We start from the raw sequence: 121,896 nt of genomic DNA on the forward strand, positions 1-121,896 counted from the left end.
CTTGGCAAAACTCCAGCTGTGAAGCCTGTCAATAACAATTTGCTTATCACCAGTTCTTTAAAGGAAGCTTGATCACAACAGTAAACTCCCGGATCATAGGTGGGCCTATGTGAAAAACATCTAATTGCATTCAGGTAAGTATTTAATTTCCAGTTTTATTTCTCTACCTACTTCACAGTCATGTTGCTGTACCTTGTGCCATTTTGCCCCAGGGTGGTGTGGGAAGTTCTAAGTCTTAACATGGGGAAGTGCTTGGGACTGCATCCTTCTCCAAAAGTGCCTTGTCTTCATTGCCAACTTGCCATGACCTGCCCAAGACAGGAATTCAGCATGTGAAGAGTCTTGAGGGAGAGCTCCAGATTCAATTAGTGTTTACACACATTTCTAATTTTAATGAAACAGCACAATAATCAGAAAAACGATTATGCTTTGTACATACCTGCTATTTAAAGTCAATATTTTGTCAGTCCTATGTCTAAATCAGCTATTAGACACTTAGTAAATTTTCTCTTACCTCCAGCTGTAACAGCTGCAACAGACTATTATTTTTATTCTGCTTCAGCGATTATGAATTTCCCTGAGCATTAATAGCCCTTGTAAAGAACTTACTTCAGTAGTTGTTTGCAAAGAGGTTGAACAGATATTGAAAATCAAGGAAGGAATTCAGTACATTCCAGGGCAGGGGTATAATCTAATTCATCAAAAAGAGATCAGAATGGTTACTGCAATTGTGAAATGGTTTAAAGCAACTGTTTATTCAGCTTTGATCACATCAGCATCCTCATGCAACGGTTTCACTGCCTGAACTGCTCGGATGGAGGAGTCCTTGTGGAGATAAAGTCCCGCCTTCGCACTGAGGACACCCTCCATCGTGTTGTGTGGCACTACCACTGTGCTCAATGGCATAGATTCAGAATACATCTAGCAGCTCAAAGCTGGGCATCCCTGAGGCACTGTGGGCCATCTGCAGCAGCAGAATTGAAATTCAACCACAAAGTAACCTCATGGCCTGGCATTATTTTTTATTCATTCATGGGATGTGGGTGTTGCTGGCTAGGCCAGCATTTATTGCCCATCCCTAATTGCCCTTGTTAAGAGTCAACCACATTGGTGTCGGGCGGGAGTCACATGCAGGCTAGACCAGCAGATTTCCTTCCCTAAAGGACATTAGTGAACCAGATGGGTTTTTACAACAATCGGCAATGGTTTCATGGTCATCATCAGACTTTTAATTCCAGATTTTTTATTGAACTCAAATGTCACCATCTGACATGCTGGGGTTTGAACACAGGTCCCCAGAGCATTACTACTATGCCACCACCTCCCATGCATTTACCCCAACTCTACCACTACCATTAAGCCGGTGGATCAACCCTGCTTCAATGAAGGGTGCAAGAGAGAATGCCAGGAGCAGCACCAGGCTGCTAAAATGAGATGAAGCTACAACACAGGACTCCTTGCATGCCAAACTGTGGAAGCAACAAGCGATAGACAGAGCTAACCGATCCCATAACCAACAGATCAAATCTGCAGTGCTGTCACATCCAGTTGTGAATAGCGGGTAATTAAACAGCTAACTGGAAGAGGAGGCTTCACCAGTATCCCCATCCTCAGTATAGTATAAGGGTCTGGCACATATATGGGTTATGTGGGACTGAGTACCCACAGTGATGCAAGAATGCTCATGACCCGCACCCAGGGTCAGTCTAGTGTTGGACAAAGCCGGGTGTACCAGCAAGCAGGGAGACAACTCCTAGTTTGTACCCTTCACTGTAAATTTGTAAATACAGCAAAGTGTCAAAAAAGATTTATTGTTAACATACTAACATACAAACAAATGAATTAGGAGCAGGAGTAGGCCACTCGGCCCCTTAAGCTTGCAGCACCATTCAATAAGATCATGGCTGGTCTGATTGTAACCTCAGATCTACATTTCCACCTATCTCCATTAGTTTTCACTCCCACCCCCCCCACCCAAACCAATACCAAGCTACACACCATCCTGACTTGGGAATATATCGTCGTTCCTTCACTGTCACTACGTCAAAATCCTGGAACTTCATCCCTAACAGGAATGTAGGTGTACCTACACCACATGGACTGCAGCAAAAACAGAAAATGCTGGAAAAACTCAGCAGGTCTAGCAGCATCTGTGGAGAGAGAAACAGAGTTTACATTTTGGGTCTGTATGACACTTCTTCAGGTCATACAGACTCGAAACATTAACTCTGTTTCTCTCTCCACAGATGCTGCTAGACCTGCTGAGATTTTCCAGATTGTTTCAGATTTCCAGCATCCACAGTATTTTGCTTTTATCTTATGGACTGCAGCAGTTCAAGAAGGCAACTCACTCCTTTCTTCTCAAGGGCAATTAAGGATGGGCAATAAATGCTGGCCTAGCCAGCGACGCCCACATCCCATGAATGCATTTTTTAAAAAGTGAATCTAATGGAACCTTTCCGAATTTAGGGAATTTGGAAAATTAAAACCAACGCATCAGCTATTTCATTAGTCACTTCTTTTAAGGCCCTAGGATGAAGTCCATCAGGACTCGGGGACTTGTCAGCCCACAGCTCCAACATTTTGCTCTGTACCACTTCTCCGGTGATTGTAGTTTTCTTGAGTTCCTCACTCCCTTTCATTTCTCGACTTACAGCTTTTTCTGGTATGTTACTTGTATCCTCTATGGTGAAGACCGATGAAAAATACCTGTTCAATTCATCTGCCATCTTCATATTTTCCATTATTAATTCCCCTGATTCACTTTCTATAGGACCAACACTCACTTTGTTAACTCTTTTCTTTTTTAAATTTCTATAGAAACTCATTTATACTAAGTTTCTCTTTTATCCTCTAATTTTTCCCACCTTATTAATCTTATAGTCATTCTTTGCTGTTTTTTATATTCTGTCCAATCTCCTGACCTGCCACCCATATTTGCGCAATTATATACTTTTTCTCTAAGTTTGATATTATCATTAACTTTTTTAGCTAACCACAGATGGTGGGCCCTCCCTTGGGATTTTTCTTGCTTATTGGAATGTATATATCTCGTGTATTCTGAAATATGCCTTTAAATGTTTGCCACTGCACCCTCTATTGACCTACTCTGTAACCTCATTTGCCAGTTCACTCTGCTTTCATGCCCTCATAATTGCCCTTATTTAAGCTTAAAATATGAGTCATGGACCCGCTGTTCTCTCTCTCAACCTGAATGTAAAATTCAATAATATTATGATCGCTGTTACCTAGGGGCACCTTCACTATGAGGTCATTACTGAATTCTATCTCATTGCACAATACCAGGTCTAGTATAGCCTGCTCTCTGGTTGGTTCCAGAATGTGCTGTTCTAAGAAATTATCCTTAAAATGTTCTATGAAGTCTTCATCTAGGTTGCTTTGCCGATCTGATTTTTTCAGTTTGTAGGTAGATTAAAATCCCCATGATTATACAAACAAGGAGTAGGCCATTTAGGTCCTCGAGCCTGCTCCACCATTTAATAAGATCATGGCTGACCTGATAGTAACCTGAAACTTTACCAAGAATCTATCTAACTCTGCCTTAAAAATATACAAACGGCAGAATATTTCGCTCAGCAGGCAGGCATGCACCTGACCTGAACGAACATAAAATGATGTGAGATGACATTGGACGAGTGTTTCAATGTCACCATGCACTCGCGTGATATTTCGGTGCCCACTGACAATTAAGCGGCCTATTAAGGCCATTAAAGTCATAATTAAAATAAATTTTTTGGTCAAGCAGCCTTTGCATTTTTGGCAAAACCTCACCCACGGGTGGTATGAGGTTTCGACCAGTGATTTAAAAAAAAACCTTTTAACGCTCATATTTAACATGTCCCTGCTCATGTGACAGAGTCACATGAGGGGGCATCTTTTTAACATTTAACATTTTTAAATTCTTTATTTTTTACTTTAAAAATCTTCAGCTCCCTGAGACAGCTCTGTGCCCTCCCCCCCCTCACCCTGGTAGCGCTGCAGAGCGCAATTCACGCTGGCTAATTGGCCAGCCAGCGTGAAATCGCAGTCGGCTTTCCGACTGCTCCTGGGCCTGCCCGCCGAACCCACCTGATGACCGGAAAATCCTGGCCAAAGACTCTGCTACCACTGCCTTTTCAGGAAGAGAGTTCAAAGAATCATGATCCTCTGAGTGAAAAAATTTCATCTCATCTCTGTCTTAATTGGGCGCCCCCTATTTTTAAACAGTGACCCCTAGTTCTAGATTCTCCCACAACAGGAAATATCTTCTTCACATCCACCCTGTCAAGTTCCCTCAGGATCTTAAATGTTTCAATCAAGTTGCCTCTTACTCTTCTAAACTCCAGCGGATACAAGCCTAGTCTGTCCAACCTTTCCTCATAAAACAACCACCCATTCCTGGTATTAGTCTGGCAAACTTTCTCTGAACTGTTTCCAATGCATTTAGACCCTTCCTTAAATAAAGTGACTAATACTGTACACAGTACTCCAAATGTGGTCTCACCAATGCTCTGCATAACTGAAGTATAGCCTCCCTAATTTTGTATTTAATTCCCCTCGCAATAAATGATCACATTCTATTAGCTTTCCTAATTCCTTGCTGTAATTGCATACTAGCTTTTTGTAACTCATGCATTAGGACACGAAGATCCCTCTGGACCTCAGAGCTCTGCAATCTTTCACCATTTAGATAATATGCTTCTCTTTTATTCTTCCTGCCAAAATGGACAAATTATCGCTGTACCTTTCTGACAAGCTCCCATTATTTCTTCCTTTATACTCTGTCCTACCACGTGGGTACTATTAGGAGGACTGTACAGCCCTTCCACAAGTGACTCCTTGCCTTTATTATTTACCATCTCTACCCAAACCGCTTCTACATCCTGGTTTCCTGAACTTAGGTCATCCCCCTCTATTGTGCTAATAACAACATTAATTAACAGAGCCATCCTTCCACGTTTTTCTAGCTTCCTGTGTTCCTAAATATCATATACCCTTCAACATTCAGGTCCCAATCAATGTTATCCCACAGCCACGTCTGTAATAGCTATCAGAACATACTTATTTATTTCTACTTAAGCTATCAGTTCATCTGTTTTGTTTCCAATGCTACGTGCATTCAGATATAAAATCTTAGTTTTGTCCTTTCATGATTTTTGCAACCTCTAGACTAAACTGCTGATTTACTAGTAGATTTATGCTTTCTATTCCTCCCTGTCATAGTCTATCTATCGTTTCCCATATTAGTACCTTTCCCTCTTGCCTCCACTCTATAATTCATCCCATGTTCCCAAATTTGATCCCTTGACCCCACTATTTAGTTTAAAATCCTCTCTACTTCCCTAGTTATGTGGCTCACTAAAACACTGGTCCAAGCGCAGTTCAGGACCAGGACTTTCGGGTGGTCAGGTGGGCTTGGGGGGCGGGCCCGGGAGTGGTCGGGAAGCTGCCCGCAATTGGGCTCCAACCCGCGATTTCGCACTGGCTGGCAAATTAACAGCGCTGTCAGGGTGAAGTGTGCACTGCAGCACTCAGCACTGCCAGGGTGGGAGCGGGAGGAGCGCAAGCGCTGAAGTTCACGCATGCGTGGGGGTGTGCACAGTAAAAGTTCCCTGAGGCACAGAGCTGCCTCAGGGAACTGAAAGTTTATAAAATTAAAAATTAAAAACTTAAGCAATATTAAAAACATGTCCCCTCATGTTCACTAATGCCCTTTAGGGAAGGAAATCTGCTGTTCTTACTTAGCCTGGCCTGCATGTGACACCAGATCCATGACTCTTAAATGCCCTCTGACAAGGGCAATTAGAGATGGGCAGCTGGCCAGTGATGCTCACATCCCATGAAAAAAATGAAGGTCTTTAAAATGTCACATGAGCAGGGCCATGTTATTAATGAAATGCTAACATTTTTATTTAATTTTTAATAACTGTTGGAAACGACATTTAGCCCTAAAAAATGCAAAGGCCACTTGGCCTTTTCGCCTGCCCGTAAGGTTGGACGGGCAGAGAAAAATTTATTTCATTTATAATTTTAAGGACCTTAATAGGCCTTTTAAATGTCGGCAGGCACACTGCTGACGCCCACGTGCGCCCACCGACCGAAATATCGCGCAAGTGTGCGACGGCATTGGGTCGCTCGCCCGACGGCATCGTGTATCTTATTATGCTCAGTCAGGTCGGGCGCTTGCCCGCCCAACAAGTGCTTTATTCTAGCCATAAAGTAAAGCACAAAGCAGGATTGGTCTCAGTTTTATTGGTATTCTTCAAATTGGCCAGTTGATGTCACTCTTGTCAAGGAGCTGGCATTCAAATTCTCACTATTTTAATTAAGGAAAATGTTGTTGTAATTGGTATTGTCGGTGGACGTTGGAGTAAAGAAGCTATGTGGGTGTATATCCTTCACTACATCAATTGCATGTTATGCCTGATCAGAGGCTGCTTGATGGTACCTCCTGGTTTAAAATGTTAAAATTCATATTTTGATTTTACATCAATGAAAACATATGCAAAAAGCAAAACTAACCAACAATAACTTATCTATCATTTTACTTATTAATGAAGTCTGTTTACTAAATTGCATTCAGTTTATAAATATTAACTGCTTTCCAGTTTCTATTTGTTTCCATTTGATGATTTGATAAGAACACTCCACAGTTCAGACACAGAGTATTACTTGTTCCAAGGACAAATAAACCATGGAGCTGAATACATAAAAGTAAACATAAATGTTTATTCAACTTGACTTAGCTTTGAGTAGTGGTTTGAGGAGTGGATTTATCAGTTGTTCTATTCGTCTGTTGCTGTGAGATCCACTTACAGGGCAGAATTTTGCCGTCAGTGAGCAGGGAGTGAGGCGTAAAATGACGCGGGATGATGTCGGGCGGAACCCCCAACGTCACCGTGCCCCATTTAAATTTTCAGGAAGGCGGGGGAACAGCGAAATCAGCTGTGCGCCCAATTGAGGCCATTGACAGGATCAATTATACAATTAAAGGACCTGCCCATCTAACCTTAAGGTTGGCGGGCAGGCCAGGAGCCCCAGCGGCAACTAGAAAAAACATGAAACCTCATCCACCGGCGGGATGAGGTTTCATGCAGGGTTTTAAAAATTGTAATAAAGTTGTTATGGAAATTATTAACATGTCCCAACTCATGTGACATTGTCACATGAGGGGACATGTAAGGGATTTTTCTTTTCTCTATTTTTAATAGTTTTAAAAGTTGAGGCGATCTTCCTGAGACTGCACTTAGCCTCAGGGAGATGAGTGCGCTCTTTCATGTGCACGTGCAAAAGAGCGCACTCTCGATTTTAGGGATCCCTCCACCCGCACAGGGACTCATAGTGCTTCCCGACGGACGTCACGCTGGGCGGGCCTTAATTGGCACATAAAATGGCGGTGTGGCCCTGATCGCTGGCGGCAATCGGCTCTGTGCCTGCCCGCGATTGGGTCAGGCCCGCCCGCCTGACGCACGGAAAATTCAGCCCATGGAATTAAATGGTCTGTTCCCTTCCGTCTTGTGGTAAGATGTTTAGTGTGTCCACATGCCTCATCTGAAAGTGCAGCTGACAGCAGGATCTCATTGTGGGGCTAACTTTACACAAGGTTCATGCTGACATTGTTCAAGTATGTTAAAGTGTGTTAATTTTGTGTGATAGCTTGAACGGAACAATTGTGAATTGTTTCCTCTCCAAAAATTGTTTAACACAAAATAATGCCTGGATCCAGCAACTTTTTGTGTTGTTAGGCAGAAATTAATTAGAATTTTCTCAAATCACTGACTTGACTTCAGCTACACGTAGTGTTAAAAATGTCCTTAATGTGTGGAAGTTCACTGGACCAGTATAGATGTAGGAGACCATTTGGTTGAATTAATTTATCCTGTTAAAACAACCTTACATTTCCCTATTGCAACATCTGGTTGCTACCCTAACTGGCCACCAGTGCACCGTGACCTCTCCTGAAGTAACTAGATTTGTTGTCCTTCCCTCCTGTCAATCAACCACCGTGTGACATGGCTGCAGAGGCTTCGATCAATAAGCTTCTTGCTCGGGCTATGCTTTGCGGCGGGGCTTTTTTCTGACAGTGAGATGGCGGCAAGCATGTGAGTATCTACATGTGTCCTGAACAAAAGTTAAGCCTTTTTGCACCAAACCTGTTCCTCCCTTCAAGTTGTTACATCTGGCGACGGGGATAAATCTGACTTCTTTTGCATACTTCGTCCTGGTTGCTCGGCTCACGATTGTGGGGATCCCAGAAAGTGCAGGAAACTAATAGCGCAGAGAGCTGACAGCGGCTGACAGCTCCGAAGATTAAAATAGAGAGGCCCAGCAGAATTCAAAAGAAGAAGAAGAAGAGTTCCTGCAGCGTTTTCTTTAAAAGAGGGCCCCGTTTGCCAGTGAACTCACCAAGGTCCCGAAAAGCGCAGGAAGATTGCAGAGCCAGAACTGACAAGCTGCTGACAGCCTGAGGTTTGAGAAAACGGCCACTCTTAAAGTGGTAACCGCATTTAAAGCGGTAAACGCAAGAGAAAGGAAAACAGTCTGCACCTGCATAGGCAAAAAGAAAAAGACTTACCAATCATGCAGTTGTTCGGGAGGGTTGATCCGTACGATGCAGGCGCAGAGGATTGGAGTCAGTATGTCGAGAGACTCGGTTTCTCTTTCGTTGCGAATGAAATCACTGATGAAGATAAATGTAAAGCTATCCTGCTGAGTCTGTGTATAACCTTATCAGGAACTTCACTGCCCTGGATGCGCCCAGTACTAAGTCGCACAATGAGTTGCTAATGGAGCTTGTGAAGTCGCATTTTCAGCTAAAACTGTCTGTAATTAGGCAGCGCTTCAAGTCCAACAGGAGAGTTCACACTCCTGGGGAATCTATTGCTACCTTTGTGGAGAACCTGAAACAGCTGTCTGAGTACTGACCGAGTTTGGGGATGCCTTGAATGATATGCCGCGGGACAGGCTTGTATGCGGGGTGAATGATAACGCCATACAATGCCATTTGCTCACTGAATCGGATATTGATTTCAAATGCGCCCTGGAACTTTCTCTTGCTATGGAGAGTGCCGCAAAAGATTCTCAGGATTTGCAGCACATGAATAATGGAGCAGTGCACAATGTTAGGCAGAAGCCTGCTGCTGAGCATAGTGCAAAAAGTGGCACAGCAGATTTTCAGTGCGATTCCCTGTCTACGAACAATGAGTCAGGAAGACAAATTACAATGCGTCAGCTGACAAGGTTCGCATTTTCTATAGATGTGGCGGGAATCATGGAGCAGACGTATGCAGATTTAGAGAGGCAGAGGGCAACTATTGCCACAAGAAATGACACCTGACTAGGCAGTACAGAACAAAAAATAAACAATCAGCAAAGCAGAGAATGAAAACAAAAACAGAAACAGAAATACCTGGAAAAACTCAGCAGGTCTGGCAGCATCGGCGGTGAAGAGCACAGTTGACGTTTTGAGTCCTCATTACTCTTCAACAGAACTAAGTAAAAATAGGAAAGAGGTGAAATATAAGCTGGTTTAAAGGGGGCGGGGGTGGGGTGGTGTTGTTAGGACAAGCAGACAGTAATAGGTGGAGATAACCAAAAGATGTCACAGACAAAAGGACAAAGAGGTGTTGAAGGTGGTGATATTATCTAAAGGAATGTACTAATTAAGAGCAGAAAGCAGGACAGACAAGGTACAGATAGCTCTAGTGGGGGTGGGGTGAAATAATACTAAGAGGCATAAAAGGTAGAGATAAACAATGGGTGGAAATACATTTATAAATAATGGAAATAGGTGGGAAAAGAAAAATCTATATAAATTTTTGGAAAAAACAAAAAGGAGGGGGAAGAAATGGAAAGGGGGTGGGGATGGAGGAGGGAGTTCAAGATCTAAAATTGTTGAACTCAATATTCAGTCCGGAAGGCTGTAAAGTGCCTGGTCGGAGGATGAGGTGCTGTTCCTCCAGTTTGCGCTGAGCTTCACTGGAACAATGACCAAGCCAAGGACGGACATGTGGGCATGAGAGCAGGGTGGAGTGTTAAAATGGCAAGCGACAGGGAGGTCTGGGTAAAGCTTGTGGACAGACCGAAGGTGTTCTGCAAAGCGGTCACCCAGTCTGCGTTTGGTCTCTCCAATGTAGATGAAACCGCATTGGGAGCAACAAATGCAGTAGACTAAACTGAGGGAAGTGCAAGTGGAATGGTGCTTCACTTGAAAGGAGTGTTTAGGCCCTTGGACGGTGAGGAGAGAGGAATTGAAGGGGCAGATGTTGCATCTACTGCGTTTGCATGGGAAGGTGCCATGGGAGGGGGTTGAGAAGTAGGAGGTGATGGAGGACTGGACCAGGGTGTCGCAGAGGGAACAATCCCTACAGAATGCCACCAAGGGTGGGTGAAGGGAAGATGTGTTTGGTGGTGGCATCATGCTGGAATTGACGGAAATGGCGGAGAATGATCCTTTGCATGCGAAGGCTGGTGGGGTGATAAGTGATGTCAAGAGGGACCCTATCATGTTTCTGGGAGAGAGGAGAAGGCGTGAGGGCGGATGTGTGGGAGATGGGCCGGACACGGTTGAGGGCCCTGTCAACTACCATGGGTGGAAAACCTCGGTTAAGGAAGAAGGAGGACGTATCAGAGGAACAGTGTTTGAAAGTGGCATCATCAGAACAGATGCAATGGGGGCGAAGGAACTGAGAGAATGGGATAGAGTCCTTACAGGAAGCGGGGTGTGAGGAGCTATAGTCGAGGTAGCTGTGGGAGTCGATAGGCTTGTAATGGATATTGGTGGACAGTCTATCACCAGAAATTGCGACAGAGAGGTCAAGGAAGGGAAGGGAAGTATCAGAGATGGACCATGTGAAAATGATGGAGGAATGGAGATTGGAAGCAAAACTAATAAATTTTTCCAGGTCCCGACGAGAGCATGAAGCAGCTCCGAAGTAATCATCGATGTACCGGAGAAAGAGTTGTGGGAGGAGGCCGGAGTAGGACTGGAACAAGGGGAATGTTCCACATACCCCATAAAGAGACAGGCATAGAGGGGGCCCTGCCTGTCTCTTTACAGGGTATGTGGAACATTCCTTGTTCCCGTCCTACTCCGGCCTCCTCCCACAACTCTTTCTCTGGTACATCGATGATTACTTCAGTGTTGCTTCATGCTCTAGTCGGGACTTAGAAAAATTTATAATTTTGCTTCCAATCTCCACCCCTCCATCATTTTCATATGGTCCATCTCTGACATTTCCCTTCCCTTCCTTGACCTCTCTGTCTCAATTTTTGAAGATAGACTGTCCACCAATATCCATTACAAACCTACCGACTCCCACAGCTACCTCGACTACAGCTCCTCACACCCCGCTTCCTGTAAGGACTCCATCCCATTTTCTCAGTTCCTTTGCCTCCGTTGCATCTGTTCTGATGATGCCACTTTCAAAAACAGTTCCTCTGACATGTCCTCATTCTTCCTTAATCAAGGTTTTCCACCCACGGTAGTTGACAGGGCCCTCAACCGTGTCTGGTCCATCTCCTGCGCATCCGCCCTCACGCCTTCTCCTCCCTCCCAGAAACATGATAGGGTCCCTCTTGTCCTCACTTATCACCCCACCAGCCTCCGCATTCAAAGGATCATTCTCTGCCATTTCCGCCAACTCCAGCATGATGCCACCACCAAACACATCTTCCCTTCAACCCCCCTGGCGGCATTCCGTAGGGATCATTCCCTCTGTGACACCCTGGTCCACTCCTCCATCACCTCCTACTCCTCAACCTCCTCCCACGGCACCTTCCCATGCAAACGCAGAAGATGAAACTCCTGCCCCTTCACTTCCTCTCTCCTCACCGTCCAAGGGCCCAAACATTCCTTTCAAGTGAAGCTGCATTTCACTTGCACTTCCCTCAATTTAGTCTACTGCATTCGTTGCTCCCAATGCGGTTTCGTCTACATTGGAGAGACCAAACGCAGACTGGGTGATCGCTTTGCAGAACACCTTCGGTCTGTCCGCAAGCATGACCCAGACCTCCCTGTCGCTTGCCATTTCAACACACCATTCTGCTCTCATGCTACATGTCTGTCCTTGGCCTGCTGCATTGTTCCAGTGAAGCTCAACCCAAACTGGAGGAACAGCACCTCATCCTCCGACTAGGCACTTTACAGCCTTCCGGACTGAATATTGAGTTCAACAATTTTAGATCTTGATCTCTCCCCTCCATCCCCACCCCCTTTCCATTTTTTCCCCCTCCCTTTTGTTTTTTCCAATAATTTATATAGATTTTTCTTTTCTTACCTATTTCCATTATTTTTAAATGTATTTCCACCCATTGTTTATCTCTACCTTTTATGCACTTTTAGTATTATTTCACCCCACCCCCACTAGAGCTATCTGTACCTTGTCTGTCCTGCTTTCTGCTCTTATTAGTACATTCCTTTAGATAATATCACCACCTTCAACACCTCTTTGTCCTTTTGTCTGTGAATCTTTTGGTTATCTCCACCTATTACTGTCTGCTTGTCCTAACAACCACACCCCCACCCCCCTTAAACCAGCTTATATTTCACCCCTTTCCTATTTTTACTTAGTTCTGTTGAAGGGTCATGAGGACTCGAAACGTCAACTGTGCTCTTCTCCAGCGTTGCTGCCAGACCTGGTGAGTTTTTCCAGGTATTTCTGTTTCTGTTCTTGTTTTGGATTTCTAGCATCTGCAGTTTTTTTGCTTTTAAAGCAGAGAACGAATCTGATTGAGTCAAATGACACTGCAGAAGCTGATGCTGCTAATATATACTCACTGTATTGTGTGACTACCATCAAATCTGAGCCCATTGCAGTGACAGTGCAGGTGAATGGCAAACACCTGCAGATAGGGCTGGGCACCAGTGCTTCAACTACTGATGTTGGGGAGCACATGTTCAAGTTCCTCAGTAAAGTGAGTCAACCATTGACACTGGAGCGCACATCCGCCAAACTGAGAACTTACACTGGGGAGCCCATTCATGTCAGAGGCATTGCTACTGTTCCAGTCCATTACAAACAGCAGACAGCCCAGCTTCCTGTGATAGTCATCGAGGGGGCGGGGCCCAGACTTCTGGGTCGAGATTGGGCTGCAGAAAATAAAACTAGACTGGTCAGAATTATTCCATTTGATGTCCGATGGAATTCCAGAGGTCTTGAAGAAATGTGATATTGTTTTTCAAGATGAATTGGGAGAACTGAAGGGCATGCAAGCTAAAGTACCCATCGATCCCCGGGCAACACCACGTTTCTTCAAGGCCAGGCCCCTGTCTTACTCACTAACAGAAAAAGTGGAAGCACAGTTGTGTAGGTTGGAAAACCTGGGAATAATTCAGCCTGTACGGTTTTCTGAGCGGGCTGCAGCCATCGTCCCAGTTGTCAAGCGAGACCAGACCATACATCTATGTAATGACTACAAGCTGACAGTCAACAGAGCAGCAAAGTTAGCCCATTCCCAAAATTGATTACTTGTATGCCAAGTTAGCAGGAGGCAAATCATTTACAAAGCTGGGCATGAGTCATGCTGATCAGTTGGAACTGGACAGCACATGAAGGGAATATATGACAATCAATACTCTCAGAGGCCATTACCAGTATGCCCGGTTGCCTTTTGGAGTTTCCTCCGTTTATACCATTTTTCATCAAACCGTGGAGAGTCTCTTGCGGGGACTTCCCTGTGTGGTCGTGTATTTAGATGATGTCCTTGTCACTGGGCTGACTGAAGCTGAATATTTAGCCAACCTTGAGGAAGTGCTGAAAAGATTCCTGGAAGCAGGTGTGCGCTTGAAGCGAGAAAGATGCACATTCCTGGCATCTAAGGTAACCTGCCTGGGCCACAGTGTGGACGTTATGGGGTTGCTTCCTGTTAAAGACAAGGTCCAAGTCATTTAAGATGCACCATCACCCTCTAATGTGACAGAGCTTAAATCATTCCTGGGGATGATAAATTATTTCAGCTATCTCTTACCTAATCTGTCCATTGTGCTTGCACCACTCTATCTGTTGCTGAGGAAGAGCCACTGCTGGTCGTGGGGTTTATAGCAAGAAAAAGCCTTTGGAGCAGCAAAGAAACTGCATCGGTCTTTATGCTTGTTAGTACATTATGACCCAGCTAAAGAGCTAGTGCTGACGTATGATGCTTCTCTCTATGGCCGAGGAGCTGTATTGTCACATAAAATGGAGGATGAGTCAGAAAGGCCCATCAGCTATGTTTCAAGAACACGCTCCAAACCTGAAAAGGGCTACTCCCAGCTGGAGAAGGAAGGGCTGTCAGTCGTGTTTGGTGTCAAGAAGTTTCACCAATGCCTGCATAGGTGGCATTTCACAATTGTGTCTGACCATAAGCCGCTGGCAGGTTTGTTCAGCGAAGACAAAGCTACCCCACCTATCCCACCAGCGAGAATCCAGCATTGGGCCCTAACGCTATCAGCTTATGGGCAGAATTTTACACCTCAGGCGCACCCAGCCCGATCGGGTGTAAAATAGCGCGAGAGGACATCAGGCGAGCGTCTTGTCGTCATCCCGCACGCGCGCAATCTTCAGATCGACAGGGCGCACGGGTATCGAAGCCGCACACGCCATCAATTAACAGGCCGGTTAAGGCCATTAAAAAGGCAGTTGATCCTGATTTTACGTTGCCCGTGTGCTAACACGCTCATCGCATGGGCAAAATGGGAAGGCGGGCAGCCCACATTTTGCAAAGCCTCATATCCAAGGGTGGGATAAGAAGGGTCAGCAGCATTGCCAGTGTGAGTAATGAGGAGTTTAAGAGATAGTTTGCTGCTGCTTGCTTATTTGAACTTGACAGCTTCATCTCTGTTCTGCGCTTCATTCTTAACATTTCCAGGCTTCATTTCAGGACTCATTGGTGTCTCCAAGGCCCCCTGAGGATTCAGACCGAGTGGACCTTTCCAGGTATCAGACAGCCTTCCGTTACCCTGGTAATGGGGATTGTGGTCTCCGCTGGAGGCACCTCCTCTGAGGAGGAAGAGAGGAGCAGAAGGGAGAGGAGGCCAGGTGTCCCTATGCAGCTTCCAAAAGAGCAGCCTGTGGGAGGAGAGGCATAGTCACAAGAGGAGCAGGTAGTCCAAGGCAGAAGGGGCTGCATAAGATGCCGCTATGCTGCAGTCACCAGTTTTCAAGGGCGCCTCAGCATGGAGGCACATGAACTGGTGGTCCTTTGAGTGAGCTGGCAGCTCTTCAGGGTGGGCTACCATCCTCCACTGGACAGCAACTCCAGCAGTGGGCGGCCTGTTAATTGGCTGCCACTTGAAAAATGCTGCCTCAGGGTCAGTTGCTGCTTTCAGCCACAGCAGGGGGACTGCTGCCTCTGCCAAAAAAATTGGCCACTTGTCAACAGTGCTCCCAATGCTTAGACCTGGGGCACCCCACACACTATCTCCTCCTCCCGACCTACACTCCGACATTACCCTTCTAACCATTGTTGTTTTTCACCATCAATCCACTTTTACATCCCCACAAGATTGAATTTCTTTGAGAACCTTTTATGTGGAATTTTATCAAATTTTGGGACCCTGAGTACTGAGCGTTGTAAGGTTGCAACAGCCAATTTGGATTGTCACTTCCTCAAATAAATCAAGGAGCTTGTTCTGCTGGGTATTAGGGCGTTGTCATTTAAGAAACAGCTACGTTGTGTAATGTAATGGAAGGTGGAAGGATTGGTAATCTGGAAGGATGAGGTTAAAATGGAACAAAGAACCTTATTTAACTGAAACTATTGTGATTAAAACCAATGGTGGAAGCCAGTGATCTAGGATGAACATTGAGACACTGAAAGCATCAGGGGTGTGGAGGAGCCATGGGAGGTATGGGAAGGGTGGGGGACTATGAGGGAGCATGGGGGGTGTGGGTGAGGGTGAGGGCTGGGGCGCATGCACGAAACTGGACTGATGTTGCGGTGAATGGAGGCAGGACTTCCAATCTGCCCACCTTGGCATCCAGCTGTCACCATTTCCACATGGGCCTGCACCAGAGGTGGCAGCCCTGGCTGTAGCCCAACCCCACCATCCTGCAATGAATATAGTGTGGGTGGGCATTGCCGGGCTGGAGACAGGGTTGTGATGTCAGGGGATGGCCCAACATGAGATTCCTGCCTTGAGGATGAAGATCCTGGGCCCTGATGTCTACATAGTACCATTAACAACCCTTTGGACGCGAGAGAAACCTACCACTTGCTAACACTGTACGTATGTCCTGTCAAGCTGATGTCCCCTTTCCATCCAGAAAGCGATGGAAGGGAAACATTTCCACAGGGTTTTCCTAACCTTTGACCAAGGTTACGGTGGGAGATAGGGTGGGAAATATCAAGCAATACAACTTGCACTTACTCGATATGTGTAAGGGCACTGCACACTGACAGATGTCCTCTGGAGTCTATTTCGTTCAATAGCCTGAGTTGTCATTTCTATAGAATCAGGGAATCAGAACTTCAAGTTTTCAAAGTTTTCTCTGTCACACATGTCCAGGACTGCCATGAATTCACACTGTAGATCACCAACAGTACATGTGAACAATCCTGAACCAACATTTACCATTATTTCAACAGGAGGAGCCAATCCATCCAGATGTTGTCTGCAGATCACTCTGCCCCAAATGTACCACCATATAACAGCCTGTTTCACAAAGTAAGTCAGCAACATCAGGTTGACTTCCATGTGTCCAGGAATGTTTGAACAGGTCTCTAAATATAGGCCCTAGGAGAAGTGACTGATGTGAACAAAATACCTCAGGTATATGTTGGCATCGAAATCATGTAGCTCGGGAATCCATGACCACTTTGTGTGGTGCAATTTTAGTGCCAGCAGCAAGCAAGAATAATGAGGGGAAGTATTGATGGGAAAATTAAACGAAAAATGGTGTTGGACAACCTTGAAATAGAACCAACTGCTACCTGAACCAGAGTGTATCAGATGTAATTGATTTTACAAAGGGATGAATTTTTCAGCATGAATAGGGCAGTAGGCAGACTGCTTCAGAATGTTCAATGGACTCAAATCCAGGATGAGAGGCTTATCTTAGGAAGAAAGGTTGAACAGGTTGGGCTTGTACCCATTGGAGTTTAGAAGAATAAGAGATGATCTTATTAAAACATATCAGATCCTGAGGGGGTTTGATAGGGTAGATACCAGGAGGATGTTTCCACTTGTGCAAGAGATCAGAACTATGGGACAAAGTTTAAGAATAAGAGGTCTCCCTTTTAAGACGGAGATAAGGAGAATTTCTTTTTTCTCAGAGGGTCGTTAGTCTGTAGAATTCTCTAGCCAAGAGAGCAGTGCAGGCTGGGTCATTGAATTTATTCAAGGCATAGCTAGACAGATTTTTGATAGACAACAGAGTCAAGGGTTATGGGGACCAGACAGGAAAGTGAAGTTGAGACCACAAATAGATCAGCCATGACCTTACTGAAAGGCAGACCAGGCTCAAAGGGCTGAATGGCCTACTCCTGCTCCTAAGTCCTATGTTCCTATGCTTTCAAGAAAAAAGCTACTACTCAGTTACCACCAGAATCAAGCCTAGTTTGTTTTTCGAGCAGGTCTAGAAATGGGCTGCCTGTGATCTAGTCCAAAACAAGGTGAAACTGTATGCAGCCTATTTGTGTAGTGTTGTAGCTTTTTCAGATGATTGTTCACCTCAGGACACTCAGATGAGTATTGTTGTCTGTAGCAAACCAGAGAATTTAAGTTACTTTTCTTGGAGTAGATTAAGGAAAGATATGGGGCAGAATTTTCTACCTGTCGGTGGTGGTGGAGGGGGTGCGGGGGGGGTGGGTTGTTGGGTTGGGGGGGTGGGGTGTGGTTGGGGGGGGGGTGGTGGTGGTGGTGGTGGTGTTTTGTGGACACATTTGCAGGCAGGCGGGTACCCAGTCAGCGCCCCGATTTTACGTTGGTGGGCCAATTAAGTCCCGCCCAATTAAGTGTGCCTTGAAGCGCTGAGCGCTCCCTGTACAGGCGGGGAGAGGGATTCCCTAAGCAGGTCTGTGCACTCATTTGCGCGCGCGCACGAAAGAGCCCACAGATCTCCCTGAGGCAAAGTGCTGCCTCAGGGAGATCGCTTCAACTTTAAAAACTGTGCTGAAAGTAGAGAAAAAAAAAATTATTGACATGGCCCCTCGTGTGACACTGTCCCATGAGCTGGGACATGTCAATTACTTGAATGTTAAAACTTAATAAATATTTTTAAAACCCTCATGAAACCTCATCCCGCCCGTGGATGAGGTTTCATGATTTTTCGGAAGCCCGCCTGGGTTCCCGGCCTGCCCACCCACCGTAAGGTTGGATGGACAGCCCTGACAATGACCTCAATTAGGTAATTAACGGGCCTTAATAGGCCTTTGACTGTTCGGTGGTTGCTGCGCGCCAGCCGAACTGAAAATCTAAATGACGTGGGGTGGCATTGGGATGCGTCACTTTAAACGTCGGCGTGCAGGTCCCGCCCCCGCATGCCAACCGGGAAACTCTGCCCATAGTAGTATGCAAAAGTGTATACAATGTGACAATGTGGTCTTGGTTAAAAGTGCCTTTAATGTCTGTACTCACTTGTAAAAATGCGGTTAAATTTGGAAAATTCTGGGAATGTCTATGGGCCCTGACAACATCCCAGCTGTACTGCTGAAGGCTTGTGCCCCAGAGCTGGCTGTGGCTCTAGCCAAGCTGTTCCAGTACTGTTTCAACTCTTGCGTCTACCCCACAAAGTAGAAAATTGCCCATATAATATAGTAATGTAAAATAAAAACAGAAAATGCTGCAAATATTAAGCAAGTCAGGCTGGATCCATGGGGAGTGAAACAGCGTTAGTATTTCAGCAGGGTTCTGATGAAATGGCACCAACTTGAAAAATGGGGCCAGATTTTAACTCCCAGTCCTATGTACCTGCCTTGTGAAAAAGTGCCCCGAATAGCACAGTTTTCACTCGGGGTTCAGAGGTGCGGGGGTGCGGGCAGTGCAGGATGGAGTTGGGCCCACCATCCCTGAATGTAGATTGGAGGGGGCCACAGGGCCAGCGAAGTACTGAGGGGAGGGGGGGGTGGTGGTTCTGGGTCAGGGAGGTGGCGGGGGTCTGTCTAAAAGGCTCACCTCAGTTCTCTAGGACTTTGCCTGAGTTGTTTGGTTAAATACTGGGCCCTCTAGCCCTCACCCCTCACATCCCATCATCCCCCTCCATCCATTCCCCATGCCCCATCCGGGCCAACTCATTCCCATACCCATCCCAATGGCCCTTTATGGTCTGCTTGCCAACTTAATGACAACCCATGTCCCCCACCCACCATCCTTTGCTCTTACACCATCCATGCCAACTCATCCAGTATCCTCCATGGGCTGACATCAGGAACCATGTTGAAAGGAAACAAAATAAAGGTATAAATATCTATTATAGCCTTCACTATAGTAAAAAGAACCCTCCCATTTATGAAAGCCCATTCAAAACTTTAAAGGTTGCTCACATATGTAATCCCTTATCAAAACAAACAGACTTGTATTCATAACCCCACATTAAAGACAGCTAATTATTTAATACCATCTTTGAGCTGTCAATAAAACTGTGAACTTTCAATGTCCCCTGCTGGGGTAATTGTAGGTTGTGGAAATCAGCTAAGCATTAATAATGATAGTCTTTGAGCTAATGTAAACAAACAACTATTGTAACTGCTAGAACAGATTTTTTTCAACTCTCACTGACACAGGCAGGCTAGTTTTTTTTTATTCTAAAAGGTTAGGGGTTGAAATAACTTGACACTTGACAGTTCTGAATATCTTGTCCACACTCTACAAGCATTTATGTCTCCTCCATAAATTCTTAAATCCCACACTGCGGATAAAGCCCTTGCTGCAGCAAAAATGGGGTCTGGTTGAATTCAGCACTGAGTTCAAATGGCCCTGCAGAGTATGGGTTTTCCTCATGTATAAGTCATGCTCTGCCCCCTTTTCACTACCAGCGAGAATGGAATCTGTTAGAAATTGGGGCAAAACTTCTGGATTGGAGTACTGTTCACCATTTTTAAAGGCCACGGCATCTCCACAACACTGCACACATCTGGCCCGTTAACTCTCTATGGGTGCTGTCAGATCTGCTGAGTATTTCCAGCAATTTATATTTTTATTGCAAACTTCCAGCATCTGCATTTTTTTGTTTATTTTTTCACGGGATGTGGGCATCACTGGCAAGGCCAACATTTGTTGCCCATCACTAATTGTCATTGAACTGAATGGCTTGCTAAGGAATTTCAGAGGGCATTTAAGAGTCAACCACATCTCTGTGGGTCTGGGTCACATGTCAGCCAAACCAGGTAAGGATGATAGATTTCCTTCCCTAAAGAACACCTGTGAACCAGATGGGTTTTTACAACAATCGAGGATAGTTTCCCGGTCACTAGCTTTTCAATATCTTTTGCTTTTACATTAATAGAAAATTACCCAGCTGTGTCCTGCCCACCAAAAGAAGGACAAATCTAATCTGGCCAATTAGACAGTTATCGCCCCATATTCTACTCTCATTCATCAACAAAGTGATGGAATGTATCATCTACAGTGCTATCCAGCTACAATTACTCAGCAAAAGCCTGATTGTTGATACTCAGTTTGGGTTCCATCAGGAATATTCAGCTCCAGACCTCAATTCGGCTTTGATTCAAACATGGACAAGAGGCCCGAATTCCAAGAGAGGGAAGAGAGCAACTGCACCTGACACCATGGCAGCATTTGGCCAAGCGTGGCAGCAAGAAGCCCTAGCAAAATTAAGTCAATGGGAATCAGGAGGAACACTCTTCATTAGTTAGAGCCATATCTAGGACAAAGAAAGATGGTTGTGGTTGTTGGAGGGCAATCATCTCAGCCCCAGAATATCACTGTAAGAGTTCATCAGCCCTAACCATCTTCAGCTGCTTCAACAATGATTTTTCGATCAACATGAGGTCAGAAATCGGGATGTTTGCTGATGATTGGACAGTGTTCAGCAGCATTTGCAATTCCTCAGATACTGAAGCAGTCCATGCCTGTGTGCATTACGATCTGGACAACATTTAGGCTTGGGCTGATACGTGGCAAGAAATATTCATGACACGCAAATACCGGACAAAGACCATCTGCAAAATCTAACCATCTCGCATTAACATTGAATGGAATTACCACTGCTAAATTCTGCACCACCAATATTCTGGGGGACACCAATGCCTGGAAACTGAACTGGATCAGCCATATAAATACTGTGACGATAGAGCAGGTAAGAGGCTGGGAATTCTGTGGTGAGTAACTCATCTCCTGACTTTCCAAAGCCTGCCCATCATCTACAAGGAATGAATCAGGAGAGTGATGGAATATTCTCCACTTGCCTGGATGTGTGCAGCTCCAAAAACCCTCAAGATGCTTGACACCATCCAGGACAAAGCAGCCTGCTTAATTGGCACCTCCTTCACCACTTGCACACTACATCTGCAGTGTATACCACGTACAAGATGCAGTGCAGCAACTCCCCAAGGTTTCTTCGACAGCAGCATCCAAACTTTTACCACTGAGAGGAACAAGTGCAGCAGGTTCCCCTTCAAATCACACAGCTTCCTGATTTGAAACCATATCGTCGTTCCATCATTATCGCAGGTACAAAAGCCTGGATCTTGGTCCCTTACAACATGGTGGGTGCACCTACATCACATGGACTGCAACAGTTCAGGAAGATGGCTCACTACCACCTTCTCAAAGGCAATTAGGAAAGAGCAATAATGGCTGGGCTTGCCAGCTATGCCCACATCCCATGAACGAATAAATAAAAACATACAAACCAGTTCTATCAGCATCCGAATAGATGAAAATTAAGGGAACGTTTCAGGTTCTGATTATTTCTCAAGCATTTCTAATAAAGGATCTAAGCTGAATTTTGTTCTTTTGAGTGCTGATGTACTTGCACGATTCCTCTTTTTATTTCAGATTTTCAAAATTCTCAGCATTTTGTTTTTTGTCATGCTCGTAGTGCCCCCCTTTGACTATTGCTTGCCATTTAAAATCCAGCAACATAACAATTATAGGCTTTCACATTAATCAGCTGTTAATTATTTCTTGATATGTCACTAAATTAATCATCTTGTGTAATAGCACCACACCACAAAACAATGCTCACTGAACAGAGACAGTAGGCGTCAGCCCTGACGGCCACAGATGATGCAAAAACAGGAAATATAGTAAAATAAAAGCAAAAAAACTGCGGATGCTGTAAATCCAAAACAAAAACAAAAATTCCTGGAAAAACTCAGCAGGTCTGGCAGCATCTGCAGAGAGGAGCACAGTTAACGTTTCGAGTCCGAATAACTCTTCAACAGAACTAAGTAAAAATAGAAGAGAGGTGAAATATAAGCTGGTTTAAGGAGGGAGGGGTGGGACAAGTAGAGCTGGATAGAGGGCCAGTTATAGGTGGAGATAGACAAAAGATGTCACACACAAAAGGACAAAGAGGTGTTGAAGGTGGTGATATTATCTAAGGAATGTACTAATTAAGGGTAGAAAGCAGGACAAGCAAGGTACAGATAGCCCTTGTGGGGATGGGGTGGGGTGAAGGAATCAAAAAAGGCTAAAAGGTAGAGATAAAACAATGGATGGAAATACATTTAAAAATAATGGAAGTAGGTAGGAAAAGAAAAATCCAAATTATTGGAAAAAATAAAAAGGGGGAATCAGAAAGGGGGTGGGGATGGAGGAGAGAGTTCATGATCTAAAACTATTGAACTCAATATTCAGTCCGGAAGGCTGTAAATTACCTAGTCGGAAGATGAGGTGCTGTTCCTCCAGTTTGCGTTGAACTTCACTGGAACAATGCAGCAAGCCAAGGAAGGACATGTGGGCATGAGAACAGGGTGGAGTGTTGAAATGGCAATTGACAGGGAGGTCTGGGTAATGCTTGTGGAGAGACCGAAGGTGTTCTGCAAAGCGGTCACCCAGTCTGCGTTTGGTCTCTCCAATGTAGAGGAACCGGAATTGGGAGCAACGAATGCAGTAGACTAAATTGCGGGAAGTGCAAGTGAAATGCTGCTTCACTTGAAAGGAGTGTTTGGGCCCTTGGATGGTGAGGAGAGGGGAAGTAAAGGGGCAGATGTTGCACCTTCTGCGGTTGCATAGGAAGGTGCCATGGGAGGAGGTTGAGGTATAGGGTGTGATGGAGGAGTGGACCAGGGTGATCCAGAGGGAATGATCCCTGCGAAATACCGCCAGGGGAGGGGGGGGTGGTGGTGAAGGGAAGATGTGTTGGTGGTGGCATCATGCTGGAGTTGGCGGAAATGACGGAGGATGATCCTTTGAATGCGAAGGCTGTCGGGGTGATAAGTGAGGACAAGGGGGACACTATCATGTTTCTGGGAAGGAGAAGAAGGTGTGAGGGCAGATGCGCGGGAGATGGGCCGAACACGGTTGAGGGCCCTGTCAACCACTGTGGGTGGAAAACCTCGGTTAAGGAAGAAGGAGGACATGTCAGAGGAACTGTTTTTGAAAGTGGCATCACCAGAACAGATGTGACGGAGGCGATGGAACTGAGAAAATGGGATGGAGTCCTTACAGGAAGCGGGGTGTGAGGAGCTGTAGTCAAGGTAGCTGTGGGAGTCGGTAGGCTTGTAATGGATATTGGTGAACAGTCTATCACCAGAAATTGAGACAGAGAGGTCAAGGAACGGAAGGGCTGTGTCAGAGATGGACCATGTGAAAATGATGGAGGGGTGGAAATTGGAAGCAAAATTAATAAATTTTTCCAGGTCCGGGCGAGAGCATGAAGCAGCACCGAAGTAATCATCGATGTACCAGAGAAAGAGTTGTGGGAGAGAGCTGGAGTAGGACTGGAACAAGGAATGTTCCACATATCCCATAAAGAGACAGGCATAGCTGGCGCCCATGCGGGTACCCATAGCCACACCTTTTATTTGGACGAAGTGAGAGGAGTTTAAGGAGAAATTGTTCAGTGTGAGAACAAGTTCAGCCAGATGGAGGAGAGTAGTGGTGGATGGGGATTGTTTGGGCCTCTTTTCGAGGAAGAAGTGGAGAGCCATCAGACCATCCTGGTGGGGGATGGAGGTGTAGAGGGATTGGACGTCCATGGTGAAGAGGAGGCGGTTGAGGCCAGGGAACTGGAAATTGTTGATATGATGTAGGGTGTCAGAGGAATCACAGATGTAGGTGGGAAGGAACTGGACAAGAGGAGAGAGAATGAAGTCATGATAGCAAGAGATGAATTCCGTGGGGCAGGAACAGGCTGACACGATTTTTCTGCCGGGACAGTCCTGTTTGTGGATTTTGGGTAGGAGGTAGAAGCCATCCGAGGTTGGGAGACTATCAAATTGGAAGCTGTGGGAGGAAGATCTCCAGAGGAGATGAGGTCAGTAACAATCCTGGAAACAATGGCTTGATGTTCAGTGGTGGGGTCCTGTTCCAGGGGGAGGTAGGAGGAAGTGTCTGCGAGTTGACGCTCAGCCTCTGCGAGGTAGAGGTCAGTGCGCCAGACAACAGCAGCACCCTTGTCAGCGGGTTTGATGTCAATGTCAGGGTTCGACCTGAGAGAATGGAGTGCAGCAAGTTCAGAGAGAGACAGGTTAGAGTGGATGAGAGGAGCAGAGAAATTGTGACAACTAATGTCGCTCCAACAGTTCTCAATGAAAAGATCAAGAGAAAGAAAGAATCCAGAGGGAGGTGTCCAGGTGGAGGGAGAATATTGGAGGCGGGTAAAAGGATCCGTTGAACAGGGAGAGGAATCCTGCCCAAAGAAGTGAGCACGGAGGCGAAGGCAGAGGAAGAAGAGTTCAGCATTGTGCCGAGCCCGAAATGCATTGAGATGAGGGCGTAAGGGTATGAAACTAAATCCTTTGCTGAGCACTGAACATTCAGCGTTGGAGAGGGGAATGTCAGAGGGTATGGTGAATACATGGCTGGGGCTGGGATTGGAAGACTGGATGGGAGCAGAGGGACAGGCAGGGGTGGAGGGTCCTGGATGGGTGTTGGTGTCGATGAGTTGTTGGAGCTTGTGTTCCTTTGCACCTTAAAGAAAGAGACAAAGTTTCTTGTTGAGGCGTCGGTTGAGACGAAGAATAAGATGAAACTGGGGGCACGTGCAGCTTTGAAAAAGGGTACGGCGATGCTGCTGGAGGGAGAGGTCGAGCGTGTTCATATGGCAGCGCATGGCACCTAGTGTGGATCTCAGAATGCAACAAGAACAGCAGTCCAAGGAGCATTGTATGTCCTGGAAATACCTATAATCCTGGGTGGGTTCGAAACATGAGGGATGGAACTTCAGTTGAAATCCAAGTGGGGTAAGTTGGAGACAGAGACAGTCACTGAGGAAGGAGATATGGCTGTGAAAGTGGGTTTTAGTAAACACCTTGTCAAACACCAGGAGGGAAATGGAAAGCAATGAAGATGAACAAGGCAAAAGAGAGATTCGAAAATCCTGATGGAGAGAAGAGAAATACTTCTTCAAGATAGGCATTCCTTGAAGAGAAGTGGCAGTGAATTAAACACTAAGATAAAAGCAAAAAACTGCGGATGCTGGAAATCCAAAACAAAAACAAAAATACCTGGATAAACTCAGCAGTATATAGTAATTTTATGAAAGTTTTCATTTAATAAATAAGGAGAAATTGTTTCTTTTGGCAGGAGGGTCGGTGACCAGAGGACACTCATTTAAAGTGAAGTCAAAAGAAGAAGGCGGGTGAAGAGAATTTTTTTTAACTGTCAGTTGCAATGATCTGGAATACACAGGCTGAAAGAATATTGGAAGCAGATTCAATATTAGCTTTCAAAAGAGAATTGGATAAATAATTCATAATAGACTAAGACCTCACACTGCATATTTTTATAAAATATATATAGAAATCCTCATGGCTATTTCTAAAATTTAAAAAACTGAACAAGCATCCTTAAAATGGCTGAATCCACGTCTGTGATCCCCGAACTAAAAGAGCTGCCTGGCAGTATTGGGGAAACTCACACATCATTATTTCTGGGGAGCCATTATCCATCCCTTGTGGGTTGCAGAAGCCAGATTCAGAGAGAGCTATACAAAGGCAATCTGCATTTCATAACTCAAGCTGGCCAACAGGAGTCTGCTGAGATAAAGATTCCTGCAACCTTCCTTTCAATTTTTAATGGTTGAGTCATTTAACAATCTCAGAGATCCAGACAAAGGATACACATCCTTTGTCAAAGACAGTGTGGACAGGTGGGAGTCATGTGACATAGGCCTCTGGCTTGTGTAACCAGTAGTATTGCTCTGTTGAACTGCAAAGCTCAGTCTGCTGTTTACCATCGAACTGGAAGCCTCACAGTTGAACACTGCCCAGGTTGAACACCTGGCCCCACATACACTGCTTCTGCTGGAAATTCTGTACCATTGCCTACATGACTGATTCATCTCTGCATGCCTATCTCATCGTGTGAAGTCAACACCACCGGTAAAGTAAATTATGTAGCATTAGTTTTGAGCTCGCTGACCTCTGTGAAGGAATACCTCATTGGGCTTTGATTATGCACTCTGAAACCCTCATGAAAAAATATTTGCTTCCTCTGCGGTCTCTGTACTGTAAATCTTTCTTTTTTCTGCCCTCTCTGTACTATCTGAAATTGAGGGGGATGTTGCAAATCTTCTTTTTGTGTTTTGAATGTGTGCGAGTAAACTATCCCTTTGAGTTCATCCTATCTCAAGTTTGCTGTGCAGTTATGAATAGAAAATTGAATCACACCAAAACCGAAGCCACCAAAACCAAAACCACCAGTTATAAAAAGAGAAACAAATCAAAACACCTTTCTATTTATGGACGGGCGGTGAGAGGAGAAATTAGTACTGTTAAAGTAACCGCCCTCCTACCTGTGCAATTATAGAGAAAAAATTACTAATTTGCCAGCTGTACCAAAGAGACGACATGGGCATGATGGGCTGAATGGACTCCTTCTATGATGTATCTTTCTATGATGGTCGTCTAGTCGCTATGTTTTTTGACTTGTGCACCACATAAATGTCCTTCCCATTATTTACAACACAATTTAAATCCCATTAATAAGATTGCTACCTTGTAATCATTTCCATTTATTAATACTTTCTATAAGTAATTTCAGTAAGACTAGCATCATGATTTATTATGTGTTTTCCATTCAACCACCATAGAGCAGTCTATTTCCTTAACAAATGGGGACATTTGAAGAAATTACTTCTTGTATTTTATTGACCAATTTTCATTCACTGCATTTAAGTGATAAATTAATGCAGGTCTGTGTTGTCACACATTACATGGAAAGACTTTCAGCAAGTAAGAATTCCCAGGTGGACTTGCTGCATATTTTATGACCCACATTTTGTGCAAAAACAATCTTAAAGTCAGTCACCATCTCCAGCACTGAGTTTTCATATTCTTTCAGGTTTGAGAGTCAAGCACTGTCATAGAACTAACGACCTGCAAGTAAGTTAGACCAGCTTGTTCAACAGGGAGCTGCCTGGTAGTGGCAGTTAATTGTCAATCAACAGAAAGCAGTTTGTTCAACTGGCATTAATTACTGTAGCTGGAAGCTAAACGAGCTACTGACTCATCAGAAGGTCTATAAAAGAAACAGGCTTTTCAAACTGCACAATCGCTAAGGGGTGCATGAGGTGACGGGCGATGATGCAATGGAGACTGAGTGAGTGGCGAATTAGGTTCACGTGGGAATTTGGTGCATGGGGGAAGGAAATGTGGTATACATAAGCATTAGTCTAAGTTAATTAAGAAAGTAATTAAATTAAGCTAATTAATCAACATAAGAGAGCACATAAAGCAACAAGAGTTCGGAAAGGGAGAGAGAACCCATAAAACAGGGCGAGAGAGCCAGGAATTTACAAATAAAATCTATAAGTGACAGCACAGGTGCCCTGTAAGTTGATTGGTTAGTAAGTATAGGCCTTTCCAGACTCAGCACAGAGGAGACAATTGATGAGTGACAGGTGAGTCATTATATTATACCATTCTGTATATACAAAATACACTCAATGTCTACAACTGCAATAAGTATCACCAGCTGCAGAAACTTGAGCTCCAAGTGGTGGCTGGAGTGACTGTGGTGCATCCGCAAGGCTGAGGATTACATGGATAGCACATTTAGAGGGATGGTCACTGCACAGCTAAAAAATACACAAGCACAGAGGGAAAGGGTTGCCACCAAGGTATTTAAGAGAATCGGGCAGGTAGTGCAGGAACCCCCTGAGACTATCTCACTTTCTAACCGCTTTTCCATTTTGGATACTGGTTAGCGAGATGGTTCCTCAGAGGACTGTAGCAAGACCTGGCACCACAGGTGGCTCAGCAGCACAGGAGGGGAGGAAGAAGAGTGGAAGTGCTACAGTGATAGGGGATTCCATAGTTAGGGGAGCAGACAGGCATTTCTGTGGCTGTAGATGTGACTCCAGGATGGTAAGTTGCCTCCTTGGTGCCAGGGTCAAGGATGTCACAGAGCGGCTACAGGACATTCTTTTGAGGCGGGATGAACAGCCAGAGCTCGTGGTCCACATTGGGACCAATGACATAGGTAGCACAAGGGATGAGGTCCTGAAAGCAGATTTTAGGGAGTTAGAAAGGGAATTAAAAAGCAGGACCTCAACAGCAGTAATCTCAGGATTACTCCCAGTGCCACGTGCTAGTGAGCATAAGAATAAGAAGATTGAGCTGTTCAACACGTGGCTGGAGAAATGGAGTCGGAAGGAGGGCTTTAGATTTCTGAGGCATTGGGACCAATTCTGGGGCAGGCGGGACCCGTACAAGAAGGACAGGTTACACCTTATCAGGACTGAGACTACTGTCCTCACGGGGAGGTTTGCTAGTGTTGTTGGGGAAGGTTTAAACTAGATCGGCAGGGGGACGGGGACCTGAGGAGTGCAGAGGAGAAAAACTGGAGAGTTTGATAGAATTAGTGTAGGCAATAGTAAGTCATTAGATGGGTTCAGAGTAAGGAGGAAAGTAAAAAAATCTAAATCAGGGCTAATGTGCATGTATATGAATGCACGGTGTGGTTAATAAGGTTGGTGAACTACAGGTACAGGTTGACAAATGGGATTAGGATATTATTGCTATAACAGAGACCTGGCTCAAAGAAGAACAGGACTGGGTGTTAAATATTCCTGGGTAATAGGTGTTTAGGAGAGATAGAAAGAAAGAAAAGTGGGGGCTGGGGGGTTGGGGGTTGGGGGGGAGAGGTGGGGGGGAGGGAGGGGTTTGTGGGGGCAAGAGGAATGGCAATATTGATTAAAGTTGGCATTACAGTACTGGAAAGAGAGGATGTTCCAGAGGGGTCAATCTCTCTGCCTAGAGGTAAGGAACTAAAAAGGTGCAAAAGCATTAATTGGTGTATTATATAGACAATCAACTAGTGGAAGGGAGATAGAGAAGCAAATCTGCAAAGAAATTACAGAGAGGTACAAGAATTATAGTGTAATTATAATGGGGGACTTCAATTATCCAAACCTTAGACTGGGATAGGAATAGCGCAAAGGGACAAGAGGGGTGAGTTCCCGGAATGTGTTCAAGAGAATTTTCTGCAGCAGTATGTTTCCGGTCCAGTAAGAGGGAAGGCACTGTTGGACCTGGTTCTGTGGAATGAGTTGGCCCAAGTAGATCAAATATCAGTGAAAGAGCCACTAGGGGACAGTGATCATTGTATCATAAGGTTTAGGTTGGTCATGGAAAAGGGCAGAGAACAATCCAGAGCAGGGATCATTAATTGAGGGAAAGCCAACTTCAATGGGATGAGAAGGTACCTGAGTCAAGTGAGTTGGAATCAAATGTTGGTTTAAAAAAAACAGTGGCTGAACAATGGGACACCTTCAAAGAAAATATATTGCAGGCAATGTCAAGGTATATTCCCCTGAAGGGGAAAGGTAGGACAAATAAATTTAGAGTACCCTGGATGATCAGAGAGATAGAGCTGAAGATGAAAAGGAAGAAGTGTGTATGCGACAGACGTCAAGTAGAAAATAAAATGGAGGATCAAGCTGCATATAGACGGACCAGAGGGGAAGTGAAAAAACTAATAAGAAAAGCAAGGAGAGAGCATGAGAATAGGCTTGCAGCTAGCGTAGAAAGGAATCCCGAAGTCTTCTAAAAGCATATAAATAATAAAAGGGTGGCAAAAGAAGGAGTAGGGCCACTTAAAGATAAAAAAGGGGACTTTCATGTGGAGGCATGAGAAATAGCAGAAGTATTAAATGAGTACTTTGCATCTGTGTTTACAAAAGAAGATGCTACCTAGGCCAAGGTGAGAGAGGAGGTAACTAGCACACAAGAAGAATTGACAATTGAGAAGGAGGGGGTGTTAGAAAGACTATCCTTGTTTAAAATAGATAAGGTACCAGAACTGGATGAGATGCATCCAAAGGTACTGACAGAAGGGAGAGTAGAAATTGCAGAGGCACTAGTGATAATCTTCCAGTCTTCCTTGGACACAGGGTGGTGCCAGAGGACTGGAGGATTGTGAATGTTATACACTTGTTCAAAAAGGGGTGCAGGGATAAAGCAGGCAACTACAGGCTATTCAGTATGACTTCAGTGGTAGCAAAACTTCTGGGAACTATTGTCAATGGTCACTTAGACAGGCGCAGGATAATTAAGGAAAGCCAGCATGGATTCATTAAGAGAAAATCATGTTTAACTAACTTGCTGGAGTTTTTTGAGGGCGGGGTAACAGAGAAGGTTGATAAGGGCAACGCTGTTGATATGGTGTACGTGGATTTTCAAAAGACATTTGATACAGTGCCATACAACAGACTGGTGAGCAAAATTCTAACTCATGGAATAACAGGGAAAGTGGGCGCTTGGATAAGAAATTGGCTGAGTGACAGGAAACAAAGAGTAGTGGTTAATGGATGTTTACCAGATTGGAGGAAGGTTTGTAGTGGAGTTCTCCAGGGGTCAGTGTTGGGAGCATTGCTCTTCCTGATATATATTAATGACCTAGACTTGTGTTCAGGGCATGATTTCAAAATTTTCAGATGATACGAAGATTGGAAGTGTTATCAACTGTGATGAGGATAGTCTTGAACTTCAAAAGGACATAGACAAGTTGGTGGATTGGGCAGACAAGTGAGAGATAAAGTTCATTGCAGAGAAGTGTGAGGTGATTCATTTTGGCAGGAAGAATATGGTGAGACAGTGTAAAATAAATGGAGAGCCTCTAAAGGAGGTGTAGGAACAGAGGGACCTCTGTGTATATGTTTATAAGTCGCTGAAGATGGCAGGGCATGTTGAGAGAGCAGTTAATAAGGCATATGGTATCTTAGGCTTTATTAGTAGGGACATTGAGCATAAGAGTAAGGAGGTCATGTTGAACTTGTGTAAGACATTAGTTAGGCCTCATCTGGAGTATTGCGTCCAGTTCTGGGCACCATATTTGAGGAAAGATGTGAAGGCATTGCAGAGAGTGCCGAGGAGATTCACAAGAATGATTCCAGGGATGAAGAACTGTAGCTATGAGGATAGATTGGAGAGGTTGGGACTGTTTTCCTTGAGAAAAGAAGTCTGAGAGGAGGTATTCAAGATTTGAGAGGTATGGATAGGGTAAATAGTGAGAAACTCCACTTAAGGGAGCATCAAGAACTAAAGGGCATAGATTCAAAATAATTGGCAAAAGGAGTAAGTGATGTGAGGAAAAATTTTGTCACCCAGAGGCTGGTTGGAGTCTGGAACAATATTCCTGAGACAGTGATAGAGGGAGGTTCGATCGATGTATTCAAAAAGGAATTGGATGACTACCTGAAAAGAGAGAATGTACAAGGTTACGGGGATAAGACAGGGAAGTGGGGCTAGGTAGAATGCTCTTTCAGAGAGCCAGTGCAGACTCGATGGGCCGAATGGACTGCTGCACTGTAAAGATTCTGTGATTCTTTCAAATTGTGACACTGCTGCTGCCAAAACAAGATACCATGAAATGGTAACACATAAGCTTGTTTTTTGGCTGTTATTGGAACTAGTTTTATAGAAGGAGAAAGTACATTCATTATATTTTGTTACTTTTATCTTAATAGTTGCATGATTCATTGGCTGTAATTAGGACAAGTGACTTACAGAGCATGAATTTATTCAGCATCGCTTCCAGGACATTTTTACAGATAAATGCTGTAATTTGGTAGCAAGTTGTGTGACACATGGTAAACGTAGAATGGTAAGGGATTCATTACAGGGTATTGTCTCATACCAGAACACTTACCCCATCACTATTTGCAAAAAAACAATCTAAATCACCATCACACAAAATCAAATAAGAACAAAACTATTATGATTAATATTAACATCCCTTGGTTTTGCCTGCTTTCATTCATTTGTGTCCTCAAATATTTTTAGTTGAAACATTCAATGCAAGTAGTATCCTAAAGGATGCTACTAGAAAGGAGGTACTGAGTGTGACTGCAAGACTCTTGAAGTATCACTATTGGAGATATATCATGCATGCTTATTCTTTCTTAATTAATTCACAGGATGTGGGCATCACTGGCAAGGCCCAGCATTTATCGTAAATCCTTAATTGCCCTCAAGAATGTGGTGATGAGATGCCTTCTTAACAACTGAGTAGTTTGCTAGGCCATTTCAAAGAGCAGTTAATAATCAATCACATTGCTGACCATCTGAAGTCAAACGTCGACCAGAGCAGGTAAGGACAGCAGATTTTCTTCCCTAAAAGACATTAGTGAACCAAATGGGTTTTCACGACAACCCGATAGATGGTCACCATTACTAATCCTAGCTTTTAATTCCAGATTTATTTATTTAACGTATTTAAATTCCCCAGCTGCCATGGTGGGATTTTAGATCGAGGGCAGAATCTTGATCTCGGCTGCTGGCCGGAGAGCCGGTGAGACTCTCTGTCGCCGCTTCTCGGGAAGGCCCATTGCATCTTGTATCTGTCAGGCAGTTAGGTCTGTGGTGGGCCTTTCCCTGGGCTCAAGGACTCCAGGGGTGGGTGTCCCGCCTGCAGGGAGCTGCCACCTAATCAGAGGTTAGCAGCTCGAGGGAGGTGGCGGCTGCTGTCAGTACTTCGCCCACCTGAAGCCTCAGATCCAGAAGGGACACAAGTACAGGTGAGTGATGGCAGGAAGGGGATCATAAGGCAGGGGTCATTAGTTTGGCAGCAAGGTCAGGGTTGTGGTTTCAAGGGCCCCCACTTCACAGTGCCACGTTCCTCGATCGGATATTGAGTGCCTTTGAACAAGGGGCTCCCCCATCCGCCAGGGTTTGCTTGTCATGCCCCCCAACTCAGTGAGATCCCTCCCTGCCACTGGGTTAATACTAACAGCAGCAGGATGAGGCCCGTAAGTGAGCATTTAAGGGCCTCAACTTGCAGCAGGGTGGGAAGGCCTTGACTTTCCAGGGCTGTCATGTCGGTGGGGAATAAACCTAAGTAATCATGTGAATGAGGCAGGAAAGTCATTCCTAGCCCTGTGTCCTCAATTCCCTCTGGCTTGGTCATGTGCACCCACTTGCAGCTGTTCCCCAAAAGGCTGGCATTGGATGTTCACCAGGAATCGCCCATCACCTTAGACACTGAGGGAACCCAACAACAAGGTGAAGAGAAACCACTAGCTAAGTACAAAGATGTTGGTACTTAACCAGCAGATCTACAGGCTATGGACAGCAGTAGCCAGAACGCTGTGAGGTCTGAAGTCAGGAATTTGCAGGCCTGCAGGTACACTCCCTTTAGCTGTCCAGTTTCCATGTGCTGGGCCCAGCCATGGCACTGAACTGTATTGGCAGCTTCTCCAGCCCATGGCCATGCTAATTTCCTGGGACAAGATCTTGTATTGCACCTGAGACTGAATAGATGCAGCACACTTCAGGTGCACTGCACCTGTCTAGTACCAGGCCAGGTAGGTCAGGAACCTTGAGCCCCAATGTAAACAAAGGATGTTATAGTTAATTGTAGGTGTTTGTACTGGTTTGACATTGAAGGGGTTTCCTGGTGGCAAGACTCATTTCTGTAATGATCTTTTATAAGACAGTTTATTACCATAAAGTAAATATGCTGAGTATCAGTGTGCTCCTTGTGCAACTGATTATATAGTGAGTGGCCGTTGCATTCCATTATCGTCACATGTCAGGGCTGCTGTGTGGCTTATGTTATGTGATCCATTAAATATACAGAGTTTGAATTAACATCATATGAGAGCCCCACTTTACAGAACCTCTTCCTTTAATGATCAGCTACAACAAGTAGTTATTGTACAAAGCTCATAGATTTTAAACTGACAAGAAAATCAGGCCTGGACCAATGTGTTCTCTCACCCCATGTGCATAATAATTATTCCTATGTTCCCATTGTTTCTATTCTCTTTCTCTTCTCCTTATCTTTCCCCTTCCCTCCTTCTTTCTCTTCCTCGTCTCGCCCATTGTCTTCCATCAACCTCCATATCTCCACCCTCTTTGCCACATCATGTCCCCAGCTCTCCAACTCCTTCCCTCACCCACTCCCCTGCTCTTTTTTCCCTTTCTTCTGAGTCCTCTTTCATTCTCTCCATTTCTTCACTCTCTTCTCTCCCATCTGTCCAGCTGGTTGCCTCCTTATACCTGTCTCTATAACTCAGTTGTGCATGAACTCCCCTTGCCCTGAATTCTACACTTGCACCAGGATTTTCTTTACCCGCCAGCATTGGACATGTTTGGAGGCATGAGCGGACAATATGGTGTGAACGGTTTCACAATGACGTGAAACCAGTTCGCAATCGTCCACTCAACCCACCGATGATGGGCTGCCTTCCCTGCCCTCAGACTTCGGAAACCTCATTGTAATACATCAGCATATCTTTATTAGGCCTACCCACCAGAATCATCCCCGCCGCTGGATCATCTGCCCATGTCGACGGGAAAATACGCCGATGCGTATCACAGCAGCACATAAGCGACATGCATAAGACATAAGACATAGGAGCAGAAATTAGGCCATTCGGCCCATCGAGTTTGCTCCGCTATTCAATCATGGCTGATAAGTTTCTCAACCCCATTCTCCTGCCTTCTCCCCGTAACCTTTCATCTGGTGGGCTGCACTTTGCTCAGGACTTCCAGGTTTGTTTGCCTACCCTGCTCCGGTCAGCACCCATAGTCATCAACGCCAGGCTTCACAGACAGCACCACATCACTTTTAGGGGGCTTTACCTAACAGATCAGCCATATGTGGGTGGCTTTTCAATGGTTGCAGAACTAGGGCTTGCTTGGTGAAGGGGGAGAAGTGTCCTCAGGCAAGGGAAGAGGCTGCAGGATGAGAGCTGTGCTGGGGAAGGAGGGAAACCCAGGGTGTGTGTGGGGGCACATGTTGATCTGTGCAAGTGGCCTCAAGATGGTGAGGGCTGAGGAGGCAGTCTCCAGAGGAGGTGAGGCCAGATGGACATGTGAGGGTATGTGCATGAGAATGGGTGGTGATGTCCCTTGAGCTGGCAGTGAGTGAGATGCTAATGAATGTGTGATGGGCCTGATTGTGTCAGTTCAGAGCGATGAGATGGTTGCCATACCCTGGCTGCACAGATGAGATCATTCATCCTCTAAATGCATTGGATGGCCAACCTCTTCTGTGCAGCATTGGCATGATCAGCACTGCCACCGCCTCCAAGCCTGGTTGGTCATACCGTGCCCATCCTGCAACATCAGGGTGGGCCTCCACAGTGTCCAAAAGGCATTCCAGTGACGCGTCTCTAAACCTGGGGGCTGCATTCTTTTTGCCTTTCATGGACATCTTCCCCGCAGTAGTCGTGGGCTGGAAGCACTGAGATGTGCGCACGCAGCTGGACTTTAAATATGGCGCCCGGTGTGATGAAGCGGCAAGGGGATGACATGGTGGGTGAATGAGAATCCACCTGCCGTGGAATGGCCTGTTTCCTGGGAATGCATAACTAATGTGGCAGGTTTGGGACGATATGGCGTGAAAACCCGCCATTGCGTTTGGCGGGTAAAATGTTGTTTTGCCTGCCCGCTACCGCACTTAGTGCAAATCTGGGACAATTCTGCCCTTGATCTTGTTTTCTCATGCACGATACCAGGGAGATCAATTAGTAATAATGGTTTATGAAGTAAAAAAAAATGCAGAGAAATTGGCTTAAATGGCTGAATCAGTCAGTTCCCCCGTTCCTATGTATTTTTGGAACATTAGCTGTATTTTCCCTGTGGTTATGACAGGGTAGGTACTGAAGTCCCATGTACTTTTGCATTTTGTGGATCCAAATTTCCAGTTGGTGTCAGGCGCAAAGAATGGTTAAAATGCCCTTCAGGGCTGGATTTGGGGAGGGTACCTGGTCCCTCCATTTTTCCTTAAGGCTGCCATTTTTCATTGGCGGCCAGGGAGTGAGGTTCTTCCCCCAACATCAAGAACTTCAGTTGTGTAGATTGACTGGATAAGTTGGGGCTGTTTTCTTTGGAGAAGAAAATGTTGAGAGGAGATTTAATAGAGGTATTCAGAATTATGCCGGGTCTGGACAGAGTAGATAGGGAGAAACTGACCTCATTGATGGAAGGATCACAAAGCAGAGGGCACTGATTTAAGGTGTTGGCAAAAGAAGCACTGGTGACATGAGGAAAAACATTTTCATGCAGCGTGTGGATAGGATCTGGAATGCACTGCCTGGGTGTGTGGTGGAGACAAGGCCATTTGTGGCTTTCAAAAGAGTATTGGCTCTTTATCTGAAGAGGAAGAATGTGCAGGGCTATGGGGAAAAGGCTGGGGAGTGGCAGTCGGTGAATTGCTCCTTCAGAGGGCCAGCACATACATGACGGGCTGAACTGCCTCCTTCTGTGCTGTAACCCTTCTCTGATTCTTGGATTAGCAGCTTTGCTTATACATTAATGATGTCGTTAGTAAAGAGTGACACATGATTTGAAAAATATATCCCATTAAAGTGTTGGTTGCTTCTTTGTGATTCTGAGCAATTCTACTTTTTTTTCTATGGAAACATCACAAATGAAACTTGCTCACATTTTTCACATGTACATCATTGTTATTTGTTGATGCAGATACCCTTTTTATTTTGAGTGTCTTTTTAGAATTGTATGTTTGTTAACTGCTAAAACCGTGCTTGCATGCCTTTTTCCTCTAGCTACTGTTCCCAGGGATGGTAGTTTTACAGACACTGAGCCTTTAATTGAATGTAGAAAGCAATAGGTTGTCTGTTTATTTGTGTCGAGATTCACATAAGTCTTAACAATGTGCAATTTGTTCCAAACTGGCAACACCCACCGCCTAGAAGCACAAGGTCAGCAGACACATGGGAATGATGCCACCTACAAATTCTCCTCCAAGTCACTCATCATCCTGACTTGGAAATATATTGCCGTTTCTTCATTGTCACTGGGTCGAAATCCTGGAACTCCCTCCCTAACAGCACTGTGGGTGTACCTACACCACGTGGACTGCAGATGGTGGCTCATTACCACATTCTCAAGGAAAATTAAGGAAGAGGCAATAAATGCTGGCCTTGCCATCAATGTCCGCATCCTATGAATGAATAAATTAAACTCTAAAAGGAGAATAGAAATAGAGATTTATCTGACAAGCATCAACTTTGACGATTCATAAACTATAGTTGTTCATAAACTATAAATGGTCACTAAGAAACCATCATTTCATTGCCATATTTGTTTCATGACACTTTACACCCGGTTGGAAAAACACAGTTATCTGTGGAAATCAATGCCTTCTCCCAGTTTTGTGCCAAATGTGAGCACAAAGATAAATTTGTTCCCACATGATATGCATTCCTTCTGCTGTACATGAATGGATTAACTGAAGTGATATTGAGACTGTTCACTCACTTCAATGTAATTTAAATTGTCAGCCCTAAAACAAGATTGGATGGGCTTGGTCAAAATCAATAGATTGAATACTGTCGAGCAATGCAGGTTAATCTTTGACCTGTACAATTCTCAAGCCTACGCTCATGCTGATATCAGGTGCACTGCTAAAGGAATGCTTTTCTGGGCAATATCCAAAAAAGTCTCAGGAAACCAACATTACAGCAAAGGATAAGACCTCTGTATGAGAATGAAATTTACAAGATCAGATGAAGGAAGAAAAGTGCGCAGTTGATTAAACTAACTAAACAGCATTAAAAATCATGTGTGTGTTCATCGCTTGCACAAAACACCAGGTGTCAGCACATAGCATCAGAGTACAGAGATGCAGCATTTTAACTTAAACTGCTAAGGTCCCAATCTGTGCTCTGCTGCGCTGCACAATATTGTGTGGGATTCAAAATGAAAAGCCATTCGTATTCATGTCCTGGGAGGAATGGCTGAAAAGCTGTACTGGCGTGGGGCTGGTTGACCTAGAGGTATGTGGCTTAATGAAATAGCTTTGGCTCAACAGATGTAGAAATCTGAGGATCTCAGGAATGGTAAATTCTGCGAAGATAAGTCGCAGGTTTTGTCAGATGCTAACTATATTGTACTGCTTCATAATTCTCTCTCAGAATGTCCTGCATTTTGAGATAACCATTGCAATTTTCTGCCCTAGCTTTGCTGTGGTGGAGAAAAAGTTATACTGAAGCATGCTGGAAGAATTAATGTTCACTGAAAATCTTTAGCCTCCTACCATGACATGGCACATCAGGTCTACCCACTATGTTATTTTTTTGTCACCTCAATCCTCAATTTTCACTGAGATTGCGAGTCACTTCACCATTGGCTTGGGTAATTATTAAATCTGTTTTCCCTTTTCAAAATAAAATGTTAATGAAATAAAGATAATTAGCACACCCATTACTCTTGGGCAGGATTTTCTCCCTGTTGTGGGGGGGGATGTTGAAGGGTGGGCATGCACAGGCACGCTTCCAATCGGCGCCCCCAATCGGGGGCATGGCGCCATTTTACGTGGGTGGGCAAATTGAGGCCCGCCAAGTGTGATGCCCGCACAGAAGCGCTGTGCGCTCCCTGTGCAGGTGGGGTGGATCCCAAAATCGAGATTGAGCTCTTTTGCAGCCTCATGGAGATCAGCTCTAAATGTAAAAAAGCTAAAAATAGAAAACACTGTCACATGTGTTGGGACATGTCCATAATTTTTACAAAAACTTTATTAAAATGTTTTAAAATCGACATGAAACCTCATCCCGCCCATTCATGCTTTCTCTAATTCCCGCCGGGGCTCCTGGCCTTAAGGTTTGACGGGCAGGACCTTTAATTACTTAATTGACTCTGTCGATGGCCTCAATTGGCCATTGACAGGTTGGCAGGCGTGCAGCTGATTTTGCCTCCACTTTCCTGAAAATTTAAATGGGGTGCGGTGACGATGGGATTTCCACCCGACGTCACCACGCGTCATTTTATGTGTCAGCAAGCAGGCTCCGTCCCTGCTCGCCAACGCATAAAATCCTGCCCCTGATGTCAAAATATCATCACTTCTGTGTTATACTCTTTGTTCTTTTTTTATTTATCCAGTCATGGGATGTGGGCTTTGCTGGCTAGGCCAGCATTCATTGCTCATCCTTAATTGCCCTTGAGAAGGTGGTGGTGAGCTGCCTTCTTGAACAGCTGCAGTTTATATGGTGTAGGTACACCCACAGTGCTGTTAAGGAGGAAGTTCCAGGATTTTGACCCAGCAACAGTGAAGGAACGACGATATATTTCCAAGTCAGGATGGTGATTGGTTTGCAGGGGAACTTGAAGGTGGTGGTGATCCCATCTATCTGCTGTACGTTCTTGTCCTTCTAGGTGTTGAGGTTGCGAGTTTGCAAGCTGGTGTGAAGGAACTTGGGTGAGCTGCTGCAATGCATTTTGTAGATGGTACACACTGCTGCCACAGTGGAGTATTGGTGGAGGGTGTGAAGGTTTAAGGTGGCGAATGGGGGGCCAATCAAGCAGGCTGCTTTGTCCTGAATAGTGGTGAGCTTCTTGAGTATTGTTGGAGCTGAAGAGTATTCCATCACATCTGACTTGTGCCTTGTAGATGGTGGACATGCTTTAGAGCGGCTGGAGGTGAGTTACTCACTGCAGGAGTCTTAGCCTCTGGCTAGGTCTTGTAGCCACAATAATCGCACATGTTATCCAGGTCTTGCTGCATATGGACATGGACTGCTTCAATATCTGAGGAGTCGTTGGTGCTGAGCATTGTGCAATCATCAGTTAAACCCCCACGTCTGATCTCATGATGGAGGGAAGGTCATTGATAAAGCAACTGAAGATGGTTGGGCCTAGGACATTACCCTGAGGAATTCCTGCAGTGGTGTCCTGAGACTTAGATTATTGGCCTCCGGAAACTGCAATCAACTTCCTTTGTAGTAGGTATGAGTCCAACCAGCGGAGAGTTTACCCCCTGATTCCCATTGATTTCAATTTTGCTCGGGCTCCTCGTTGCTAGTCACTCTCACCTTACCTCTTGTGTTCAGCACTTTTGTCCATGTTTAGACCAGAAGTTAAGTGGCCCTGGCAAAACCCAAACTGAGCTTCAGTGAGCAGGTTCTTGCTATGTAGGTGCAGCTTGATAGCACTGTCAATGACCCTAGCCCATCACTTTGCTGATGCTCAAGAGTGGACTGGTGAGCCAGTAATTGGTCAGGTTAGATTTGTCTTGCTTTTTATGAGTGGGACATACCAGGGAAATTTCCAGATTGTCGGGTAGATGCCTGTGTTGTAGCTGTTCTGGAACAGCTTGGGTGCGGCTAGTCCTGGAGCACATGTCTTCAGTACGATTGCTGGAATGTTGTCAGGGCCCATAGCCTTTGCAGTATCCAGCGTCTTTAGATATTTATTAATAGCACATAGAGTGAATCAAATTGTCTGAAGACTGGCATCTGTGACATTGAGGACCTCAGGAGGAGGCCGAGATGGATCATCCACCCGGCACTTCTGGCTGAAGATTGTAGTCGGTGCTTCAGCCTCGCCTTTTGCCCTGGTGTTCTGGACTCACCCATCAACGAAGATGGGATACTTGTGAAGCCTCCTAGCCTCCTCATCCAGTCAGTTGTTTAATTGTCCACCACCATTCATGACTGGTGAGTTTGGGGCGGTGGAATTTAATCAGATGGGAGGGTTGCAAGTGGGGACCCCCGTTACCTTTGCCACCGCTGCTCTGATCATGTACGTTGCAAAAAGGCCAGTGGACGGCTTTCTCCCCCCTCCCCCCACCACCAACTGAGGCCCTTAAGTAGCCAATTAATGCTGCTGCCGTTGGTATTCACCCAACGGGTGGACGGGGGCTCACCACATGTGAAGCCCAAGAAGCAAAGCCTGTTGGGATTGCTTGCAGGCGCCCGTGGAGGTCCCTCATTCAAAGGCACCTAGTGCCTGATCAAGGAATGTGACGTCAGGATGAGGGCCACTCCTCTGCCTTTGCTGCCAATCCCCGTTCCCACCTCTCCCCTGCAGCCCCCACCCTGCAACCGTGTTCCCACCATCACTCACCTGTGCCTGGATCCATCGGTGATCATAGGCCTTGGGTGAGTGTAGTACCAGCAGCAGCCATCGTATTCTCGGTGGCATTGCCAATCAATGAAGAACTGGCAGACTCTGATTGGCTGGCAGCTCTTAATGGGTAGGACCTCTGCCCCGGGGTCCTTGATCCTGGAGAAGCCCGCCACTGCCCAGTTAATTGCTTGATTTGCACTTTATTCAGCAGGCCTTCTGAAAAAAAAGTGATGTGAGGCTCTCGCCGGCTCTCTGGTTGGCAGGCAAAACTCCTGTCGCCTGCATTAATTACTGCCTGTAGTGTGGCACAGAAAGCACTTATAGGTCATTAATAAATCAGTCGGCTGTTTTTGACAACAATCCAACAGCCCTGATGGCCTTTTTTCCCTCTAGTGCTAGCTCACAAACAATAAGATTCATTTGATTTAATTTCACATTTAATTGCCATGGCAGGGTTTGAACATGCAATCTTTGGCTTACTAGCCCAGTGTCATAAGCATGTGACTGCTAAACCTGTTATTACAGAGTTAAAGTCTATTGGTGAGCAATTGTCATTTTATTTAATAATAATAATAGGATCCAAAGGCATTAATAAAAAAAATGTGATGTCCAGTTTGTTTTACACATGGAGTTTGTACCAAATTATTGTTGCTAAAAAGCCTCTTTCTTTCCTCCACAATACACAAGCTTTCTAATTCAGTAATGCTTAAATCTAACAATTAACTATAGAAAGCTTCCATTTACCAGTGAGAAGGGTAAAAGATTAGCATCACCTGCGAGCACTCATATTTGCTTATTGCTACCACTAAAAACCAACTTGAGGGAAACATTCATGACATGAATTACATTTATCACGTTTCAGTACTAGTGATAGATTATTCTATGAAGAAGTTAACTATACAGAATTTATCATAAATGGTGCACAGCCAACTGCCATAAAAGATGAAGAACCCCATTATACAACTTAACCTTGATAAACACAACTGAGCTAACGTTTAATACTTTACTTGAACAGAAATGCTTCCAGGCAGCTTATAACAAAGAGACTGGGCTAGTAAGTTTGTAATTTATAAGAACATTAGAAAAAAGAAAAAACCATTACACCCAATCATTATTGATAGATCAACACTATGTGGCCACTTCAGTACCACATCATTGATTTATTTTCTCTCTGGGAAAGCACCCAATTGTCTCTTGATCACATCTGTACTGCCAATTCAATGCCTTCTCTAGGTAATCTATTCCACAACTCCTATTAAACTTTTAATGAAACATTTCACCAGATTTCCCTCCTTACTCATCACCTCTTTATTTTAAACCTGTATCCTGTCTCATTTAATTATTCATACTGCAATTGAGAATAGGTTCAAATGCTGTTAGCTTTATTGCAACATGTGAAATATTAGTACGTCACGACAAATTAACAATATCTAGATCGCTGAGCAACAAAGATTTGAATAATTGAGGAAGAATACTTTTGCTTGGATCAACCTTATAAATTTTTAATATTATCGAATACTGGAAGTGAGCTTTTACAAGTTTAGTTTTTAATAGTTTCATGATATCATTTAGAGGGGCCAGGACCAAAATCTTCTTCATTTACAGTATGGGTTGGAGGGGGAATAGATTGTGTTTATCAAACCTTATTTCTGCTACTGCTATTGTGGTGTGAATTAATTGGTTAGCAAGTGGACTCTGATTGGGAGAGGTGTTGCCATGGAGAATGCACCAGGGACAGTTATCTGCCAAACTTTTGTTTAAATTCAATTCCTCTTGGTTCTTTCCTCATGACAATGCCTTAAAAAATCAGTCAACCTGCCTGATTTGAACTAAAATGAAAACATCGTAGTTAATTGTTCCCTGTTGCATTCTCCATGACATTTCTTCTACCAATAAGGGTTCACTTGCCAACCAATTAGTGCTCTCTTCTTGTGCAGTATAAATTGTTGTTCCCTTTAAAATTGGTATTCTTGTGAACCTGTCCTGATGCATGCAAGATGAAAAGCTTTGACAGCATATCTCTTTTTTTCAGCAATACTCTTATGAAATTATGGCCCAAAGCTGTTTATAATACCTTAATTCAATTTTGGTGTTCTATTGGGGAATCACTGCTGGTTGCTCGTGGAATGCTGAAGAAAAAATTGTGGCATTGATTTTGTGGGGCCAGGAGCAGTAATAATACCTTCACATTCTTAAGTAACATTTCCAACTTGGCTTAATGGAGGAGACGTCAAATTTTCTATTTGGCGCTGGCAGCTGGATCATTCTATTTTAGTGAGGCACAACCTTGAAAACAATGCTATTGCATGTGCAACATAATTGGTATGCCCAGTGCCCACCTGATATGCATCTCTCTGGAAAATCAACCCACTGTGTCATGTGTCGTACGCACCAGTAGTGTGAGATTCAAAGGAAATCAGAGTATATATTGTGCACTGTAAGGGTGACTTGGCCACGGAAACAGTAAATCTAGTTTTCCAGTCTTAGTCAGACCATTCCAGAACATGTAATGTATGTTTACTTCAAATGACCATTGTTGAATGCCATCAGATTTTCAGGCTGTCACTGCACATGCTCATTGTGAGTACCACTGATGTAAGCATGCGCTTGTTCCTTATGAGGTGAAGGCTGACCTTTTGAACAAGTCTCCATGCATTCATTTGCCTTGGACAATGGGGGAATGACCTGTCAGAGCATTCCGCTAGCAAACCCAGTTTACTAAAGTAGCAATAAATTAAAGCACAAAAATTTAACTTGATTGCAAAATATGTAACTTCCGTGGTTACAAAAATAATACAAAATGTAGCACTTTTGCTAATTCTTTTGATCCTGGGCCAGCACCAATATCACAAAACTTAGATGTGCAGTCTAGTCCAGCTTATGGAACTGTCACTGCAAACTGGGACAAAAGCATCAACAAAAGTATAGCCACATGAGGGATTTAGAAATTGAGTTTGAGGAAGGAGAACTGAGTGAATCATAGAGCATGAGTGAGAAGGAGCTTATATTGACAATCGAGCAAGAACTTTTGGCCAGAAGGCCAGCTCCCCAATTTCCTCAGCTGTAGAATCCAGGCATCCTGCTAGAAATGACTGCACAGTGTGTGACCAACATGGGCATCTGGCAAAATTGAGCCCTGTTTAATTTCCCAGAATTCACACATGCACATGCAGTATGCTAGTGGGGCCTATCCTGCCAGTCGGTAAATCCACCCTGTGAAATCTCCTCCACCACTTTTAAAATCCTTTCCCCAATTCCCTCTAATTCCTGCATCATTTACTGACCTCTCTCTGTATCTCAGCCCATTTTGTGGCTTCTCTTCTCATTAGTCCTTTTTTGGGGGCCTTATTCTGTGCATTTTGCACTTGACTTTGCCTTTTTTTTTTGTCCTTCACTGGCTTTTCATTTTCTTCCCCACTGCTTCTTAACGCCCTTCCACATGTGCATCTCCCGGCTTATCACTCCCTTACAAAGGCAGATATTAGAGGTTGGCCAGTGCCTCAATTTTAACGGAGGGTCAAAGGCGGGACGCATGCACTCTGAAGAAGGCAGGACGCACCTGAAAAAAATTCAGGTGTCAGAGCCCCGTGCATTTTAACAACTGGGCCGCATTTCCAAAAATTTCCTCAAATGCCCTGCCAAACCTAATCAAGTCCAGTAATTGGCTGGCAAGTGTGCGCGGGAATTTGGGCACTAAAATGCCACCACCAGACACTTGCACTAATGTTCGCCAGGAGGAAAGTAAGCAATGAGGTCAATTGTGATCAGGCTGTGTTTTATTGTTTTTTTATTCATAGAGTTCAAAACTAGTTGTTGTGTGAATATATATCCTGGGGTGCCACATTCACTGTCACATTGCAGTCATGTGCTAAGTAACAAGGTATCCAGAATTTTGAGTCTAAAAGTATGCTACTTCAAACTCTGGAAAAGAAAAGACATAACATGGTGGCAGCAGGGTGTCTGTGTGTCAAAATCCTAACATGTTAAATGAATTTAATGCTGAATTAGATTGTAAAATCAACCTGGATTAGTGCCAGAGAGAGAGAGAAACTGTTTGAATTGTGCAAGAACTAAATTGGCCACCATGACTTCAATGAATGCACAGCTCCAGCCTATGATGAATTGGGAGGGTGATGATATTGTATTTGAAAAGTTTAAACAGAAGCACAGTATGACATTCAGTAGCTTTCTATAAGGCACCAGTGAAGTGGAAAGGGTCATCTGCAGCCTTTTGTGGGTAGGAGGCATAGGGTTGAACTTTTTTTTAATAGCTGGGACCTGAGTGAGGATGACAACAAAAGCCCAGAATTTTTGTAAAATTCTCACATCTCCAGCCAAAATCAAAACTACCAATATGAATTCCAAGGCTTGAGGCAGGATTTTTTATATATATTCATTCATACAATATGGGTGTTGCTGGCTAAGCCAGCATTTATTGACCATCCATAATTGCCCTTGACAAGGTGGTGGTGAGCTGCTTTCTTGAACTGCCGCAGTCCATGTGGTGTAGGTACACCCACAGTGCTGTTAGGGAGGGAGTTCCAGGATATTGACCCAGCAACAGTGAAGGAACAGCCATATATTTCCAAGTCAGAATGGTGAGTGGCTTGTATGGGAATTTCCAGCTGGTGGTGTTCCCAGCTGTCTGCTGCCCTTGTCCTTCTACATTGTTGTGGCCGTGTGTTTGGAAGGTGCTGTCGAAGGAATTGTAAAAGTGTTCCTGCAGTTCATCTTGTAGATGCTGCACACTGCTGCTACTGTGCGTCGGTGGTGGAAGGAGTGAATGTTTGTGGATGAGGTGCCAGTCAAGTGGGTTGCTTTGTCCTGGATGGTGTCAAGCTTCTTGAGTATTGTTGGAGCTGCACTCATCCAGGCAAATGGAGAGTATTCCATCATATTCCTGACTTGTGCCTTGTAGATGGTGAACAGGCTTTGGGGAGTGAGGAGGTGAGTTACCTGCTGCAGGATTCCTAGCCTCTGATCTGCTCTTGTAGCCATGGTATTTATATGGCTAGTCTAGTTCAGTTTCTGGTCAATGGTAACCCCCAGGATGTTGATTGTGGGGGATTCAGCAATGGTAATGCCATTGAATGTCATGGGGCGATGGTTAGATTCTCTCTTGTTGATGATGAACCTGTTGACAATTTCATATCAAATTTGAAAAATGTAGCCATAAAATGTAAATTGAAGGATACAGATGATTGATCTAGGACTGAGATGAGGAAAATTTCTTCACTCAGACAGCTGTGAATCTTTAGAATTCTCTACCACAGAGGGTTGTGGATGCTCCATCGTTCAATATATTTAATGCTGAGATAGACAGAATTTTGGTGTGTCAGAGAATCAGGGAGTTGGTGGGAAAATGGAGGAACAGGCTCGATGGGCTGTATGGTCTCTTCCTGCTCCTCTTTCTTATGTTCTTATTAGCATTTTGCCAACTACTCAGACCAAAGCTTATCATTATCTTTGAATTCACTGAAGGTCAATTGCTTTGATCTTATATACGCTTCAGAACAATATCCACTAAGTTAAAGCGCTGTGAACTCTGTCAGGTTCTCTTTGCGAGTTATATTTCAAATGACTGGAACCAGGCTATGACTGATTATTTGATCAGCCCCAACAATATAAGGAAAGGATGGAAAATGACAAAATGTAAGTTGAACATTGAATTACTGCTGTGTGCGACTGAGACGGCAGCCAAGTTAAAGAACAATGGCTTCCAATACAGCTCAAAACGTTTCATCAGATAATGGAGCAGTTAGTGACTAATGAAAACAATTTTAAAATAATACTGACAATTTATTACACACACATAAACAAAAAATGCTGGAAAAACTCAGCAGGTCTGACAGCATCTGTGGAGAGAAAGACCGAGTTAACGTTTCGAGTCCGTATGACACTTCTTCAGAGCGCTCTTCAATAGGATGCGTAAAATGACGCGCGGTGAAGTCGGGCTGGTGTCCCAACATCGACATCATCGCACGTCATTCAAGTATTCAGTTTGGCAGGCAGGCAGCTGACTCAGCTGCACATCCGCCGAACTGTCAAAGGTCTACTAAGGTCTGTTAAAAAGTAATTAAAGTAATTAACTGAGCTGCCTGTCCAACCTTAAGGTTGGCGGGCAGGTGAAGAGCCCAGGCGGCCTTCACATTTTTCATGAAACCTCATCCACGGGCGGGATGAGCTTTCATGAAGGGTTTATTATTTAAATAAAATTTTTTGAAATAAATAATGGACATATCCCAGCTCATGTGACAGTTTCACATGAGGGATATGCCCTTAAGTTATTTTCCCACCTTTATTCAAATTTCCATTGCTTGAACAAATCTCCCCGAGGCACCTCCTTGCCTCAGGGAGATCTCTGCGTGAAAGAGCGCAGGAAATGACTCAGGGAACCCCCTACCCCCACCCTGCCAGCACAGGGAGTGCTCAGTGCTTCTGGGTGCGTGTCACGATGGGCGAGCCTTAATTGGCCCGCCCACGTAAAATGGCGGCATGGACCCGATCGGGGGTGCCAATCGGGTTCACGCCCGCCTGCCCCCGCACAACCTCTCCAGACAAGGGGAAATTTTTGGCCTATGTCTAAAATACTTCAACCTCTTCGTTATTTTGCTGGTGCTCTTTTATTTACACTTTCTGGTTATTGATTCATTAACTATTAGAAATCATTTTTCCAGCTTATTTTATCGAGAAACCTCATAACTTTATGAATCACAAATAATATTCCAGTAATGTCACTGATTAATCAAATGTCGCTGAATTCCTTTTGCTCACATGGAAAGCAGCACGGCTGCAGTTAAGATTTCTTGCGTTAAAATCTGTCTGTTCCATCAGGTACTTTAACCTTGTTTGAGGTATGGAGAAAGCTTTCAATAATGTTACAACAGTTAACTACACACCAAAAAAAACGACTTTGTTGGCCATAAAGCTCTTCCTATCAGTGTGAAGCAGAATTCACCAAGCGTTGGATTGTTCACCCACTACTAGGGAACGTGAGCTGGGTTTAGACTGTTGTGAGACAGGTTAGTTTTACCCTACTGATGATTGTGTTGTTGCAATAGGGTAATCCTGCTCAGTACGAGAGGAACCGTAGGTTCAGACAATTGGTGTATGTGCTTGGCTGAGGAGCCAATAGTGCAAAGCTATCATCTGTGGGATCATGACTGAATGCCTCCAAGTCAGAATCCTGGGTAAAAGTATAAGTGCAAGTCTTTTCCTTTTAATGTTCTTATACATTCTCACTACACAGTGATAGTAGGAAAAACTACTTATAATATAATAGGGCCAGAATTTTCCAGCCTTATTGGCGTTGAGCGTAATGGCGGGTGGGGGCGGTGCGAGACAATATGGCAGGAAGGCCAAAAATCAGTTTCACACCAGCGTGAAAGCACAGCAGGATCATCCAATGGTGTCCACCATGGCAGAACGCTAATCCTGCTGGAGGCCAGCATGAACCCACTTTGCATTTGTGATGTGGAGAAGTCAGGTCTTATTGTTAGGGCCTTGCTCAGATCATGGACATCTGAACAGTGTCAGGAAGATATATTGTTATTGGAAATTATTTTAAAATAGAGTTTAGTGATGTCTGTGACTATGCATGTACGTGTGTCTTAATTGGATTAAAGCCAGCTGGTCTAGAGGCCTTGATGTATAGGAGAGAGGAAGGTTTGAATTGGGTAAGCATAGTGAATTTACAAGGTGAAGTGAAAAGGGGCAATTTGCATTTTTAAATAAACCTTTCAAAAGAATGGGTGAAATATTACACCTAGCCAAAAGCTAAACAATGGGTTAAATTTTTCCTAAAGCTTACTAATAAAATTGATGCTTTGAGAAGGGTTTTATTATTAGAAGAGGTAAAAAAAACCTGGTGATACAATGAGAATTTGCCTTCAAAGAGGAAAATATGTATAAAGGAAGAAAAGGTGGTTGGTAAAGGAGAAGGGATTCTAAGATCTAAAGCCTCCAGCCTGTAAGCCTTAAGCTGCTGTCTGCAAGGACCCAGAGCTGAAAAAAACTCATTTTGAATTTGACTGTCCAGAGTGTGCCTTGCCAGGGGTCTGTTTAAATCTATGGGGAGAATTTTCTCTGTCGGATAAGCCGTTTGGGAGCAGGCACGGAGCCGATCACCGCCCACGACCGGCTCCATGCCACCATTTTACGTGGGCGGGCCAATTAAGGCCCTCCTAGTTTGAAATGCGGCTCCCGACGACAGCGAGAGTGGGTGGATTCGGCGGCGGGACTGCAATGGCTGCCAGGTCTAATGGCAACCCGAGGGCCTGTTTGAATAGCGCACAGCCAGCCTTGCAAAGGCTGTTCGTCTGGGCCAGCAGAAGAGATCCCCAGAGCGCAGCTGGTGAGCAGGCCAGGCAGGAGGGTAGGGCAGTGGCACACTGTGCCCCTTGCTTTTATAATGATTGCCTTGCTACCCTCCTGGAGGAGGTGGCAGCATGGTGGGAAGTCCTCATTTCGAGGGAAGGGAGGAGGAGGACCCCCCGCCTGACCAAATGTGCCTGGGAGGAGGTGACATAGTCGGCTCCCATGACGTGGTGCGATGCACGTGGGTCCAGTGCCGCGTTTTAACGACCTCTTGCACTTGGGAAGGGTGAGTGCCATGTTGGCAGAGGTCCAACCCGAAGTGCAGTTACAGCATTGATTCATTCACGACACGTGTCCCTTGCTGAGTGGGCTAGCAGATATTGCCTATGCCTAGGTCACTCTGAGAGGGTAGTGCTGAGATGGGTTCTGCATCCGCAGGATGTGATAGACTGACATCCATAGTACTGTTTTGGAGGCTACCTCAAAGATCTGCACCTAGGCACAGTACTGGAACTGCAAAACATTTCAGAGTCAGGGTGCTGACTGACTGGGAACTTCCAGGTGGCAAAAATGCAGCTAACAAAGAGCAAATATATGGAATATAATGCTTTTTTTTTTACATAATGCTTTATGTCCTATTTTGCATTAATTCCATATTTTTGTTCAGCTGTAACGCCTTAATCTTCCTAAGAGCATATTTTGCCATTTTGAGTATAGATGCAAAACCCTGCATGCTGCATCATTACTAACAGTATTATTTAATAAAATAAAGATGAAATACATTTTTTAATTGTTCTATTGTCTTGGAAATATAATTTCTAACTTCAGCTATTGGTATATATCTGATGTCCCACAATATACCCATGAAATGTTTCTGGATTGGGGTGAAGAAATGCTTTGCATTTGACATCTTCTGTGGCAAGTCCTGCCTGAAACATATCCTGTGTTTGGCAAGAGTTTTTTCTGTCATCTCAAATAACAAGTAGGTGTTTTGCACCTGGAATGAATTATGTAGAAGCCAAACACAAATAATGGTATTCTATTTTATTTCCACGGCAATTGCAGCAAAGTGTTTATGTACAGAAGTACAGAAAGATGATGTATATTATTACATAAACTTTCCAGTTCTTGGCTTTAGCCTTTATAATACTGCACACTTTCAAGTTTACACATTTATGTGAACTTATTCATTTATAACAGTGAAATTACTCAACTGATGTATATTGAGACAGTACAACACAACAGAACCAAGTCAATACACACCAAGTCAAACTTAAATCTTCATGAAACTCCATACGTCATTTCAGGATTCTCTCCAAATTCTTTATGAAGTGGGTACTATGCACTTAAAAGTGCATGTTGTCCACATCATTATAAAATTTCAATCCAAATGGAGAAAAAAATATTGAGGTGGTAGAGCACCCACTTTTCATAGATGAGGCAACTCCATACCTTATCTCTGAATATGGTAAGTCAACATAAATTGAGTTACCTATATTTGATCCTTGGGTAACTAGCAGAAAAGTCAGTCATGCACAAATTGCTACACATCAATGGCTTAATTATACTGACATTTAATCAGTTTATTTATAACACATGCGTGATATATTGAAACATTAAGTTCCATGAAGTAATAATACTCCATAAGTAACAAGACTTCCCAAGTTGCAAATTTAGAACAGTACCATAAAAAATGTAAATTAGAAATAAACACAAATAAATAATGTAAACTAACAATAAACATAAAACTACCAGCAATTTCATTTCTATATTATTAAAAACAGCCATCATGCAGCTAATATCTATTCAATATGTCCGCTCTTAGATTTTGTTTTAACTTAATTCAGATTTCTTTGTTAAAGTTATGCAGATTATTTTTTGCAAGTCAACTAATGAACTGGATACAATAAACATATGTAAAACATTGGTGTAAAAATATTAGAAACATTTAGCCATCTCTAAATGCATGTTTTATCTAATAAATAAAATATTTAAAGGTGCTGTATTACCACAGGCATTTCTGTTTCATAACAGTGGATAAGTGACAGTATAACTCTGGATACAAAAGCAAGATACTGTGGATGCTGGAAATCTGAAATAGAAACACAAACTGCTGGAAATACTCAGCAGGTCAGGCAGCTGTGGAAAGAGAAATAGAGATAATGTTTCAGGTCCATGACTTTTCCAGTTTCTCTCCCGATCTGCTGAATATTTCCAGCATTTTCTATTGCTATGTTTGAATACCTCTGGACTTGCGTTCTACTCAACATCTAGAGTTAAGTCGTAAGAAACCCTGTGGAAAACCCATTTCACACTGCTTAAACTTGACAACATATGGGGCACAACTATAATGCAGTGCCAATTCATTTTACATTCAATAATCCAATGGAGCTCCTGGGCACTTTAAACACTTAAGTCATTTTCAAATAAAAATGTTTCCCGTACTCTCAAAACATTCAAAAGTTACTGCAGGGAAGCCATAATAGATACAAGATTATGATTAAAAATAACAGGTGATACCATATCTAGCAAGTTGATCTTATTAACTGGTATCATTTCCTTGAATACACATCATCTTGGCTATGTATTCATCCGAATATATATTCATCCGAATATATAAAAATGTAACATTGCAACATAATATTAGAGCACAATAGGCATGTACTCCATCAGATAGCATGCAGGCCAGAAGATAGCTCAGTGGTTGCTTTCAGTGCTGTTCAATGATTATATAGTACTGGGTGCAGTCAATACAGGTTGAGGGATTTTGGATTTCACCCTTAATTTTGCTGCTCACCCAACAGAGGCAAAGTTAACCCAGTGACTTCCAAGTTGGGAACTAAGCAGTCAACCACTTGTACTGGGTAATATATGCAACAAGTTTTCTATATTCTGGTTATTCATTTCAGTTATTTCAGAGAGAACACTGCCTGCTGAACAATGGTTACAGGTTGATCTAAATGAGGAAGCCCTGCAGCTCATTTGATTTCATCCTTTCACCTTGTCTCCACCGTTATTCTTGATAACCTATTCTGGTTGTTGGTCATCTTCTGTGTAAGGAAATAGTTCTTGACATTTGCCCTGTATGTGCCCTTCAGTGACTTCAGGGAACAGTATCAAATTCAGCAGCCAAACTCATGCTTGGTTTATAACTGTCATCTGAATCTCAACAATACAATCCAGAAAATACTCCAGTGTATTTAAAAAAAACTGCAGCCATTAAGCCTATTCTATTTTTATCTAGTAATTTCATGATAACCACCAAAAGATAACTTGCACATACATGAACAGATAATGCGTTAACTGGGGATGAATAATTGTTATTACTGTAGATCTATCACCGATGTGATAACAATTGCAGATTTTAAACAGGACGATTCATGCATCTTAAAATTAACTAACTATATTATTTTTAAATGAGACAATTAATACATCAACATTTCCTATATTAAAGCCATTTAAATTAATTAATGAACAGTGCAATGCTATTTGACCGATTTCATTGTTAACAGAAACATGAAGATAGAATACTGTACAAATTATCCAATTCTTCAGTAACATGCATTTCAGATATCCAGAAAATAAAGTATTAATATCAATAAATTGAAAAACAGATTTCTTAACACATGGAAAATGTATAATGTGCTAATTGGAACATTTCCGAAAAGAGACATGTTGCCAAAGCTTTGGTCCTACACTCATCAGGGCAAATGCAGGAATACCAAATTTCAAAAGAGTCACAACAATTGAATACAGGAGAAAAGGGTGTTGATTGGTTGGCAAGTCCACTCTGATTGGCCAAGAAGATGTCATGGAGAAAGCAATGGGGAACTATAAACTCCCCAATTTCCTGGGAAATTCAAAGAAGGCGCAAGGCTTGAACATATTCCTTTGTTTTTTTTTTGCACAGAATGGGTCCGCTTATGCATATATGTGCTTCTGGCAAGTATAAATGTGAGCTTGACTGATTGTTTAAATTGGTTTTTAATGTAAATACTTGCACACTCAGGATTATTCAGCAAGCGCTGCCCAATTACATAATTAATCTGATAGAGATTTTGTTTTGGGTTTTGCAAGTACATGCTGGTTGAATGTGGTCTGTGCTCTGCTTATTAAGAACAATCCTTCTCCCTACCACACAATTGAGCAATGTCATGTATATATTTCAAGGGCTGGTGCAATGCCAGGCATTAGACCATCTGTCCCAATGACTGGTTGATCAAATCAAACAGCATGTTCCTTTGGTTGTTTGGAATAGGCATAGTATATACCGTTCTCAAGCAGCCCGTGCTTGCAAAACCCAAAACAAAATATCTACTGTTAGATGTGATTCTGCAATTGGGAAGCACTTGCTGAACAATCCTGAGTGTACTAATAGTTACAACCAATTTAAGATGATCAGTTGAGCTCATAACGTGCTTCATTTACTTTTGCTAGAAGCAACATACATTGATACTCAGGCACCGTTATTTGCAAACAAAAGAAATGTGTTCAAGTCTTGCACCTTTTTCGAATTACCCAAGAGCTTGGGGAGCCTTAAGTTCCTTGTTGATTTCTCCAATCTCCTCGGCCAATCAGAGTTGACTTGCCAACCACTCTACTTTTTTCTCCTATAGTATAAATTGTTGTGATCATTTGAAATTTGGCATTCTTTCATTTGTCCTGTTGGGTACAAGACAAAAAGCTTCAGCAACATGTCTCTTTTCAGCAATATTCAAGTTCTGTACTACCAGCTGAATGTGCTAATTTGTTTAAACAGCAAATCCAAAGAAAGCAGCATCAAGAAAAAAACTCCAGTAAAATGCAGAGGATACACAGTTACATATTTTGTGCATGTTTGTTTTTTGTGCCTTTTTGTAAAAAAAGCATTTCAAATACACTGAAAACGATGTAAGAAATAGATAACCCACACTGTACATTTAAAAACACTTGAACTATAATTACTAGTTCAGATTTCAGGGATCGAAAACTTGTTAAAAATGTTGATTTAGCATTTTAAAACTTTGGTGATCTAGGTTAATCCTCTAGGCTAATTATCATTGCAACTCCAATTATAGTATATGATGCGAACTGTTCCCCAAACAAACTATCAACTTAATAGTCCCAAAAAATCCTTTCAACTGATTTGGTTAACTGACCATACAAAGAGGCCTTCATATTAGCATTTAATCCATGGAAAAAAAACTAATTATGTAATGGTGTTTTTAGGAGCCAGACGCCCTGCATAGCTTTCAAATATTTTAATGCTGAAAAAAGTGAACAACATAGAAAGTACTTTACTTTCAGATCTAGTACACTAAAGGAAAATCTATATTATATACAGTTTAATTTTATCAGGATCTGTACACTATTAAATGCAATATGCAACAGCCACCTAACTCCCAAAAATATATATATATATATATTTAGCCATCAACAATAACAGCCAGCAAAAGCATTGGGGTCACATCAGTTACAGTTAAACACAAATGAAATCAATAGGCAAATAAGTTATTTCAAGTGCACACAATATTATCGAGAATTAAAACGACAACACATTACAATCTCTATCAAAACAAATATATTGCAGAATACTCCTGTCAATGATGTGCTTTTAAGGATTAGTTCACATTCAAAGAGCTTACACCTGTGATTAATAGTATTCAACAAATCCTTTCTGAACTAACCTAGTTCTTACTCCAGAACTAGAAGTTTTGATTGGGGGTTCAGACTTTCATAAGGTGACCCAGGTATGAAAGTCTAAAGCTATTAACAGTAAGACTAGTGCTCTGCGATTCAGTAGAATGACACACTGATGTCAATTAGGATGTCCTCAACTTAATCAGTAATAAAATTAAACCGAGGCAAGATGCTTCTGAAGCTTATCCAAGCCTTCTCACCCACATCAGCAGCCGCTGAATTAAGAAACTTAAAGAAGTATTATCCCTTTAGACAGCCTACCTAAAGCGTAACCATCTCAGGCCTTCAAAGGAACAAAATACATTAGCCACTCAAATCCATCCAAAAATCTGAATAGCCATGAGAATAGTATCTCACAAATCACAAGGTTTTTTTCATAAACATGTAGATTGAGGATTATAAAGAATATTCTGTACTCGTAACACATTAATAAAGCTTCTCAATTGAAAGATGAAAAAAGTTTCTACTGTTTCATTGCTGGCACCAAATGTTTAGATGATGTATAACCACAGTGGATCACAGAATTTTACTGTATTTATTGTATAATGGATATTTGGTGTTTACAAGTCAGCAAATGTAATTGAGTCATTTTGATGTAAAAAAATCCAAGACTATAAGTCTTCAAATCACTCTTTTGGATGTGTTTGAGTGTTGGATGTAGAGAACATGTTTCCACTAGTGGGGAACTCTTGAACAAGGGGACATAGTTATAGAATAAGGGGACACTCATTTAAAACTGAGATGTGAAGGAACTTCTTCTCTCAGAGGGCAGTGAATGTCTGGAATTCTCTATCCCAGTGAGTTGTGGAGGCTAGAGCACTGAAAGTACTTAAAGAGGAGGTAGATAGATTTTTGAAATATTGGTGAGTTGAGGGCTATGAGGAGCTGGCACAAAAGAGGAGTTGAGGTCAGGGGCAGATCAGTCATGATCTTATTGAATGGCGGGGCAGGCTTGAGGGACTGAATGGCCTACTCCTGCTCCTACTTTTTTATGTTTGTAAATATACTGCTCCAATTTTATATGGGAGCTTTATCCATTTGCAGGTCCATTCTGTTCTGGCAACAAAAGACATTGTTGACACTTATTGCTAATGCACACCACAACACTGATGCACCATTATATTTGCATTGCAGGTTTGGTGATTTGGAATATCATTGCCTATAAGCTTATTAGGAAATAAATCTGCAAAACCACCCTAATGGGTTTCATTTATAAAAGTGCCAGATTTGAATGTGTGAAGGACAGCAAAGAAATATCTGTGTGAAAACAGAATAAAATGGACCCAGTCAGAAAAGAGACTAAAACTAAATATCACACGTACAAATGGAAACACCTTATCTACTGTGATAATCACAAAGGATGATTTCTTCTTTGTACTGCATTAATGAATTTGTAAGCCCCTCTGCAAAGAACATTTTGCTGCACACAAAGGAAGCTTTACAGCTACACAGTCAATACAGCAAATCATCCCTGAAAAAAAAGGAAAACTTTACTTGAAACCAGGTCATCCTACCCTGGTTAAGAATGGATTGGTTTGGCTCGGCTCAACTTTCATCCTCTGAGCAGTAAATCTGTAGTCAACTTGAAACACTATCGTTACAGTCAGTCCCAAATATTTAGTGCTGTATCTTATGCATTTTTAAAAAATATACAGTCTGTTGCTTTCTTTTGTCACAACTGAAGAATTTTACATGCAGCAAATATTAGCAGTTATAATATGCTACTTGGAATTGCTTACAACCAGTGCAACTCCCATTTAGCTACTGCTCCACTGTTGGAACTAAACCTAGATGGCTGTCGATATGAAAAAGTGTGATTTTAATGCTTAAAATGTTTATAATTTAATTTTAAAATGCCTTTTTTTTGCTGTTAAAAACATCCATGTTTTGAAAAACTGATTGCAACTGGTCCTGTATTGTAGCCCCAACCATACATGCATTTCAATTTTTTTTAGATGAAAAGATATTTTGAAAGACTGTTTTTCTATTTAAAGCTTGCACTCTCTGGTACAAACTGCAGGGTATAAAGATAGTTAAAAAATACAATGTACAATTCACTGTAGATCCCCAATGTCTGAAGATGTGAACAAAGACTAATTCAATTTCTTACTCTCAATATAAATTGTACAGTGTAATTTTATGACTGTCATCTTTAAAGCTACATTCAAAGGTTCTCCCAGTAGTTTGGTAATGTAGGTTGATGCTAAGCCATAATATCAGAAAGTTCTGGTTTCATCCCTGGTCTGTGCAGAATAGACTAAGTTCAAACGCAGCATCACCAGTTTGGCTTTCGTCTCCTTAGAGAGGAAATCAGTCAGGATTCCGGTCCTTGAGGAATCTAGTGACTGCTGATGAAGAATGTATGTATGTGGCTCAAAGGCAAGGCAGGAGTAGCCTTAATGGTGATTCCACCTCCCCCTCAAAGGTCAAAATAGGAACTAATATTTATTGTCCAGGCTCAAGCAAAGAACCAAATGAATATTATGCAGAGTAAGATAGAGCTGCTAGTGCTCAGAAAACTGTACACTAGCATCAGTCACTGACTTGAGACCAGGAAAGAAAATTAACAGGGTGGGAGGGTGGGGGTAATGTTGAGAAACTGCATTGTTCCTGGTAATTTGTACTGTATAACATCAATAGAACAAAATTATGATCTAGCTGCAAAAAACCCCTCAAACTTCAGATCTATTCTGAAATTGAGTTAAAAGTTTTAATGTAACTAAAACAGTACTGTCTATTTACATGGGTCCAGAAAGTGATTGGCATTGCTACTCTACCTCTAATATCTTAGGACCTTCAATGCAAAGACAAACATCAGCGTTAATGAACACTAGCCACTTCTTTCACTTTCCTATAAAGAAGTTGATAACCTGCAATCAAAACTAGCATTGGATTGACAACACAGGATAAACCAATATGCTTGCATAGGGTAGAAAATAGAGCCATAAAAGCAGCATTAAAACTGAGGTAGTGGTAAAATAAAAAGCTATCTAGCAAGAGTTCACTAGAAACAGTGAGCATAAATAAACATTAAAAAATCAATATTAAGATATGGATTTGAAAAAGGGTAAAGACCAAATTCTTCTTTCATAAAACTTGTTCAGTGCAATCTATTTAATGGTGAGCTTTTTTTTCTATCTTCATGTCAATACCAATGCATTGATCACAAATTTCATTTACAAGGTAAATTCAATAAATTACAAAGATGGCAAAGGATACAATAGATTGGTTCAAAGCCAGCTGGAAACACATGCAGTCATCTTTTGCTGACTCAGAATATTTGGCTCTAAAACGCAACCTTTTATTTAACACCTTGCCCATGTATCTTATTCACGCTTGGCTTTTCCTTTCTTCTTCTTTTTCCCATTTTCTACCACTAGCTTGTTTTCTGATTTGATTATTCCGTTAGCCATTCCATTGCCATTCACAAGTACTTTTCCATTCTTTACGGATTCTTCCTTTGGCTCCCTGTAGGTCTGGTAATAAAAGTTGGCGAAGAGGATGATGAAGGAAATAGCATAAGCTATCAGTGCCCAGTGCATCCATCTTGGGAAAGGGCAATCAATGTACAGGGAGTAAGCAGTATGGCCTATCGTAACATGAAACTGTACCTGTGTTAAGAGAATAACATTTTTAACAAGAGAAAACATTGTTCAAACCTTTTGTCCAGATGTTAAATTATATATCGACATTGTTATTTTCTTCTCTCCCTCAAACCAAGATTTAAAAAAAATAAAATGCCAGATGAACTAAAATGTAATAATTAAGTGACATCAAGGCTTTCAAAGCAAGTTTTACAAAGTGCATGAGGAAGGAAAAGGGCAGGTAAAGGTAACAATTTTAGGTATCTGGAGCAAGATGGAGCAAGATAACCAGCAGGAAGGGACATGGAAGGCTATTTAGTACTGACCAAACAGTATACTTATTAAATATAAGATTGCAATGGAAAACAGAGGTTTGACTGCTAAAGGTAAGCAAATAAACATCTATCAAAGGGCAAGCTTTATCTTGTATCCTGTCCAGGAATGTGAAACAATATTCAAAGAGCCTATATGGAAAAAACATTCAAAGCTTGGAATTAAACTCTACAGAGAGAGTTAAAAGTTGTTCACAGTACTGAGCAGCTCATTATTTATCCATAATGTGAAGGATGTAACAGCTTAAGTAATTAAAATAGCTATTAATTAATGCCACAAACAAAAAGTATTCAACTATAAATTTAGAAGCAACTATTTATAATTTTATTGTACAATTATTTTGAAAATATTTCATAATTTTGTTGAGCATTAGTTTCCATTTTATAAAAGGCTCTCTGTTAAATTAGGTGGCAGTTATAGTATGATGTGAAGTAAATGCCCTCTTTTAAATGAAGAGCATTCCATTGGGAGAGCCTCAAATTAAATACCTTGGTGGCTACTTCTTCTGTTGGTTCCCTCTTGGGAAGCAAGCATGCTTTTTACTGTAAAATATATTCAGCTGTGCCACACATCAAGAGGGCCAATCATCCATCTTAGCCCGGAAATGCAATCGGTTTTTGCGTATGTCACTTTTAGAAATATCCACAGTTCCATTATATTTAAAGGGAGGTTGCTTTCTGTGTCACTGCTTATATTTATCCAGCTCGCCTCTCGCTTCTGAATGTTCCGGGTTTAAGACCCATTCCAAGGCTTGAGTACAAGGAAAAAAAACAAGACCGACGCTCCAGTACAGTAATGAGGGAGAACTGCACTGCCAGAAGTGCTGTGTATCAGGAGAGACATTAAACCAATGTCCCGCTGCCTGTTTGGATGCACATAAAAGATCCCATGGCACTATTTTGAAGAACAGAAGGGAGTTTTCCCCACTGTCCTGGCCAATATTTATCCCTCAATCATAGAAACATAGAAAATAGAAGCAGGAGTAGGCCATTTGGCCCTTCGAGCCTGCTCCACCATTCATCATGATCATGGCTGATCATCCAATTCAATAGCCTGCTCTCACTTTTTCCCCATATCCTTTGATCCCTTTTACCCAAGAGCAATATCTAACTCCTTCTTGAAAACATATGGGGCAGAATTTTCGGTCTACCAGGTGGGTAGGACCGACCCAATCTCCGGCGGGTGGGGAGCTGATACCCGCCGGAGAAGCGGGCCCCGCCATTTTAAGTGGGTGGGCCAATTAAGGCCCACCAAGCATGACGCCCGGCGGGAAGCGCTATGCGCTTCCCGTGTGGGTGGGGGGTGATTCCCCAAATGTGAGTATGCTCTTTTGCACATGCGCATGAAAGAACGCACATCTCCCTGAGGCTAGGTGCTGCCTCAGGGAGATCGCTGAAAGTTGTTCAAACGTTAAAAATAGAAAAATTAAAAATCCTTAACATGTCCCCATCATGTGACAAAGCCACATGAGATGGGATATGTTAATAAATTTCACTAAAACTTTATTGAAGTTTTTTAAACCCTCCGTGAAACCTCATCCCGTCGGTGGATGAGGTTTCATGTCTTTTCAGAAGCCCGCCGGGGCTCCTGGCCTGCCCACCAACATTAAGGTTGGACGGGCAGGTCCTTTAGTTGTTTTAATTATCCTGTCAATGGCCTCAATTGGCCTTCGACAGGTCAGTGGGCACACAGCTGATTTGACTGTGCCCCTGACTTCTTGAAAATTTAAATGGGGCGGGATGATGTCGGGGGTTCTCCCTGACATCATCCCGTGTCCTTTTGCGCGTCGGCAAATGGGCCCCACCCCCTGCTTGCCGACGGCAAAATTTAGCCCACAATATTTTGGCCTCAACTACTTTCTGTGGTAGCAAATTCCACAGGCTCACCACTCTCTGGGTGAAGAAATTTCTCCTCATCTCAACTCTAAATAGTCTACCCCACATCCTCAAACTCTGACCCCTGGTTCTGGATGCCCCCCACCATCAGGAACATCCTTCCTGCATCTACCCTGTCTAGTCCTGTTAGAATTTTATAGGTTTCTATGAGATCCCCCTCATTCTTCTGAACTCCAGCAAATATAATCCTAACCGACTCAATCTCTCCTCATATGTCAGTCCCGCCATCCCAGGAATCAGTCTGGTAAACCTTCGCTGCACTCCCTCTATAGCAAGAACATCCTTCCTCGGATAAAGAGACCAAAACTGCACACAATACTCCAGGTGTGGTCTCACCAAGGCCCTGTATAATTGCAGCAAGACATCCCTGTTCCTGTACTCGAATCCTCTTGCGATGAAGGCCAACATACCATTTGCCTTCTTTACCGCCTGCTGCACCTGCATGCTTACCTTCAGCGACTGGTGAACAAGGACACTCAGGTCTCGTTGCACATTCCCCTCTCTCAATTTATAGCCATTCAGATAATAATCTGCCTTCCTGTTTTTGCTACCAAAGTAGATAACCTCATACTTATCCACATTATACTGCATCTGCCATGCATTTGCCCACTCACACAGCTTGGCCAAATCACACTGAAGCATCTCTACATCCTCCTCACAGCTCACCCTCGCACCCAGCTTTGTGTCATCGGCAAATTTGGAGATATTACATTCAGCTCCCTCATCTAAATCATTAATATATATTGTGAATAGCTGGGGTCCCAGCACCGATCCCTGCAGTACCCCATTAGTCACTGCCTGCCATTCGAAAAAAGACCCGTTTATTCCCACTCTTTGTTTCCTGTCTGCCAGCCAGTTTTCCATCCATCTCAATACACTAGCCCAATCCCATGCACTTTAATTTTATACGCTAATCTCTTATGTGGGACTTTGCCTTCTGAAAATCCAAATAAATCACATCCACCAGCTCCCCCTCATCAACTCTACTCGTTACATCCTTGAAAAATTCCAGTAAATTTGTCAAGCATGATTTCCCTTTCGTAAATCCATGCTGACTCTGTCCAATTCTGCCACTGTTTTCCAAGTGCTCAGCTATTAAATCTTTTATAACGGACTCGAGAATTTTCCCCACTATTGATGTCAGGCTGACTGGTCTATAATTCCCTGTTTTCTCTCTACCTCCCTTTTTAAATAGTGGGGTTACATTAGCTACCCTCCAATCTGTAGGAACTGTTCCATGGTCTATAGAATCTCAGAAGATGACCACCAATGCATCCACTATTTCTAAGGCCACTTCCTTAAGTACTCTGGGATGTAGATTATCAGGCCCTGGGGATTTATCAGCCTTCAATCCCATCAATTTCCCCGACACCATTTCCCTACTAATACTGATTTCTTTCAGTTCCTCCCTCTCACTAAACCCGGTGTTCCCCAACATTTCTGGTTTGTTATTTGTGTTCTCCCTTGTGAAGACAGAACCGAAGTATGTAGTTAGTTGGTCAGCCATTTCTTTGTTCCCCATTATAAATTCCCCTGTTTCTGACTGTAAGGGACCTACATTTTTCTTCACCAACCTTATTCTCTTCACATACCGATAGAAACTTTTACAATCAGTTTTTATGTTCTCCGCAAGCTTATTCTCATACAATATTTTTCCCTTCTTAATCAATCCCTTGGTCCTCCTTTGCTGAATTCTAAAAGTGCTCCCAATCCTCAGGTCTGTTGTTTTTTCAGGCCAATTTGTATGACTATTCCTTAGATCTAATACTATCACTAATTTCCCTTGTAAGCCATGGTTTGGCCACCTTTCCTGTTTTACTTTTGTCCCAGACAGGAACAAACAATTGTTACAGTTCACCCATGAGCTCTTTGAATGTTTGCCATTGCCTATCCACAGTCATGCCTTTAAGTAACGTTTCCCAATCCATCATTGCCAACTCGCGCCTCATACCATCGTAGTTTCCTTTATTAAGATTCAGGACCCTATTCTTAGAATCAACTACATCACTCTCCATCTTGATGAAAAATTCTATCATGTTATGGTTGCTCATCCCCAAGGGGCCTCGCACAACTAGACTGCAAATTATTCCTTTCTCATTACACAACACCCAGTCTAGGATGGCCTGTTCTCTAGTTGGTTTCTCAACGTATTGGTCCAGAAAACCATCCAGTATATATTCCAGGAATTCCTCCTCTACGGTATTGTTAATAATTTGATTTGCCCAATCTATATGCAGATTAAAGTCACCCATAATTACAGATGTTCCTTTATTGCATGCGTCTCTAATTTCCTGTTTAATCCCATTCCCAGCATCACCACGACAGTTTGGGGGTCTATATACAACCCCTACTAACAGTTTTTTCCCCTTGGTGCTTCTCAGCTCTACCCATAAATTCCACATCGTCGGAGCTTTCCTCGCTATTGCGTTAATTTCCTCTTTAACCGCAATGCAACTCCACCACCTTTTCCTTTTTGTCTGTCCTTTCTAAATACTGAAAACCCCTGGAGGTTCAGTTCCCATCCCCGGTCACCCTGCAGCCATGTCTCCGTAATCCCGACTTTATCATACCTGTTTATATCTATCTGCCCGGTTAATTCATCCACTTTATTGCGAATGCTCCTCACGTTAAGGCACAAAGCCTTAAGGCTTGACTTTTTAACATTACTTGTCCCATTCCCACTATTTTTCACTGAGGCCCTGTTTGATTCTTGCCCTTGATTTCTCTGCCTATTATTTTCTTTTTCCCCTGTCCATTTGTCCTTGTCCTTGATTCACCCTCCTCTGACTCCTTGCATAGGTTCCCATCCCCCTGCCTTTTTAGTTTAAACCCTCCCCAACCACTCTAGCAAATATTCCCCCCCAGGACATCAGTCCCGGTCCTGCCCAGGTGTAACCCGTCCAGTTTGTACTGGTCCCACCTCCCCCAGAATCAGTCCCAATGTCCCAAGAATCTTAAACCCTCCCCTCACACCATCTCTTCAGCCATATATTCATCCAATATATCCTGCTATTTCTACTCTGACTAGCACATGGCACTGGTTGTAATCCTGAGATCACTTCCTTTGAGGTCCTACTTTTCAACTTACTTCCTAACTCCCTATATTCTGCTTTTAGGACCTCATCCTTTTTTTTTTACCTATGTCGTATGTACCAATGTGTACTACTGGCTGTTCACCCTCCCCCTTCAAAAGGTCCTGTAACTGCTCTGAGATATCCTTGACCCGAGCACCAAGGAGGCAACATACCATCCTGGAGTCTCGTTTGCAGCCACAGAAACGTCTATCTATTGCCCTTATAATTGAATCCCCTATAACTATTGCATTCCCACGCTTTTTTACTCCTCCCCTGTGAAGCAGAGCTAACCGTGGTGCAACGAATTTGGCTTTTGCTGCTTTCCCCTGACAGGCCATTCCCTTCAACAGTATCCAAAATATATCTGTTTTGCAGGGGAATAGCCACGGGAGGTTCCTACATTTCCTAGTGGTCACCCATTTCCTTCTTGCCTGTGGACTCTTAGCATGTGGTGTGACCACCTCTCTATATGTGCTAGCAACGATACTCTCTGCCTCACGGATGCTCCACAGTGTCCCCAGCCGCTGCTCCAGCTCCGAAACCCAAGCTTCCAGGAGCTGCAGCTGGAGACATTTCTCGCACACATGCTGGCCCAGGGCACTGGAAATGGCTTTGAGCTCTCCTGCCATGACTTACCCCTTTAAATTAAACCTTTTGGAAGATACTTAATATCAAAAAATATCAATTACTCTAGGGCCCTTCTTCCCTGTTCAACATCATAAAAAACAGATTTATCTGCTTATTATCACACTGCAGTTTGTGGGAGCTTGCTAAGTGCAAATTAGCTGCTACGTTTCCTTTACAACAGCGACTGCACTTTGAAAAGTACTTCATTAGCTGTAAAGCACATTGAAACATCTGGTGGTCATGAAAAGGCCTCTATAAATGAAAGTGTTTTTTTCCCCCAATTACAGCTCTGTCATAATGTTGTGATTGACATTTTCCACTGAGGAATGATTGGCAAGTGGAGATGGTGTGTGTGATCAAATAGTTCAGAGGTTGAGAGATCATCTATAGACCCATACTACTGAGGGTTGAGATTGCCCTGGCTCTTTTGACATAGTATCTTCACAACAAGAGTGATTAATCCCATCTGACTGGGTTGTATTTGACCAAAGTTACAGAACAGAATGTGCAAAAATCCTCAGTTAAAACACCCAGATCCCACTAATGCAATCTGAATAATTTTTATATTAAAATATAATTGATTTAAATTATTTCAAAGATTTAATTTACCAGTTGTAAGATGGTCAAATATCGTTTCCACCACAGGTATTTTTGAAACTGTGGACCGCAAGCTGCTAACCCGTAGTACAGATACATAACAACGTGGATGACAGCATTCATATGAGCTCCAAAAAAAGCTGAAATTACAAAAGAATGAGTTACTGACATTAGAGAAATATATTCTTCAAGTTTAACAACTGGAATTAATATTTTCATAATCTCAAAGTTTTTCAAATTGTGAAGAATTTAGATCATATATTTGACTTAAGTATATTCAGTATTAGTACAAAGCAACCAACTTGCCTAAAGTTGTGACTCACCCCAGTTACTGGCTCACACAGCTTCAGCTACTGATATTTTCTTGTTTGACTGACACTTTTGTAATAATGACACACTCTTCACTGCATCCTTCCTTGTGTCTGTAATTGTTTTAATACATCACCTACATCTAAGAAATTGGACAGAGTGCTAAATAACCTCAAGGAAACACATTAAAGTTTGGATTTCTACAAAATTAGGTTCTGAAAGGCATAATTTAAAAAAAAAAAACATTTTCAGAACTATCCAAACCAAATTTCTCCCAACTTTAAGGTTACATTTCATTACATTTCAATTTCACCTGTCTTTTGTATTATCTTGTCCATTGTTGAATTAGTTTAGCCATCATGTATAAATGGGGTGCACTCTGAGTAAGGGGGAGAAACAATCCCTGGGGATTCTGTTTGGAGGATGCCTATCTGCTTGCACAATTTAAAAATGAGATCACAGTTTTTATACCCACACAGCAGTTACACAATCCTACACACAAGTTCATGTTCTAGATTCTCAAGAGTGACTCTCAGTCTGCTTTGGTAGGAAGAATCAAAAGGCAGACTATTATTTAAATGGAGAGAGACTCCAAACAATTGCAGCACAGGGGGATCTGGGTGCTCTTGTGCAAGAAACACAAACAATTAGCATGCAGGTGCAGCAAGTAATAAAGAAGGCAATTGGAATTTTGGCCTGTGGTGCTCGGGGGCTGAAGTTCAAAAATAGGGAAGTCTTGTCACAATTGTACAGGGTGTTGGTGAGGCCGCACCTGGAGTATGTGTACAGTTTTGGTTCCCGTTTTTAAGAAAGGATATACTGGCATTGGAGGCAGTTCAAAAGAGTTTCATGAGGCTGATTCCTGGGATGAAGGGACTGACTTATCAAGAACGGCTAAACAGGTTAGGCCTTTATTTATTAGAGTTAACAAGAATGTGGGGTGATCTTATTGAAATGTACAAGATTCTGAGGGGGCCTGACATGGTAGATGTTGAGGAGATATTTCCAAGAGTGGGGGAATCTCAAACTAGGGGGCATAGTTACAGAATAAGGGGACTCTTATTTAAAACTGGGATACGAAGGAATTTCTTCTCTTGGAGGGTAACGAATGTCTGGAATTCTCTACTCCAGAGAGTTGTGGAGGCTAGATCACTGAAAATATTTAAAGAGGAGGTAGATAAATTCTTGAAACATTGGAGAATTGAGGGCAATGAGGAACTGGCACAAAAGAGGAATTGAGGCCTGGGGCAGATCAGCCATGATCTTATTGAATGGCAGGGCTGAATGGCCTACTCCTGCTCCTATTTCTTAAGTTCTTATGCTGCAAACACGAGGCCTGATTTTAACTCAATGAGAATCATGCACAGGTTGAGCAGAGCAACAAAATCCACCAGCCTCTGCACCAGCAATTGGCTGGTTGATGAAATTGGAATACCAGGCTCTCGGAGGCGATTTGGTGAGAATAAACAAATGGTTGTTGGTACTCGGGTAAGTCACAGTAAGAAGTTAACGAGAGAGTCTTAGAATTTGGAAGGGTGGAGAGCACTCCTGCACTTTCTTTATATGAATCTAATTGAGCTCTGGTCACTATTTTACAAGTGTTCTAACTTCAGTTCACTTAGTTATCCTCTGAACACAGATCTAGCATTATTTACTTCCTTGAAACATACAAAGTGTTACAAGCCCCCTGGGAGACCCATAAACCAAAATAACCAAATATATTGAATGACTCCAAATGAAGAAATTACCAACAAGATTTCACACTTTGTAACTTTTACTTTAACACGAATCAGAATCAATGTAAATTATACATGAATTAACAGACGAATAATACTCGAAATAAAAAAGGGGAAGTTTCACTTTAATTAGTCAATGCAATAAAGATATGTCTTCACAACAAGTACCAGCATCATTCCCCACACTAATGTGGTACTACGTAGTTATACAGTTCAACAATATGCTATTCTTTTATTCATGCAAGGTAGGTCAGGAATCCTTTCCAATTGCAGCTTTTGCCTCAGAGTTTCACGAAAATGATTATCAATCAGCAAGGCACGCTTCTACAAACCTTCTCTCCCTCACATCACAACAGTCCTGATCCATGCAGCTTTCCAGAGTTCCTTTTCAACTGAGTAACCAATAACACCATGGTTGATGGTGCAGCCACTTCTGGGAAAATGCCCAGTTCCTTAGTATCTCGAAGCTATCCATGCACTTTCCAGGATTTAGGACCCAGCATTTTCTGTTTTTATTTCAGCATTTTTGGTTTTTATTTCAGATTTCCAACATCTACAGTATTTTGCTTTTCTTCCAGGTTTAGACCTTTTACAGCCAGCTCACACAGTGCCTTGAAGAGCTCCTGTCTTCTTTTCCGCTGAACAGAAAAACTGACCCCTTCCTGATTGATTTGCTTCCTCTTTTTAAAAAAAATTAGCTAATGGCATGTGGGCGTCGCTGCCTGGGCCAGCATTTATTGCTCATCCCTAATTGCCCTTGAGAAAGTGGTGGTGATCTGCCTTCTTGAAATGCTGCAGTCCCTGTGGCGTCAGTACACCCACAGTGCAGTTAGGGAAGGAGTTCCAAGATTTTGACCCAGCAACAGTGAAGGAATGGCAACATGTTTCCAAGTCCTGACTGCTCACGATCTTGACTTGGAAATATACCGCTGTTCCTTCACAGTCACTGGTACAAAATCCTGGAACTTCCTCCCTAAACAGCACTGTGGGTATACCTACACTACATGGACTACAGCATTTCAAGAAAGCAGCTCACCACCACCTTCTCAAAGGAAATTGGGGGTGGACAATAAATGCTGGCCTAGCCAGTGATAACCACATTCCACGAACATAAAAAAAAGTCAGGGTAGTGCGTGGCTTGGAGGGGAACTTCCAGGTGGTGCTGTTCCCATGGCCTGAGTGTTACAGCTGCACTCATCCAGGCAGATGGAGAGCATTCCATCACACGCCTCACTTGTGCCTTGTAGATGGTGGACAGGCTTTGGGAGTAAGCAGGAGAGTTACTGCCTGCAGGACTCCTAGAGCAGGATTTTACCTTTGGCAAGTGGGGGCGGGGCCCGCTCGCCATTGCGTAAAATGACGCGCAGTGACATTGGGCGGAACTCCCAACGTCACCGCACCCCATTTAAATTTTCAGGAAGGCGGAGGCAAAATCTGCTGCATACCTGCCAATGGTCAATTGAGGCCATTAACAGATCAATTAATTAGTGGACCTGCCCATTTAACCTTAAGGTTGGCGGGCAGGCCAGGAGCCCCAGCGGCAACTGGAAAAAACATGAAACCTCATCCACCAGCGGGATGGGGTTTCTTGTAGGGTTTTAAAAATTATAATAACGTTGTTATGGAAATTATGAACATTTCCCAACTCATGTAACATTGTTACATGAGGGGACATGTAAGGGAATTTTTTTCTATTTTTAATATTGTTGAAACTAGAGGCGATCTCCCTGAGGCTGCACTTAGCCTCAGGGAGATGAGTGCAGTCTTTTGTGTGCGTGTGCGAAAGAGCGCACTCTCAATTTTAGGGATTCTCCCCCCACCCGCACAGGGAGCGCATAGTGCTTCCCTGCGGATGTCACGCTGGGCGGGCCTTAATTGGTCTGCCCACATAAAATGGCCTTGATGTCAAGGAGTCTCTGGAGTTCAGCTCTTTTGTCCATGTTTGAACCCAGGCTGTAATGAGGTCAGGAGCTGACTGGCACTGGTGGAACCCAAATTAAGCTTCAGTGAGCAGGTTATTGTTAAGCAAGTGCCACTTGATAGCACTGTTGTTGACCTCTTCTATCACTTTACTGATGATTGAGAGTAGACTGATGGCTGGGTTGGATTTGTCTTGCTTTTTGTGCACAGAACACACCTGGGCAATTTTCCACATCGCTGGGTAGATGCCTGTGTTGTAGCTGTACTGGAAGAGCTTTTCCAGGGGCGTGCAAGTTCTGTCGCACAAGTCTTCAGTACTGTTGCCGGGATATTGTCAAGGTCCATAGCCTTGTTTTGATAGATGACAAAATGTTTGCCACTCTTATGCAGCAACTTGCAATCCTACCTACCTCAATTAATGTAATATTTTGATTTAATTGATTTGCATGTCGAGCATGATGGGATATCGAAGAACATTATGATGGGATATCAAAGAACATGAAGTTGCCTACCTTTACTTTTCTGGGGATTTCCCTCAAGAACTACAAGATTAACTGGCAAGAATAAAGAATGACATATCGCATCAGCATGAATTGTTTTCTTTATCTGTTTAAAGGCTCTGAGTGAATAAGATTAAATTTTTCTCATAAGATTGCAGTTACTGGCCCTAATTTTGCAATTATAATGATTGAAACATGTGTAATTATACACAGAAATAAGGAAGTTGCTACTTCTAAATCAGTGATTTGCTACTCTTTCACATGGTGTGCCATTGAAGTCCCACAGGCAGCAATCTTTGGAAATCACAGAACTGACTAGAACTTTCCATTTTATGTTGCAGCATCACTACTAAAAATACCAAAAAAAAAGTTACATATTGTTACTGAGATGTAACTGAATTTTTAATGGAAAACTAAGTCATAGCTCTTCTGAACAACCCTCTGGCCTGGAAAATTAATTTTATATTTGTGTAATGCCAAATATTGTGATTATAAACCTTCCTCAATGTTTAATAAATGTTTTTAAAAAAGATTATATTTAATTTTCTAGAAGCAATATGCAAATCTTTATTTCCCTCACTGTAAAATTTATAAAAAGTGAAGGATAATTTTACTTCCTGGTTTGCTAGCTATGAGAATGCTTCAATGTGACTGGCTGCTTACCCTCTTTGATGACATCACTGTTTACAGATGTTGGGAGATCCACTTGACTTAGTGCCTAATTCAAACTAACATTTGAGAAAGGGGAAATCTATTCCCTAACAACTGCTAACATTTGTGCCACACAAGTGCCAGGCAATGTTCATCTCTATCAAGACAGAATCTAACCATCGCCCCTTGATATTCAATGGCATCACCATCATGGAATCCCCCACTATCAACATTCTAGGGGATACCATTGAGCAGAAACTGAACTGGACCGGCCATATAAATACTGTGGCTACAAGAGCAGGTCAGAGGCTAGGAATCCTGGATGAGTGCAACTCCAACAACAAAAGATGCTTGACACCATCTAGGACAAAGCAGTCCACTTGATTGGCACTCCTTCTACAAACATTCACTCCCTCCACCACTGATGAACAGTGGCAGCAGTGTGCACCATCTACAGGATGCACTGCAGAAACTCACCAAAGCTCTGTAGGCAGCATCTTCCAAACCCATGACCACTACCATCTACAAGGGGGAACAAGGCTAGCAGATATATGGAAACACCACCATTTGGAAGAACCCATCCAAGCCACTTACCAACCTGACTTGGAAATATATTGCCATTCCTTCACTGTCACTGGGTCAAAATCCTGGAACTCGCTCCCTAACAGCACCATGGATTCACCTACACCACATGGACTGCAGTGGTCCAGGAAGGCAGCTCGCCACCACCTTCTCAAGGACAATTAGAGATGGGCAATAAATGCTGGCCGAGCCAGCAACGCCCACATCCCATAAATGAATAAAAAATTATTTTCTTTCAGGTAATCAGCGAGAGCCTTTGTTTTGCTGCTGTCTGCAAAATCTGAGCCTTTATAATTAGTAAGCACTGGAAAGATTTTTCCCTTCCTACATTGATGCTTTAAACTTAAACAAATTGGAAATTGAATTTTGGACAAGGTAATCACAAATTCAAATGGATATTCAAAGATTTTCCCATGTTCTAACTGACACCTAATCACAACAGCTGAGAATACTTCCCAATCATAAGAGCTGAAAATACCTTAACACTTCTGTAATTTGTGAGACCATGTTCCACAGCTAACTATAGATGAAACAAGTATATACAAAAATGTATCATTGCAGTAGTTTATGCAAATATATGTAATACATTATGTTTTCCTCTTTTATTACTATTTAATTATGTCCATAACTTAGTTGCATTGGTGCAGAGATACTTCAGTGTGATGTGGACAAGCTGAGTGAGTGGGCAAATGCATGGCAGATGCAGTATAATGTGGATAAATGTGAGGTTATCCACTTTGGTAGCAAAAACAGGAAGGCAGATTATTATCTGAATGGCTATAAATTGAGAAAGGGGAATGCGCAACGAGACCTGGGTGTCCTCGTACACCAGTCGCTGAAGCTAAGCATGCAGGTGCAGCAGGCGGTAAAGAAGGCAAATGGTTTGTTGGCCTTCATAGCGAGAGGATTCAAGTACAGGGGCAGTGATGTCTTACTGCAATTATACAGGGCTTTGGTGAGACCACATTGGGAATATTGTGTGCAGTTTTGGTCTCCTTACCCGAGGAAGGATGTTCTTGCTATAGAGGAGTGCAGCGAAGGTTTACCAGACTGATTCCTGGGATGGTGGGACTGACATGTGAGGAGAGGTTGAGTCGGTTAGGATTATATTCGCTGGAGTTCAGAAGAATGAGGGAGGATCTCATAGAAACCTATAAAATTCTAACAGGACTAGACAGGGTAGATGCAGGAAGGATGTTCCCGATGGTGGGGGAGTCCTGAACCAGGGTTCACAGTCTGAGGATGTGGGGTAGACCATTTCGGACTCAGATGAGGAGAAATTTCTTCACCCAGAGAGTGGTGAGCCTGTGGAATTCACTACCACAGAAAGTAGTTGAGGCCAAAATATTGTATGTCTTCAAGAAGGAGTTGGATATCGCTCTTGGGGCAAAAGGGATCAAAGGATATGGGGAGAAAGCGGGAGCAGGCTATTGAGTTGGATGATCAGCCATGATCATAATGAATCGTGGAGCAGGCTCGATTGGCCAAATGGCCTACTCCTGCTCCTATTTTCTATGTTTCCATTTATATTTTAGCGCTACTTCAAGATAGACCCATAATTTGAAAGATACACCTCTTCCTCAATTCCTCAGCACAGCTTTTCATTTTATAACTTAATTTTAATATAGATTTAGTTCCCCTGATGATCAGATGTCTATGATTATGTCTGGCAATTCTCCTTTTGTACTCACATTGCCCTCCTGCTACCCATTTGATTCCGATCCACCAGAGGGTAAACATTGTGAAGTGATGATATACGTGCAGAAAGCTGACCTGGTTAAATTTCTTCCTCAGTATAAAAAATACTGTGTCCAAGTATTCAACCCCTTTTGAAACATAATACCACCACAAGGCCGAAGCTATCTGTAATCAACAAGAAAAAAATTGTAAATGAATAAAACTATTTCAACAGTTACAGAATAACATGAATTTCGGAACATATACATTGAATAACTGATGTTTTTACAAAAATTGTAAAATAAAATGGCAAACACTGGAAATCTGAACCAAAAAAGGTGCTGAAAATGCATGACAAATTGGCTGATGTTTGAAAGAGGCAAATTGTTTAAACAGTAAGACTCCATAAAAGTTGCTCGGCCTAACCATCTTCAGCTGATTCATCAATAACCTTCCTTCCATCATAAGGTCAGAAGTGGGGATGTTCCCTGTCGATTGCACAATGTTCTGCACCATTTACGACTCCTCAGGTACTGAAGCAATCCATGTCTAAATGCAGCAGGATCTTCCAGTTGGGGAGCGGGTGCGGGGCCCACTCACGGATGCAGGGTGACGTCGGGCGGAACTCCCGGCGTAACCCTGCATAATATCCATTTTCAGGTCGGCGGGGACACAGCTGAGTCGGATGTGTGCCCGCCAATCTGTCAACGGCCTATTAAGGCCATTAGAAAACCAATTCAGCTCGTTAATGGACCTGCCTGTCCAACCTTAAGGTTGGTGGGCAGGCAGGGAGCCCAGGTGGGCTTGTAAAATAACATGAGGGTATTTAAATTTTAATGAAAGGTTTAAATAAAAGTTATGGACATGTCCCAACTCATGTGACGGTATCACATGAGGGTACATGGCAGGGAAAATTTTTAAACTCGTTTATTAAAAGTTTTAAATCGGAGCCCATATCCCTGAGGCAGCACTTAGCTGCTGGCTGAGGGAAGTAACCCACCCTCCTGCCCCGCCCGCACAGGGAGTGCAAGGCACTACCTGGCGGATGTCACACTGGGTGGGCTTTAATTGGCCCGCCCATGAAAAACGGCGGAATTGGGAGCCCGCCTGCCTGCGTCTGTTCTTGCTCTTCCCCCCCCCCGACAGGGGGAAAAATTTTTACCCTGGACAATATCCAGACTTGGGCTGACAAGTGGCAAGTAATATTTGTGCCACACAAGTGCTAGGCAATGACCATCTCCAACAAGAGAGAACTGAGCCATTAGCCCTTGACATTCAATGGCATTACCATCACTGAATCCCTCGCTATCAGCATCCTAGGTGTTATCACTGACTAGAAACCGAACTGGACTAGTCATATAAATGCTGTGGCTACAAGAGCAAGTCAGAGGCTAGGAATTCTGCAGTGAGTAACACACCTCTAAACTCTCAAAGCCTTTCCATCATCTACAAGGCACAAATGAGGAGTGTGAGCCTGCAGTTCAATAAGCACCCTCTAAGGGCAACGTGGATGAGGAATAAATGCTGACCTTCCCAAAAACACCCATTTGTCAAGAATGAATTTTTAAAAATGAGTCATCATTCCAATACTATAATTCTTGCAAATAAACATGTTTTTAACAAAAACAAAGGAAGGAACAGAAGGATGGATAGACAACATGAAGGTGAAAGACAGATTTCAGACAGAGTGTATCTTGCAACTTATTGCAAGTTATTGCATACCACATTTTCTGGAAAAAAATTTCTATTTAAGTACTAAAAACTCACCCTCCCCCCTTTTAAAACCTTTCCTTCCTGTATATGTATAAAATATATATAAAATGTATATTAATGAACCTACAGTAACTTGTTCAATGATCTCTCTTAAAACTAAAGCACACTTTACCATGGGAATGACAGAGGGATACTATTTGACACTGTGCATTGAAATGAAGGAAATGAAACTTCACTAGAGGGAATTGATCTTTTTAGTAGGCAAACAAAATCGTGTGGGTGAAGTCCCTGAAATTATGGGCAGGATTTTTGGGTCATCAGGTGGGCACAGCGGGTGGGCCCGGGAGCAGCCGGAAAACGGTCCGCCGCCCACAAGTGGCTCCTGACCGCAACTTCACGCCGACTGGCCAATTAACGGAGCTGCCTCAGGGGGCTGAAGAATTTTATCAAAAATAAAGATTTGGAAATTCTGAAAAAAATGTCCCCACATAGGACTCACTCATGTGAACATATACATATAAAAATTATGTCAAGACATTTTAATTTTTATAAAACCCATGGATGAGGTTTCTTCAAAAATGCAAAGGCCGATTCATCCGCCCGCAAACCGTAAGGTTGGGCAGGCAACGAAAAATCTCAATTGATACTTAAATGGCCTTAATAGGCCTCTTAATTGTTGGCGGGCGCGTGAGTGCGCGATGACGTCAGGATGCTTGCCCAACGTCATCACACGCTATTTTACGCCCGATCGGGTCAGGCCCCCCACTACACAGGACATAAAATTCTGCCCTATGACATCAAAGGCATCTTAAAAGATTTTTCCCTTTATGCATGTCCAGGACATGGAGGATGCTGGGATGAAGAATACATGCATTTATCTTAAATGTAAGTTAAGATCGGAGAATGTTCCTGCCCATTACCTCTGTCAAATTTTCAAGTGTTAGTTCTCAATTAATGGAAGTACCTACCCGCACTTCATTGACATCTTCTGTGTAGTTGACAGTCTGGCAAATATAACTATATCCTGCTGCTCTTGCTGCAAAGAAGAGCTGTAAAGAACAACAAATCATCATAAACAATGGTAGTGTTGAACAATAAGAACAATCTGCAACATATTTAAGTCCGTGTCTGAAAACCTGTATAAATTCCCATTTAAAGGAATAGCAAAAAGTCTTGGTTAAATAAGCATCTCTAGTACTGTGGCTGTGTTTCCTTCATAAAGGTTGCTTTTGTTGGATATCTGCTTCTCACATGCAAATTTCAACAACATATAATAAAGGAAATAATTACAAGATCTTGTAATTAGCTACAACTATCTTTAGATCACTAAATTTTACTGTCAGCAACCATTTTACATTTCCTATAGTACAACAGTGCCCGAAGTTCAAAAGTACTTCACTGGCTGTTAAAGCGCTTTAAGATGTGCTTTCTTTTAATTCATTCACGGGATGTGGGCTTCGCTGGCCAGGCCAGCATTTATTGCCCATCCCTAGTTGCCCTCGAGAAGTTGGTGGTGAGCTGCCTTCTTGAACCGCTGCAGTCCATATGGTGTAGGTATACCCACAGTGCTGTTAGGCAGAGAGTTCCAGGATTTGACCCAGTGACAATGAAGGAACGGCGATATATTTCCAACTCAGGGTGGTGAGTGACTTGGAGGGGAACTTCCAGGTGGTCAGGTTTCCATCTATCTTCCGCCCTTGTCCTTCTAGATGGTAGTGGTCGAAGGTTTGGAAGGTGCTGTCGAAGGACCTTTGGTGAATTTCTGCAGTGCATCTTGTAGATGATACACACTGCTGCTACTGTGCGTCGCTGGTGGAGGGAGTGAATGTTTGTGGAAGGGGTGCCAATCAAGTGGACTGCTTTGTCCTGGACAGTGTCAAGTCTCTTCAGTGTTGTCAGAGCTGCACTCATCCAGGCAAATGGAGAGTATTCCATCACATTCCTGACTTGTGCCTTTCAGGTAGTGGACAGGCTTAGGGGAGTCAGAAGATGACTTACTCGTCACAGGATTCCTAGTCTCTGATCTGCTCTTGTAGCTACAGTATTTATATGGCAATTCCAGTTCAGTTTCGGGTCAATGGTAACCCCCAGGATGTTGATTGTGGGGGAATTCAGTAATGGTATTGCCATTGAAAGTCATGGGGCAATGATTAGATTCTCTCTTGTTGGAGATGGTCATTGCCTGGCTCTTGTATGGCACGAATGTTACTTGCTACTTGTCAGCCCAAGCCTGGATATTGTACAGGTCTTACTGCATTTGGATATGGACTGCTTCAGTATCTGAGGAGTCGCGAATGGCGTTGAACATTGTGCAACCATCAGCGAACATCTCCACTTCTGACCTTATGATGGAAGGAAGGTCATTGATGAATCAGCTGAAGATGGTTGGGCCGAGGACACTACCCTGAGGAACTCCTGCAGTGATGTCCTGGAGCTGAGATCACTGACCTCCAACAACCATAACCATCTTCCTTTGTGCTAGGAATGACTCCAACCACTGGAAAATTTTCCCCCTGATTCCCATTAACTCCAATTTTACTAGGGGTCCTTGATGCCACACTCAGTCAAATGCGGCTTTGTTGTTAAGAGCAGTTACTCTCACCTCACCTCTGGAGTTCTGCTCTTTTGTCCATGTTTGAACCAAGGCTGAAGGCTGCAACGAGGTCAGGAGCTGAGTGACCCTGGCAGAACCCAAACTGGACATTAGTGAGCAGGTTATTGCTAAGCAAGTGCCATTTGATAGCACTGTTGATAACCCCTTCCATTACTTTATTGACGATTAAGTAATGGGGTGGTAATTGGCTGAGTTGCATTTGTCCTGCTTTTTGTGTACAGGATGTTCCTGGGCAATTTTCCACATAGCCGGGTAGATGCCTGCATTGTAGCTGTACTGGAACAGCTTGGCTAGGGGCTGGCATGTTCTGGAGTACATGTCTTTAGAACTACTGCTGGAATATTGTCAGGGCGCAAAGCCTTTGCACTATCTAGTGCCTTCAGCCGTTTCTTGATATCATGTGGAGTGAATCGAATTGGCTGAAGACTGGCATCTGTGATGCTGGGGACATCTGGAGGAGGCCAAGATGGATCTTCCACTCGACACTTCTGGCTGAAGATTGCAGCAAATGCTTCAGCCTTATCTTTTGCACTGATGTGATGGGCTCCCCCATCATTGAGGATGAGGATATTTGAAGAGTCTCCTCCTCCAATGAGTTGTTTAATTGTCCACCACCATTCATGAATGGATGCGGCAGGACTGTAAAGCTTAGATCTGATCCTTAGGTTGTGGGATCGCTTAGCTCTGTCTATCACTTGCAGTTTATGCCGTTTGACATGCAAGTAGTCTGTGTTATAGCTTCACCAAGTTGACACCTCATATTTAGGTATGCCTGGTGCTGCTCCTGGCTTGCCCTCCTGTACTCTTCATTGAACCAGGGTTGATCCACTGGTTTGATGGTAATGGTAGAGTGGGGAATATGCCAGGCCATGTGGTTACAGATTGTGTTCAAGTACAATTCTGCTCCTGCTGATGACTCATCACGTCTCATGAATGCCCAGTCTTAAGTTGCTAGATCTATTCAAAATCTATCCCATTAAGCACGGTGGTAGTGCCACACAACAGGAGGGTATCCTCAATGTGAAGGCGGGACTTTATTTCCACGACGACCATGCTGTGGTCACTCCCACCGATCCTGTCATGGACAGGGCAAGCAGATGATATCTTGCTATCACAAGGAGCAATTGAGGCTAATAGCAAAAATGCATTTAAGGAGAATCCAGATACATACATGAGGCAGAAAGGAGAAGAATGATATGTTGATAGAACAGGGTGAAGTAAGGTGGGAGGAGGTAGTGTGATGTATGGACACCGACATAGACATTGGTCCGAATGACCTGTTTTTGTTCTGTAAATATTACATGATGTTTTCTTTTAAATTAAAATGTAAACATTGACAAATTTAAATAACATAAACCTCTAGACACATCAGAAACAGCAACCCTGACAGAATATATAGTTAAGATAGGCTAACCTCTTTAAAGATGTAGAAATTTAGTATAACCATTCCAAAGTTGTAGAAAATAAGCAGAGATCGGAGCTGAAAAGGCTCCCTGTTCTTCATCCATTTTGGACCCAGCCACACAAAGAGGAGGTAAAGACTGCTCACTGCCAATGTAGGCAGGGGAGACTGCATCAACGTCCAGTTTTCCACCCGTTTGTCTGTTAAAATAATGAACTAGTTGTAAATATGCTTTTGTTAAAAAAAGATAGCTGCATGTAGCAAATAATACAGCTTTCAACTCAAGCTGCTATTATATTGGTACCATTTAATCAGAGTTCAGAAAACCATCTATAAAATTCTTAAGTTTAGGTTGCTAAACTTGGTTCCAGTGGCATACTCAAAGACTCCTAGGTTCACAAAACTAGTTTTGGGAGAGGGAACCAAGAGTTAGGAAATAGCACAGGCGCTGGTCTATTGGAATAAGAACCAAAAACAACATAGACGCAATTTTGATTGTTCTCTCTCTTAAACCATTCTGTAGACTCATACAATTCAAGCTGTCCTCTCAGCATGCAGCAGCCACGTTTCCCCTTACAGTTTTATGGTGCTAATTTCTCCAACTTCCTTCATATTGTGCTCACAGACAGTACCACCAACAGATCCACAATCTCTGCTGTTCCCATTTTTTTTAGATACACATGAATAAAAACAATTCAGAAAGCAATGAAAAATTACAAATGCCATTTGGCACATCTGCACTTGAGAGAATCTCATCATTTGATGTGTATACTGTCCAGCTGGTATCCCCGTTACAAAGGATGATGATGTTGACCTTTGCTTCATAAACGTGCATTGCAAGTGGTCTGATGTGGCAGTTGACTCGTGGGGTGGCTTGGAAGAATCTGACAGTTTCATGAAAGTTTCCTGCTGTGGTAACATAGGACAGGATTTCATATCCTGTGGGCAGGAAAAAGCCCAACCCGATTGAACATAAAATAGCATGTGATGACGTCAGGCGAGCGCCCTGACATCATCACCCACTTGTGAGATATTTTGGTTGGCGGACGCAGACGAGAGTCAACATCGCGCGCCTGCCGACAATTAAGAAGCCTATTAAGGCCCTTAATCAATTAATTTAAGCCTATTTTTCGCAGCCCATCCAACATTATGGTTGGCGGGGGTGCGAATCGGCCAGGTGGCCTTTTGATTTTTTAGCAAACCTCATCCATGGTTAGGATGAGGTTTTTACAATTAAATAAAAAATAGATAGAAAGTATTGGGCAGAATTTTTATTCTGTTGATGATATTGTGAGTGATTCCCATGCCGGGACATTTTTTTTTCTGATTTTAAAAATCTTTATTTTTGATTTTAAAATTGTTCAGCTCCCTGCCTTCAGAGAGTTTTCAGTACGCGCTCCCCCACGCCTGTGCACTCCTCCTTCCCTCACCCCGGCATCGCTAAGGTTCTCAGCATGCCTTTCATGCTGGCTGGCTGTTAATTGGCCAGCCAGCATGAAATAGTGGTCGGGGGCCAATCGCGGGCGGCAGACCATTTCCTGGACGCTCCTCTACACTTGCTATTTACTCCTGGACCCGCCTGACGACCCAAAAATCCTGCCCACACACTTGTAGAAGAAGAACAATCCTTGATCCAAATGTGCACAAGTCAACATACACCAGATGTTACTCCTCTGTAACAGCCAACAGTGTGAAGTGGAGGTGATGAAACTGTCTTTTCTGAGGGGAGGGATCTCTAAAGAAAATTCCTGAGGAAGCATGTAACATCTTATGGACTGCATATAGTCTGTTAGTGTAACATTTACTTCATCTGACATTCATGCCACCTCACAACTCTTTTACTAGTGAATATCCTGTAAGCTTGCTCCCAGTCTGTTGAACTGGCGATCTGCCATTCCCCTACATCTCTAGACTTGCTGTTTACTGATAAACAGTTCCTTTGAACAAGCCTAGCTGGTCACGTCATCTCCAGAGCCAGCTATTTGTGGTAGGACTGTACATTTTGGGTTACGTATGGGGTGAGGATCTCACCAGGACTTGAAACGGGTTTGGGTTGTCAAAGGAGAACACTGAATTGGCTAGAATGCACAAGTGCTTTTTTTTGCTACACATTCCTATCTAATGCTGTGGAGAAGTGGCATTTCAAAATCTTGTCCAAAGTCAATAGGAATGCCAAAGAGGAAACTGATTTTTAATATTTTATATCCATCATATGTTACTGGGTCTCTGCATGAACAGTAAGTATATAGTTATCAATGAAAGAATACCAAGAAGAAAAAACAGGAACTAATGAAATTTTTCAATGTTTTCCCACTTTCCAGTACACATCATGAGACGGTAATAAAAAAAATAAGGTTTCTAAAAGACAAAATATATGGCAGAATTTAATGCCCCCCCCCCACCCACCAAAGCAAGTTTGGAGGTGGGGGGGGGAAGAATCAGGCTGGAGGGTGTGCAGACCCTGATTTACCTGGTTGGCTGGCAGGTGGGGGTGGATTTACATACACACGTTTAAACATTCATATATATATCACATATATACACACATATATATATGTATGGCTGGAGTTGTGGCTGCTGCCTCCAGAGACAGGCTCAAGGGCACAACGGAAGTGGGTGGATGTCAAGGGTAGAAGTGGGTGGGTGTCAAGAAGATTAGAAGGCCTGCCTCTGTTTATTGGGACATTTGTCCATGGTTGTTAGGCACTCTAGCCACCCACCAGGCCCCCTCCACTTCCCCTCATATGTCCCATACCCCCATGCATCCTCCATTGCCCATCACTCAGTATCCAATAGGTAGAGAACCAGCGAGCCATATAATAGTATGGGAAAGTCTGTGTGTTTTTTTATTTCATGAACATTCAATCAGCATTCTGCATTCCTTGTGCATTGGTGAAATAAAAAGATATGCCAGTGAATCTTTTTGTCTTGCACTCATCAGGACAGATGCAAGAATGCCAAATTTCAAAGGGCGCAACAATTTAAATTATATGAGAAAAAGAGTGCTGATTGGGCGGCAAGTGAATGGTTGCGGCGTTGCCATGGAGAATGCACCAAGGAACAATTATTCCCTAAGCTTTTGTTTAAATTTTAAAAAAGGCAAGTTGATGCTGATTAGTTGAGGCATTACCATGGGGAATGCACCTGGGTACAGTTGTCCCCCAAGCTTTAATTTAAAAAGGTGTAATGCACAAGACAGGATCTTGCATATGAATATATGTGGCTTTTTAGCAAGCCTGAGTGAGCCACATTGCAAGCCCAGCTGATAATCTTAAACTGGCTGTCAGTGTAATTCTTAGCACATTTGGGCTTGTTCATTAAGTGCTATCCAATTGCAGAATCACCTCTAATGTTGGACGCCGTGTTTTGAGTTTTGAAAGCATGGGCTGGTTGAGTATGGTCAATACTCTGCCTGTTGCAATCAGCCAAAGGGGCATGCTGTTTGATACAATCCACCAGTCATTGGGGCATACCACCCACAAACCTGGCATCACACCGGCATATACGGACCGACTCTAAAGATTCTCCCCTGGCAGCCTACCGGTCGCCACTGGACCCGGTGCCCGATAGGCTCCCGCCCGGCCTTTCCTGACCATTCATAAGGCCCATTTTACACTGGCCAGACCTTAATTGGTCATCCAGCGTGAAATCGCATTTGCAATGCGACCGCAGCCAGGAGCAGGTTCCACATAGGGGGTGTAGAGGGGGTTGGGTGTAGGGGGTGGCAACTAGGATGGGGGTTAGGATTGTAGGATTGGATTGGATTGGGGGTTTGGCGGGGTTGGGGATCAGAGAATTGAGGGGTTTAGGTGTAGGTGGGTGAGAATTGCCCCTCTAGTGTTGATACTAGTCCATATGTGGTACCTTTGTCTGAAAAAAAGGCTTTTTAAAATTCTGCCTTTAATTCTAAACACAGAATTACTTTAGCTGTCCTGAAATTCAGAGCTGTCTGTGTGTGCGTTTGTGTGTATGCGTGTGTGCATGTGTACATAAGTAAATGGCTAAAAAAGTTTTTAGCCATGTTCTGCCTGTTAACAAATTGTAACCATTGATTCAATTCTAAAGTATAAGGTCCTAATTATATAAGAATTCTACCAAATATCTATATTCGCCTAACTATATCTTTATACTCCGTGATACTAGGTAACGGTCTACCAGGCTGGCTAATACTAATTGCTGGTACATGCACTTAACAGGGACAAATTTTCAAGTACAGGCTGCATGAGGGACTTAGTTAATTTCAAACAATGGTTTCTATCTGCGCTGCAGCTAGCTATAGGGACTTTGTTAATTTCCAACAATATTCTGTGAGCGCTTAAACAGGCCAGCACTCCCTGTGAGAACACTTTGGAGCAAGCCGATCACTGATCCATGAGGGTTTAACAACAATAACGTCAGATGAACAATTGCTGTTCGCAATTGATGTGGTTTCTACAGTTGCAAGCAAATAAATGTTTGCAAGTGATGTGGTTTCAGGTCAGTTCCTTCACTTGATTACTTTCAGATTTCAAATGATCATTTAAAAATCACTTTCAAGCACAGAATTTTACAGTTGAGAGCAAGTTAACGCTGTTATACGATGAATTCTGTCAAAGTGTTCCGGTAGAGTAATAATGGATTATAATATTTCACCAATGACAGACATTAAACTAACTGGCCTCTAGTTTCCTGCTTTCTATCTCCCTCCTTTCTTGAACAGAAGTGTTACAGTTGTCATTTTCCAATCCACTGGGACTTTTCCAGGATTAAGGGAACTTTAGAAGAATACAACCAATGCATAAATTGTTCCCTGCAGCCACTTCCTTTAAGAACCTCAGATGTAAGCCACCAAGTCCAAGAGACTTGTCAGCCTTCAGTCTCATAACTATTCCCATTACTTCTTTTCCTAGCAATAATGATTGTTCGAAGTTCCTCCCTCCTTTTTGCCTCTTGATTTTCTACTATTCATGGGATATTTTTTGTGTCTTCTGCTGTGAAGAAGAAATACTTGCTCAAAACCTCTGCCATTTCCTTGTTTTCCATTATTGATTCCTCAGCCTCACCCTCTAAGGGACCAACGCTCACTTTAATTACTCTTTTCCATTTTATATACTTGCTCTACAGCCTATTTTTAGATTTCTTGCTAGTTTTCTTTCATATTCCAATTTCTCTTTCATTTTTTAGTCATCCTTTTCTGGTTTCTAATGCTTTCTCAATCTTCTGGTTTACCAGCAATCTTTGCAGCATTTTTCACCTTTGCTTCCAATTTGATACCATCCTTAACTTCCTTAGTTAGCCACAGATTTGCATCCTTCTGATAAAGTCTTTCTTCCTCAATGGAATATAACTTTGTTGAGAGTTATGAAATATCTAGTAATTGTCTTTAAGTTTAAAACACTAGTAATGGACCCACATTTCTCACTCTCAAGCTGAATGTGAAATTTCATCATGTTATGATCACTCCTGCCTACACAATGCTTTATTATGAGGTCTTTAATTAATCCTGTCTCATTACAAATTACCAGTCCAAAAAAGCCTAGTCCCAGGTAAGTTCCAGAATATATTATTCTAAGAAACTCTCCTGAACACATTCTATGAACTCATCCTCCAGTCTACTTTTGCCAATTTGATTTGTCCAATCAATGTGGCAATTAAAATCACCCATGATTATTGCAGTACCCTTCTTGCAAGCTTCCACTCTTTCACAGAATCACAGACTCACACAGTGCAGAAGAGGCCCTTCGGCCCATCGAGTCTGCACTGACACGTGAGAAATACCTGACCTAACTACCTAATCTCATTTACCAGTACTTGGCCCATTGTCTTGAATGTTATGACATGCCAAGTGCTCATCCAGGTACTTTTTAAAGGATGTGAGGCAACCCACCTCCACCACCCTCCCAGGCAGCGCATTCCAGACCGTTACCACCCCCTGGGTAAAAAAGCTTTTCCACACATCCCCCACCCTAAACCTCTGACCCCTCATCTTGAACTTATGTCCCCTCGTGGCTGACCCTTCAACTAAGGGGAACAGCTGCTCCCTATCCACCTTGTCCATGCCCCTCATAATCTTGTACAACTCGATCAGGTCGCCCCTCAGTCTTCTCTGCTCCAACAAAAATAACCCAAATCTATCCAACCTCCCTTCATAACTTAAATGATTCATCCCAGGCAACATCCTGGTGAATATCCTCTGCACCCCCTCCAGTGCAATCACATCCTTCCTATGATGTGGCGACCAGAACTGCACACAGTACTCCAAGTGTGGCCTCACCAAGGTTCGGTACAACTCCAACACGATCTCCCTACTTTTGTAATCTATGCCTCGATTGATAAAGGCAAGTATTCCATTTGCCTTTTTAACCACCCTACTAACATTCCCCTCCGACTTCAGAGATCTATGGACACACACGCCAAGGTCCCTTTGTTCCTCAGAACTTCCTAGTGTCATGCCATTCATTGAATACTTCCTTATTAAATTACTCCTTCCAAAGTCTATCACCTCACACTTTTCAGGGTTAAATTCCATCTGCCACTTCTCTGCCCATTTGACCACCCCGTCTATATCTTCCTGTAGCCCAAGACACTCAACCTCACTGTTAACCAGCCGGCCAATCTTTGTGTCATCTGCAAATTTACTAATCTTACCCCCCACATAGTCATCTATGTTGTTTATATAAATGATGAATAATAGGGGACCCAGCATAGATCCGTGGTACACCACTGGACACTGGCTTCCATCATTCTGTCATCACCCTCTGTCTCCTACAACTAAGCCAATTTCGAATTCACCTAATCAAATTACCCTGTATCCCGTGTGCATTTGCCTTCTTTATAAGTCTCCCATGTGGGACCTTGTCAATAGCTTTGCTGAAATCCATATAAACTACATCAACTGCACTACCCTCATTTACATACCTGGTCACCGCCTCAAAAAATTCAATCAAATTTGTTAGGCATGTCCTCCCTCTGACAAAGCCATGCTGACTATCCCTGATCAAACCTTCCCTCTCCAAGTGGAGATAGATTCTCTCCTTCAGAATTTTCTTCAATAGTTTCCCTTTCACTGACATGAGACTCACTGCACTGTAGTTCCCTGGCTTATCTCTACATCATCCGGACCTGGAGATTTGTCCACTTGTAAGCCTGCCAACACCTCCAATACCTTGTCACTCCCTATATCAATTTGCTCAAGAACCTCGCATTCTCTCTCCCCGAGTTTGATATCTTCATCCTCATTCTCTTGGGTGAAGACGGATGTGAAGTATTCATTCAACACTCTAGCGATGTCATCTGGCTCCACCCATTGATTGCCCCCTTGGTCCCTTATGGGCCCTACTCTTTCCCTGGTTATCCTCTTCCCATTGATATACTTATAGAATATCTTGGGATTTTCCCTACTTTTACTAGCCAGAGCTTTCTCATATCCCCTCTTTGCTCTCCTAATTGCTTTCTTAAGCTCCACCCTGCACTTTCTGTACTCCACTAATGCCTCCGCTGATTTGCTTCCCTTATACCTGCTAAAAGCCTCTCTTTTCCTTTTCATCATAACCTGAATATCTCTGGTTATCCATGGTTCTCTGGGCTTGTTACCCCTTCCTATCACCCTAGAGGGAACAGGTTGAGCCTGTACCCTCCCCATTTCCTTTTTTGAATGGCCCCCACTGCTCCTATGTAGATATCCCCACAAGTAGCTGTTCCCAGTCTACCTTGGCCAGATCCTGCCTTATTTTACTAAAATCCACTCTCCCCCAATCCAAAACATTTTTTTGCAACATGTCTATTTCTTTGTCCATAACAAACGTAAACTATACCATGTTGTGTTCGCTATCACTAAAATGCTCCCCCACCACCACCTCAGCCACCTGTCCGGTTTCATATCCCAGAATTAGGTCCAGCACTGCGTGGTCCCTTGTTGGGCCCTCTACATATTGACCTAAAAAGTTCTCCTGTACACATTTCAAGAAATCCACTTCATCAAAGCCCTTAACACTATGTCTATCCCAATTAATGTTGGGAAAGTTGAAATCACCTAATATAATTACCCTATTGTTATTGTTTTTACACAACTCCGCAAATTGTGCACACATTTGCCCCTCAATTTCCTGCTGACTATCTGGGGGTCTATAATAAACACCTAACGATGTGGCTGCCCCTTTTTTATTCCTAAACTCTACCCACAAAGCTTCATTCCATGCCCCCTCCAAGATATCATCTCTGGTTACTGCAGTAACTGACTCCTTAACTAATAATGCAATGCCTCCTCCTCTTTCACCCTCTCCTGTCTCACCTGAAGATTCTATATCCCGGAATGTTGAGCTACCAATCCTGTCCCTCCCTCATCCACGTCTCAGTGATGGCTACTATATCAGAATTCCACGTGTCAATCCTTACCCTCAACTCATCCATTTTACCTGTAATACTCCTGGCATTAAAGTCGAAGCCATCCAGCCTTGCTTACTCCCTTGAAACTTAAAGCAGCTGTACTCCCTCTGACTTGATTGTTTTACTGTATTATGATGCGTCCCTATTCTGCTAACATTTCTGTGTCCCCTCCCCCTGCCGAATTAGTTTAACCTCCTCCCAACAGCACTAGCAAACCTGCCCGCAAGGATGTTAGTCCCGCTCTGGTTCAGATGTAGACTGTCCCACTTGTACAGGTTCCACCTTCCGCAGAAATGTTCCCAGTGATCCAGGAATCTAAAACCCTCCCTCCTGCACCAACTCTTAAGCCACGTATTCATCTGTGCTATTCTCCTATTTCTGAGCTCGCTAGCATGTGGCACTGGGAGTAATCCAGAGATTATAACCCGAGAGGTCTTGCTTTTTAGCCTAACTCCCTGAATTCTTGATGCAAGACCTCATCCCTCTTTCTACCTATGTCACTGATACCAACATGTACCATGAGCTCTGCCTTATCAACCTCCCACTTCAGGATGCCCTGCAGCCGTTCAGTGACACCCCGGACCCTGGCACCAGGGAGACAACATACCATACTGGAGTCACGTTGACAGCCACAGTAGCGCCTATCTGTTCCCCTGACTATAGAATCCCCTATTACTATCGCTTTTCCTCTCTTCCTGCCCTCCTGTACAGACAGGCTGCTTGTGGTGCCAGAAGCTTGGCTCTGTCTGCACTCCCTGGAGGAACCAGCACCCTCCCTCATCAGCCTCCAAAATGGAATACCGATTTGCGAGTGGGACCCCAGGGGACTCCTGAACTACCTGCCTGTTTCTCTTGGACTGACTGGTGGTCACACATTCCCTTCCTTCCTCAAGTCCCTTCAGCTGCAGTGTGACCACCTCTCTAAACGTGCTATCCACTATGCTCTCAGACTCGCGGATGCTCCAGTTTCCCCAGCCACCGTGCCAGCTCTGAAACCCACGCTTCCAGGAGCTGCAGCTGGACACAATTCCTGCACACATGCTGGTCCCGGGCACTGCAAATGTCCAAGCATCCCACATGGAGCACAAGGAGCACACCATGGCTTTGAGCTCTCCTGCCATGGCTTTTCCCTTTAAATTAAACCTTTTAAATCAATTACTCTAGGGCCCTTTTTTTCCTGATCTTTGTTACTATAGAATATACAAACTATAAACCACAAAAAGACCTTAAATTATAAGCAATTAAAGTAGTAAATACTTAACTAACCTGACCCACTACTTACCAGTGATTCCTTTCCCTTGTAGCCTCTACTGCTGCAGCAGGGCAAGACCACTCTCTGAAGATTTAAGAAATTGGATAGCAAAGAAAAAATGCAGAGAGCACTTCTTCCCCTCTGCACCGAATTCCCACTGTGCGCCAAACTGCCAATACCACACTCACTCTGGATGTATCTCACTCACGATGAAGTCTCTCCCCTGTTCGTGTGTAAGCACGTTGTATACTCTGTCTTACTGTGTAGCTACCAGTAGAAGCCAGACAAACTACTCCTACCAATAACTTCTTTCTGTTACTATTTCTTATCCCCACCCAAACTGGTTCTACATTTTGATCCTCTGAACCAAGATCATTTCTCACTCTTGTACTAATTAACAGAGCTACCCCATCTCCTTTTCCTTTGCTCCTGTCCTTCCAAGATGTCAAATACCCTTGAATATTCAGATCTCAGCCTTGGTTACCATCCAACTATGTCTCTGAAATGGCTATCATATCACATTCATCTATTTCTATTTGTGCTGTAGATTCAGCCAGCTTGTTATGAATGCTATGAGCATTCATTTAAAGAGCATTTCATTCCTTTTGCTATTTTTACCTACTTTGGCTTTATTTGCTGGTGCACCCTTATGTTTGTATGCTCTGTTCTTTCCTGTCACACTCTGATAATTATCATTAACCATATCATTACCCTGCACTTTTGCTTTGTCCTTTCTCTTTAATTTTCAAATTGTCTCGCACATAAGTCTTCCCCTCCACTATTTAGTTTAAAGCCCGCTCAACTGCCCCAGCTATATCATTCATGAGGAGACTGGTTCAGTGCTGTTCAGATGAAGGCCATCCTAGCTCCCTTTTTCCCCAGTACTGGTGCCAGAGCTCCATGAATTGAATTGACCTTAGATTCTATATGTGACGTGAGAAAAAACTTCTTCACACAATGAGTGGTTCGGGTCCAGAATGCACTGCCTGGAAGTGTCGTGGCGGTCGGTTCAATCGAAGCATTCAAAAGGGCATTAGATGATTATTTGAACAGAAACAATGTGCAGGGATGAAGGAAAAGACAGGGCAATGGCACTAGGTCATAATGCTAATTTGGAGAGCCGGTGTAGACACGATGGGCCGAATGGCCACCTGTGAGAAAATACGGTGATTCTGTGATATTGATACACAGGGCCATTCAACCAGACTTGCCAACCAATCAGCACCCTTTTTCTCATGCAATATCAATTGTTGTTCCTTTGAAATTCGTATTCTTTCATCTGTGCTGATGACTGCAAGACAAAAAACTTTGACAGCATGTCTCTTTTCTCAGCAATACTCAGGTTCTGAACCATCAAGTGTCTGTTCTACATTCCCTTCGAAAAAAAATGCCCCTCTTACATTCTGATGTAAGACATGCAGCCAATGAAAGTCTCAATTGAAGAAACCTTTAAGGGAGGATGTTCCCCTCATCAGGCAGGCCCAGGAATGGCCACAAAACCAACCGCCACCCATGATCAGGCCACGATTTCACACTGGCTGGCCAATTAATGCCAGCTAGAGTGAAAGGCGCGTTCAGAGCCTCAGCGCTGCCGGGGTAGGAATGAGAGGAGTGTGAGCGCTGAAGTGTGCGTATGTGCGGGGGTGCATTCAGTGAAAGATCCCTGGAGGCACAGAGCTCTCCTCAGGGAGCTGAAGAATTTTAACATTAAAAGGAACGATTTCAAAAATAAGGAAAACATGTCCCCTGATGTGACACTGAGCAGGGACATGTTAAAACTGAGTTCTAAAAATTTTTTTTGGTTTCTTATTTACTGTCTGAAACCTTATCCTGCCCGCGGATGAGGTTTCGTTAAAAATGCAAAGGTCTCCTGGCCTATTCACCTGCCAACCGAATGGTTGGACGGACAGCAAAAAATTTGATTTGATTAATTAAGGGCCTTAATAAGCCTATTAATTGTCAATGGGCATGCTGCCGCCTCTCGCGTGTGCCCGCTGAGCAAAATATGAGTGTGTGCAATGCGTCGGGATGCTCGCCCGACCTCACCGCACACTTTTGTACTCCCATTCGGGTCGGGTGCCGCCTGCCCGACAAGGGAAAAATTCTGCCCTTAATTTACTTAAAACCTTTTAATCTTATCTTTAAAATGAAACCCATTCCATCTTCTTAGTTGGATGCAGGACTGAAGGTAATCCTTACACTCCGTGTTGCTAAAAACTATGGTCAGGTTTATTCAGTGTCCACTTTTATCTCTGGAAGAAAATCCCATGAATGGCAACAGCCAACTGACAATTCAGCACCCTGGTCTGTGTCCTTCCTCTGCCCACATTGTTACCATTCAAAAATGGATAGTTAAGGACAGCAAAATTTAGTCCAGCCCCAGAGAGTAGAAAAAGTATAATTATGTACCTGCAATATTTTTTTGAAGGAAAGCACCACATACTTCCAAAAACACTTAATTCAATATTTGCACAGAGCTTTATAAATTAAAGGCATATGGCAAAAAGAGGCAAAAGCAAGCAAGTTATGAGAAACGAACATATCACTTTTTAGGCATCAGTTAGAAACCATTTCTATTGGAAGGAGGTTAAGATGCAAGATAATTGGTGAAAGACCTAGTGAGAAATTGGGAGAATTTCTTTTTGCCGGGTCTTTGAAAGAGTTGTCCAACTTAGCCCTACAACTCAGCTCTTTCTCCATAACCCTGAAAATTAAGAACATGTCCAATTCCCTTCTGAAAATTTCTATGGAATCTGCTTCTAACACACAGGTAATCCATTCCAAATTATAACAGCCCTCTATGTGAAAAAAATGTTCTCCTCATTGCCCTACCAGTTCTTTTGCCAACTAGTTTAAAGCTCTTAACTTCTGGTTGCTGGCCAATTTGCCAGAGGAAACAATTTCTCTCTAATTGTTCCAACAAAACCCCTAATAATCTTGAACATCTTTATTTGGCCTCCGCATGAATTTCACTGCGCCAAGGAAATCAATTGTAACTTTTCCTATCTCCACAAAGCTAAAACCCTTCCAAGGCCCTGACATACTTCCTGAAATGTGATGCCCAGAATTGTACACAGCACTCCACCCTAAGTGATCGATAAAGGTTGATGCAATACTTAGAAAGTGGATACTCTTCTTCCACTGTACCTTTGGTGGCAGTCCTCAGCCATCTTGCTCCCAGACTCTAATTCCACCCCAATTTGTTTGTTTTATCTTGCAACGACGATCTTCACTTTCAACCTTCCTTTTCGATTGCACTTTTAGCCCCTTCCTCCAAAATCCCTACTATTTCTGCATGTTTGAGTTCCAACTGTGAATTGCCTCTAGGCATATACCTGCAATTTGATGTTTTTTCTCTTGTGAATTTTACATTTGTGATGGAATCTGTTTTTGCAAATCTTGCATTTTTTGAGATGGACCCTAACTGAAAAGGAAAAACAAAACGGAAAACTATGAGAAAGGAAACTGACCCTCTTAGTTTGCAAGGAAACTAAAACTGAAACTGTAATTGGAAACCAAAACTTCTAGGGAGACTTGAACTGGGTGAACCATATTACAGGACACAGATCCCTCCTAGCTCAAAGCCAGTGGTGCAGTACAGTTGTTGCAGCTGTTTCTATTACTTGAAGATAACACGGGTGCATCTACACAATCTGCAGACATGTGGCATTTCTGGTGAAGCTGTACCCATGGGACTCAAGTTGATTGTGAGCTGCCATCAGCTGGGAAACAGCTGCATCTGAAGAGAAGCTGAAATTCTTTGTGAGGATGAGTTTTGAAGTACTTTCTGATTGAGTTTGATGACCTATATGCTGAGTAGGCTACTGAACCAATTTGTAAAATCTGTCCTAGTTGTATCCGCCATTTAATGTTCAATTTGTAGTTTATAATCAACCACAATTTGCCTCTTAATCCTTGTTTAACTAATGTTGACTTTGGGTTTTATAGCATAGGTGATTAATTAAGATGGTATTTAGTGTTTGCTTTGTTTGATTCTTGTATAGTAAAAGTTCTTCTGTTTTAAACCATAGAATCTTGTGGCTTCATTCTTTTATTAAATAACTGGAATTTTGGATTTCTACTACTTTCAAAAAAAGTTACTGGTCTCTACTGAGATTGTAACACATTCCAGTGACAAAGGTGGGTGTAACAGCATCACACTCAAAAGGCACAACATCAAAGAAAAAACAGTCTTGTTTTATCAGCAAGCAGTCAACTAATTTAAACGCCAATTCCCACCACCACAGTGCCAAAGTGTTCGTGGGACAGAGATGTTTTCCAAGGGATGGCAGGAAGGTTTGGTTAGTATTCCCCAACAATTACCACTGGCAAGTTGCTTGGGTTAAATATTCAGACAAATGTGGACATCAAGAGAACACAAGTCAAAGACTAGTTTTTATAAATATTTAATACCAGAGACACTTCTCATATTGTGTAACTTCAGAAAATGTAAAAAAATTTAAAACTGGATAAAATGCTCACAAAATTCTACAATGGATCTTAGTCAGAATAGTGAATCAACAATCAGAAGTAGACTTGTTAGAGGCCAAGATTAAGTTGTTTTACAGTCAACAAATTGATGTGGTATTTAATTACTCTACTCAGATCTTGCTATGTGACACATTGGACTACTCTATAACGAATGGCTACATGATTAATGGAATTCAGTCACCAGACATAGTGCTGAGTGAAACTATAAAACCAATTCAATTTGTATAATATCCCATAGCCGTCATAATTTTAATACAAGCCAAGAACTAGAGTACAAGCTTGATTTTATCCCCCCAATAATGGCAATAATAGACAATTTAAACATCATTGCAACATATGTCAGCAAGTTATTTGTGTCGAAACTTGCTATAAATGTATTCCCAAAGTGCAGCCTTCAAAATTTCCCTTTCACAATTAAACAAACAATAGGTCGTTTGACTCTTCATGCCTGCTCCTCAATTCCGTAAAATCATGACTGATCTTCCATTTCAAGTCCACTTTCCCACCCCATCTCTTGGGCGGAATCGTCTCCCAAATTAGCACTGAGTGCTATAGCGGGCAGGTAAAACGACGTTTTAACTACCGGCCGTGATGGTGAGTTTTCATGCCGTATCATCCTAAACCCGCAAAGTTATTTATGCATTCCCGGGAAACACATTATTTCTATGGCAGGCGGGCTCCGATTGGCTTGCCACACCTTCACCTCGCCGCTTCATCACGCCAAGCTTCACATTTAAAGTATAGCCACGGTCAGTGGTTCCAGCCTAGGACTGCAGGAAGAAGGCACAGCCCTGAAAGACAACATGACTGCAGCCATTTGGACGATGTGGAGGCCCACTGTGATGTCCTCTACCCCTGCTCTGGCCTCAGGAGGGGCAGCAACATTACTACTTCTGATGGGTAGGCAATGGCAGAGGTGATCAGTGCCAATGCTGCACAGAAAAGGTTGCTCGTCAAATGCAGATGAATGATCACATCTGTGCAGCCAGGGTATGGCAACCTCAGAATTCCATACTCACACACTCAAGCCCATCACACATTCACTGGCATCTCACCCACTGTCAGATCAAGGGACATCACCACCCATTCTCACACACATACCTTTGCATGTCCATTTGGTCTCGGCTCCTCTGAAGGCTGCCTCCTCAGCCCTCACCATCTTGATCAACATTGGCCCCCACACGCACCCTGGGTTACCTTCCTTCCCCAATACAGCCTTCGACCTGCAGCCTTTTCCCTTGCCTGAGGCCACTTCGCCCTCGCCAAACAAGCCTTAGCTCTGCAACCAGTTTAAAGTGACTCACATATGGCTGATGTGGTAGATAGAGATTTGCTGTGAGCCCCCCTAAAAGTGATGTGGTGCTGTCTGTAAGCCTGGAGCTGATGACTGCGAGTGCTGACTGAAGCAAGGTAGGCAAACAAACCTTAAAATCCCGAGCAAAGTACAGCCTGCCATGTGCATGTTGCTTTTATGCTGTTGTGAAACACGTCGGAGGGTTTTCCCACAGAATTGGGCAAACAATCCAACAGTATGGGTATGAGTCCAGCGGGCAGGCCTAATAATGATATGCTGATGTATTAAAACGAGGTTCCCGACATCCGATGGCAGAGAACGCGGCCCACCATTGGCGGGCTTAATAGATGATCATGAACTGGTTTCACACGCCATAATATCCGCTCACGCCACCAAACAACACTCAGTGGGCATGGAAAATCCTGGCCCTTATTTCCCTTAGTATCCAAAAATCTAACAACTTCAGCCTTGAAAATATTCAACGCCTGAACATCCAAAGCCCTCTGGAATTGAGAATTCCAAATAGTCACAACCCTTTGAGTGAAGGAATTTCTCCTCATCCTAGTCCTAAATAGTTTGCCACTTACTCAGAGACAATGTCCACATGTTCATCCCCACCCTAGGAACCATCCTCCCAGCATCTACCCCAATCAAGCTCTTGAAGAATTTAATATGTTTCAATAAGATCACATCTCAGTCTTCCAAACTTCAAGGAATATAGGTCTAGTGTACTCAATCTCTCCTCAAAGGGCAAACCCCCATCCCAGAATCAGTCCTATAAACTTTTCTTACACTCCCTCTAAGGCAAGTACATCGTAAGGCAAGTATTGGTCTCCTTACGCAAGGAGACCAAAACTGTACACAGTACTCCAGGTGTGGTCTCATCAAGACCCTATATAACTGTGGTAATTCGTTTATACTCCAATGTTTTTGTCATAAAGGCTATTACCATTTGCTTTCCAAAACGTTTGCTGTACCTGCAAGTTAACTTTCTGTGATTTGTGTACAAGGACATCCAGGTCACTTTTAGTACCAGTATTTAATGTTGTAAAATATTTGAAGGTGACTTATAGCAGCAATATCAAACAAAATTTGACAACAAGCCACATAAGGAGAAACCAGGAAAGATGACCAAACATTGGTAAAAGAGCTAGTTTTAAAGAGCATCTTTAAAGGATGGGAGGTAGATAGGCAGAGGGATTCACGGAGGAATTTCCAGAGTTTTTGGCCTAGACAGCTGAAAGCATGATCATCAGTGGTGAGGCAATAAAAACAGTAGATGCTCAGGAGGTCAAATTTGAAAAAACACAGCTCTAGAAGAGTTTTGGGTTGGAACAGACTACAGAGGTAGGGAGGGGCAAAGCAATGGAGGGATTTGAAAACAAAAATAGGAATTTTAAAACTGAGTTGGTTCTGGACTGGAACTAATGTGGGTCAGTGAACAGTGATGATGAGCGAATAGTACTTGGTGTGAGTTAGGATACAGGCAGGATTTTGAATGGGTTCAAGTTTATGGAGAGTGGAAGTGGTTGGTCTTGGTCTTCGTGACGATATGTGGTCAGAAGCTCATCTTCGAGTCAAATACACCAAGAACATCTCATTTAGCCTCAGACAGAGAGAAATAGAGTTGGTAGCAAGGGAGCAGAGTTTGTGGTATGCACCGAAGACAATAGTTCCAGTCTTGCTAAAATTAGCTGGAGGTGATTCCTGCTATTCCAGTACCGGATGTTGGCCAAGCAGGGTGGCAATTTAAAAACATTGTGGTGGCGTTGAGAAAGGCAGAGTTGGGTGTTGTCAGCATACATATGGAACCTGATATGGTTTCAAATGGTACCAGTAAAATTTTAATCACTTTTGCTGAAGTCTCTCTGGCTTTTAAAATCTTCCTCCCATATTTTTAATTTGTTTGCCCATTTGTGGGACTTTGCTGCATGCAAACTGGTTGCCACACTCACCCACAGAATAACTGGTTGCAAAGTACTTTGGAACAGCCTGGGTGTTGTGCCTTATAAATCAGGCTCTTTATGTATCCAATGACATAAACGTGGCAGGAATTAATTATACAAAACCAAAGTGCCCGAGAGTGGTTCATATTGTTTGTTCTGCAGTTTCCCCAAATTTCCACTCTTTCTCTCCTCAATGCAGTGGCTCACACTGGCTTAATATTCCAAGCTTGCCAGTAGTCCTCTGTTAACACCTGAGAGTTAACTCATTTGGGAGATATTAAGAGGCAGTGCCAGCATCCTTTCAACACATGAAATAGCACAGTCATACAGTGACCTACTATAAGATATTTCTGAAATGCCATATCCTTGAAATAAACTAGATATATTTTAGATTTTAGTTCTCAAGCATTGATACAGTGCTGAAATAGGCAATATGGAAGAGAGAGAAAAAATGAATTTCAAATATTTTTCAGAAGCCAACTTAATTTGCTCCCTCCTCCCCCAAAGGTAGTGGCTCATGATGGACAACAACAGCCTCCATTCGTGGGCAACTACAGCCCTCTAATACCTCACGCAAACAGCTATTATTTAATTGAACCTCAACATAGTGAATGTCAGGTGATGACTCAACAGTGGGGAATATCACAACCAATGCTTTTCTTGCACCTTTATGATCTTTTCAGCAGGGTCTCTGGATAGCAATCAGAAGTGGGAACTCAACTTATTGTTTCACTCCTCTACTGTAGCAGACCAGGTATTTCCAAGGTTTGAACCCTGGTCTGTGCCACAGCCCGTCCACCATTTCCAAGGCACAAGTCAGGATTGTGATGGAATACTCCCCACTTGCCCGGATGAGTGCAGCTCCATTAACACACAAGCTCAACACCATCCAGGACAAAGTAGCCCACTTGAATGGCACCCCATCCACAACCTTCAACATCCACTCCCACCACCACTGACGCACAGTGGCAGCAGTGTGTGCCATCTACAATATGCAGAAACTCACCAAGGTTCCTTCAACAGTACCTTCTGAGTCCATGACCTCTACCACCTAGAAGGACAAGAGCAGATGCATGGGAACACCACCAACTGCAAGTTCCCCCTCAAGCCACAAGCGATCCTGGCTTGGAAATATATTACTATTCCTTCACTGTCACTGGGTCAAAATCCTGGAACTCCCTCCCAAACAACACTATGGGTCTACCTACACCACACAGACTGCAGCAGTTCAAGGAAGTTGCTCACCACCACCTTCCAAAGGGCAATTAGAGATGGGCAATAAAAATAAAAGCAAAAAACTGCAGATGCTGGAAATCCAAAACAAAAATAAAAATAAAAATATAAAAGTTCTGTTGAGGAGTCAGCTGGACTCGAAACGTTAACTATGTTCCTCTCGGCAGATGCTGCCAGACCTGCTGAGTTTTTCCAGGTATTTTTATTTTTGTTTTGGGCAACAAAAATGATGGCCTAGCCAGCAATGCCCACATCCCGTGGAAGGATGTTTTAAAAAGTGTTGTCACTCAGGAGTTAAGAGGGCTTTTGGCAAGCTTGGAACATTAGTCCAATGTGAGCCACTGCATTGAGGAAAGGGTGGAAATTTGGGGAAAATTCAGAACATGCAATATGATCCACTTTCTACCACTAGCCAGTGGCACCAAGGTCAATCTGCTCTTTTAGCATCACCAGGGAGTAAGGGGCTGCTTCCACAAATAAAATTTCAAAATAGGTGGGAGCAATATAAAAGGCAGCAGCTGAAGATCTTAACTATTGCAGCCTTGTTGACTCAGCTATAAAATGGCCTGAGCAAATAAGCTTACTAGTCTCTAATCAGCTGACAACTGTGGAGATCCACTTATTCATGGTTGTCATAATCTCCTACAGTACTACTGCCTTCATTGATAACTGGTTCAGTGAGCTCACAGGGACATCAGTGCCCTTGTTATGTGACAAAATAGTATCATGTTGTGACCACATATGAAGTAGTAGGCTGCGTCAGAATTTAGCCCCAGCCATATTCGGATTTGTTTTAAAAAAGAACTCAACATCAAATGGCTTGAAGGGCTCAATGGCCTACTCCTGCTTCTATTTCTTATGTTCTTACGTCTACCTACAAGGTCAATATATTGATGTGTATTAAAAGTTTAATCTTTACTATTACAGTTCAATCATCCAAGCTCAATAAAGGAGAATTTAGGTTCACTAACACCCATTTAAAAAATGAAATATTACATATTATTCCTTACATAATTTTTGTGAATGACTGAATGCAGATTTACATTTCTAAAGATATTAACAGATCTCCCATGACATATCAGGGGATTACAATCGTTACACCCCTATTCAAAGAAAGGGGAGTGGGATTAATCTGGTAACAATGGGTTTATCGTCAGTGATGGGAAAAATTACTACAGAAAAGCAAGGGTTGATAAGGGGCAGCCAGCACAGATTTGTTAAAGAAAATCATGCCTATCCTGACTGAGCTCTTCGATAAAATAACAGATAGCGTTGATGAAGGTAGTCCTGCATTCTTTTTATCAAGTACCTTTTACAAGTTCATAAAGAACCTCATAACAGACTTATTTGGAAAACAGAAGCACTTTTAGTTTCAAAGGGACAGTGGTGTCTTGAGTAATTATTTGGATAAGGGATGAGGCAGAATAAATGGAGGTGAATGGATGTTTTCTGGTTGACAGAAGTAAGTAGTGAGGTACCGCCAGCAATCAGTACTAAGATCATGGTTTTTCCTGTAATATGTCAATTGCTCTGACTTGGGTCTAGGGAGCATAATTTTGAAGTTCACACATGATACAAAACTTAGTAACACAGTAAATCATAAGCAGGGGAGAATCAGATCTCAGGAGGACACAGACAGACTGGTGCAATGGACAAATACATGTCAGATGCAGTTTAGTGTGGATAATGTGAAGCAATGCATTTTGGGAAAAACAACATGGAGAGGCAGTATAATTTAAATCCGACTGTTTTGAAGGGGGAGGGTGTGAAAGCAGAGAACCTGGGGGTACATATTCACAGATCCTGAAGGTGGCAGAGAAGGCTGATTAGGTAGTTAAGCATATGGGATACTTGGCTTGATAAACAGGGTCATTTGTTACATAAACAAGGAAGTCATGTTAAACCTTAACAAATCACTGGTGATAGGTTCGGTTGGAGTACAATTCTGGGCATCACATTTTGAGAAGGATGTCAAGGCCTCAGAGACGATACAGAGGACGTTTACTTCAATTATGTGGAGAAATTGGAATTATTTTCCTTACAGCAGAGAAAGTTAAGGGGAGACATAACAGAGGTATTCAAAATTATGAAAGGTTTTGATAGTTTCTTCTTACTTGTTCCATTTCCTCTTACAAGTAGATCAGTAATCAGAGCTCATAGGTTTAAAACAGCTGTCAGAAGAATACCCTCTGAGAGAAAAAATTCCTTCGCATCTCAGTTTTAAATGAGTGCCCCCTTATTCTGTAACTATGTCCCCTAGTTTGTGATTCCCCCACTAGCGGAAACATCTTCTCAACATCTACCCTGTCAAGCTCCCTCAGAATCTTGTATGTTTTCATAAGATCATCCCTCATTCTTCTAACCTCCAATGAATAAAGGCCTAACCTGTTTAGCCGTTCTTGATAAGTCAACCCCTTCATCCCAGGAATTAGTCTCGTGAATCTCTTTTGAACTGCCTCCAATGCCAGTATGTCCTTTCTTAAATACGGGGAACAAAACTGTACATGGTACTCCAGATGTGGTCTCACCAACACCCTGTACAGTTATAACAAGACTTCCCTATTTTTAAACTCCACCCCCCCAGCAATACAGGCCAAAATTCCATTTGCCTTCTTCATTATGTGCTGCACCTGCATGCTAACTTTTTGTGTTTCATGCACAAGAACACCCAGATTCCTCTGTGCTGCACTTGTTTGGAGTCTCTCACCTTTTGATTTTTCCTACCAAAGTACGTGACCTCACACTTTTCTACAGGAAACTCCATCTACAAAGTTTTTGCCCACTCACTCAGCCTATCTATATCTCCTTGCAGATTCCTTATGTCCTCATCACAACATACCCTCCCATCTATTTTTGTATCCTCAGCAAATTTGGATATATTACACTCTGCCCCCTCCTCCAAGTCATTAATATAGATAGTAAATAATTGAGGGCCTAGGACTGATCCTTGTTCTACTCCACTAGTTACGTCTTTCCAACCTGAAAAAGGCCCATTAATCCCAACTCTTCTGTGTGTTAACTGATCCTCAATCCACGCTGATACATTACCCCCAATATCGTGAGCTCCTATCTTGTGCAACAATCTTTTATGTGGCACCTTATCAAATGCCTTCTGGAAATCCAAATATACCACATCTAACAGTTCCCCTTTATCAACTCAACTTGTTATATCCTCGAAGAACTCTAACAAATTTGTCAAACATGGTTTCCCTTTCACAAAACCATGTTGACTCTGTTTGTGTCAATTTTTTCTAAATTTCCTGCTATTTCTTCCTTAATAATAGACTCTAGCATTTTCCCAACAACAGATTTTAAGGTGACTGGCCTATAGTTTCCTGCTTTTTGTCTCCCTCCCTTCTTGAACACTGGTGTCACATTAGCCGTTTTCCAACCTGCTAGGACCCTCCTGGAATCCAGTGAGTTCTTGAATATTTTGACCAATGCCTCCACTATCTCTGCAACCACTTCCTTTAAAAACAACATTTGAAACAAAGAATAATAATTCTCAACAAAAGGCATTAAGTTCATCAACTCCTGTAGCAATATCCTAGGGCTGGGATAATTGGTCTCAAGCAATAACAACAATTGTCCTTTCCTGTTGAGCATGTCTCAGGCCACTGGGGAGCTTTCCCCTTGATTCTTTCATCACTTTGCTAATGATTGGGATTAGGCTAATAAGGCATTAATTGTGGGCTGGATTTGTCTTGCGTTTTGTGGACAGGATGTATATTGTGACAACCTTTGACACTGAAGCAATACAACAAGGAAAATTTATAATTTCTTTAAAAGGTCTTTGGAATCTGTAATCGTTTTAAAGCATGTTTGAAAAGGACTGTTAAGAGTTTGCATCAATTGTAAAGGGATCAATTGTAATTTTTGTGGATAATAAGAAATACTGGTTCATGTGACCTGGCAACCATTGACCTGGAAGTAGTACCGACAGGAAAGAAGCTAAGAAAGGAGCCAAGTAGCTGGCAGACACAAAGGAAAGCTACAGACACAAAGGAGAGTTACAAGCAGAGGAACTGGAGGGTGAAGGCCAGTTCCAGACATAAAGAGAAAGCAGACAGAGACAGAAAAAAGGAGATTGAGGAGAAGCAAATCACTCTGGGCAGAAAAAGAGACAGGAGCTCTTGGAGGCAATGTGAGAGCTGGCTAAAAAAGGTCAAAAACCTAGAACGCTGGGTGAAGATCTCAGAGACACAAGAGAGCTGGATGTTAGTGGCCAAAACATTTTTTTTTATTCTTTCATGGGAAATGGGCATCGCTAGCAAGGCCAACATTTATTGTCCATCCCTAATTGCTCTTGAGAAGGTAGTGATGAGCTACCTTCTTGAACTGCTGCAGTCCATGTGATGTAGGTACACCCACAATGCTTTTAACAAGCTAGTCCAAGATTTTGATGCAGCGACAGTGAACGAACGGTGATGTATTTCTGAGTCAGGATGATGTGTGGCTAACAGAACTTGCAGTTGGTGGTGTTCTCATGTATCTGCTGCCCTTGTCCTTATAGCTGGTAGAGGTCCTGTTTTGGAAGGTACTGTCAAAGGAACGTTGGTGAGTTGCTGCAGTATCTTGTACATACATACACAGTACTGCCACTGTGAATTGGTGGTGGAGGGAATGAATGATTAAGGTGGTGGATGGGGTGCCAATCAAGCAGGCTGCTTTGTCTTGGTGTTGAGCTTGAGTGTTGTTGCAGCACCAGTCATCCAGGCTAGTGGAGAGTATTTAATCACACTTATGACTTTTGCCTTGTAGATAGTGGAGGCTTTGGTGAGTCAGGCAAGTTACTCTCCACAGAATTCCCAGCCTCTGACTGTTCTTGTAGCCACAATATTTATATGGCTGGTCTAGTTCAGTTTCTGGTGAATAGTAACTCCTAGGATGTTGGTGGTGAGGGGTTCAGTGATAGTAATGCAATTGAATGTCAAGGGGAGATGGTTGTATTCTCTCTTATTGGCACTTGTGTGGAACAAATGTCTCTTGCCAATCATCAGACCAAACCTGAATGTTGTCCAGGTCTTGCTGCATATGGGCACAGATTGCTTCAGTGTCTGAATAATGCTGAGCATTGTGCAAGCATCAGCAAATTCTTCTGACCTTATATGGAGGGAAGGTCTTTATGAAACAGTTGAAGATGGGTGCGCTGGGACACTACCCTGAGGAGCTCCTGCAGTGATATCCTAGGACTAAGATGACTGACCTCTAACAACCACAACTTCCTTTATGCTATGTGTGACTCCAACTCCAGCTTCCCCCACCCTTTTCTCATTGACTGCAGTTTTGCAAGGGCTCCTTGATGCCATACTTGGTTAAATGCTGGCCTATTGTCAAGGGCAGTCACTCACACTTCATTTGGACCAGGAGCTGAGTGACCCTTGTGGAACCTAAACTAGAAGTCAGTAAGCAGTTTATTGTTGAGTAAGTGATACTTGATAGCACTGTCAATGATACTTCCCATTGTGAACCGCAGTGTTATTAATTGGTGGGTTGAAAAGGAATTACGGAAAGCTGCACCATCAGGGTTGCCATGACCCGAGAGAGAGAGGGTTTGTAGAAGTGTGCCTTGCTGATGATAATCATACCCATGAAAATCAAAGGTGAAAGCTGTTGATAAGGTGCTGCACAAAAGATTAATACACAAGATAAGATCACACAGAGTTACGGGTAATGTATTAGCTTGGATAGAGGATCGGCTAACTAACAGAAAGCAGAGAGTCAGGATAAATGGGTCTTTTCCTGGATGGCAAGCTGTAACTAGTGGGATGCCACAGGTCGGTCCTTGGGCCCCAACTATTTACAATATATTAATGACTTGGATTCAAGGACAGAAGGTACTAAAGCTAGATTTGCAGATGACACCAAAATAGTTGGGAAAGTAAGTTGCAAGGAGGAAATAAGAAATTTACAAATGAATATGGACAGGTTAGGTGAATGGGCCAAAATTTGGCAGGTGGAATTTAACGTGGATAAGTGTGAGGTTATCCACTTTGGTCGGAAGAATAAAAAGGCAACTTATTATTTAAGTGGAGAGAAACTTCAGAATGCTTCAGTGCAGAGGGATCTGGGTGTCCTTGTGCATGAATCACTGAAAGCTAGTATGCGGGTACAGCAGGTAATAAGGAAGGCAAATGGAATTTTGGCATTTATTGCTAAAGGAATAGAGTATAAAAATAGGGAGGTTTTGTTGCAACTGTACAAGGCACCTGGAGTATTGTGCACAATTTTGGTCCCGTTACTTGAGGAAGAATGTAGTTGCACTGGAGGTGGTTCACAGGAGGTTCACTATATTGATTCCAGAGATGCGGGGCTTATCTTATGAGGTGAGATTGAGCAGTTCAGGCCTATACTCGCTATTGTTTAGAAGGATGCCAGGAGATCTAATTGAGGTATGTAAGATGCTAAAGGGATTAGACAAAGTAGACGTGGAACAGGTGTTTCCTCTTCTGGGGCATTCTAGAATGAGAGACCATAGTTTTAGGCTAAAGGGTGGTAGATTTAAATCAGAGATGAGGAGGAATTACTTTTCTCAAAGGGTCATGAATCGGTGGAATTCACTCCCTCACAGTGCAGTGGATGCTAGGGCGTTGAATAAACTTAAGGAGGAGATAGACAGATTTTTAATTAGTAATGGGTTGAAAGGTTATGGAAAGAGGGTGGGAAATTGGAATTGAGGCCAAAATGAGATCAGCTATGATCGTAATGAATGGCGGGGCAGGATCGAGGAGCTGAATTGCTTACTCATGTTCCTTGTTCTTATGTTCTTATGATAGGACTCACCTATTTTGTGTGAATGAAGAACAGCATATTGTGGAACACTGCAGCTATGTAGTGTCACATTTATGCGGGGAGTGATGTGGATGATTGTGGTCCTGCAAGGTGTATCTTTGTCTTATTGACTATTTAAAGTGAAATTTACCTTTTCATTTGAAGTATCATTTGCCTGTTAGTTTATGTTAATATATGTTATGCTGGTGTTGAAGTTACAAGAAGTGAAATCCTGTTGGTAATTTCTACTGTGGGGGGCCATTTGGTAAATCTGAATATTTTGGTTTATGGTTCCCCCAAGGCGATCATAACAAAACAGGCAATTTTGTTTTACACTGTCCAGTAAAATCTAATATTGGATTCCTGTAGTGGAACAGCTTGGCTAGAAGCATTGTTTGCTCTGAAGCACAGTTCTTCAGCACCATAGATGGGATGTTGTCAGAGTCCGCTAACTTTGCTGTGTCAAGCGCACTCAGCTGTTTTTTGACGTTACGTGAAGTGAGTTGAACTGATTAAATAATTGGCATCAACCTCAGGTGGAGGTTGAGGAGTATTATCCAATCGGCACTTTTATCTGAAAACGACTGCAAACCCCTTGACCTTATCTTTTGCATTACCGTATCATCTCAAGGGGACTTCCACATCTGAGGTTTCTACATTCATCAAAACCATCTCCAATATCGTCCTCACCATCTATACCATCTTGCTTGCTTCAAATCACCCTTCCACTCTAGAATAAACAATCATTACAGCTACTCTTGCAACATCTCTCACTTTCTCTCCTTTGCTTCCACTCATCTCAGCATACATGCTCATTCAATCAGCTCAACAGATCTTCTACTTCTGCCTTTGATGCCCTTGTCCTTATTGTCTCCAAACAGCTCACCTTTTTCCATTCCCATTGGTCTCCCTGTGTAATTTTCACCTTCCTGTCCTTAAAAGCTGAGGGCCATAGACCGGAGCACATCTGGTGGATGACTGTTCTGGATGTTCACTCTCAGATCTAGCTGATCATCTAAAGCAATATTGAATTTCCTTCTCATTTAGTACATGAAATATCCTGGAATCCTCACCTCAGAACTTCCTTTCACTGAGCCCTCTGTTCCAGCTTCACTTTCAACAGAATATCATTTCCATGTGCCCAAGATCAAATTCACCCCATCAGCTGTCTCAAACACCTCCTAACCCATCACTTTGCACTGATCCTATATCGTTATAAAATTTTTCCATCTAACCATCACCAAATTCCTATCTCCATGTGGTCCATCATCTGTGCCCTCTACCAGTCCTTATCATTCAACTCCTTCTTTTCAGGCTCTATTTTTACATCCCTTTAAGACTACTGACATCACCCCCTTCCTCAAAAAACTCTTGATCTCTCCATTCACTGTAAGCACTCTCTTATCCCCATTTTCTTAAGTCCTTGAACATAGCATAACCCCAACAATTTCAAAGACTTGAGAGGTTGAAGTTGGAGGGCATCACGCCGATCACTTCCAAATTTGTACAATTTATTTTCCATCCCACTTACAGCATTAAGGCAGTTCTGCTCAAAATCTCTAAAGGTATTTGACATGATTGTGATCAGTGCACTATAGCTAGCAACCTTCCTTGATACCCCGCAGTATTCAACATAACTGATTACTTCAAACTCGACCATCTCTTCCATGTGGTTCACCTTTGTAGCAATATCCTAGCTTAGTTCTACTCCAACCTGTCTCATTAATGCCAAAACAACTCCTATAATGGTTTCTCCTCCCACAACCAAACAACAACTTCTGATATGCCCCAAGGCTCCATTCTTAGTCATTTCTCTTATATGTAAACAGAGTATCCTTAAATCGCTTTATTTGTAGTCATGGGGGCAGCTTTCAAATATATTCTAATGACAATTAACTTTATTCTGGTACCATTTCTGACTCCCTGATCTCCACTCTGCTGTCAGACTGCTTAAAGCTTTCTTTAACTTAACAATAATCAAGGCCAAAGCCATCCTATTCAGATAGCATCAAAAAATTCCTTACCTTAACTCCAGAGTCCATTCCTCTCTCTGGCTGCTCCTTCAAGCTGGAGCTGAATGTATACAACTTTGGTATCCTTTTTGGCTAAAGGGTGAGCTTCAATCTGCACAAAGGCATAACTAATATTGCTTACTTCCAGATCCACAACTTCTACTTTTCCTCCTAACTCATCCCCATTACCACTGAAATGCTTAGCTAAACATTTGTTACCTCAGGACTTAATTCCTCACTGCTATTGTTGCCAACCTCCTGAGTTTTGCCCTTCAGAAACTGGAACTCCTAAAAAAACTTTTGTATTCTATCCTGTACTCAGCTTGCTTCCCAATTGTACCATCCATCATCAACCATTACCTATCCCCTCAGCAGACTTTCCACCATTCTAACTTTGGACTTCTATGAATACCCTTCACTCCACTCCACACACAGTCAGAGTTTATAGCCATCTCCATCCCACATTCTGGTATGCTGTCTCTAAATCTTTTGACTTTGCTACTTCTCCCTTCTTCCAAAAAGCCTAAACAATTTAAATCTTTGACCTACTTCCAGTCATCTTTCTTTTCATTTCTCACATCACTGCCATCACTTACATTCATCTTAGAGTGCTTTGAGACATTTTAGATTGCTGTCATTTTTGCTCATGACATGTCATGTATGTATATCTGCGCATTAAAATGTTGGTCTATATCCAGAATCAGGTTTTTGGCACAAACACATTAATTGTTTGGAGGACGCTGTAACAAAGGCTCTTTTCTGTCCAAGCCAGGTAATACCTAGGCCTAACATAGAAATCAGAAAAGCACACAATGGGTAATGTGGTTACATCCACACTCTACATGAGGGAGAATTTGTCCTATGGCAGGTGGGCTGGGCAGGAAATGGCAGGTGCGGAGCCAATCGTCGCCCGCAATTGGCTGAGCGCCGCCATTTTACGTGGGCGGGCCTATTAAGGCCCGCTCAGCATAACGCGCAGCAAGTAATGCTTAGCGCTACCTATGCGGGCAGGGGGAAGAGGGAGAGTCAGGGTCTGCACTATTTCGCGCATGCGCATGAAAAGAGCGCAGCAATTTCCTTGAGGCAGCTCTGCCTCAGGGAGATTGAATGAATTATACCCTTCTTAATAAATAAAGTAAAAATTAATTTAAACATTTCCCCTCATGTGACAGTGTCAGATGAGCTGGGACACGTTTGTGAAGTTTGGAAAATGTATTTTATAAAAGCTTCAGGAAACCTCATCCCGCCCATGGATGAGGTTTCCTGAAAAATGCGAAGGCCACTTGGGCTCTTCACCTGCCAGCCAACCTTAAGGTTGGATGGGTAGCATTCTTAACTAGGTTAATTACTTTTTTAATGGCCTTAATAGGCTGTTGACATTTCAGCAGGCGTGCAGCCACCTTCGGTGCGCACCCAACGAACGAAATATCGAAATGACACGTGATGACGTCAGGATGCACGCCCGATATCATCGTGTGTCATTTTACACATCGGCGTGTTGGGCCTGCCCCTGCACACCAACCGGAAGGTTCAGCCCATGAAGAGGTGCACAGAATACAGAAAATCCAGTATTAATGCTGCATTATTCTGAACAGAATATAAATAAATAATAAGTACCTGCAATGATGAGGCTCCATCGATAGAATTCCAGAGAATCATTAATGAGGTGGACTACTGCGTCCATGATTTCATCCAAAAAGTATTACCCTTACAATACCTATGAAAAGTAAAAATAAAATGTTGGTTTGTTTCATAAATTATTCCAGTCATGCCTCTGATATTTTGATACTTTAACATACCTTAAACATAAAGATCTCACAACATATAATAAGACCCAGCAAAATACATAAGGTATATTTGGGCATCAACTTCAAGACTTGAACTATGAGTTCAGGTGAAAGTCTTGGCTCAGTTCTGAGTTAAAAGATCATGAATTGATGCCCCACTCTGAAGATTTCAGCACATAATCTCGGGTGACACTTCAGCCTGAGTGAGTTCTGCACCATCAGAGATGCTCTATATTGAATGAGATATCTGCCATCTTCCTGGAGGAAAACGGTCCCATGACACTGTTTGAAGAAAAGAGGATGTTCTCATTACTAACATTTATTCCTCAAACAACACGTCTAACAGAATGAGATGATCATTTATTCCATTACGGTTTGTAGGACCCTCCCTAAACCTCTCCATTTCCTCCTTTCAGGCCATCCTTAAAACTTACCTCGCTAACCAAGCTCTCCTTCCTAAGCCCAGTGTCAATTTTTATCTCATTAAGCTCCCGCGCAGCACCTTGGGATATTTTCCTCCATAAAGGTAATACATAAATGCAAATTGTTGTTGCTGCTGCACAAATTGGTTGCCACACTTCTTACATTATTACTAGTGACTACACTTTAAACGTGTTTTGTTAGCTACAAAGCTCTTTGGGATTTGTGAAAAGCACTAGACAAATTCAAGCTTTCTTATCTTTAAGGTGAACAACTCAAGCCTGTGAATCGTTTAGAAAAAAAATGAAATTTAAATAAGCCAATGTCCCCACTCCCACCACCATCCAACACCTCACCTGAACCCATCTAGCTGTACTTCATCTTGTCTGTTATTTCTGATCCATTCAGCTCTTCTCACTGACAGCACAATTTCATAAGCAAACAACAAACAACCTGCTTCTAAAGCAAACCAACAAAAAATAAAACCTGCTTCTGAATCGCTCTGTCAATGACACCACCTAACTGGAATTTTGGATCTATGGAAGAGTAAATTTGTAAATTGTTCCCTTCCCAGGAGGAAGCACCTCACTCAATTTGTCACCTCTGCTATACAGCCATGTCAACAATGGAAATTCAATATGGAGGGAGGAAATACTGTAATAATAAGCTAATCTTTGGACCAGTGATTTGACACTTCAACTACCAGAATCACCTGTGGCAATTATACTTGCAACATTATCTAGCAGCACTTCATCACAATTAGAATGATCTGTCCTCACAGTATAATTACAGACCAACTAACTCAAACATTCATTATGTTCAGATAGTAAAGATTAATACCTGAGCCATTTTAAAAGTGAGTTTGTAAAATGGCCTGACCTGCCTTCAGATGCTAAATTACTTCAAAGCACAGCTTCAATAAGGGTGCCTTGAACTATTAATATTACATAAGAGCCATCAATAGCTCTGATAGTAATTATAATTAGTACCTGAAACTCAACAGTCCTTGCTATAAACAACTAACAGATTTTAAAATATTATTTGATAGTGTTATCTATGAAACATAACTTTCTTGCCATTTCCTTTACTAACTTATTACACAGTAGCACCTCCTAAAATTGTTACAGTACCTGCACACTACTGTACTATTAATAATGCTCTATTGTCCAGCCTTCAATTCTGGCTGCTTATAGACACATCATTGTATGTGCTTTGTAGATTCTAAAATCGTTAACAATGCACTAGAATACCATAAATTTCAAATGACTAAAATCAATATAACCCAACTATTCCTCAAAATAAGAATTGTTTCAATGACAACCAAATATAACCTAAATTAACATAATTAAATGAAAATCAATCTTTTATCAAGGGCATACATAAACAGAAGGAAAATTCATTTTTAATATGTTCTTTGCACTTTCAATAGTTTCAAAATTCCTGGCACTGAAACGTATTATCAATTTCTAAGTTACTGCTCTTCATCAAACTCCATTTCTATAATACCATATTAGTTACCTTTCTAATCTCCAAATTCATCAAAACTCTGTCATCCACATTCTCTCCCACACTAAGTCCAGCTTGCCCATTCTCTCAACCAACCTACAGTAGCTCCCTTTTTCCCCAACACCTTGAATTTAAAATCCTCATCTACAGATTCCTCTACAACATTCCCCAGCTTTACAGTCCCTTACATGCCCTCCTGTCACTTCTCTTTATCCTCTCATACATCATCCCATCAACCCGACCGCCACCCCTCAACCCCCCATGGCCATCCATTTCATTATAGTAGGTAAACTCTTCAATTATCTAGAAATTTGCTGTTAAATCTCTCTGCACTTCTACATTCCTCTTAGTCTTGAGGAACTTATTCAAAACTCATCTCCAGTCAACTTTCTAACAAAGGATCAGTATCTGTGTTTTCTCTTCTGTAAAGAACGCTATAAATGTAAACTGCTGTTGGTTGGAAATAGCATGTATAGTATTAATAATTTGCAATCTGATATCTGTAACACACCTCATACACTAGAGGATTTTCAAGCCAATTTAGAAGAGCTTGTATCCTTTGACAGTGAAGAAGACTAGGGAGTAAATTTGTCGGACACTAGCTATCAATGAGGAATCATTGGTACTGAGTGGTGTTCCACAAGGCTCGAAACAGGCTAATGCACTTAAAAAAAAGCTAAATTTGATTTTAGAAACTACAGATTATCAAATATAGGTAACATATTGGAATTGAGAGTACATGTATAGCAAATACTTAATAATAGTCAGCACGGATTTAGAAAGGGAAGACCCTGCCTAACACCCATTGAAATCTCTCCCCTCAATCTCTATGATTCAATCCATAAATCTAATAGGGCAAGAGACATATAGTGTTAACAAACAGGATGCTGGCCACACTGAATCTTTAATCAAGCTAAGAGCCAAAGAAATTCAGAAAAGCATAAAATTGGATACAAAGCTAAATCCAAAAATAGCTTGAGGTGACTCAACAGGTTTAATGTTAAACTTGAGGGGGTGGGGAAGAAAGAGTGGTTTAGTGGAAGCAACACTCTGATCTGTGTTAATTCCAATGCAAATTAATCATCTGAAACTAAAGCCAGCTAAAACAATGGCAGCAGTAGAGACAGAATGCAGCAAATGATTTAAAAATAGATTTAGATTGTTTACTCAATTGAGTTTACAACTGAGCAGATGAAATTTTCACACAGGTAAATGGAAAGTATAGTTTATCAGAAATCATGAATTATAATTATACAAATGAAATTGAATTAGTACAGTGAGTTTTCATTTACAAAGTCCAGAAAACATGAAAGTAATTTCAAAAATCTAATAGAATACACATTATTTAGGTTTGATACTGCACTGCTCAGACCACGTGTTGAGTTTTAGTTTTACCTTACCACAATAATGATAAACACCTTAGAAAGGGTACAGCAGAGGACAAGACTAACCTCATGTATAAGGAGATGAACTAGGAAGAAAGATTATAGAAGCTTAACTGCCTTTCCAGACTGCAAAGCTAAGAGGGGCCTTACAACTCAAAGTATATAAAATATAAAATGGTACGAATCAACGAACTCAAATAGTTCAAATTAAGCAAGGAATGCAAGACCTGTGAAAATAAATTTATATTCCACTATTTTTCATTTAAGTCAGCTAAAGAGGAGGACCACCTTTACTCAAAACAGTGACACTATTTGGAATAATCTACCAGGCAGAATTATATAGTTGGATTCTACATAACAAAAAGTTATATTAGTGGAATGAACTTCAATTAGTCATTTGGTCTTTCTTCTTCTTATATATGGAATCTCCAATAATGCTGCTTCATGGCGGTACACTGGTCAAATAAGCAAGTGGTAGACTTACAAAGCCTGGCCAGTTTCAGCTTCTTCATCAGACAGCTGAGAGTTACAGTAATTCCAGAGAGGAAGCTTGCCTGAAAACCTGTGAACATCTGATGTGCAAAACTGTGATTCAACTTTGTTCTTCTTTCTGCAATGTCATCACGTTACTATTTCAAATCATTCAGCTTCTGACATTTTCAAGCCAAGTACTCGGAATTTGACATATCTTATTGCAAGTTTCCTTCTATACAAATTATCATTTTCACTAGTGCTTCATTAATTATTTATTAGAATAGTCACACTAGGGGAAGAATTTTCCCCCCGTTGGAGAGGTGAGTGCAGGAGCGGGCGCTGGCAGGCATGCCTCCAATTGGCGCCCCCAACTGGGGGTGCATCGCCATTTTACGTGGGCGGGCCAATTAAGGCCCGCCCAGCATGACGCAAAAGAGCACACTCATCTTCCTGAGGCTAAGTGCTGCCTCAGGGAGATTGGCGCCAAATTTAAAAATGGCAAAGGTGCAAAAACAAAATTTCCTTGACATGTCCCCTCATGTAACACTGCCACATGAGTTGGTTCATGTCCATCAGTTTAAATCATACATTTACTAAATTTTTTAAAGACCCTCATGAAACTTCATCCCGCCCGTGGATGAGGTTTCATGCTTTTTCTGAAGCCCGCCAGGGCTCCCGGCCTGCCCGCCAACCCTAAGGTTGGACAGTCAGGTCCATTAATGAGGTTAATGACTTTGTCAATGGCCTCAATAGGCCGTTGACAGGTCGGTAGGCTCACAGCTGATTCGGCCGCACCCCCACCAACCTGAAAACTGAAATGACGTGGGATGATGTCGGGAGTTCTGCCCGACGTCATTCCTTGTTGACGAGCAGGCCCTGCCCCCCGCTCACCGACCCAAAGATCCTGCCCTCGGGTTTTGCTTATTGCAGGTTGAAACAACTTCCTGTTTCATGATCAAATCAGATCTCCTCAAATGTCTTCCAAATCTTGGGAGTGATGCTAGTTACCAGATTTCCACAATTCTAAGAATTAGAGGACTGGAAGTGACCTTGAGAACAAGGGGCAAAACACTGCTTTGATAAACTTATTGGAATTTTATCTGTGTGGGACAGCCCCAATATCCTTCTGTAGGGCAATTCCAACATTAATGCGAACAATTAAATTGCAATTTATTTTGATTCACCTTTAAAATGAGAAATCTAGTTATACTGTGCAAAAGTTTATGCAGATCTAATTATTTAGCATGTCTCAATAAAACCACCCATCAGTTAGATATATCCGCTATAGTCACCAAAGAATGGCTATTGATTCAATATAGTTAATGATAAATGCAGAGGTGAAATGCTCCCACACTGTCTCACCAAGCCCACACTACTGTACTTCGTTTTTAGGGAACATAAAGCGATATTAAAAATATAAACACTAGCCTAAAATTAAAGCAAAAACTTTACTGTTAACAGGAATGCAAAGAAATCAAAAGGATTCACCTATCATATTCCAACTGAGTTACAGATATGGTAAAGATTGAACACTACAGAAAACAACAGGTACTGCTATAGAATTATAAACGAACATAAAATGCTAGTCTATTTTCTCTAAGAATAACTCCCTCTTTTGCGAGCCAATGAATTTTTTTTTCCATTATGGTAAATCCTTGCCACAACAGAATAACATTTAAAATAGAAGGGGTTCAAGAATGTAGCTTAAATTTCTCTTTTGTTTGAGATAAATGACAAACAGGTTGCATCTGCTGCAATAGTGACTTGAGCTAGCGATTTGCATGGAAACAGGAAATGTACGTGATACAATTAAAATTTGAGATGGAATATCAATCAAGATCTGGAAGTTCCAGCTCTTTCCTTCTGAAAGACATTTCAGAAAAGGTGATGCCTTTGCAGTTAAACGGTGCCCACCATAAAAACTGTGGTGTCAGAAATGAAGGTATATTGTGAGTTTTGAGATTGCCTGGCCCCATATGACTCAAGCAGCGCATAAAGGAAGAAGCAAAAGGGGTTCTTAATTATATGAAAAATCGACATAGCAGTAAAGCTGTTGGGAATGTAGATGGTTAGAAAAGTGGCCGCACATAGTCAAGAAATAAGTGATGCACTGTCCTATCCTCCAATTTCAAATGCCACATGATATAAAATTTAAGGCTATTTGCTCCCACATCCCATTTATCAAGGGCATGAAATAAAATCATTTGAACACTTTTAACCATCAAGCCTTAAACATAGCTATAAGATTGAAAAATTAGTTTAGATATTGAAAAATAAGTCTGATTATTAAATGCAATGCAATTATGAACAAGTTATTTTAAAATGTGATAATCTGTGACTGTTACCTCTGTGAAAATTAGCTGCAGTCAGTTCCACTAAAATAAAAAATAACATTTCTATTGTGTATATATTATCTCTAATTGCAGCTTTATTTTTCATGACATTTTGTGCCTTTTAATGTATTTTACTGCAAATTCTTCTCTTTCACAGGTTGCAAATCACCCAGAGGATATGGTTCCATAGGGCTGGATATCCTCTAGTACCAACCCTAGTAACCATTATTCATGCGTAACTATTACTTGGATGTGAATCTCAACCTTACAGATTATTCAACCAAGGAGAGAGTCATAGCTGTGCCCAAATCAGTTCTAGTTGTATGTCCATGCATGCACTACCAGCAAGGTCTCTAGCTAGCAATCTGAAGCAGGAATGCAGAATGACCTTCCTCTCCCTGACCAAAGAGTTTTAACAGTCAATTCTGGTGTCCCTGCTGCCATTCTACAAATATCAAATAACTCAGCATAGAGTAGGGGTTGAACCTGGAAATTTCCAGGTCTGTAAGACGCAGCTGCTCAATGGATAAAGTTGAAAGAGAACTTTTCTGTTCTCTGAAAAATTTAGCATATGCTGCACAATTTTATTGATCATCGTTAATAAAATAAATCACGACTTTAGAGTCATTTGGATGTTTCATTTTACTCTTTTGAGCAACCAATTAAACTAAATTAAAGAAAATGAGGGACAAAATAAGAAGCAGCCCCTTAAAAGGATACTGCAAAAAGAAGAACTAATCTTAAAGGAAACTAACAACATCAAATTAAAATGTGATTCGAGGGTTCATGTTTTCATTATAATTGAGCATTCTAATAATAAACAAGTGAAGACGGCACTCAGTGGAGTGCATACCTCCACCACACTGTGTTAACTCAATGTTACTAAAATTACACACCCCTTTCTTGAGGCTTTAACCTGCCTGGTTGGTATTCTATAACTACAAAGCTGAAAAAAATACACCTTTTTATTAAGACTTCCATCTCAAGGAGGTTTCAGGGCGCTGGTCTGAAAATTTGCACTCATTTTGACAGCTGTGACAAATTCCACCACAGCAACTGAGACAACTCAGAACATTCTAAAAAACAGTCAATTCACCCTCTCTCCCAATGTTAATGGATCCTTTAAAATATTCCATGATCCCGATCCACATCTTGGCCAAAAACCAATCAGTTCTTCCTTGGTCATACCCTATCTGTTTACCAAACTTTGTTCAAATCTATTCATTAGTTTTTGAAATTATATTGTTAACAAGGGGGAAAATATTATCCCTGCCCACCTTTAGTGATGGAGGTAACACCATAAAACCATCTCATCCCACTTAGTTTAGTCTCCTCTACAATGAGTAACATCTATGTACAATGAAGCGAATAGAAACTAAACTAGTCAATTTAATCAAATTATTTTGTTACAACCATGGCTTCTAATGATATAGACATGCAATAAATGTCTTGATTAGTTATTAGCTCTGACAACATCAGTGAGGACACCTTACTTTGTTGTTGTGTAGTGTCAAATGGGACAGATTCCGAACGGATCTAGCAACTCAAAATTGGGTATCCATCAGGTGTTGTAAGTCATCAACAAAGCAAAATTGTACTCCACTGCAAGCACCTCATGGACTGGCATATCCCTCCCTCTACCACTGCCATCAAACCAGGGGGACTTTGGTAGCCTTCCATTTCGTGAGATGAGGATGTGCACCTTAGTGGTCAATTCTGTTAAAAATCATTTGATGTGACTCAGGAACCCTTCTCTGGCTTGGCAGCCTCTGCTACATTTGCTACAGAGGAGGATAGTGAGTTGAGAAGGTGCAGGATTCACTGGCCTCTGCTTTCTCTTGGCCAACGAGGTTCAACGTGGACTGTAGATGTATGCCAGGAGTACATAAGAAGTAGGAGTCATTTGGCCCCTCAGACCTGCTCCGCCATTCAACAAGATCATGTCTAATCTGATTGTGGCCTTAACTCCACTTTCCTGCCTGCCCCCATAACTCATGACACTCTTGTTGATCAAAAATCTATCTAACCTAGCCTTGAATGCATTCAATGTTCAGTTCATCTCAGCATCGCCCTGTCAAGTCCCCTCAGAATCTTAAATGTTTTAATAAGATCACTTCTCATTCTTCTAAACTCCAATGAGTAAAGGTCAAACCTGCTCAGCCTTTCCTTGGAAGAAAAAACCTTCATCTCAGGAATCAGCCTAGTGAACCTTCCTTGAACTGCTTTCAATGCAAGTATGTACCTAATTAAGTAAGGTGACCAAAACTATGTAGAGTACTCCAGGTGTGGTCTCACCATTACCCTGTACAGCTGTAGCAAGACATCCCTATTTTTGAACTCCATTCCCCTTGTAATAAAGGCCAACACTGTCTTCTTAATTGCTTGTTTTCCTGCATGCTGACTTCTTGTGATTCATGTACAAAGATAGCTTTGAAGAAAGGTCATACAGACTCGAAACATTCACTCTGTTTTTCTCTCAACAGATGCTGTCAGATCTGCTGAGTTTTTCCGGCATTTTGTTTTTATTACCCAAATACCTCCATACTGCAGCATTTAGCAGTCTCTCTATTTAAATAATATTTTTCAGCTATTTTTGTTGTTGTTTCTCTGTCAGACCTGCTGAGTTTTTCCAGCTATTTTTGTTTTTGTTTCTCTGATGATGCCACTTTCTAAAACAGTTCCTCTGACATGTCTTCCTTCTTCCTTAACCGAGGTTTTCAACTCACGGTGGTTGACAGGGTCCTCAACCGTATCCGGCCCATCTCCCGCACATCCGCCCTCACTAGTTCCTCGCCCTCCCAGAACCATGATAGGGTCCCCCTTGTCTTCACTTATCATCCCACCAGCCTCTGTGTTCAAAGGATCATCCTCCGCCATCTCCAGCATGATGCCACCACCAAACACATCTTCCCTTCACCCCCCCGCCCCCAACCGGGCAGCTTTCCGCAGGGATCGTTCCCTCCGGGACACCCTGGTCCACTCCTCCATCACCTCCTACACCTCAACCCCCTCCCACAGCACCTTCCCATGCAACCGCAGAAGGTGCAACACCTGCCCCTTTACGTCCCCCCTCCTCACCGTCCAAGGGCCTAAACACTCCTTTCAAGTGAAGCAGCGCTTCACTTGCACTTCCCTCAATTTAGTCTACTGCATTTGCTGCTCCCAATGTGGTTTCCTCTACATTGGAGAGACCAAACGCAGACTGGGTGACCGCTTTGCGGAACACCTTCAGTCTGTCCGCAAGCATGACCCAGACCTCCCTGTCGCTTGCCATTTCAACACACCACCCTGCTCTCTTGCCCACATGTCCGTCCTTGGCCTGCTGCAATGTTCCAGTGAAGCTCAACGCAAACTGGAGGAATAACACTTCATCTTCTGACTAGGCACTTTACAGCCTTCCTGACTTAATATTGAGTTCAACAATTTCAGATCATGAACTCTCTCCTCCATCCCCACACCCTTTCCGATCCCTCTTTTTCCAAAAGTTTATAATTTAAAAAAAATATTTTTCTTTTCCCACCTATTTTTAAGTTTATTTCAATCTATTGTTTTATCTCCACCTTTTAGCCCATTTCGATCCCTTCCCCACATCACCCCAACTAGGGCCATCTGCCACTAGCTTTTCATCCGTGTTACCCTTAATATCCCCATTAGCACATTCCTTAGATAATATCACCACCGTCAACACCCTTTTGTCCTTTAGTCTATGACATCTTTGGCAATCTCTTCTTTGCCTCCAACTATCACTGGCCATCTATCCAGCTCTACCTGTCCCACCCCCCTCTACTAGCTTATATTTCACCTCATTTCTCTAATCCTTAGTCCTGATGAAGAGTCATACGGACTCGAAACATCAACTGTGTTCCTCTCCACAGATGCTGTCAGACCTGCTGAGTTTTTCCAGCTATTTTTGTTTTTTTTCAGATTTCCAGCATCTGCAGTATTTTGCTTTTAAATAATATTCCAGTTTTCTATTCTTCCTGCTAAAGTGGTCAACCTCACAATTTCCCACATTATACTCCATCTGTCAATTTTTTGCCAACTCATTTAACCTATCTATATCCCTTTGCAGGCTCTTTGTATTCTCCTACCTACCTTTGTATCATCAGCAAATTTGGCTACAATACAGTTGGTCCCTTCATCCAAGTCATTAATATAGATCGGAAATAGCTGAGGCTCCTGTGACACTCCAATAATAACAGTTTGCCAACGTGAAAATTAACCATTTATTCCGACTTTCTGTTTCCTGTTAGTTAGTCAAAATTCTATCCACGCTAATATATCACCTCCAACACTATAAGCTCTTATCTTGTGTAGTAACCTTATCAAATGCCTTTTGGAAATCCAAATACACTACATCCACCCTGCTTGTTATTTTGTCAAAGAACTCTAATAAATTTGTCAAAATGCCCTTTCGTAAAACTATGTTGACTCTGCATGATTGTATTACAATTTTCCAAATGTCTTGCTACTACCTCTTTAATAATGGATTCTCGCATTTTCCCAGCGACAGACTTTAGGCTAACTGACCTATAATTTCCTGCTTTCTGTCTCACTCCTTTCTTGAACAGAGGTGTTACATCTGCAGTTTTCCAATCTGCTGGAACTTTTACAGAATCTAGGGAATTTTGGAAGATTACAACCAATGCATTTACTATCTCTTTTAAGGTTCTAGGGTGCAGGCCATCAGGTCCAGGGGACTTGCGAGCTTTAAGTTCCATTAGTTTTCCCATTACTTTTTCTCTAGTGATAGTGATTGTTTTAAGTTCCTCCCTCCCTTTTGCCTCTTGATTTTTTACTATTCTTGAATGATTAATCAAACAATGTTTTACAGAATTCTTCACAATTATTTTAAAAGGAGAACTGATGGTGACATTTATTATTTGAACCAGAAGATTAAAAAAAAACTTTCCCAAAGAGTGACAACCTTAACCACATGTTCAACTCCACATACTACCTAAAATCAAATGGCATTTGCTTTAAGATACAAATTTAATAATGAAAATTAGAAGATGCAGTAAAACATGTCCTTTTGCTTCTCAGACATGGATTAGATTTCATTCTCTAATTCCCCCTCAGTTATATAAAGGTTGCTATTCAAATTATTCTGGACACTTCCGAATGGACATGACTCCACAGTAACTACTTGTGCCATGTGATACTTGACTCCTGACTATGTTTATATGTGCTGGAAGGAGGCCCAAAGAATGAAGCAGATACCTTAAAATTGAGTTTTACCTTCAAACAAAAAAATCACCCCATTGCCCCAGATGAATCCTCAAACTTTGCCAATATTGCAATTTATGTTAATTTATAAAATCCAAATAAATACATTTCAGTCCTTCCCCATATCTCTACAGATAACATGACACATTGTCCTACTTAATATTATTTAATAGTTCCTTGTCTGTGTTCAGTTAGTTGATCCCAACTGAGATGGCAGTGGTATGCTAAAATTGACCTCAGATGTCATGGACTCACTGCAAGGATTCTCAATTCTGATTATTAACCAGCACCCATCTGAAGGAAAGTAGATACTGTACCAAGTCAGAACAAAATCAGACTTGCTGCAATGTCTTTCTTGATGAATGGTCAGCCTACCGTCACTGTCCTTTAACCAAGCTACATCACTTCAGCCAATATTTCCTTCTTTGTCTCAGTGCCTATTTTGTCTGATTAACACAGAAAAGCATCGGAGATAATTTACAAAAGCATAAAAGTGCTATATAAATGCAATCTATTGATGTTGTCTAAACTCACAGATGAAGAATGGTAAAAGTCCAGGATGGCTGCCAGTGAATTTGAAACTATGCTGCAGCATGAGTCACTATATCCAGAAAACTGTGGATTGAAGAGATAAGGGAATAAATTGAGGCAAAGATGCTCACTAGCATACCAAACAATTTGTTCCTGAAACATCTCTACATAACTTGTACCACTTTTGTAGCTTATTTGTGAAAGTTCATAGCATGTTAACACTGCACTGACCTTTTTGCTTGTATTACTACTACCGCATATGATATTGAAAAGATGTCAATGTAGTTAATTTCTATTTTAACTGGAAAAACCAAACAGATTAGCTGTTGTACAGATATTTAGAAGAAATAGGGTTGCTTCTGAATTGTGCATTTTCCATTATTTCAAAATATATCGCACTAAATAACTGAATGAATGATATTTTTGTCATAAATATTTCCTAGGGAACCTACAAACACATTTCTGGAGTGATGAACCTTTTTTTTCTCGGAAGGTCAAATATTCTGAGTTGCAATATGGGCTGCACCCGTACACCATACTGATCTTTGTATTTTTAATAAAATTTAAAGAACAGTAAATCATGCATTTTTGACGTATGTCAATGCGTGATGTTAAGGGATATTACAGATATACCCGGTTTCTCTCTCACTGGTGAACTCTAGCACACATTCAAAATAATCGTGAATATCTCATAAAGCAATAAAAAAAATCCCCTTAGTCATTACTAGGCGCATATCGAAAAATATCGATTTCTTTCCTCAAATGTCGAATTTACCTGGACCAAATTGAAGACTGATCTCTACATGCTAAACCAGCAATCGGAAATATTAGCCCAGCATAAAAATCATACTAAAGGTACACTCTCAGCTCGTTTGAAATAAACATCTAAAGCATCAAAATCATTGCATAAATCATCATAAAATTTCATCTTTTGGCAAAAAACGGCTGGAGTCACCATTCATTTTCTTCATACGAAAAGGGGTAAAATAAGAGCCAATAAACAGCTGACTTTTCCCCTCTTCCAAAATAATGTCAAGTGAGATGCATGTCATCCCACTGCATTTTCCCAGTCTTCGATTTCTAGAAATATTCTTAATTGATAGTTAGATGAACGAATCACCTGAACTCAAGAACAAATGAACGTGACATCTGGCAGAGGGAAAACCATTTCGAAATATACACTATATATATATATGTGTGTGTGTGTGTAAAAAAAATAAGAATTTTGAAAAAAAAATTAATCCTGCAAACTGTTCAGCAAATCCAGTCAGGCAGACGAAGCCCACTGCTTACTTCAAATCTGATCAATCACATTAATCGCATGGTACAGAGATATGAAAAAAAATGCACTCGCTCCAAACACATCACCCATTTAATACAACTCCACAGCCACTGCGATGGATACCAAACCATGAAAAATCCGACATGCACGGGTTCTCCTTGCCATTACGGTCCCGTGGACGGTGTGGGCGATGCTGGATATTTATTTCTGTTCCTCTTACCTTGACTGTGACCAGAGATCCTCTGCCGCACATTCAGTCCAAGGTCACTGTCTCCCCGCCCACGCGCACCACCCGCCCACCGCGTGCTCGCAACCCCCGCGCGCTCGCACGCCCCGCCACCACCACACCCCCGCGCGCTCCCGGGAGACGAGACTCTCGCGCACAAACCGTCCCCTGTTCCAACCCACCCCGCTGGCCAGGTCAAACGTGACTAACGACGTTATTGCCGACAATCTGAAGCCAACCGGTATCTGATATGCTTTCGGTGTATTATTTTTGGAAGGGGGCGATCGATGGGAGATCCTTCTTTTAACACCCGTGGTTTGATCTCCCGGCTTGGTCTGTCCGGCCAGCGCCTGTCACTCACTCACTCACCATCACCATGTCCACCCCGCAGCACTATCACTCGCACAACCTTCACTGCGCATGCGGCTGAACCATCATGGCACAATCTGCGCATGTAACATCCCGTGCTCAGCGGACAGCACAAGTGCGCAAAATGGTACTGGCTTAATTATACCAAAATAACAACAATTAGTACTGTTTATTTCAGCACTCAGCAGCAAACTTCTAAAGAAATCAGACGACAGTCGCCTACATTGAAATCTAATTGCTACAGTTTTGCCCCTTCATTTAATCTATCAACATCCCTCGGTAATTTTATGCTTCCATCTGCACAGCGTACAATGCTGCTTATCTTTGTGTTGGTTTTCTACCCCATCTTCTAAGTCGTAAATAAATGCAGTGAATAGTTGAGATCCCGTTAATGACTACTCAGAGCCTATTTCCTCGATAG

General features: G+C 42.5%; 1 protein-coding gene across 4 annotated transcripts; it reads right to left on the reverse strand.

Annotated features, from left to right (window-relative positions):
• Window positions 1-57,972: 57,972 nt before the first annotated feature.
• On the reverse strand, window positions 57,973-121,524 carry elovl4a (ELOVL fatty acid elongase 4a). 4 transcript variants are annotated; one of them, XM_041188613.1, is made up of 8 exons: window positions 121,476-121,524; window positions 119,602-119,682; window positions 107,554-107,653; window positions 78,586-78,773; window positions 75,526-75,606; window positions 72,859-73,030; window positions 65,482-65,609; window positions 57,973-58,970 (listed from the first exon to the last, which is right to left on the reverse strand). In XM_041188613.1, exons 3-8 carry the CDS (start codon window positions 107,618-107,620, stop codon window positions 58,686-58,688), a joined length of 921 nt encoding a protein of 306 aa, XP_041044547.1. In that variant the 5' UTR covers window positions 107,621-107,653; window positions 119,602-119,682; window positions 121,476-121,524; the 3' UTR covers window positions 57,973-58,685. The 4 variants fall into 4 exon arrangements, with proteins under 4 accessions (XP_041044547.1, XP_041044546.1, XP_041044548.1 ...); XM_041188612.1 differs by lacking the exon at window positions 121,476-121,524 and adding an exon at window positions 121,101-121,157; XM_041188614.1 differs by lacking the exons at window positions 119,602-119,682; window positions 121,476-121,524 and adding an exon at window positions 121,101-121,167.
• Window positions 121,525-121,896: the final 372 nt, after the last annotated feature.

Source organism: Carcharodon carcharias, chromosome 5 (assembly GCF_017639515.1).
Source record: "Carcharodon carcharias isolate sCarCar2 chromosome 5, sCarCar2.pri, whole genome shotgun sequence".
Lineage (NCBI taxonomy): Eukaryota > Metazoa > Chordata > Chondrichthyes > Lamniformes > Lamnidae > Carcharodon > Carcharodon carcharias.

Bases quoted from the DNA above. Each gene is read 5' to 3' on its own strand.
- elovl4a (XM_041188613.1), bottom strand. From the start codon at position 107,620: ATGGACGCAGTAGTCCACCTCATTAATGATTCTCTGGAATTCTATCGA. The intron at 78,774-107,553 runs GTACTTATTATT...TTATTTTAACAG, and splicing joins ATGGAGCCTCATCATTGCAG to ACAAACGGGTGGAAAACTGG. The intron at 58,971-65,481 runs GTAAATTAAATC...CTCTTAACACAG, and splicing joins ATTTGACCATCTTACAACTG to GTACAGTTTCATGTTACGAT.